Here is a 144,179-nt window from a genome sequence, read left to right on the forward strand (position 1 = left end):
ATAATGGTAAAATGACCTAGTGCAACTTTTTGAACATTCTTGCCTACAAGGAAAGCTACTAATTAAAAAGAAATCAAATTACCAAGAGGGTATGCAATGGCTATTAGCCAAAAGACAGCAAATAATTAGAAATGTAATTGCTTTACCCTGTTCACATCATTTGCACTTCACAAATAAATGAATATTTAAAAAGTGATACTGTTTTTCATGTCCTTATAATAATTACTATTCTTTCAACTGTATAGAAAGTCACTACTATACCACATGTACTGTATGATTCAGGGTTTTTTTCTATTTCACCTGCACCACATTAAAAAACAAACAAACCAAACCCCCAAAAAACCAAACCAAACCCTGAAACATGCAAACCAAATAGAACAATCCCCATGCTCATTAACACATGCATGTTTCTCTTTCAGTTGAAAATCCAGTGATCTATCTAAAACTTCGAAAGTATAAACTCCACTGAATTCTAGAATTGCTTCCTCTATTGGCTTGCTCTCATGACATAGAGAGTAGAAGAGTGGGACAAATCACACTAAATTGTTTACTGCCCACCTGCAGCTAGCACCTAGTGATTAACATCATCAACATCTTTGTTTTATGTGACAGTTTGCACAAAGTTAAAAAATATTGCTCATAAAAAGTACTGTGAACAGTGAAGAAAAAAATAATAAACAGTGCATTAAACAGAACATTATGGTTTCACTAAAGAATGGATGCTACCTCTGAAACCTTTTCAGTACATTTAACCTACATTTTGGATCCAAGTGTGCTTTTTTTTCACCCAAAGCTCCAACTGCTTCCAGTGTGAATTTTCAGTAGTCAGTTTAGGATTAGGCCCTTTGCTTTATGAGGTAGGAAGATAACACTAACATTTTTACAGTAAAAAACAACTGATTTCAAGCAACAGAGTAAAATGGGTGACTGGACAGATTGGTTGGGGGGGTTAATACTGAAGGAGATATTTTTATTTTTGAAACATGAGACAGACACTTAAAACAAGTATTTTTAATCCAGTTGGAGAATTGTGTAGAGTATATAAAGCATTGTGGCAGAATGATCTGGTATAAAATGCTACCTACTTGAATACAACATGCCTAGCCATATTTTGCTGTCTTTCTATGGTGTAAATAGTGAATATTGCTATGGAATGAGAATGTTCCGTTTCCTGGTATTCATCCAGATTTATACCCATCCAACAAAAATAATATTTTTATGCATTAATGAGCTAGTGATGATGCATTATAATTAGTTAAACATCAGATCATGTTGGTTGTTATTCCTGCTATGTAATGTCAGTAGCTCTCATTTGAAAAAAAACCCAGCGCATTTGATTCTACTTCTGCTTGTACAGCTCTTCTATCTCAAATACAATGAGTAAGATCCAAAATGCCCTTAAGTGTCTGATTCCAGAATCAAAGTAGGTTAAAAGCACTTACTAATAAGAACCAGGAAAACAGAGCTTTTCTCTCTCTGTTAAAACATGCCTTTGACGTTTTAGTGTTGACAAATACAGGTAACGAGACATTTCAAGTTTCATGTAGGTGAGCAATTAAGAAAAAACCAAACCCCTTTTGTTTATGTTCCAAAACACAGTGTTGTTTTAATGTCATATCTGTCAATATCTCATGAACAACTTGTGCCAGCAGGTTAGGCAAAGTACAACAAAAGTTAGGTAAGTGTTACATTATATAGACTCCATAGCTACTAGGTACACACACAAAGTATATAATCATGGTTTTCATTTTTATGGCACCTTTCATCTGAAGATCTAAGTACTTTAATAAGCATTAAGTAATTAAGCTTTCCATTGCCATGAACAGAGCACAAGTTGGCTAGTCCAAGACAACAAGGGAAGAGATGGGAACAGAATGCAAGATTTTAAGGTTTGCTTATGCAGGTGGAACACCAGACAAGTTTACATTCCTGTCCTGGGAACCACAATCTATCAAAGCTCACTACCAAGGGTATTTTGTCTCATCTCTTAGAAACCAGTAAAAGCCCACATTTATTTATATGTTCACCAGGATGCACGCACATATGCACATAAACAGAAATACACATGTGTTTCTATACACCTATGTGTATCTATAGGTGTATATGTACTCCTATAGGTACAGACCCCATTACACACAGACATATACACATATGCAGATGTGCACAGAGACGCAGATGTGTCATTGCTCATTGACAAAACTCTGCAGTCCTGGAATGAAGTCCAAACTTTTCACTGCAGAAGACAGAGAGAGTTTCACTCCCTTTTGTGTTGGATGTTTTAAAGTAAAAAATACAGAATATTTTGGGAATAATAATGGAAAATTATCACTCTGAATGAGTAAAGCTTTGATATTGCAAAACATTAAATTTCCTATCAAATATAAAACAAAGACTGCTCTTTCTTTAGGATACAAGATGAAGTGCAATACAATTCTAAGGAAGTAATCTGTATCTAGTAAAGACTAGTGAGGAATTATAAGAAAATGCAAACTGTAACATTACCCTTACCATGTTTAAATGATGCGGTTCAACATTCTAAGACCTCTTTTTAGGTAGCACACAAGTATTTACCAACAGCAAAAGTGTGTATTAAGGGACTGTTTTAAGTCAAAAGGTATTTCACACTTCATTGTGGAATTCTGCTATGAATAAGGTGCTTGTTAATAGAGGATATGTTTTGAAGTGTACTTCCCACTGCAAGCTATGTCACCATTTGTCATCTCCTCAGCAAGCACACACAGTCTGTGGAATTTGTTTGACCCTCATCTATCTCAAGTGGGCCTATAAACTAAAGTTATTGACAGTTTTCCTCTATCAAGCCCCTCTTAAAAAGAAGCCAGTTTTCTCCAAAGGACAACTTCCGTCTTATCAGAGGGTCATTCCAACCAGCTCAGCGATTGGCGTGCCCTGAGCCGCACAAGCACGTGGGAGGGCTTATCTTTCCGAACCTCGGCGTTTCCGTGGCGCACTGTTAGCAGGTGCCATGGCTCCGCCGCCGCCGTCTGGCGAACGAGGCGGGACCGTGCGCCCGACCCGCCCGCCGCACTTTGAGCGCGCGTCGCCGTGCCGTGCGGGGCCGGGGAGCGCTGCGGACTGTGCGCGGGGCGGGCGGTGTGCGGTGTGCTCTGTGCGGTGTGCGGTGTGCTCTGTGCGGTGTGCGGTGTGTACTGTGCGGTGTGCGGTGTGTACTGTGCGGTGCAGTGTGCGGTGTGCCCTGTGCGGTGTGTACTGTGCGGTGTGCGGTGTGTACTGTGCGGTGCAGTGTGCGGTGTGCCCTGTGCGGTGTGCGGTGTGCCCTGTGCGGTGTGCCCTGTCCGGTGTGCGGTGTGCAGTGTGCCCTGTGCGGTGTGGGTGTGCCCTGTGCGGTGTGGGTGTGCCCTGTCCGGTGTGCGGTGTGCCCTGTGCGGTGTGCCCTGTCCGGTGTGCGGTGTGCAGTGTGCCCTGTGCGGTGTGGGTGTGCCCTGTGCGGTGTGGGTGTGCCCTGTCCGGTGTGCGGTGTGCCCTGTGCGGTGTGCCCTGTCCGGTGTGCGGTGTGCCCGGTGCGGTGTGCGGTGTGCCCTGTACGGTGTGCCCTGTCCGGTGTGGGTGTGCCCTGTGCGGTGTGGGTGTGCCCTGTCCGGTGTGCGGTGTGCCCGGTGCGGTGTGCGGTGTGCCCTGTGCGGTGTGCCCTGTGCGGTGTGGGTGTGCCCTGTCCGGTGTGCGGTGTGCCCTGTCCGGTGTGCGGTGTGCCCGGTGCGGTGTGCGGTGTGCCCTGTGCGGTGTGCCCGGTGCGGTGTGCGGTGTGCCCTGTGCGGTGTGCCCGGTGCGGTGTGCGGTGTGCCCTGTGCGGTGTGCCCTGTGCGGTGTGGGTGTGCCCTGTCCGGTGTGCGGTGTGCCCTGTGCGGTGTGGGTGTGCCCTGTACGGTGTGCCCTGTGCGATGTGCCCTGTGCGGTGTGGGTGTGCCCTGTGCGGTGTGCCCTGTCCGGTGTGGGTGTGCCCGGTGCAGTGTGCGGTGTGCCCTGTGCGGTGTGGGTGTGCCCGGTGCAGTGTGCGGTGTGCCCTGTGCGGTGTGCCCTGTGCGGTGTGCCCTGTGCGGTGTGCCCTGTGCGGTGTGGGTGTGCCCGGTGCAGTGTGCGGTGTGCCCTGTGCGGTGTGCCCTGTGCGGTGTGCCCTGTCCGGTGTGCGGGCGCTGCCTGTGCCGGCCGGGGCCGCCCGGCGGCTCCGGCGGAGGCGCCGCGCGCAGGCGCCGCGCGCCCGCCGCCGCAGCCCCGCCCGCCCGCCCGCGCGGACCCCACGTTACTTTGATGGACAGCTCGGCCGCCCGCTCTCCTTCCCGCCGACCTTCCCCGCCCCCCCGCGGCGCCGCGCGCCCCGCGCGCTCCCATTGGCCAGCTCCGAGCGCTCGCGCCGCTCCGCCACACAAACGCTTCCCAGCCAAAGCCGAGAGGCGGCGCGACTCCGCCGCGTGCCATTGGGCCGCGGGGCCGCGGCGCGTCACGGGCCCACGTTGGCGGCGGGGCCGGTGATTGGGCGGCCGCCCCCCCTCGCGGCGGCGTGGGCGGGGCCGCGCGGCTGGTTAGCCGGCGGAGTGTGAAACCGCGTGCTAATGTAAGCGGCGCGGGCGAGCGCGGCGTGTCCAGCTCGGCCGCAGCCGCGCTCAGGTCCCGCCGAGCGCAGCCCGCCAGGCCGCCGCCTCGGCTTCCCCTTGCCCTTGGCCGGCACGGAGGGGACGGGGCAAAGGAAGCCGGTGGTGTTCCCGTACGGTCGGGTTCGGATTTTTCAGCTAGGGGGAACTTTATATCCCGGGTCGACGAGGAGCGGCGGGCCACCGCGGAAGAGAGCGAGGATGAGGATGATGCTGCTGATGTCGCCGCGATGTATCGCTCTTGGAGGGCTCTGGTGAGACGCGCAACTCCCAGATCCGCGCCCGCCTGTAAGAGGCTGTAGTGGTGCTGTTGCACGAAGGAGCTTCCCGTCTGCTTTAAACCTCAAACGGACGCTTTCATCTCTATTTTATTTTTTTTTTCAATCTTCCCCAACGGGGCTGGTTGCCTGGACGCTAAGGCCAGCGAGCATCTTGAGGGGTTTGCTTTCCTTTTGTCCTAGGGACTTCTCTGCAACTAACGGAAGAGTCTGTGCTGCGTGTGTGGTACCCCTTCCTCTGCCCTCCAGCGTTTCGTGCATGTGCTATTGGAGCTGCTCCGATCGGCGACGGCTGTGCAAGAACCCCCCCGCCCGCCTCCTTCCTCCTTCTCCTGCCTTCCTCTCTTGTTCATCGCTCTGTGTCTTGCCGGTGGTTTGTCCCCTGCGCCGACGCCTGCGAGCAACGCGTCCCTGCCTGGAGACTTTCTTTCGCCCCCCTCGGCTTGCGACGGTCCCGCCGCGGACACTGCGATCCGCTCTCTCCAGCTGGATTTTCCCCTTTTGACAAGGGGCAGAAGAGGAGAGGGGAGTCGCCTCTGCCTGGGATTTCCGGCCTTACAATCGCATCGACCACTTGCGAGCCCGTGAAGGGGATTATTCGCCGCCTCTGAGGGGCGGCTGTAGCCTGCCCCTGCGCCCCGTCGAGTCGCGTCCCTCCGCACCCGGGCGTTGCGGGCGCCGCCCGCCGGTCGAAGCGCGCCCGAAAGAGCGCCCGGCGCTGGTGACCGTCCCAAGCGCGGCCCGTACGCCTTTCCCGGCCACCTTCAGCCCTCCTTGGAACAACAGCAGCAAAGGACGCCGCGGCTGGGGAATGTCCCCGCAGCGGGGGCACTAAGTCGCGCCTCGCCCCGCTGCTGCCCGCGGCGGCGGAGGGAAGGCGGTCGGCGGGTGTCGCCGCTCCTGTCCCCTTGGCGCACCGGGTGTGAAGCCGGGACAGGGCGGGGAGTCTCGCCGAGAGAGCCGCGCTGCGAGGGAGACCCGCCGCGGCCGGAGCCATGTTCCCCCAGAGCCGGCACCCCGTAAGTACGGCTTGGACGGCCGCTCCGCGGGTCCGGGGCGCGGGGCGAGGGCCGGGCGGTCCGGAGCGCACCTCCAGCTCGCTTGCTCGGCTGGAGCTGGGGCGTGACGGGGGGAGGGAGAGGAAGGCGCCCTCACAAGTTAATTCTCTCCGGGGTCGGCAGGCTCATCCTGCCTGCCGGAGCGGCCCCCAATACTTTTGTTGCGTGGGCAACTTACTCGCCTTGGGCAGGACGGCGGGGAGTCGCCGCCGGGCCAGGCAGCATCTGCCGAACACAGCGCCCGGAATGGGGCTGGCTATGCCTCCGCGGCGGGGGTCGGCGGGGAGGAGCCGGCACTTCCCGCTTTCGTGTAGACGGCGGCGGCAGGAGCGGGTGGGTCGGAGCCGGAGCGCGGTTAACCTCGGCCCCACCGCAGATGAGGGACGGGAAGGTGGGTAACAAGTGCGCAGCGCCCGGGGCGGGGGCGGGGGCGGGCCGGGCCGGGCGCTCTCTCCATCCCTCTGGCCCGGCCGCGATGGACAGCGCCGCCTCCTCTTGCCCGCGGGGCGGCCGCGCAGTGTCTGAAGTGCATCTTTCTCCCGTGCCGCCACGGCGCCAGACCCCGCACCAGGCTGCGGGCCAGCCTTTCAAATTCACCATCCCGGAGTCGCTGGACCGCATCAAAGAAGAGTTCCAGTTCCTCCAGGCGCAGTACCACAGGTGAGTGCCGGCGGGCCGCCCCGGGACCAGGGACTGCGGGACCCGGAGTAGCCCCGGCCGGGCGCGGGGGGCTGCAGCGAACGGGCGCGTCCAGGCGGTGGCGTGCGGCGTCGCGGCAGAGCCCCGCCGAGGGACCCCGGCGGGCCGGGAGGGAGCGCGGGCAGCCCCGGCCCGCGGGCTTCCGGGTGCACGGGGCGCCAACGGGGAGACAGCCCTGCCCTGGACGGGCCCGTGCTCCCCGGGCAGCTGCGGAAGCTGAACTGTCGAAACTGGAGCGTGCGGCACCTCTGCGCGTTGAAAAAATGCAGTATGTCATGGGAACCCGTATGTGGAGGGGTCACTTCAGTGTATCCCGGGAAGACCTGCGGCAGTTCTGTGGCACAGCGCGTTAAGGCGGTTACTTCTCATGTTTGTTCATTTGTGTGTGGTGTTAATGCAAATATTAATAAAATGCCAGCGTCCTGTGGTTAAGAGCCAGGGAGGACGGTTAAAACACACAAGTACTCAGAGTAGTAACATAGAGTTTACCATAACCCATGGAAGTTGCGGCATGCACTCCTCGTTGCTGCTCTTCCCTTCCGAAATTCTTAGTGGGTGTGTGCTTGCCGCTGAGGTCCTTTCAGAGATTTAGGGTACAGGTTCTTTTTGATCCTGGTCATCTGGTGTCAAGGATCATTTATCTTCGCTGATTTTGTACTTATGTGCACCTGGAACATTTGGAGAGAAGTAAAAGCTTTACAGGTTTTCCAGTCAGAAATTGCTTGGTTTTAGTTATGCTTCCTCTTCCTTTACCTATGATACTGTAGTCTTAACTTGCTTAAGCCATTTATTGCTTAAGAAATACAATGTAAACTCTAAGCATCTGGCTTTGTACTTGTGAGTGAAACGTACTGCTTGCACACTAATTGTTCCACAGGATGCTCGCAAGTATCATTAAAAAAAAAATCAGTTTGATAGAAAAGGAAACGTTGAGGCTCAGTGAAAGTAGTCAGAATCATATCACAGTTTGTGATGAGACATGCAAATGCAGCTTAACTTTTGTTTATGAAAACAAAAATGGAAAAGAAACTTGCTAGTAAAGGATAGTCAGACTTACCAGTTTTCAAGAACTGGGCAAGGTAACATTTGCTAGAATGTATTTAAGGTAAGAATTATACTGAAGTTATAATTGTAAATGTGAGTGGTGTTACTTGACAGTCATTTACTAAATGCTGTATAGAAAAAAATGCCTCTATTTTTATCTTTTTACTCCTGAGAAGTACTTACAGGAAATTCAGACCCTATTCTAACTTGTAAGTTGCAGCACTTAATAGCAGCTCTTTGTCAAAGTATGAAGAATGGATATGTTTAGGTTCTGTAGACAGTTCAGGCCTCATACAGCACCCATGAAATGTTCTTTAAATTTCTTCTTTGGCCTTTTTATTTCAAGTATGATTAAGTCTTTCTATGTTGAAAGTCAGTTTATGAGTTTTTTTTAATTAGCAGCTTCTGTCAAAATACAAATAGGGAGGGTAGATGCCAAAAAAACGACGTGTTACATTAAAGCGTGATCTATTTTGTAGCCTTAAATTGGAATGTGAGAAACTGGCAAGCGAAAAGACGGAAATGCAGAGGCATTATGTGATGGTAAGTATATTTGTTTTTATCTCTGTTTCAGAAAATATCTCCTAATACAATGTAAGTCAGTATAAGAAAATAATGTATGTTCATTTATTTGCAGTACTATGAAATGTCGTATGGATTAAACATTGAAATGCACAAACAGGTAAGACATTTTGTTTTCTAAGCTGCAAAATCTGGAGTCTGTCTGGTGCATTTAAGTGTAGCTGTGCTGTTTGTGCTCAGATGACGGTATCATCTGAATCAATAGCCTGATTAGTAGACCTTTGCCTACCTCCTGTCAGATGAGGTGTAGATTAGGTTGAGCAGCAATACCTTTTTTGGTATTGGTTCTGAAAAACTTTGGCATAAATAGGAAAGGTCTTGTATCTTTGGTTGTAAAAAAGCAGTTCAGTACTTTATAAATTTGAGGGGTTTTTGGGTTGGGTTTTTTTTGTTTGTTTGTTTTGTTACTGGTAGAGGTGCTGACATGTAGAAATGATCCTGTGTCTGTGTAGCATATGTAGTCATAGTTACTCAAATCCCTGCCTTGTAAAGGTATGAAGAGATTAGTGACTTGGAAAGCTCTAGTTATGACTGAGTTTGCAAGTTCCCATAAAATTCACACTTATGGCCACTATAATGGTGAATAAAAAGAGTATTGAACTGGAACAAGACACTAAGGACCTCATAAGAGAAGAAAAGCTAAATGATTGCACAGCCCAGAGGACCCTCAATTGAGTAGTCATTGTCTGCCAAATAAAGCATTAATGGCAGGGTGTAAGTATTCTGTAGATATGCTGACATTCACTTTTTCATCAAGATGCTAGTACAATAAGTCTTTCAGAAATCGATGGCCTCTTAAAAAAATTATCATTAGATGAAGTTGCACAGTTGGACACATTTCAAAGTGCAACAATACAATTCTTTCTTGATGTGTATGTGCTATTTCATCTAAAACTCTTGTTTCATTAAATTAAAGAGCATGGCTGACCGGCTAGGGCGCAGCGAAGAAATTGATTAGTTCAGGCTTCAGATCTTCAGTATATTCAAAGACATTCATTAAGCAAGTGAATTACGGAGTTGAGTTTAGCTTTTGTAACTCTGAACTCTTTGAATTTTTTTTTGTTGTTTGTTTTGTTTTCCCCTGAAAATGCCATATTTGGTAGGGTGGCATTGTAATTCCATGATAGCTTTCTATCTGCAAATCTGGGTAGGTATTCTTTAGGGTTTTGGAGGGTGTTTGCTTGTTTCAATTCAAAATGCCATTAAAGAAGTTGTATTATGACAGCCTTTTTTTTTTTTTTAATAATGAATCAAATAACGAGATGGAACAGCAAGCTTAGTATTTGACTTGGTTCTGTACTGTAGCCTAACAAATTTTCTTGTATCTTGTGTTTTAGAAGAATGTCGGTTTTTCTGTGAGGTGACTTTTCATAGCTTTGTGATTTTGAGATTTTTTTTATTGCATTTTTTCTCTTCAACAATTTCTTGGCATACTGTAACCTATGAGGAAGCCAGTATCTGTATAGGAAGATCATTTGCTGCAAAATGGATGTCATTTTCAGGAGCTCTTTGAAGAGAATGTGTGATTTCAGTTAGTGTACTAGGAATTAACTTTAGGTAAAATCAATTAAACCCACAGGATTAAAGTGGGTGAGAACTAAGGTTCCCACTTTGACCTTAACATATGTATAAAGGTTTAATGTCCTATATGTACGGCAATTAGAATTATGTACCCAGTAGGCGGTGATACTTCGGAAGCTTTTAAGATTTACGACAGAGCATTATATCTATGTTAGTTGTAGCTGGGGAGAGTAATGCACACTTACTCTGTGCATGCTGTTAAGAAAATAATGGGCTTTTGAAGGTATAAATACATTTCTCTGGATGTGAGTCTCAGATACTATTCTTTTACATGTTAAGTAATTCTAATTTCTGGTAAAAGTAGCACCCTCATGTTAAAGGCTATTGATTTAGATTCCTGCAGTGAGGATGCCAAATGGTGTTGCAGTTCAGTATGTAGGTGGCCTTAGATTACAGGAAGAAAAAAAACCAAAAAAAACCCAAAACAAAACAAAAAAAAAGCCCCCCAAAAAAACAACCAAAAAAAACCAAACAAAAAACCAAAAACAAAAAAACCCAAAAAACTAACAATGACATTCTTCTCTGAATTTCCACTGTTAACGATAAGTTCTGAGGAGGCTTTTGACAGATAGTAATCATAATTCTTATTAAATGGTGACGTCTACCCCCAAGGGTGTAGCCAGGCTCAAATTGATGCTTTTTGCTGGCTGATCACCAGCATGGCCTAAGTGCTCATTATGTTGTAGAAAGGGCCTTTGGAGCTCTCATTACGTTTGACAGGAATTCTCTCTAGGGGGAAACTGGGCATTAGCTAGACTCCTGACAGGCTGAAATTATTCCTGCTTTATGGCTTATAACCAAATGCTAGCAAGGCGTCATCAGGGGACACGAAAAATTGTCATTTCTGACAACATCTTTGTTACTGGAAAATGCAGTGATGGGGAAACTTTCCAGTGAACAAGCTTTAACATTTTTAAGGTCTTCCTCCTGTTTGGATGCTGTACTTGCTCTGTGTGAAGCTCTTCAGACTGCTTGGGCTGCTGTTTGAAAAACAAAATTACACTGCAGCCGAGCTTATTTATGGAGTGTGGTGTGTACATCACTGTTAAGGTACAGTCACTAAGATAAAATGAAGGACTTGCAGTTAGCCTGCATGTAAATGAGTTTGAGTTCTTGTACTGATGGATATGTGTCAGCAGTTCTGTTTTTGTTTAATTTAATAATCTGTTATAATTTAACTAAAATAAAGTTAATCAAGACTTGAATGTTGTTATAAACGGACTTAACTGATGTGAACTTTGCATACACAAACAGCAGAGCTTTTCACTTGAATATGTTGTATTTAAATCCAGAAATGGCCACAGAAGGGCTTCCCTCTCAAATCTAGCTTTGGCCCTTTGGTGTGCTTAACTGTGTGATGTGTGCTTAAATCAAGGTGCTGCTGTGTTTCAACCTGGTGGCTGAAAAGTGGTCAGGAAATAATCTTTTTGCTACATTTGTATCTGGTTTAGATTTGGTTTTGTTTGTTTCCTTCTTTTTCTGCATAGGTTTTTAAACTTTAATTTAAGAATTCCAGAGATTTTTTTTTTAAATTAAGAGCATGTTTTATGTACACACCTACACTGTGTTTGTAGAAATTATTTTAAGGTGAATAGTTACTGACCTACTACTGATAAGTTTTGCATATCTGAAACAGAAACAACCACCTGAGGATTTGTTTAGGTAGGATGTGGTTTGATTTAGATGTTGTGTTCATATGTGTCACGATAGAATGAATAAGAACATTGTGTGGTCTTCAGTTTCTTTTCTGTGTTATGCTGTCCAAGTGAGATTTTCCCCAATGTGACATCTGTGGCTGGCAAAGCAGATGAATCAACTGCTAGTGCCAAGATGAATAGTTGGTTGGGTGTTAAAAATCCTGCTGTACTTAAAGTTGCTGCCCTTGGCTTCTAGGGCACTGTGTCTTTATTTTCGCCAGCTCTGCTTGTCATCTTCTGTCATAAGTCAGAAGATAAGGTTTCCTGTGCATTTAATGTCTGGATTGGTTAGGTGCAAGATTATCTTTTGTTCATTGGCAGGCAGCCACAGGAAAAAAAAAAATTCAGCAGTGCTGAACCAAGTGCTAGACTTATAAACTACTGCAGCGTCTGGGTTTCTGATATCCCAACAGTTACAGCGAGGTTTCCTTCTCTTTGGGTGGGTCTTTTTGATTTCTGTGACCTGCCTGGAGGCAGACCTGTCATTCAGTAGCTTGCCTGTTGTAGAAAAGTACACAAACTCCAAAGCTGCATTGTGTTAACCAGTTGTAGAGGAGTTACATGTCTGTTTTATCCTGTACTGTTCTGTGGAATCATTTCTAATGCTTCATGGCAAAGGACAAAGTCTTCTAATGATATCTCATTAGAACATCAGTCTTCAGGAGAGGGTTAAACAGGAGGGAATTAAGGAGCTTAGTTAGCTCTCTGCAGCTCTTGAGTAGGATGGCTTTGCTGTTGAAAGGGATTTAAAGATAAATTAATTTTCCTCTTTTTTTCCTACATTTTAATTATTGGAACGAAAAACTCCTTAAGGTTTTGGTGGTGTGCAATGAATGTTTCAAGAACATTTTACAGTTGGCACAGCCACAAAAGACTTGCAAAAACTGTTTTTATTTAAAAGAAAAAATGGTAGGCTTGATTGTGACAGTATTTTTCTCTGAAAAAATTGTACTTATTCTACAAATATTTGGTTTCTAAATGAGTACAGTTGTGTCAGCAGCCTAGCTATTTCAACCACAAATAGAGTTGCCAGTTTTAAAGAGGAGAAAAGACTCAAGTAATTACCTCAACTTTCGTGACTTTTGAACCATGTTTCAAGCTTGAGGCCAACATTATTGTGAAGGAGTTATCTGACAGATTCAGGGCACTGTGAAGTACATCTGCATGTGGCTTTCGCATAACCATATTGTCAGATACCATCTATTATGTCAGCTCCATATAGAACTTAATTTGAAAGCATGTCAGAGTGTAAACACTGTACATATGTTAAATAGGGCCTGATCATCTCTCATTTTAGACTTAGTCTACCAGACTTCAGGTTCTTCACGGAGCCAGAGTGAGGAGCACTATTCCTACCAGCTATATTGTTACATTTCCCTTGCATTGCTGGAGCTTGCATTGCAACGTCTGTTGCTGTAGTTTGTGTGTCTGTTCAGTTGGAGGGAAGGAAAAAAAGTGCTGGTAACTTTCGGGGTTGGGGGAAGAGTAGGAGGGGAAATGCTTTCTGAACGTGCAATATCCTTTTGTCACAACAGATTATGTGGGGAAAGCTTAATGGTTTTCCTCCTTCTGCTGGTTGTTATACAAAATCAAGCTGAGCATCTGAATTGCCTTTTGTCCCTCTCTACCTGAGTGTTTGCAGCAAAATGCTAAAATTGCAGTATCTCCTATGCAAAATGGAAAATTAGGATCCTTTACACTTGATAGATCACCACTGGCATACAGTAAAAGCCTTTAAAACCAATTTTGGATCAACTGGCATTTACCAGAACACAGTACCTACTTTAAACATGATAACAGCTTTGAATGGAACTAATGAAATTTTCAACTTGGGGTAAGATTTAGGGACATCTAATGGCAATTATGTCAAACACTACTATTGTTACTTTCAGCATCACACTTAGTTGGATTCTTAAGTGTCGGTATTTGAACAATAGTTGCTTACATAGTTCCTCCCAGAAAGGGGGAAAACAAAGGCAGGGAGAATTCATAGTTTTGTCCGCATTTAATTGTCAAAACAACTAGTTTGACAGATTAGTCCTTATGATTACTTGGAAGCTATGACTTTTGAAGTTCTTGCAAGTTGATCCCATAGTCAAGCTGAATTTGCAACCTGTGTTCTTGTAAGTATCAAATTTCTACCTAAACAGTTTTTTGGAGGTAATATTGCATGACATGTCAGGGCAACACTTTCTAGTGTTTGACCTGCCCTTATTGTGAAGAATTTTGTCCTCCACCAACGGGGAGTTTACCTTTCCGCACTGCTAACCATTGTGTGCCTTTTGTTCTTCTATTGTGCACCCATGAGAAGGAGCTGACATAGTCCTCTCCATAATCACTTCTTTTTCAGCAATGAGGTCTTGTCTACCCATTAATCCCCTTCTTCCTGAAGCTGATCAAATATGCTTTCTTCCTAGTATTATGTGTGTTCTGATTGCCTGATCATCTTACTGGTGGCACTTAGAGACTTGCTCCAGTTTACCAGCATCTTCCTTCTTGCCAAACAAGGGGAACAGAAAGGAGAATTGTTTCAATCAGCCAGTTGGTTACAGTCATTCTCCTGTGTCTTCACATGAGGTGTAGCCTCCATCAGCACATGAGTGTGGGGCTGATGCATATTCAACTTGTTCTCCAGTGCCCTTCTCTGCAAAACTGCTTTCTAGTGTGTTTACACTATTGCTGAGCTGTTGTGGGGAGAAAGTTGTTCCAGATTTAGGACAACCCCCCACCTTTGTTTGCTTTGAACCTGGTTTCCACTTTATTAGATGGTCACTGCTTTTCAGGACAGAAGCTGTTGATGCCTAGCTGTGTTTTCAATGGAGCCAAAGTGTTGTATCTCTTGCAGCCCATCTGTGTTGACTCCTTTTAAGGTTGGGCAGTCTCAGCTTAAACAGTTGTGAAGCTTTTTTGATCACTTTCTTTTCACTCAACCTTTTTGAATTTTTAACTTAGACTTTTGAAAAGGGGAACTAGAGCTATATGCAGCTCTCAGGATGCTGGTGAATGAGAGATTTGTATTATCACCTTTTTCTGTTTTCTGGATGGTTTTTGTTTGGGTTTTATTTTAATTTTTATTTCTTTTTCAGTTAAATTTCCAAGTTTTTCCTTTTCACTGCCATGAAATGCTTACTTGCTGGAGACTTGTTTCACATTTGAGTTCTTGCTCGTGAATGATAATTGTAAGCTCAGGGACCATCATTTTACATGGCTAGGGATGCCTACTCCTAGTGTATGTAAAACTTGTTTATGTACAATTGTTTCATTGCCCATTTACTCTTATAAGGTCTCTTTGCAATTCTTTACCCATTGCTTTTACTTTCTTATGGAAAAAATAATGCATTTCTATTTCCTTGAAGCCTTTGTGTTTACTTTTTTTCTAATTCTTTTATGGAGCAATTCTTTTTATGGAGCAAGTTTTCTTACTCGCCACTTGCTGTCTTTTCCACGCTGTGCTGCAGATCATATTAGTAAAACAGATTGCAGCAAAGGCCCCTGTGAAACTCCACTAGAGAACTGTTTCTGGCATAGTGCTGGAGGTGATTGAAAAGTGGATTAGAGCTTGCTGAAATTGAGTTTAATCTTAACCGAACTCTAGTTAAATCAGGTTAGACTTAAAAATCGGTTATTTCCTGAGGTTGTCTCTTTTAAGAAAGAAGCCCTAGTGCTGCACAAACAAACGAAAACCTCCAACAAAACAAAAATTTTAAATGCTACAACCTTGTGAAATAATGCTGTAAGCCTTTTTTGATTCCAATTTCCCTTGAAAGTATTTTGATTGTATTTTCAAGTTAGAGATTTTAATATTGTTTCCATAGGTTTATATGAATCTTGACAGCATCCAGGTGGGCTGTTTGGGTTTCTTTTGTTTTGAGTGTTGAGTCTTATATCAGTTGTTAGCAAGCCTACTTATAAAATACACTTTCTAGTATGGGGAAATCAGTTCAGGAAATTGTGTTTGGTGAGTGTCCCTGAATTTTTTTATAGTGATAATACTCTGTCTAATGAGAAATTGTAGAGTGTATTAGAAGTGTCTAGTCACTAAGTGGAGATTGGTGAAGTTGCTCCCGCCTTTTCTTTATGTTCTTCAGAACATTTGTTCTTTGTGAACAAAGTAGCACTGATGATTAAATTACAGATTTAAGTCTGTGAGGGGTGTTAGGTAAACTTTGTGTCGGGGCTGTCTGTCTGAAAGTATTTGGTACTTCATACATGATCTGAACAGCTAACTAGCCTTTTTGGCTATATGATAATAAAACAGAAGACTGAGGTTAAATCGTGTTTTGATTAAAGACTTCTTAGTTTGTTTAGGTTTTTGGATTTTTTTGTCCCCCTCCCTCAGCAACATGGATGTTCTCTTTTTTCTGTTTGGTCTTTTTTTTTTCCTTTGTCTTGAAGCTTTTTGATGTTTGTGTAAACAGTTGGTCCAAGCAACTTACTTGTAAGGTGACCAGTCACTGTATTGACACAAGAACAGACACAATAGAAAACTGCATTAGGAGGCAAGCCGTTGGGATTTGCAGTAAATATATTACAGAACACAAGTGCATTGCCGATACTGCTTGTTTAGCAGTTTGCAAGGGCAATGGTAGTATAGATTTTTGAATTAGAAGGGAAGGACTGATCTTTCTGTGTGCTGAAACATCTAGTTGATGGCTGAGGATAAAATTGATTTAGAGAACAAAATGCTGCCATCTCTACTTGTGCCATTTTAAAGTCTTCTGTGGATTAGCAAGCAAAAACAAAGGATAGCTTTCATTTTGGAGAATGGGAACAGGAATGGGTATGCTTGCTGACCTGCATCTTGATAAGACATTAAATCTATGAGAACCTGCTTTTGTTAGCTCAAGAAAAAGAAAGGATGTCTGAAACTGGGTGGTTTTTATGATCTGTGGAAATCTGCCTATTTATGAATTTTTTTTTAAGTGTTCTAAACCCCTTGAGATGCCATGCTCTCTGCTTCAAGACATGATTATCTCAACTTCAAGTACAGAAATTTGAATTAAGCTGGGGAGAAAGGATGAAAACCCTACACTTTCTTGGGAAAAATTACTTACAAAAAGATCATTATTTTGCTCCAACAGTTCCTATTTACAAAAAAGTTTTTCATTTTGCTAAAAAAAAGGTAAAACATTCATCTTTCTTTAAGGTGCAAGGATGTAAGGTCATTCTGAATTTCTATTGTTCTAAAATATTGTAAAATTTCTATTGTTGTAAAATGACTGGTTATAAGATTTCCAACCATTACTTTTCAGACAGTAAACTAGTCTAGCTGTCTGTGGCCTCAAATGGTGACTATAAATTGTCAGTTAAACAAAAGCAAAATTTTCAACAATACCCATAGAAAGCTTTTGGGTTGTTTATTCAAACTGAAATATGAACTCTAGAATCACGTCATTAGCAGGGACCTAGTGCCTCCCTGTGTCCTCCTAGCAGGATCAGCTATACCAATGTCATTACTGATAGGATGCTTGTTCCATCTGTTAGCAAAGACTTCAACAGTAGTGGCAACCCTCAAGCTCTTCAAGTAACAGCTTGCTTTTATGTCCTTGCTGTTGAAGTGCTTCTTGAGTTACAGTTTCGTCTTTTCTGTTGTAACTTCAGCTCTTTACCATGCATTTTCCTCACCCTGGATAAGGAGAGCAAATCATTCGCCTGCCTTCCAGAACCGTGCTGCATACCTCTAAAGTCGAGTGTTCATTCTCTGAATGGTGTTGCCCAGCTGAAGTACAGTACTCCAGGGGAGGAAATGCCTTGCTGAGTGGCACAGAAGGCTTACTCAGAATACGCCTTACTGAGGTGGCAGCCTTTTCTGCAACAGCCTGCTATTGACTTATGTTCAACTTCTGATCCTCTGTGACCAAGAGTTTCATTCCTAAGGCCCATTATTTCCTTTTCTTTTATGTTCCTGTCTAGGCATGCTATGGGCCTTTATCCCTGTCCTTTTTACTTTTCAGTCCATTTTTCCATTCACTGTAAAGTGAGTTCTGAAGCTATTCTCTAGCATATTCTGTCTTTCTCAGCTTGAAACTCTTTGCAAATTGAGGATTAGGGTAAATGAAGAGATCTTTATGCTTGTTAGTGGGAAACACTAAAAAATACTGGACTTATCATGAATTGCAGGACTTCTTAGTTTCAAAAAACCCCAAATTATTTTATCCGTACCTGGTTTAGTAATCAAGCAGTTTTGTCCTTGTTCCCATGAAATTTTTGGTATGCTGCTAGTGTTCCTAATAGTGCTATGGCTGTCATATTCTTAGCAAAGATGTTACCATCATCTTCTCTCTTATCTGTAATTACTTTACCTTTTTGGACTTTGCATAATTCTGATGTTTTTTGCTGAAAAATATTTCGGACCTGTGATTTTTTATGGCACTCTTGTCTATTAGAATGTAATTTAGATAGTCTTTTTACTATTGTTTCTATTCTGTAAGTAACAGAATATATATAAAAATAATAAAATGGGTAAGGAATTTAGTGTCATGTGCCCAAAGTTTTGCTGAAAGATTTGTGAACCTTTTTCCCTATGCAGTGAAAATATCCATTATGTTCACCTTTCTTGAAAATCCTATGTGGTGGGTAGTTCCACTAGTTACTATCAAAGGAGTTGTCAATCCTTTTAACTTGTTATTCATTAGTGAGTCACCTGATGGCACCTCAAGCATTGATATGAATAAGTGTTTAAATTGTTTTTCTGACTTGATAGATTTTTGAAACTGAACTGTGACTGTACTAAGTATTTTAAAATGGTGAAACTACATTTAGAGTAGTACATGTGACTTAGTTGATATGCTTACTTTGGTAGTTATTTCTAAAGTCTGATTGTTGCATAATTATTAGATTCCCCCCCACCAATAATTCAGACCCTTGTCTTACTATTTCTCTTTTGTTGGATGGCATACTTATTGTTCTAGTAAATAAATTCTTGTCTTACTGCTGTTACAGTCTTACTTGAATATTGATAAGGACAGAATCCTGACTACAGCTTTGTTATTGACTTGCATACTGTAAATGTATGTGCTTGGTTTGAGGAACTTTATACTCTGATTTTTTAGAAACTGATTCCAGGTACTTCTCCAGCTGTGTAAGAGCTTTGACTTTCTACTGCCATCCCAATCAAGTGGCTCAGTGTAACAAGTACTGAAAAGATATTTGCAGAAATAGGAAGTAGTTTTAAAATAGCATCCTAAACTAAATTAAGAGATGCTGGTGCTCTTACCTGGTAAGAGGGTAGCAGTTAGGGTTATACTTTTTATGTTCTTTTATCTTTCTGTGCTCTTTGTCTCCTCCTTGTTACTGTGTAGTGCAGTGTTGCTCAGTTGTCCAGAGTAAATCAAGTTCTTAGTGACCTTAAAAGTAATACTGCAAAGTGTGCTGGATAATTTTGGAGACCATGCTGCTTATAGAGCACCATAACAACTCTTAGATGAGAAGAGGGGAACTCATTGATAGCTTATGTTTCTCCCAAAAACCTCTTGGTTCTCCTGATACTTTGGGCTATTCTCCTACTGGATGGATGTCTCCTGTGAGTTTATTTAGCTACCTGATAAAGTGGTCTACCAAGCTGGTCCTTTCGCAGTTTGTATTATAGCAATGTTTTCTGCCTGATTAGTTGTTGAGATGTTTGGCAGGTCTCTAGATGTCTGCAGTATGGTTCAAAGAAATTGTGTCCCAGGAGGCAAAGGTGGCCAAGACCTCTTCTGGATTGGAGTCAGCCATTGATTCTCTCAGCATCTCTTGTAATCTAAATAAAAGTGGGAACTCTGTGTCCTGGAAAACAGCTTGAAAGTAAAACAAAGCTGTGTGCTCACTTAAGAGATTTAAATACTTCTGTGTGTATTTAAGGTTAGCTTAGGCTTGGAAGCTAAACAATGGAACTAAAATTTAGATAAACACACCCTTTGTAGTTGCGAGTGCTTAAGCAAGATGGGTTGAAGTTAGATTAAAGGAGAAATGTGGTAACTGCCCTCTTCAGCCAAGTTTAAGAAGAGTCTTGACATAGTGAAGATATGTGAAAGGAGCACTTCGACATCCTGACAACAGACTCTTTGTTGCCCGTTGGCTCTGTTTCAACAGGACTTACAGCTGTAAATGGGATGGGCAGTTGTGTACAGTGGTTCATTGAGTTACACTCAGCCTCTCTCTATTTTTATAAAGCATTGAAATTAGACATCTGAAATATATCCAGTCACTTTACACTTGAATGGGATCCAAATCTGTAGTAGATATTTGGCAAGTGTAGCTGTTGTCTTATGCATCATATGTAGCTTATGTTTAAATTATTGTGACCTTTCTGTAATTTAAATGAACATCTAAGAGGATTCAGATAAAAGTAGTTTAGGTACTGAATTAAAGCTCTCTAATTTCATTTTGGAAACTATGTAGCATTCAGTATCTTTATAATTTTGAATTTTTATTCTGTTAATATTTCTGCTACTTCTTTTCCCTGTTCCTACTTGCAAAGACTACTACAAAAGTGGTCTTTTGGTTTTTTTATTGCTAAAGATTTTTCATCCCAGTCTTCTGGGATTTTAATATCATTTTGTGGGTGACTGATCTCACAATTAAAATGAGTAGTACTAATATGGGGCAGAAGGAAAATGTATTTATTAATTACATGTCATGCTAAACTGAAGTTTATGCCCAAAATACAGAGATTATTTTTGTTGCTGAAATGAATGCTACCCATTGCTTCTTGTCAGATTGAATATCAAGTATCTGTTGAGAGTAAACCTCACTCCCTCCTATTGGTGAGAGTATTAGTGATGACAGTGTTTATAATTTTAAATACAGTTGGAAGGCCGACTTCCGCAATTTGTCACAGGTTGGTTAATACAGCAGTAAAAGGGGAGATGGATGTGGCTACTTGTGCAAGTCTATTACTCAGGAGGCCTGTAAATTTGATTGGCTGCTGCAGTTCTTCCAGAATCATTGGATTTGAGAGCAATAGAAAGATAAGATATCCAATTACCCAAATGATTTGCAGGGTTAGCCAACGTTGTCATGGAAACGCAAGTTGGAACAAATTAAATTTTAAGCAATAAAATAATCTTAAAGCACGTCTGGGAACAAGAAAATTTGGCAGTGGCACTTACCTGAATTGAATCTTAGCTTGACACGCTGTTGTTTGACATTGATATACTGTGGGGCCTAAACTTTTAAATGGCATGTTGCCTTTATTTTTATTTTTTTTCTTTTGCAGCCATCGCCAAAATGGAATGTAGTGTATTAATTTTAAATAAAAGGGCATTCATAATATATGCATATCTCTGTGCTCAACCTGGATTCAATAACATGAACAGCAAAGTTCACAGAATGCTAGCCTTAATCATTTGAAACTTTTGAGTGTTTAGGTTTTGAGATTTAATTATAATTCCAACATCCCCTCATCCCCTGAATTCTTAGCAACTAATTTTTGGAGGTGCTGGAGTCTTGCTATAGCAAGTACTAACAAAGCATGCAGAAAGCTAAGTACAGTGAAATACAGAAAGCTAAGCACAGTGAAATACATTTTTTTTCTGTAATTGCTCTCTGAATGTGTCTGCTTCCTCTTGTCTTTGAAGATTTTGATCACAAAAAGAATAAAGGCTTTGTTATTTAAGTGCACTGCTTGTTTCAATGATTCTGTTGGAAAAATTAAAACACTAAATAGATATTAAACTTCAACACAAGACTAAAATATACAGTTTCTTACTGCATTTCACGGGTCTTTGGGTATTTGAATGAGTTCTGCCTTGCAGCAGGAATTAAAAAAAAATGGTCAAGCATGTCCCAGAAAGAGGAACTTTATTCACATGCCTTATAGACAGATGGAGAAGAAAACTGGGCTGAGGTCAAGCCATTTCCAGCATTCTCATAGGCTTCGATTTTCTTCTCATCCCCACCACAGATAATCTCAAATGATTCAGTAATGACCAAAAGTGCAACGTTGACCTTTCCTCCCCAGTGGATTACTGTGTTACATGCTGTAAATGGCAGGAAGTCCATTTTGTCCTTCCAGGAGGAGTTCAGTGTTGTACTTGGCTTTCTAATTCCTTAAAGTGTAAGCAGAGGCAGAATGCTTAAGAATTACCTTCTAAAGCTTTTGTGAATGTGTTTTAACAGTTTATTCCTTTGTGTGCCTTAAAAGCCGATTCTCTGATTCTTTTGCTTGAAGGGAATGAATTATGACATGCTTCTTTGGTATTATCAGAACATTGATGGTTTTTGCTTTATTTGTAATTGTTGTTCCTAAACTGTATTTTTCTGAATTTATTACAAATTTTACTTGCAAAATTGGATCAAAATAATGTCATAAATAAAAATGTAAAAAATAAGAATACTTCAGAACTGGTGATAGATCAGATCTAAAAGCACTGCTCTAACTTTGTGATACTGGAAGTTCAGTGCAGGAATTAATAACAATCTTCTGACATAAAATGGACATTTTTAGCTAAGCTTTGCTTTATAAAATAGAATCTGGGCAGCTTTGATGAGCCTAAGCCATAATAATGGAGCAGCTGTTGCAGGGCAAGTGATTGATAAAACTGAAGTGTTGTAAGATTTAATTTTTGTCTTAAATCACCACGGATCCTATAGCTGAAGTTAGTACTGGGATATGCATTGGTAGACACTGGTTGGAGCAAACCCACAATTACTCCCCTTGAAACCTCTGAAGCTGAAAGGGGATTAACTAATTCTCCTCAGAGAAAGTCTGTGTTCTTCACTCAGAAGTTAAACTGCTGGTTCCCATAAGCTAGGGCTTCTTACATAGAGCTAAAATACACATGGGTGTTTGTTATGCCATGAAATAGAACTTGAATGCTTGTATTATACTTCCTTTTAATTTCATTGCAAAAATTTGTCCTTTTCAAGAAATTGTGGTGATTTGGGTATGATACCTTATTTGGAGCTTTGGAAAGTACAGGCTATCAAAGTGCAAAATTATCCGGAGCAGACCACTGTAAAGGAAAACAGGTCAATACTTTTTTCTAACCATACAGAAGGAAAACAAAATTCAATTCTACAAACAAGCTTAAGTCCATAGTAAAAAGCCTTATTTAAATGATTGTTGTATTTAGTAACTAGTCTGGCTGCTTTGTTCTTTGTCATTATGTTAAGAATTCACTTAACAAGTGTGCAAGACAAACTTAAGTACAAACACTTGAATTTGGCAATGGTTAGGTCAAAACACGCAAGTCCTTAACTAAATGGAACAGAGGCAAAAAAAATTATACAAGTGAAGAGAAAAAAATCCATCAGCTAAAGTTAATTTTACAAAATGCAGCTGAATTCCTTCATGTTAATTTTTAATGATACTTCAGAAAGGAGGGTAGCACTTCAGTCAGGGGTCTGACAAGCTAGTCATTTGCAAATAAATCAAAAGACAATCATTACAGCAGCAAGAACCAGTGTAGTTTTCTTATTCTTTGATGGGCCTCACACTCAAGTTCTCTATTAAAAATGAATGTATTCAAGAGGCTCTGCATTAAGAACACAAACAATTAAGGGCACTTCAGATGCTTTGCTAAGAGCTGCTGTAGAGCTCAGAGGACTTTCATGAGAGATGCAGACTTCTGTGTCCTGCTTTACCAAGGAGCCACTGAACATGAGCAATTAGTCATGTTTGTCTATGTTTGAGCAGCTTTCTGCAAAGTTTCCTTTGTTTATTCATCCTTAGGACCTCTTTATATGTCTCAAGATGAGCAGTTAGGTAATAGTTATGTTATATTCGAAGGCCTCTAGAAACAGGAGATAAGTACCTTTATTTTAAGACTTTCAAATTCTGAGCACCAGTCTGGGGGCTTATTCTAATGACACCAGTTACTGATGTCTAGTCTTGGTTAAGGAAACTGTCCTTGACTCTTTCAGAAAGGGGTTTTGCTTTCCAGAATGAATGTGTACACATGTACAGGCACGCGTGCATGCATACTCAAGGGTATTTCATCTTAAACAGCAAACGTGCATTGTCTATTGAACTGTTGCATTTACATTTAAAGTTACAAATGTTCATTATTTCTCAATTCTGAAGACAACGTCTTGCAACTCTTGATCAGCAAAATTACATAAATTGTGGATTAAAACTTAACTTTGACAAATTGCTAGACAACAAAAATTTTTTTTAACGTGTTTGTGGATGACTTTTTTTTACTTAATATTAGAGGGCAGCAAACAGGAGCTGCATGAAATTGCATAGTAGATAAATAGTTTTAAGTACTTAAAACGTGTGAAAACTCTCTTAGACAAACTGCCTTTTAAAGGCAAGCAGACTTTTTATGATTAATAGAACAGTCATTTCAATTTTCAGTGTAGGTGTCTCTTAACTGGCACTTGTAACAACAGCAAGAAATCTCAAAATAGTTTATTTTAGGCATGTACATTTAAGTTTATCTAGCACTGTTGTTGAAGTAAGGTTGCTGTTCACATATGGTCATCAATGATGCCCAGGTTTGGTAAAGACAAACTAAGAAGAATACACTTTTTTTTTTCCTGTTCTGACACTAAATAAGGTGTGATAATACTTTAACAGAAGATTGGTGTGGAAAGTGGGAAAGTTGATTATGCCTTCATTTTTAGAAAATAAATTAAATATCTAACTGACCTTCATTGGGAGGCAATTATAACCTGATGCACATGATACTGCATTTTAGTCTTACTGTTTGATGTTATGTATAATATGTTATTACAGTGTAGCTCAGATGTTTGGGATTCGGAGCAGAAAAATCCAATAATATGGACAACTTGCATGTTTTACAGACTCTACTAAAAATAGGATTGCATTTTTTTCCTTATAGCAACAATAAGGACATTTACCTTAGAATAGGGTAAATATATAGGCCATTTGTGTGGCCCTTACAGGCCAAATAACTTTGCAGTAGACACCAAGTGAGTTTCTTACTTTATTCCTTCTCTATCCCCTCTTGTCACCTGCTATGATTCATACTTGTTCCTGCCTGAAAAACAAAATTAATCCCATTGGTCTAGGGCAATTAAGTCCTTGGATCCTAAACATCTTAGCTAAACATCAGCCAAACAGATTGCTATGCAACAGACTACCCTTCCACAGCTGATGTACCCTGCTTTCTGGAGAGATATACTAGGTATGTGGAAAAATGCCCATTAGTACATGTGTTTGGTTTTTTTTTTTCTTTAACATAGAAATGCCAACAGATTTGTTAACAGTTAAGTCTGATAACCAGTAATAGATAAGCTGGTAACTTCCAAGTGTTGACTTTGCTATTATGTATGTAGTCTCAGTACTAAAGGCTGAATATGAAATTATAGATGTTTTATGGTTATGGCCCAGACAGAATGGAGAAGACCACTGTGGTACTCTGTGAAATGATAGCTGTTTCAGTTGAGAATAGAGATATGTTCACCTTCTTGCAGGGGGCAAAGATTTCCTGTAAAGCAACTGTCACTTCATTGCCCTCAGTTAAGGGAAACCTTTTGATCCTAGGAAGAAGCCATCCCAGAACTTCTTTGGAAGCTTCTGCAAAACTATTTAGTTTGGGTGTGTCAAATATCAGGTTTTGGTCAGGTGGAGTGCTTCATGTCAAGAGAGATGAGGTGTTTTACAGGTCTGGATGCCATCATGTATTTTCCCTGTGTCTGTCAGAGGTTTGGAAGGAGGTGATAAAGTTGCTAATTATGCTTAGATCCCAAATCACCTGTCTCCTGAGACATAAAGCTAGAGGGTTGATTTTATATCCCAATTAGGATGGGACTGATTTATAAAGAACAACATATCACAGCATCTTCTTAAAAACCTCAGGTTTATAGAAAGGTTCAGGAAAAGGTTGGCAGAGAGTTAACAGTTTTAGTCTGACTTAACTGAGTTTATCTTTGCTCAGCTTTAATATATGTGATTTCATAGAAGGCTTAATGATTCATAGTAGTGACTGCTTGTTTCTTCTGTCTTGAAACGTTGAAAAAAACCCAACTAACCAAGAAATGTCTTTATGGGTTGATTATATGACAGGGATGGACAGGAGCTTTTCATTGTCTCTTACACATAAGCTGTGTTCTTGTCTAGGTGCTGATTTTGGTTTTGTGCAACTGTGCTACAGTGACTGAAATTGCTGTTTCTAAGGAAGACTGAGGAAATTGTATAAGTAGCTTGAGAGTTAATTATAATAGTGGTTCTGAATTATGGGCAGATGTATGGGTCTGAAAGGCTGTAAACACAGATAACACTGAGTAATGAGAGAAAAAGATCCCTTTACCCCACCAGGAATCCAGGGTTTAGGTTGACATGACAAAATGGAACATACAGAAGTACAAGATATATGAGGTTGTTGAAAGTGGGACTCAAACTCTTTGTCCTGCTGTAATCTCTGTTGATTTCCCTGAAGGATTGTTCTGTTCTACACTGGTTCCTAACCTTGTTCTCCTGCTGTTCATGGTTTCACAAATTCGCTGCTCACAAGATCACATTTTCTGATCTATTTCTTTTTTCTTTGTTTGCATTATTTTAATTCTCTTTCAATATATATTTTAGAAGTCTGTACTTTTTGTCTCCATTCTTATTCACTTCTGTTTTAGTATTTCTTTTGTATTCCCAATGGTGCATTTCTGTCGTTTTACCTTCTAATAGGCAGATAAAATTGATCAGGAAAGAAGCATTTTTCTTCTACTCCTGCTGCCTGCATATTATGCTGCTTGATAATTTGAGTAATAATAAATCTACCTTTTAAAAGGCTTTATCTTGGAGTTAATGGATTTCAAAAATGCTCTGCTTATTAATGAACTATATGCAAGGACTTGATTCGTGCCTAAATGTGTGTACAGATTAGGTGCTTTAGACGTGGCAGATGTCCTAGAGTAGCTAACAAAATCTCTTTCTATGTCTGGGCTTGTATGTTAAGTATTAATATTTGCAGTAGTATGAAAAATGGGTAATATTTTGTTACTTTCTTCACTGTCTGAACTTAATATAATCCTTTATACAAGTTAATATGTCAAACCCCTAAAATGCAATTTTTAATCAAAATACTTTTACTCTGTAGACAGAAATTGCGAAGAGATTGAATACAATTTGTGCACAAGTCATCCCATTTTTGTCTCAGGAAGTAAGTAAAACTGTTCAGCTGTTAAAGTGCGATTATGTTGTTTTTCTGTTTGCAAATTAGCTAGTTTTAAGATGTTAATTTTATCACAATACACAAGTGTAAGGAACATCTGTTATAGCTGAAGTGTGCAAACCCCCTGCTAATTTGATCTAACAAATCTGAGTTCAAACTAGTGACAATGGCTCAGCCTCATTCATTGCCTGAGGAGAGTGGGAGTCTGTAAAATAGTAGCAATACAAGAAAATGCTTTTGTTTCTAATCATGGTGATTGTTTATTAGATATTCAGCTGTCAAGTGTAGATCTAGTGAAATAAGCATGCTTATGTTGTCTACATAATTTATATCAAAGGTGAGTGTTTAGCTACTATGCAAAACACTATTTAAATTTTTATATCTACATTTAGTCTGAATGACTATGATTTTAGCTAAGGCAGCTTTTCCTTGTTTGAAATTTCAGTTGGTTTTCTATGTAGGCACAGAGTCTATAAATGTTAAAATTGAAACTAATGTAAAGTTGACATTGTCCTGTTGGCTCAATTAAAAATGATTATTCATCTGCCAGACAGCAAATAATGAAGGCACTTAGGGGAAGAGATAAGCTGGCTGCCTTCAGGTCTCTTCTTTCCTTTTGAGCAGGTCAAAAATAGGGCATTGTTACCTTTTACCTGCATGAGATGTCTTGCAATGGGTATTGTGGGCTTCTGCAGACAAACTGGTTATTCAAGTATTTGTGATCCTGGTTTGATATGGTATGGTAATACTTTAACACAAATTCCTCCTTATACCTCTTCTTCTTTCAACAGCATCAGCAACAAGTGGCCCAAGCTGTAGAACGTGCCAAACAAGTGACCATGGCTGAATTGAATGCCATCATCGGGGTACGTGGCCTTCCAGGTCTACCTCCTACAGTGTGTATAACTTGCTTTCATATCTTACTGCTTTGCTATTTTTTTAAAACAAACATAATGTTTTGATTTCTGACATTGTTTTGATGCCCAGTGTTGCTGAAGTGTTTTTGCTTTACACAGATTTTAGCAGAGATAAAGGTAGTAATTTACTTTGTCAGAACATAATTTTGGCCAGCGGTGCCGGCCAAAACTTTTCCTGCAAGAAATAAGAGTTTTAGGAGAGTTGCTTGTTTATTTATGGGTATTGTATGTCAGTTGAGCTAGATATTTTTTCCTCATGCTTTTTGTGACACTTCAGTTCTTGGAGCTCATACAACTATTCATTCTTCTTTCTTTCCCTTTCTTGTGAATCTTTCATGAATTTTAAATTAGCAAGCTACTGAATAGAAACTTCACTTCCTTTTGAAGTAGTATTAATTGTCTGACACAGTGTTCTAATAGCCTTTCACCAAGAATGTGCTTTTAAATATGCTAAAAAAGTTAATACTACTTGCTTGTGACTGGTTGTCAATCACAAGTCATTTGCTTTGTATTAATGAACTTTTTGAACCATACATTCCTTCCACTGTATGAGTTCATTTCCCCTGCCACTAAGTCTGGAATATTTCTCATGTTTTCTGCCCTTCCGACTAAGTGAAAGAAGTAGCCGAAACAAGAACCTGTCCTTTCTGATTTTATTCATATGTGAGCGCCTTGAGCGGATTCAAATTACTCATTTATCAATTTATGTTAATTGCTTGTGAGAAGATGCCCTGCTGGTCTTTATAGTTCCCTCAGACACTTTGTAATGATAATTAGACATGCTGCTGTACGGATTAACAGTGCCATAGTCCAATGACGTCTACAGACAATGGAACCAGTTAATCCATCTGTGCTTAAAATTACATCCCAACTGGAGATGGAAAAAAAAAAATAGGAGAGAGGGAGGATTAAAAGAATGAGCCTCAGCTTGAAAATGCTCCTTTCATCAGTTTCTCAATTGCAGATCTGCAGTCAGTTTGCCTGTGGTAAGCTATTGGCAGTCAATTAGGTGAAATAAACTGGGAGGGTGACCTTCATTTCCTTTTAATAGCTTTTCCTCCCTGAAATGGGGAGCTTCAGTGGATTTTCAGCTTAAATTTTATTCAAGCTGCTTTATTACACTTGACAGATTAGCTTTGCATAAACATACCCCCCCTTCAAATCTGTGCTGTTTTTCCTTCGTATCAAATTTTGACTGTTACTTAGTTGATTTGCTAATCACATCTTAGAAACCCACACAATTACATCTGTATTTGTCAGAATCTCCTCTATGCTTTGCTTGTGTAATGAATTAGTTTATGAATACCTGATTTTGTCTTTGAAATACGCCACATGTCCATTTGTGGTATTCGATTAGCAAAGATTAGAGAACTGTACTTTCTTAAATTTTTAAAACAAATCGCTTCTTAAGGATGAAAACAGAATGGAAAACCCTTTGTTATGAACTAGTTTTAAAGAAGAGTTTATGCAGTAAAAGGAAACATATTAAAACATACTTTTAAAGATTCTTTTTTGCCTTAAAATAGTGCTACTTAGACAAACCAAATTTTGCTATCTCAAGCATGTCAACTGCTTTTTTTAAAAAGCAGTTTTTTGCTTTTTTGTGCAGTCTGCACAAAAGTCTTAAAAGCCATAGGATCTACAAGCACCACATGCAATTAAGAACTTTAGGGTTTTTGGGGAGCAGGAAGGGAAGCTCTTTAGGAGCATGAATAGTAGGCTCTCAAAACATTTTGGTTTTATAATCATCTAAGATTCACCTGAAGAAATACTGTTCCTGTGTCTTTTGAAAGACTCCTGAATGATGCCATACAAATCCAAAACTGTGAGTGAGGAAATTAACATGCTGGGCACAAAACTCGTTTGACCACGTAGGTGCATGCATTTACATAATGCCAAAATTAGATGTATGTCCCAGTGATCTTTTACAGTCCTATTAATCAATAGTTATCTTGTGCTGCACAATAAGTTTCATGCTCTGACATATGCTTGGTTTTGTTTGAAAGGGACGGTGTATGTCCTGGAAAATCTGAGTAGCATAAAATCAGGCTGACAATTCAGTGGACCTTTGCTCCCCCTCACTGAGCACTCAGGGTGTCAAGGCCTTTCCCCAGAGGGGAGGACACATCAGAAGCCTGTCTGTTCCTACGAGCGGCAGCTGCACCGAGGGTGAGCGCGGCACAGTTTGATAGCAGCTGTCAGTATTGTTCAGGGGCCCGACTTGGTGTAAAGAACAATGGAAGGGCCATGCTGCTGAAGTGCAGTGTCTTTCAAGATAAGAAAAGATATAGTAATTTAACGGTTTAGACACCTATTATGGGCATGAAAGATCATCAAACTTCTTTTCAGGGTCCAAATAGGCTGGACCAATCTGTAACAGTAGAAGATGCAATCGAGGGGCTTCTGCTGTCACACTACCTAAAATACATGCATATGATAATTCTTGAGGATAGGAGGGAAGTTTATTTTGCTAGCTGGTACTAACTTGCCTGGTTTCTCTTTACTAAATACAATTCTGCATTTCTGCTAGGATTTGCCTTTTTTCCTCTCTTCCTTTATGTCCTTAAGGGCCATTGTTTCCTGACACCAGATGATTCAAGGGTTTCCCAGTTGACTTCCTTCAGATAGAGAAGTTCATGTTACTCCTGTGCAATGTATGAATTCTGGAAGGGAACAAAGGCTTTTAAATTACTGGGAAAAATGTTTTGAAATACAAAATTATTTTGAACTATATTTATTTTATACTTTTTATTTCCAGTTGAAAAGATGGAAGCCTATTAGAGGACAGACTATGAGGATAGAGACTTATAGTCTCACAGGACCAGGATTTTTCAGAGAATTTGACTACAAAATCAAAAGCAAGGCTTTGGAATAGGTGTATATTAAGCACGTACAAAACAGAATGAATAAATTGACACATTTTTTAAAGAAAGTAATATAGTCGGACTCAGTGAGCTTGCAAGCAGTGCTAATCCTCTGTGTTGATTAAAAATTCTTACTTCAGGAAAAAATCCTGGATGATGTTTGGTTATTAACAGTCATACTTCTGGCCTTACACTTATCCTACATGTTCTTGAAGGCTTTTACTGTCAGCCATGGGTTAGCAGTGTGGCTAAACAATGTCCTTTCAATTTTTTTTAAAGATAGAACCATTTAATATTTATTACATTAGAGTAGAATGAAGTAGCAATTTTGCTAGATAAATAATGAACAAAGCAGAAACCCTAACTAAAAGGATAAGTGCCCCCATTAACTCCTTGGCCTTGCTGCAGCTGCCAGCAGTGTCCACTTCTGCAGTTAAGGAAGAGTGTAGATCATGGTATGAAAGAATTAGGTAGACTATTATGGTGTAACTTGAAGGCTTGTTTTGGCTTTTTTGTGGGTACTTTGGGGTTTTTTGTGTTTTGTTTCACTGTCTGCTTGGTTTTTTGTGGGGTTGTTTTTGTGAGATATGTCTAGAAAATAACAGGTTCATGTTAGGGAGTATAAGTGACAGTTAAATTGGTATGTCTCGGTGTGAACAATGGAAGATTAGATTTACTTTCCAATCAATAAACTAGTTTTATGAGTCAAATATGCAAATATCTGAATGAGAAATACAAGCAGCAAACAGGAAACTTTCTTCAGCGCAGTGTTTTTGATGCATGATTTCAGCATACCACTGAGAAGCCAGGTATGTCTTATTTTTCCTGTTGAGGTGTGTTGCTGATGATTTAGTGAAATATGTATCATTTGGACTGACAGTTCTCCTGAGACAGATTGAGTTGTTGGCCTCCGAGAGGCCTCTCCACTGTTGCATGAGGTGATTGGCTAAAGGATTAGCAAGATGTGGGATTATTTTTTCTCTCTTGGCTGTGGTTGCCAGCTATCTCTGGGATTGTAGTGTGTGAAGCTTAAGAGGATGAGGTTAACCTCTTGAGGGTTTATTCTTATGAGTGTGTAGTTAATCCTTAGAAAGCCTATAAATAACTAGGCTGTATGTTTCATTATAAAATAGAAATACAGACTAGAGCAGAAATGAATGCAGAATTTAGTGCAAGGGAAGAGCTAAGCAGCTGTAGCATTACTTTAGATCCTTCTCAGGCATGATCTGCATTATGTGCTGAGGGAGGGGAAATTGCCTAGTTCTTTTAAATTAAATAAAATGAGATCTAGTGAGCACAAGACACTCTCCTCACTTTTAACTTAAACTCCATAACTGCAGGTCTAAATTACTGAACTCTGGCAATAGGAGCTCTATTGTGTAGCAACATCCTGGGTTATTCTTCATACTTGAGAACACATAGAAACCTTAATTTAATCCTAGGATTCATGGTACTTTTAGTAACTACCCAACTTAGTTTACCAGTTTAAAGTAGAAAACACAGGAGGAAGGTACCTGTCAGCATGATAATGAGTGTTCTCAGAATATCAGTCCCCAAACAATGGTCAGATTTTTACTGATGGTGCCACTAAGCTTGGAGGAAAAATATGGAAGTGGTATTGATATGTATTGGTAGCTTTACCTACTCAAAAGAAAAAATCTGGTAGAAGGTGTGTAAAATATGAAAGAATAGTATTAATCAAACTTGGTTTCCTCTTGGCACCTCACCCCCACACACCCACTCTTGGTGGACAGATGGGAAATGAAGAATCTTGGAGCAGCAATATAGAGGAAGGTAGTATCTAAACAGGACAATTTTCTGCAGAAGAAGGTATTCTCAGTCATTCTGGAGAGAGCAAAATTTCATCCAAAAGTCAAATGGAATTGAGTTGCAGGCCAGACCTCCCTTGTGGGAGGATGGAAAAAGTGGGTTCATGGCCAGACCTTCATGTGGGTTGGATGGAAAAAGTTTACCTTGGTTCTTGTCCAAAAACAAAAGAACTTCAGGTGGCTCTCATAAGATCTAGTATCTAAACTGCAAGTCAAAGGTGGGACCAAATATACAGTGCAAATTTGTGAAGCCTAAGGGCTTTCAGAAAAAGAGTGAAAGTGTAACAGTTGAACAAAAGTATTGTTAACTAGTGCTAAGACCTGAAGATATGCAGCTGCAAATGTGAATGCTGAGAGAGGGCAGATTCTTATGGGATAACATAGGGGGCACCAAATGTGTGTTGGTACCACTTGCTAGATTCCTTCTTATTGAGTGGGTGTTGTGTACACTTTGAATGCTGTAGATCTCAAAATTGGTCTGTTTCTCAGCAGAGGTGAAGTAATTTTGGTGGTAAAATGTGTGTGTGATAACAGTGAAAAAAAGAAAGTCTAATTGGAACATGTGGTTTCAGGAAGGGTTAGATAGAAGGATTTGATATTGGAGAGTTGATTGATTCATTTTGTGTACTTGACTCCAAATGATTCTGTTTAGGCTGGTTTAGAAAGAATGGTTTTGGTGAAATATAAGGGACTGAAGTTGTATACAAGTGCTGGAATAGTGCAGTTGAAAGAATTTGCAGAATGTGGTTGGAGCACTATGCGTATGTATTCATAAATGTAATTGGCATAGGGGGTAAGTTATATAATCCTAGAGGAAAGTATTACTTCCTCTAGAAAGTGATTTAACTCACCTCTCTTGATTCAAGTGTATAAGCAGAATAGCTTACGTGCTTTGAAAATAGTGTTAAAGTGGATAATATTCATAAAAATGAAGTTTTTAAGTAAAAGGAGACAAAATTAAGAGATGTACGTAATTTTTCTCTCTTAAAAATGTCTGCTTTGCTTTCATACTTAGTGAGATATGTTGGGGAATTGGAGTAGATAGAGAGTCAGTAGGCTGAGATAAAATATGATGTAACCTTTAGTACTTGTCTGGAAAGTAGTTGGAAATGTGATCTGTTGGGAGGAGGAAGGAGTTGGGTGGGAGAGCTGAACTCTGGTTGGTGCAGACAAAAGAAGAATTCAGCTTGGACTGTGCGTGAGGAGAAATGAAATGTAAAGAAGTTAGTTGAGTAAGGACAAAGGATGGTTCTGTTCACGGAGCTGGCCCATCCCAGCGTGAGTAGGAGTAGAGAAAGTTGTAGGGACTTAGTATGTTGAACAATGTAGAGCTGCAGGTTGACCTGCTTTGCAGTAAAAGTGGTGCAAAGAATGAAACATACAGATTTTTGAGAAGAAAACACTGATAAACTGAGGTGAACTAATTGCCACTGCGTGGATGGGAGTAATGTGGACTGCACAGGCAAAATGCACTTGTGACTAGGTGACAGTGTCAACAGTGGGTCACTTGAGAGCAGGAAGGTGCAGACAAAGATGCAGGTGGAGGAAGAATAGGGGGACACAAGTACTGTAAATGTTAGATATTGGAATTGTACAAGAAAATAGCAACCTGCTTGCTGTGTTTTTCATGGAAGAAGAGCAAGACAGACTTGAGATAGGGGCTGTGGGAGGACTAGACAAGAAGCTTGCTTTCCTTATTCTTGATTACAGAGAGGCTAGCATAGGCAGTTAGGATAACTTTAGGAGATAGTAAAGGCATGACAAAGATATGATTTTTACACAATAACTCTTCAATATGCATAAGAGTTTGTTTCAATTCCAGAATTTCTGCTATCTAGTAACTGCATTATTTTGGAATTTTCAGAGTACTTGCTGAACTACCAAGGTCATTATCTTGTATAACAGTTAATTGCCTGAAATTAATACTCAACTGCCTGAAACAGTACCTCATACTATTTATAAAGGTGCTGGCTAACTGGCTTTTCAGACTGAGTACTTACAAGCAGCAATAGTTAGTAAGTAAAAGCAAGAATTAACAAAAGTGCTTAAATGCCTGTTCAGAAGTAATTGTTTTGTGTGTCAAAGTTGTTGTGGAATGAAGAGAAAACATACAAGTTTCTGGTCTTGGCTTGGAACACTAAATAAAGATTGGTGTGCTGCTTTTCTCATGACTGTCATATTTTTAATTTGTTATTGTCTCTGTTTTTGTAGTTAGTAGTAGCTGGGACAAAAGGATAGTAAGTATAATTTCAAATCCTCTATTTACCTTGTGGATTTTAATTTACAAAAAGCCTTGCTACTTAATAATTTCTGTCATGTTCAGGAAGAGTTAAATTTCTGGAGACTAAAAGTGCCTGAAAGGAAAATAAATACTTTTTAAGATAATCATACGTCAGTAATAAAACCCTCTAGAGCAATATCTGTAAGTAATTTCCAAATTGGTGCATGCTTGAACTAGTTGTTTTTGGCAACTGTGCAGTAGGAGCATGCTTTTGAAGTGTTGTTGGATGGTGGTGGTATGCTAACAGTAGCTAAAAAGGCAAATACTAGATTTGAGGTTAGAAGGTGAGTAATAGCAGGAATTTATGATTGCCGCAGAAATGAAATGTGCTGGCAGTTTCTGCAGAGCAGAAGCAGTGGTGCTGACAGCTTCATTCTAGAGACTTCAGGCTTGCATCTGAGCCTTCAGAGAAGGCAACGTGTACTTGTCTAAAATTAAAGAAGAGCTTTGTTCTTGAACTGACTTACACTGACAGTGATACAGGAACATGAATGTTTTCAGAAAACCAGCCTTTGTCTTGTCTGGACCAGGAGATTTTAAGGTCATTTCTGCCACTTTTAGACTGCGGTTCTGAATTTATTACTTTCTCTTAGAGTCTGGGAAGTCCTTTGGTGGAGACATGTTTTCCCAAGCAAGGATCATTTTTTTCTGTGGTGACTCTGACTCTACCCTTCCTGTCCTGTGGCATCTGTTTTTTACAAAGGCTTGTCTGGCTCTTCCATTGTGGCAGTCCTTCTGTCCTGGTTGCCTTTGGCTTAGCTGTTTATCCCTTATTTCTTCAGAATTCAGCCAAAGAAATGAAAAAAAACCAACAACAAGATTTTAACTAAGTTAAAAACAAGGTAAATAACATAATTAATACAAGGAGCCTTAAAAACATGGTCTTCTGATTCAGTTCTGTTTGGTTTTTTGAGGTTTCTTTTGCTATGAAGTATTTGAGACAGGTATTAATCTTAAATGAGCCCTGCAATACACATTTTTTTATATGTTCAAATGCACTGAAGAGCTACATTTTTACATAGAAGCATAAACACTCAATATATGTATGTAACATACACAGAACAGTACATGTAATATATAATAAAAGATGTATGTAGCAATATGTTAGTGATACATTAAGATGTAAAATATTGTGTATATGTCATATAAAGTATGGTGTGTTTGTACATACATAAAAAAAGGGCTTCTTTAGTTTGTGGGCTGCTTGTTGTATTGCTCTACTCATGCTTCAGTGGGTCTGCACTGCCCGTGGTACAACCTACAGTTTTAGGTGGACTTGCATTGCCTAAAAGCCCAGGGGAAGGAAGAAAACCCTTTTCTATCGGCAAAAGCCTTTGTGTGGGTGCAGCTATGGTAGGGGAGTGTTAATGCACCTTGGGGAGAAGATGTCACTGGACTGGAAGAATTCCATCTGCTGGCAATGCCCTGCGTCCTTGCTGCAGGGCTCTCCCTGTATGCAGTGGGATGATCCACAGAGGCTCCCCAGCCTAGAGAGGCTGCTAGTGCAGACCTACTCAGGTGAAAACGCCAGTCCTGCTGGCAGCGCTATATGATTATTCCCTCTATGATAATGGGAAATCCTGCCATTTAAGAATTATCACTAAAAATCTGTTAAATAGTTCATTGCTGGTCACTTTAGTGGAAGAATAGCCGATGGGCTTATTCAGTGGGTGTGGTGGAGAATCATTTGGGTGAGGCCACCCACACCTGTCATTTACTGTTTACAAAAGTGATCTGAAGTGTATTATCTCTTATCTTTCTAATTCTGGTGCCTGGGCTTGCCCTTGAAGATGCCAGGAGGAAAGGCAGTGAAACCTAGCTGTTTACAGTAAGACAGGAAGGCCCAGAGATGATAAGAGCTGCAGCTCAGATTTGAACAACAAAGGGAAAGATAAGAGTCATTTCTCCCTTGCGATATATAGTGGTAATGTGGAAAAGAATCAATGATAAATAAATTACCCTTGAATATTAATTTCAAAATGCGTTTTGAATTACATTGGGAAGCGCTGAGGACTTGTTTCCTAGTTCTGTAGGTGTAAAACTAACTACATAATTAAAATTTAAGAGTGGGATCCTGTGATTCAGCAAAAGTACTGTGTATAGACTGGTACTGGCCATGTAATTAAGAGCAGCCCAAGCCTTTCTGGTGTTGAAAGAATTTTATTCTCTTTATGTTGAAAAAATTCAAAATTTCTCATAAAAGTAGAAAATATTTCAGAATGCAAGCCAAAGAATACATATATACAGAATCAGAATCCAAGAATGGGTAAGGTTGGAAGGGACCACAGGGGGACATCTGGTCCAACCTCCCTACTCAAGCCAGGTCATCCTAGAGCACATGGCACTGTACTGTGTCCAGATGGTTCTTGAATCTCTCCCTTGAGGGGGACTCCAAAACCTTTCTTGGCAATCTGTGCCAGTGCTCGGTCACCTGCACAGTAAAGAAGTTCTTCCTTGTGTTCAAGTGGAGCTTCATGTGCATCAGTTTGTGCCCATTGCCTTTCGTCCTATTGCTCAGCACCTCTGAGCAGAGCCTGGACCCATCCACTGACACCTTCTCGTGAGATACTGCCAGACACTGACAAGTACCCATCTGTCACCTCTTCTTGAGGCCTCTCTCAGCCTTTCCTCATATGAGAGGTGTTCCATTTCCCTAATCACCTTAATAACTTCGCCAGGTGAAGGCTTCACTAGGGCTGAATAGAGGGGCTGGATTACTTCCCTTGTCCTGCTGGCACTGCTCTTCCCAAAGCACCCCAGGACACCATTGGCCTTCTTGGCTACCAGGACACACTGCTGGCTCATGGACAGCAGACCCCCAGGTCCTTCTCCACAGAGCTGCTTTCCAGCACTGTGCTGGTGCTTGGGGTGATTCCTCCCCAGTGCAGAACCCTGTATTTGCCCTTGTTGAGTTTCAGAAGATTCCTCTCTGCCCGTGTCTCCACCCTTTTGAGGCCCTTCTGAAAGACTCTACTCTGGGGTATGGCCACTGCTCCAGCTCTGTGTCATCAGTGACACATTTGCTGAGGAGGCATCTGTCCCTTTGTCTGAGTCACTGATAAGCAAGTTAAACAATAGTGGAGTCATTTTGAACCTTGGGGTACATGCTTCCAGTCAGGCTTCATGTTGTTTTGAAGTCGGTTCATGGACTACTTTTAACGTTTTGCTGGACCTTCTGCATCTTATTTTTTTATTTTAATAGTTAAAGTGACACAAGAGCTTACTGTACTTGAAGTGGAGCACTGAAATACAGCTTATCTGTCTTATTTCTTCCCTTAGAACTGAAATTATTTGCGAGAAAATGGCTGTTTGGGGAATGTATGTGCAAGCTGCCTTTATCCCTGTATAACATCAGTTTCCGGTTTTATGAGAGGCAATTTATGCAACCCTTTACTGCTTAAAAATGTTGTTGTGGAATTGATACTTATTAGTGTGGTTTGCATTGTCTGAACAAGTGAAAACAGGAAATAGGAAAAATTTTGAAGAGCTTTCTGTTCAGAAATTTAAGACTTGAGTTAACTTACATCTTCTTTCTGACTTGGATATTTGCTTTCTGACATAAATTCTCTTCCCACTAAATTGTGGGTGTCATTTGGCTTTTCTGTGGGAGTGGAAAATCAGTGTGAAGACCCTAAGACACTAACCTGTACATTTCCTTTAATAAAGCATGAAAAATGGACAGGATTTTACCCATGAGATAGTTGGGCCTTTAAATAATCATGCCACTGACACACAAATTCTATATGTGTGAAATATATGGCTTTGACTAGCTTTTGCCAATGTTGTCCTTTTATGGACTTAAATTTCTGTAGCACAATGACATTTCATGTGGTTTATAGATGGAAGAGACTTGCTGAAGACACTATTCTTTGTTTCTGAAGGGACATTCTCTTCCCACATTAGGCACTGTGGCTTGTACACATAAGGATAGTTTTCAAACAACTTCTACTAACTCACATTCTTGGTTCATGAGCTAGACATGCAATGGTGGGCACTTTAGAGTTTGTTTACTGTTGTAGAGTGTGGTTTTCTTCCTGTCAGAATAAAGGATTTAGAAGACAAGGAAGCAAGGAAACCAGATGGACCAAAATAAACAAATATTTCAAAGGAAGTAGTTGGAAAATTAAGAAATTATAGTAGTATCTGACTCACTTTTATAAAACTTGTTTAAACAGGGAGACAACAGTAAGCAGTGAGAATTGGCACATGGTCTAGTGGCAGGCCTGTCACTAGCAGGGGGCTGCAAAGTTGATTAAGGAACTAAACCATCTCACTTATGAAGAAAGGCTTACAAACTTGGGCCTGTTCAGCCTTGGGAAGAGATGATTGAGATGACTGTGATGTCCTTATCATAGTCTATTCGTATCTGAAGGGAGAGTGTCTGTGGATGGATCCAGGCTCTGCTCGGTGGTGCTGAGCAATAGGACAAGAGGCCACTGTCACAAACTGATGCCATGGAAGTTCAATTTGAATATGAGGATGAACTTTTTTACTTTGTGGGTGACCTAGTGCTGGAACAGATTGTCCAGAGAGGTTTTGGAGTCTCTCTCACTGGAGAGCTACATGGACTACATGGACACGATCCTTTGCCACATGTTCTGGGATGACCTGACTTGAGTAGGGAGGCTGGACCAGATGTCCCCCTGTGGTCCCTTAAAGCCTCAGGTGTTCTGTGATTCTGCAGGCTGCAAATCATAAAATTGGTAAGGTTGGAAGAGACCACTGGAAGTCATCTGACCTACTTGCCCCTGCTCAAACAGGACCACCGAGGACCAGTTATGCAGGACCATGTCCATACAGCTTTTGAATATGTTCAAAGATGGAAACTCCAAAGCTCCCTGGGTAGCCTGTGCAAGGGCTCAGTCAAAAATGAGTATGTTCTAATGTTCAAGAAGAACTCCCATGTGTTAGTCTTGCCTCTTGCCTTTCATCAGGTCGTCATTGGTGATGGTCTATAAAGGTAAGGGACTGGGGTATGTCATATGAGGAGGGGCTGAGAGACCTGAGACTACTTAGATTGTTGGATGCTCTCTGTTTTGTTCATATCTCATGTAAGGAGAAACCCAGAACAGGACATGGTAATCCAGCTGTAGTTTCCACAGTGAAAAGTAAAGAAGGATCCCCTCTCTAGACCTGCTGCAATACTTTGTCTGATGCAGCCCAAGATTCACCTGCTTTTCCGCAAGGGAACATTGCTGCTGACTCATGCACAATTTGGTATGGAAGGACCTTTTCTGCAAAGCTGCTTTCTAGCTGTGTGGATCCCAACATAAGTGAATTTATGGTATTGTTCCTCCTGGTGTAGGATATTGCACTTGCCCTTGTTGAATACTGTGAGATTCCTGTGAGTCCATTTTTCCAGCCTGTTGAGTTGTCTGTGAATGTGATCTCAGCTGTCTGGTGTATCAGCCACTGTTCACAGTTGTGTACAGTCAGCAAAAGAAAGCAAACTCAGACCTTAGTTTTGTAAATTGCTGCAGTGGTACTGAAGATTAGGGCTGAAATAGGTCAGAAGGAAGTGTCTTGTGGGGACTATTAACACACTTTCTTTGTGATATTATCAAGGAAAAATAAACATGTAGAAGCATCAAGAAGGAAACATGACAGCTGCTGCCAAAGCAAAATTGGGAAATGGAGCAGTAAGTGATTCATATTTGGTGTTTCATAAATAAATCTGTTTACCTATGATAGAAAGGTTTGGATTGGAAGAAACGTTCAAGGATCAAACCAAACCCCTCTGCCATTGGGACAGGAACACCTTTCACAAGACAGGTTGCTCAAAATCCCATCTAAACTTGACTATGAGCACTTCCAGGGATGGGGCATCCAGTGGCTCACCACCCACAACATAAAAGTTTTGTGATTGTGTCCAATGTAAACTTACCACCTTTCAGTGTAAAACCACAGCCTCTTGTTCTGTAGCTACAGGCTCTGGAAAAAAGTCTCTTTCTGTTTTCTTACAGACACACTTTGTATCTAAAGATCTCAGTAAGGTGTTCCTGGAGCCTTCGGGCTGAACAAGCCCAACTTTGTATTTTTTTCTTAGGAAAGGTGTTCCAGCCCTCTCAGATCATTTTTGTGGGCCTTCTTTGAACCTCCCGTTAATGTCTTTCTTGCACTATAGACCCCAGAGCAGGGCATGGTACTTCAGTAAGCATCTCACGATGTAGAGGGAAGAAGAGGAACAGAACCACTTCCTTTGACCTGCTGGCCAAATTCTTTTTATGCAGCCCAGGATACAGTTTGCTTTCTGGGCTGTGGATGCAGTAATCCAATGATTTATCTTCCAGCCCCCGCCAGTCCTTTTCAGCAGGGCCATTCCCAAGCCCTTCATCCCCCCAGTCTAGGAATTGTCACAGGTCAGTGCCAGACATTGTATTTGGCCTTGTGGAACCTTTTGAGAACCTCATAAGATGGTCCCACTTCTTGGGCCTGTCAAAGTCCTTCCTGATGTCACCCCTTCCCTTAAGTGAATCAATTGCACTGCTTGGCTTGGTGTCATCTGCAAACTTGCAGAAGGCACAGTTTTTTCAGTCCCATTTCCTGTATTATTGATGAAGGTATTGAGTAGTGTTGGTCACATTTTGGGCTCCTGAGGGACTCAGCTCATTACTATTTTCCACAGAGGTGTGAAGCCATTGACTCTTTGGGTTAAGTTTCGTTGACTCTTCAGATGCAGTCATCCATCCAGTTCCTCATCCATGTAATAATCCATCCCTCAATGCACAATTTCTTTGAGTGGCAAGAATTTTGTGAGGGGCCATATCAAAGAAATGCCAGAAGCCTTAAGTAAATGGTATATTTTACTCTTCCCATGTCCACTTCTGTAGAAGAATGTGAATATATTCTTCCAAGTGCTTGTTTGTTGTCCTGAAACATGTTCTTCCCTATAGCTGAAATACTCTTTAGAAAGTCCTTACAGAAATTTAAATGTAAGTATTATTTAACAGCTTAGAGTTGGAAACTCTGTTGAGTTTCCTCCTGCCAAATTTGACTGCTCATACAGTGGATTGTACATACAGAGCTGTTGGCTTTTTTAGGATGAGGGATGGGATGTGAAAGGAGCATAGTCTTGAGTTACTTCCTTATTTGAAATATTGGTTTTAAGAATATTTCTAAACAGTGAGGGAAAAGGTTATTCCTTGATCAACTACCTGTACGTGCTCAGACAGTGTCCCTCTTGTGTTTAGTGGCTGCAGATATTTGATGCAGGCACTCATTTCCCTAAGAAATTCAAGGAAGTAAATGAAAGACTGGAAGATGTTCCTTTGGAAAAGAAGTGAATATGATAATGAAACTGAACCCAGTAATATGTGTTTTTCTCTCATGTCTTTTTGTCTGCTTGAGTTGAACAAAATCACATTTCTTCCATTTTACAAAAGCTGACATGAAATAGCATCCTTTACATTTTAGCTCTCTAAATGTCTTGCGTTTTCCAGATATTTTTTCAGAACACCTCTATGGAAATTGGAGGCAACTGTTGATAGTATTACTGATGCTAGTGCTGATAAGATTTTGGAAAAATTTTTCTGTGTTTATTTTTCAAGTGTTTATTTAGAAAAAGCACAAGAGAAGACAGCTCTTGTAGTCTGGGACAAAGCATAGCCTTTTTTCCACCATTCATTTACAGTAATATCTGAATTTTTAATTCAATGCTTTTCAAGAGATACAGAAGAGTACATTATACATCTGTTTATGAACAGAAGAATGCTCTAAGTGCTTAATGATAAGGATTAAAAACCATATATTTAAGTGGAAAAGGTGTCAAAGTAAAATCAAAATCAAAGTTTGAGACCTCACCAGAGCTGCTTTAAAGTGATGAGTGGGATTGTAAGAGCTTGTTCTCTGTCTTTATGAGCAAGGAGCCTAAGGGAGACCTATCACTGTTTAATTATAGGAGCTCTGTTTCACAGAGACATACTAACTCTGTCTTTGGAAGTCTTTGTCGGAGATTGAAAATCTAATTCTACATTTTAAGTCTTGATTAAAGATCTCTTCATAGCTGGACTTTGCCTAAACTGTGGGAGATAAAAAGCTGTACTACCTTTAAAATTGTTAGGAGGTGCTTGCTCAGAGACAAAAATGCTGTTTTTATATGCCGAGTTTTGGGTCTTTACCATTTAGTTATGGAGACAGTGGGAAATAAAAAACTGAGGTGATAGAACCTACATCTAAACAGTACAGTAATATGAGTTTGTAATTCCTTTTCTCCCTTCGCAAATATGAAGAACTTCTGGGTTTGTAACAAAATGGTGGGTGAACTACAGATATTTTTAAAATCACTGCTGTGGCTAATTATCTTAAGTGCAGTCACTTAAGTATGCATCATTGCACTCTTCTCTACCTTCCCACTTTCCTCTGAAAGTGGACACAGCCTTTGCTCTGCAAGTAATGATAATAATTGGTACTAAGACAGACCTGTTACTCATCCTTTTTTGAGCACATTTCTTATGGCAGATGTCTAGTTTTTAATTAACTGCTAATGAACATGCCTAGTAGACCATGATACTGCTGCCAGCCTACTCCATTTTATATCTTACTGCTGCTAAGCTTTAAAAGGTTACAGAGCAGGCATTAGTGTCTTTGAAGTGATGGGAAAGTGATTATATGCATAACATAATTATTTGTAGGATCTACTATGGCAAATGTTTAGTTACTAAATGCATCTGGTGAACATTGCTGTTATCCCTCTCCCTATTCTTTATTTTCTTCCTTTGTGTGCAGCACATATTCCTATTATCCCTTCTACAAAGATAATACAATATGCTTTTAAAAATTACGGTTTTTAAATAAAAATAATATGAATTTCTGGAAAGGATCATCTTTATGAATGATCCTTCATCTCTTAGGGAGAACTTCAAACCTGTTATGAATAAATAACACATAAGCAATAAATCAGTATATTAAAGGCCTGAACAGCAATGAACATCAGATAATAAACATGAAATCAGATCATAACTTTGGTGGCTTAAAAGACCATGATCAGGATTTCAGTTTTAAGTCAGTTTCATATAGTGCCATATTTACAGATCTTTGTGTACCGTGCCTGTAACTAAACATTTGCAAAGCTACAAAAATGTGCAGGGCAGCTCTGCAATGCACTTGCAGCTCTCACACCACACCTTGCCCATTGCTCCCCCCTATCTGTGTGCAACACCACCAGAGAGCACAGGACCCAACCCTTCCACTCTCAGCTTAAGAACCTTTTATAGAGCATTTATCTGTTCCTCATTTCTCAGACTTTCATAATGTGTGGTATGTAGGCTACAAGCCAGAGCCAGAGAAATGGTAGGTAACATGCCCCTGACATTTCTTAAAATGTTAACTTGTGCTTGTTGAAATCAAGTGTGTTAACTTGTTTGCTAATTAAACCCAAGCAGGATAGAGATGAATAAGGGTTATCCTCCTACACTTCCCAAATCGTAGGGGCAAGAATGGAAACAATTTAACTCCTGTTCCCAGTTTCAACCTTCCCGTAGTCACTCTGCAAAAGAAGCTAGTTTGGGTTTATTGCTGGAGAAGGGAGGAGCCTTTTTGCCATGAAATGAGTTTGGAAGGAATAAATCAATTTTTATTCTTAGGCAGTTGCACATAAAACTAGGTAATGTGGGGTGATAGTGCAGCTGGGGACAAGTTAGACTGATGCCAACAATGCTGCACAGTACTGCTCATTGAAGTTGCCTCAGAGCTAGAGTGCAGATGACTGACCTGGCTGAAGTGGTCAGTGAGGGAGGAGGTGACTAAGTTACCATCTCTGAGAGAGACAGCCAAAATATCAGGTTATCACCTGTTTTGAGGAAATATGCTAGAAACTACTGAAGTCTTGTTAAAGTCAGTGTGGAGAGGGATGTCATATTGCTCTTTAGAGGCTGTATTCAAAAAACAGGCAAAACCTCCAAACCAAACCTCTACAGACCTGTCAGACCTTACAGTGCTCCTTACTGATAGTTCTTCAGTTAAGTGAAGCTTCTCTAGCAAAAACTGTTTGATATTGTAGAAAGTGGTCTACTGTGTTAACTACTTTAAAATCAAAATGATTCCTAATGCTTCCTTCAAAATGTTGTCTTTTGTAAACACATTAAATTAGAAGAAGAAGAAGAATAAGTTCTCTTTTACCTTGTTTCTAAGCAAACTGAGAAGGGTGATGATCAGATGTATGTTTTGAAGTGTATACTAGCATGGCTTTTTATGCAGCATTCAAAAATAAATTCCTGATATGTGTGTGAGAAAGATTTGATAAATATGTGGCTTTACAGAATTGACTAAATGGATTGTGGTAAATTTAAAGATTGTAATTTAGAGATTACAAGACAATTAAAGATTGTCTTGTAATTTAAAATAAGTAAATGCATGACAGTTGGGACAGCAGAAAAGTGAAAAATTAGCAAGTGCAGTGCAGAGTTCTTGAATGTCAGACCCTGTGTCTGCATAATTTTATAAACAGCTCAAGGCATGTCTTAGGATGGGGTTATGAGAAGTAAAAGTGTAGGAGTTCAGTAGTAATATATATAAATAGTGATAAATAAATTCATCCTTGTGCCAGTAGATGTTACACAGGTATTGTTGACTGGTTGTCTTGAAAGGACTTCACACATAAAGAAACAGATTAAATATTTCTGCATTATTTTGAGTTGAGGTTTTTTTGGCATGAAATATTGTAAACTGCAGTCCTGGAATGATTTCAGTAGCTACCAGCAGTACTGTAAAAATTTTACATGCTGTTACAGGACCACAGCATTCACCTGGTCAAACTTGAGTTAATCCTGTTCAGACATATTTTTATTTGTCTCCTTTTTGATCCCATGAATTGGATGGCACTCTAGCTTTTTCCTGGTATCTGCCTTGAGCAGACGGACAGTGGAGAGTGGCCAAGGTGGAGAGGATTGTTCTATCTTCTATTCATATGTCCAGACACAAGGAAGCAGGAGAGAGAGGCAGAATACCTGTTAATCTGGAGCAGATTATGGGAGCTATGACTAAGATAAAGGTGTTTTTGAAGCTTCATTTTCTAAAAAAAACTCTGTGCTAAGCATTTTAGGCAAATTAAATGGATAGCTGAACTTGGTAAACATTAATAAAACCATGGAAGCTTTAACTAGAAAATATCTTAATATTTAAACTATGGGGAAGACGTTCTAATGTAAAAACTCTGTTTCTAAAATTACGTACGGATTATTTTAGCAGATTGGTTACAGGGTTGTGTGTCCACTCATTATGATTTTGATCTTGCAAGCTCCTTTTAAAAGAGGTGGATGTATTCATTAATACCATGTTTCTTGTTGAGAATTCCATGCTATCTAAAGTACCTGGATTTTCAGCTCAGAGCTGGCTCCTAAACAGAGCATTAAGTCATGAATAATTTCCCTTCTTTCCCTTAAAAACCTTGGCTAGAATAAAATACAAATTAAACTTTACTAAATATGGAATTCATCGTATCTTTTACATTCTTTAATATTTAGGATAGAAAGATACTTGCTGTTTCCAAACTGGGGAAAGAGAGGGATGTGAGTTTAAACCAATCTTGCTGCTGGAACATTTTTTTTTTTCAGAGCACTGATAGGGCTTTCTCTAGGAAGGGAAAGGTGTTTGATTCTTCTGCTGCTGTTCTTTGTTGTCAGAGAGGCTGTGGTGGGCAGCAGCTGCCCAAAACAACCTATAATTGCTGAACTTATGTGTCAGGCTGCAAAATAAGTTTTTCTGGGATGTGAGCAGAGTTGTCCTCAGACAGCATGATACAATGCAGTGTATATAGTGCAGTGGGTTAAAGGGGAGGGGCTAGATTAAGACGAAACAGATAAATGTCAAAATTCACTATAGATTCTCAATAATTAACCAAACTTCTGCCTTATCCTTCCCAAACTGTCTGCTGTACATTGTTCTTCTGGGGATGATGATACCACTGGGAACAGCAGCAGCAGTTGCAGGCTCAGCATCTCTCCCATGGCCATGGACCTCCAGTGCCTCTAACACCGCATCCATCAGGACTTCAGCCTCCAGGAATCCCTCCACTTGGAAGCAGTGCTGGCCTTCTTGCCCTCTCCAGTGCTTTGGGTGGGCAGTCTCACTTGGCAATAAAAGATGACAAGAAGCATCATGATGCAGACCACCACAGAGGTGAGAGGCATGGCAGGCCTGATTAGGACATTGTCAAATTTGCACATTGCTGCAAATTATATGCATCTCTAAAGAATTCAAGTTATATAGAACGAAAAAAAAAAACTGTTGGCAAACTTTAAAATGTCTGCATATAAACCACTGAAGAAAAATTCAACTTGGAATTTTTCAGTATTTTAAAGGGGATCGCTAGGTGTCACCTGCTCTATACTTTGCAGGGCCTTTTGACATCCTGGTAAATGCTTAGTTGTAATAGCAGTGGCCTGCACCATATTGTGGAAAATTGTTAAACTGCATAATGGTGATTTTTTTCAAACAAAGTAATGTTGTTAAATGGGTGGGTGGGAAGGTAGGGGGAACAAGAAGTTAAATTTTGAAGTGAATGTGTTCAAACAAAAGATTTAGATAATTGCATCTGTTACTTTAGTTTCATAAGCTTAAATTCTAGTACTCAGTTAAATATTGGGCAAAATTGCACTTGACTAATTTTTGAAAAGAAAATAATTTATTCTGTCATGGAATAAAACTAGGCTTTGTGTATGGTTAAACTGTAAATCATGTTTACAAAATACTGTAATTTTCAGGAAATCACTGTATTAGGAATGTGCAATGACTTATATAAATAAAAGCCATTTTAAAACTGTTTGTGGCTTGTGTTCTAATTTTTTTCCCCCCTTTTTTATTTCTGTTCTTGCCTCTGTGTCTGAACGGGCATGTCTGTCCATTTCTTGGTTACTGCGGGAGCAGACAGAGAGCCAGGCACAGTAAGTACCAACATTCCTGCTAATGTTTCCATTTCCAATAATGTGATAATTGGATCATGTGCTGTTTGTCTGTTTTGTCTTCCTTTTAGTTATTTTCATGATACAAGGTGTATGTGTTTTCTGTTAAGATATATCTTGGTTTTGCGGAACACCAGATCATCTGTTTGATGGACTGTATGAAGGAGTCTTGTTTCTGAGCAGAATGCTTTTAGGTAAACTTGAACTTTAGTTTGCTTGTTGAAGGCAGAAAGGGGGCACAAAGCTGCAAATCAAAAAGGACGTTGCAAATACAGCATTTTTAGTCCAGAATTAAGATTTTTAGTCTCTAGGATTTTCAGGAATTAGAGTTGGAGAACAGGTGAGAAATTAATTGTGAGAATTTTAAATGTGTCATGATGGTGTTTGGCCCTAGGAGGTTTTTTTAACTGCATCTGTTTAAGCCATACTAATGTCACTGCTGTTTAATTTATGCTTCAGGTATAACTCCTACAGTGATACTTTTTTCCCTACAGACAGAAGCTGTAATAGATTTGGCCTTCTCTGAAAATCCCTCTAAAGAACTACTTGCTGCTTTTCATGCTGTTTTGTTTTAAGTGATATTGCTGTATTAATCTGTTAGAGATGGTGCAACTTAATTCAAGTGCAACTTAATTCAAGTGACAGAGCTCATTCTGTTTGTTCACGTCAGAACAAACAGAGGTGAATTTGGGCTCTATTTTGTTCCTTTTCTCAATTACAAAAGACAGACAAGAACAAGGAAAAATTATTTGACAGATAGTTGTACAGTACTAAACTTCTGACTTTTATTGCTGCTTATTTAATATATATAAAAGGCTTGCTTGACAATTATTTACTGAAAACTATCTGCATATCTTTTTGCAGCAGTCTTTTAGTTTTAGATTACTAAGCAAGAAACATTCATTTCAGCTTTCTTAGTGTTATTAATGACAGTGTATCTGCAGAAATAATTTTAAGCTGGGTTTTTATTAAGTCTCTGACTTATTCAGGGCTTTTTGCTCAATGTGGGACATACTTCTTTGAGTGCTGTTAGTTGACTGCAGGAATCCCCAGCTAGTGGTGGCTCTATGTTTTTGATTTTATTGTTATGTTTCATGTCCTTGCCCTGGTCCCAGCTTCCTGCCCTGTCCGTCATGTAGTTTGGTTTAATTAATTTTAATTTTAAGTAATCTTGATCGAGGGTTTGAATTTAAAATCAAGTTCTTAGCATTGTGAAATTTGGACTCTGACTTACTTGTAGCTGAGAATAGTTTTTGCCTAGGGAAGGAAAACTGTCAAAAATTAAACCTCACTTTTGGGTTGTGGGAGAGTTGCAGGATCACTTGCTTAGTTTACTATAGATGTAAATTTTACTTAAACTATGTAAAATTGTTGCTGCAGTTGCTTCTGTATCCATATGTCTAACTGATGATTGATTGCTTGCTTATTACCTGAAGCAGAGTGTTTTTATGCTGGTTTTATCAGTAATTAACTTTTAAATAATCTGAGTCTTTATATCATAAAGGAATTTTGCCATGTGGATACACTGAGTTTTGGATAATACACTATGGTCATTCTGGTTTCTTTTTGTCCTCAGTAAGGATAATACTGCATAGCTAACTTAAACTTTAGTAGCTGGATACAGGTGAACTTGAGCTTAAAATTGCTTAAATACATTGTTACATCAAAATCTTAACAGTAAAGGACACCTTCAAAGAAAGAATAACTCAAGAGATAGTTAAGTTCAACTCTATGACTAAAATGATCAGCTGGGAATTATGGGCTCTTCAAACTTCTCTAATTCTCTTATATTTTTAATGGAATTTTCTTTTAATGTACAATACAGTTTTAAGGATAATAGAATATGGGTCCCACGCACACAAGGCATAGCAACAGGTTTGTTTGGTCGTTATGTGTGGTTGAAATCACTTTATAACATCTGGATCATCAAGATAAAATCAATTTGATTTTCAGAACAGCATTTTAAAAGTAATGGTGCTGCTAAAAATCCTGACAGGCATGCTTTCATCATCCAAGACACCAAACCCCAGGCAGTTTGTAAGTTACCTAAATCCACCATGATGTTTGGTATTACTGTGCAGTTCTACAGTATGATTTCCATCAAATACGTCTAGCATGACCTTCAAGCACTATCAGTAAAAGCTAAAAGCTTGAAATGTCAGTTCAAAAAGTTAAAATTTAGGTCCTGTCTATGGGGTTTTAAATTGAGGTTTTGTGACATAACTTTGGGTTAAAGTGTACTGTGACAGATTGGAGCATATTAATTTTTAAATTAGATGTGGATTTATTATTTTAAAGTCTCCTTAGATAAGCAGTAACCAGCTTTTATGTATTGTATGTGTAAAAATACACCAAAATGAGTGAAATTCTTGTATTTATAAATTAATATACAGACATGGTTTCATTATTTTTTATTTTGACCATTTTAACTACTTTTGTTATATCTAAATTAGCAAGACATTTTTCTTTTATATATTAGCTCAAGTTCCAGAAAGTAAAATGAAGAAAAGTTTTTTGGTAAATTACACTCATTTGTGTAATGAGTAACATGTAAGTTAGTAATAATAGTATACTTCCTACATGAATGCTAAAACTGTGTTGTCAGGTTTAAGTTGTGTGCCTTGGTGGGTAATGGCTGGTGGGTTTTGGCTGATTTATCTCTTAACTGTCCCAAACTGGGTCGTGTTATTGTGCAAATGCAGGCATCCCTTCTAATGTGGCAAATTCTGGCTACAGGTAGTGAAGCCAGACAAAGGAAGCAAGTTTTGCAGCTGAATCTGGAGGCTTTGGGAGATATCAATATAAAAGAACTTTGATATCCACATTTTTTCTTTAGGAAACGTGCTTGCAGCAGTTTTCAAACTCGTTGCACGTTTTCATTTATCACTTGTCTTCCTGCTATTCTAGTATCCTGTTTGGACAGCACAGAAATGCAAATGTTTTGATGCACTCTGTTGTAACAGTAGTAATTTTCAGACAGTGAAATCTTACTTCATTGTGTGCTTAGGATTTACATTAGTTGGTATTTATCTTTTGTCCTCATGAAAAATACTGAGCTTATTTTCTAAGGCCTAGGACATATTCATAAATTTTCCCAGACATTTTTTTGCCTTCATTGTTAAGCCTAAATATTGCTATTGTTTTGTAAAGCAAATGCTCTTTTCCTACAGTTGGAAAATATTCTGTGCCCTGAGCTCTGTATCCTATTCTTCATCTCCCAGTCTTGGAGAAGTTGGGCATGAAGAACTGAGTGCTCCTTTATTGAAGATATTATGTGCAAGCTGGTTTTGTTTAGTGTTTTAATTCTTTTAATGGGGGAAAGAAATCCATGAAAGTTGTTATATGGAAGTCTATCATACTGATCAGCATACCACAAGTATGTTTCTTGGACTTTTTGAAGAAAGAATGGCTCCAGAGATTGCTCATATATAAGAGCTCTGGGTTGCTATGTTGCAGTTTAGTTTGTAGCTGATAGAAGGGAGCATAAGGTAGATGACAAAGGGCAATGGGGTTGAGATGGTCTGGTAAAAGTTTTTATGGATACCTTGATTTTGACAAACAATAGCTTGAAAATACTGAAATCAACTTATTCCTTGTTAATGTCTTCTGATTGTGAACTCAATATAAATTAAAATGGTATTTGAAAAAAAGGAGAGGTCAAATAGCTTTCCATCAGGAGTAATTTGACACAAAACTTACTGACTTCATAAGTCAGCTTTTGGGTTTTTGACATGCGTGTTTGCAGTAAGCATATTGAACAAATTGAAGTTAATAATTCTGGAACAGAATAGCTTTGAGTGCAATCTTCTTTTGCCTGCCTGGGGGATATTAAAGTCCATCTTCCAGCATCTACTCTATTCCTGTCAGTAAGTCCTAACAAGGAGCAATTGGTGTTTTGGGTGTAGTTGTTAGACTTGATCCTGTTTTGCCTGCTCAGCAAGGAATTGTACCTGTTCCTGTCCATTTGTGCATATCTGTAGATAGCACTCGTGTGTGGTGCAGTGGCAGGGCAGAGGTCCCATGCATGGTTAAATAAAATAAACACAGAGGCTCTAGTGAGCACAGCAGGCAAGCCAAGTTGTTAGCTGTGGTAACTGGCTGTGATGGCTGATGGATGTACAGCGAGTCAGGGAATCGCCAAGCACAGAGCAAGCCATCAACATCTTTGGGGAAAAGGGAAGCGAGAGGACTTAGGAGCCCAGCACTAGAGAACATCTTAATTGGGATCAGGTGCAGTTGAACCATGTGCACAGATGTAATGTAAATACTGTTATTTAATTGATGTAATGATCAGCATAAAGTCAGTTGTCAGTTCTGTATGTGCTATTCTGTATGAATTGTCTGTGCTGTATTATAAGTGGGATAATGGGATAAATGAGGTACTCTCTGCCTGTACCTCTGGCACACATGGTTGAGGTTGGGAAGTGGTTCCTGTGGGGAGCAGTGTGGCAGTCAAAGAGGTGCATTTGAATAATGTGCATTATATTCCTTGTAGGGAACCTACATTCTTACTGTGCATCAGGACTAGGTTTTTGTTTCGCATTTGCCTTCTGGTGGTTTCAGTATTTAACTTTTGCTGGCAGCAGAGTTGCTTCCAGATCACAAGTTGCCTGTTGTACAGCATTTATACAGTCTGGTAATTCTGATAGGAAAACACATTAAATTGATTTTAAATTGATTTTGACCACTTCCTCTGATCTGAGCTTCATGATTTGTAAATGTTGCATTGGTAATCCTTAATGAACTGAACTCTTAAGTATGAAAGGAGTATCCTCATTAGTCATGTATCTAATCTGTTGAAATTAAGACAAAATAAAATTTGATGCTATGCAGTTTCTCTTTAGGATATAAACTGCATGTGTATATATATATATATATATATATATATATATATATATATATATATATATATATATATATACACACATTATTGCCCTTTTTGCATAAGCTGAATCATTATTGAAGAGCTATCCCAGCTGAAAATTTCTGTAGAGTTATTTTAAAAAAATTACAACCAAATTAAAAATTCTTGTCCCACTTTTGAAAATAATTCAGTTGTTAGTAGACAACTAAGTTAGTAGACAACTAGTTAGGAGAACTAAACAGATCACTCTTCAAAAGAGAAAATAAGGAAACTCTAATGTTGTGAGGCTGTTGCTGCTGCCTTCTGCTGGCCCTGTTTGACAGTGGATGTACAGCAAGTATAAACTCTACCTAGAGCTAAAATGAGGAAAGGTGGCTTTTAGTATGTTCTCACTGTTCTCTGAACCTTATCATTACAAAGGTAAGAGATATTAATAGCCCAAGGCATATATGATCATCTCTTTACCAGTTCCTGTATTCTCATTTATTTAATTTGTTCTTCAGTGTTCTGGATTTACTATTTACACTATTGTAAAATATTCATATTTTCACATTGTTGAATGAAATCTTATCTATTTGGTAGTTTGAATTATAGTGGTAGTTTACAGTAGCAAGCTGTTTTTTCTTTACCTGGTTTTAGTCACAGTTGTTAGAACTTTCTTGAACTTCTATGGGAAAAAAAGCAGGAACTTTTTAATTTTTGAGTTTACTCATAGATTTTGCCATAAAAAGAGCACAATCTTATTTGCAATTTCTGATGTAGCTGTTGGGAAATGAGCTGCTCTACAACAGCTTCCTATCATGGATGCTCTGATCACAGAGAACTGTGGTTTAAATTAATGTGGTAAGTTATAGAAAAGTGGTGTAACTATGATCCAAGGGGATATGTTTTGCAGAATAAGCTTGTGATATAATTGTATGTTAGTGTGAGAAACCAGTCTTTTGGAGAAAAAACAAATCTAATAATCTTTGTTTGGTGTTTAGGACCCAGTGGGAACTGGGATTTCCTATGTTATATTTCACAATTTTGAATTTCTACAAGACAAACAGTATAAAATATTGTCAGCATTGTCTAGGTAGTCTAAGTTAAAAAAGAAAAAAAAATCAGCTATAGTAGTTATCCCTATGGGTTGTCACATTTTGCAAGCTGTAACTCCAAATGGCAGGTTTGCTAAATTTTTTCCAAGTGTTGCCTCTTTGCCACCTTTCTGCTATTCACACTTTTTTTTAAACTAAAGTGAGGAGCTGACTTTTTTCTCTTTACTGCATTTGCTTTAATTGTTTTAATCTAAATTCTTCAGTAGAAAAATAGGTATTTTTGTTATTTTTATTAAGGAAAGTATCTCTTAACCAAAAGACTTTCTTGCTTGAGAGGAAAATACCTCTGGTCAAATTTTAACTTCTTAAGGTGTTTTTACTTCTTAAGGTGTTTCTGCTGCTTCTTGAGATGTTTCTACTGCCACAAGCATGATGGATTTAACATTAAATGTTGAAAATTAGTTTTAATGGTTTTCAGACTAGTGAATCCCTGAATTTGTGTGCATCTGGGAGGAGATAAGGGGTTAAATTCCGAATGTATTTGTCAAGGCAATTAGTTCAATGATCCAACAAGCCCACCTTTTAGCCACAAAACATTTCGGTAAAGACATTATTTTGAGCTTCTTTATACTAAATTTCAATAGACCCTCCTATATGCTTTATGTAAGCCCTTTGGCATTTGTTTAGCTTGAATAGTCATGAATAAAAGAGCTTAGAGTTGGCTTTAAAGTGCAGCTTCTGAATTAGGAAAAAGAGGATTCAGATTGCCTTATGTACCCTGTTTCCTTGTCCTTCTTCTTGGGGCTAAACATTTGTGTCTGAGCAAAACTATCTTGATGTCTTCAAGTTTTAAAGGGGAAGCTATTCAGTGCACAGTTCACTGGCTATTTGTATAAGTTGATGATATATTAAAGTAAATATCTCTGTCTCTTGGGTAGATCTAAATATGTCCTTTGAGGGCTTACACCGAAGTTCATGTTGGTATTAGACTTCTCTCTTGGGAGAGATACGTGTATGGATGTAAACTCCTGTTTACTTATATATTTATGTGAGCCTATATTTATTTATCTAAGCATGTACTTGGCTTTTAGGATCTAGGCTTACCAGGTCTTTGTGAAAGGAGATTTTTTTCTCAACCCATTCAGTATTGTTCACAGCATTAACACATCAGTGAACAAATTGCCCTCTTGCATATGCTAATCCTGCACTTAAAAGAACTCATTGTAACACATTTTAATGCTTTAGCTGGAACTGAGATGGAGATGGGAATCGGGAATCACAGGCATATCAAATTGTCATGTGACTGAAAAATGTCTAAAATGCTCTTTGGGTCAACAGTTTGTACTTAGCATAACTTAGCATGAATGAAAGCAGTCTATGTAGTTTGAGGAAAAGATTAGTCTTTGCTTTTGTCTTTTGTGTGCCTGTGTTGGCCTCAGTTTTTCAGATCAAGTCTGATTAAGCAACACTTTAGCCTTAATTTCACACTAGTAGTGAATGTTATGCTGGAAGTAAAAATATTTGATCTTTGTTTGCAATCCATTTGTTGAAGGAATCAAATTGGAGTTAACTCCAGCTAACAATTGATTACTGCATAACCGTATTCAGCACATACTTGTTATTTCAAGCATTAAAGGCAAGCTGCTGTTTATCTGTCCATACCTGCAGGTGTAGGTATCAAACTCTCATCTATTTATGATGTTCTAAAAGTGACTGATCAATCAGATTGTGTAGTAAATCTCTTTTATTATATGTAATCTGAACATTAAAAATATAATAAAATTATTGTTACTTGCTCATGAATAAACTGCAAGCCTTCTTCTTCTCCTAAACAATAAATTCAGTTGAATTAATTAGTTAAATAGATGGTGACTGACAAGTGAACTAAACTTTTGATAAGTTGAACAATGACAAGCCAAGTTTCTTAGAATGTGTGGAGCTGTATATGTTTGCCTGTTAATTTAAAACTCTGTTTTGAATTAAATTGAATTAAAAGACTTAAGTAGGTATCATGTTTCTAAAACTTCTATCACATCAATTTGAATTTTTAGGAATATATGGAGGAATCCTAAAAGGAATCTTTGATTGACCTTGTTTTTTGTCTTTACAGAGTAATTCTCTGTTGGTCCCTGACAGTCTACGAAGCACAGATAAACGCAGGAATGGCCCTGAATATGCCAATGACATCAAAAAGAGAAAGGTGGATGATAAGGATTCCAGCCACTATGTAAGCAAATCTGTGTCAAGGAAATGATTAATTTATTTGCACATACTGTCCTTGTATGAGGAGAAAAAGAGCTGTGAAGACCAAGGCAACTTTCCTATAGATGAAATAGTACATGAATATATGTGCCAGAGAGGCACAGATTCAAATCTTGGGAAGAGTAGTGACTCAGTAGTTTAGGATATTGTGAAGTAATAGTCCTCAATAGGAGTAGCTGTTTGGGATTCACTGTGCTCTGGGGCATTTTTCAGAGCTTGAGTGACATTCTTTCTGGACTCCACTAGAAACTTCAGGTTTATAAGAAATGGAGAATTTTGTTTTTGAGAGGAGTTGGTAAATTTTAATGATAAGTAGTTATTATCATGCTGAGTTATAATTACCATTACAAATTGCATGTGCTGTCAAGTTGTACCAACTTACTGAATTTTACTTCTGGCTGATAAGGCAATTTCAGCAGAAAGCAAATGGAAATGTTGAAAGTTCAGAGTTTTGTGTTCTGCATTTTTAACTAGCTTGCTTGTTGCTTGGTTTTAAAGAGACACTTCAGTGCAACAATGTGAGTGAACATCAGAAGGTTCACATAGGCTTTTGACTTGAAGTCTAAATTCTCAGCCAAAACACAGAATGGTACTTAAACAGGCCTAAGAAACTAGGACTGGTGTGAGAGAGTACTGAAATGCAAAATTCAAATCTATTAGAACATACTGCACTTTGATACAGCAATAATGTGGCAAATTGTCTGGTTTATGTGATTCAGATCACTAATTAGTTCTTGGTTACTGAAACCCAAGAGAAAATTAGGTGCCATTTTATTTTCTCAGTATTTGGTAGGGCAATTTTAATTTCTCTCCACTTGGATAATGTCTTTGAGCAGCTATTAGATATTTTAGTGCTGCTAATGGCTTTACAAGTTGTATTTCCTTTCTAATAACAATGTTTTGATTACAGAAGGGTTTGGCAAACTTCCCCATCTTACTCCCTCAACTTTAGGGGTTTGATACTCTATTGGCATTTTTCATTTTTAATATTTGGAGACTAAGCATTCTTAAGCTATGCTTGATATAAAAAGGAAGGAAAAGCTTAACTTACTTGTTTTTCTTGTGTTTCTACCATAAAGATATGTGAAGGGTGCTATTGCACAGTAGAAGCAGTTTTTAATCCACATTTTAAATGTTTCTGCCCTCTGTTCGTTTGAAATGGATTTTTACAGCTAAAGGCAGCATCAAGTTAAAAAATATCCAAGGATATTGGAAAGTTCCAGATTTATTCTAATATTGAAGATACGTGTTTTTTGAAGGTCCACCAATTAAGCAAATACAGATCTGCTGATTTTGAGCTCATTTTAGATTAATCCCTTGTAGCGACAAGGAAATACTGCTTTTGTCAAAAGGGACATAAATGAGTTGTAGGACCTGTAGCTTTTGGATCCCTAATATCCCTCATATGTAATTTCTTGGAGCAAGATTCAGCTGTTAACAGAAGGGAAGGGTTGAAACTACTTGTTGATTAGGGAGCATTTTTCAGTTCAGTTTTTGTGGGTGTTTCTTTTGGTTGGTTGGTTGGTTTTGGGTGGCTTGGTTTTGTTTTTTTAAAGCATTGTGGCCTGAAGTGAGAGAAAGTATTTAGTTTTATGTGTGAAAGCTCAGACACTTTGAAAGCAAGAGATGGAGGACAGTTGAGCAATCTTGTATGTCTGATTTGTTTGTGTAGAAGCTTTTTAACTAAAAGTACTTTTATTGGAAATGCCAAACTTCTTCCCACAAAAATTTGAAGTTTTGACATTCACTTCATTTCTTTGTTTGATTTTGAGTCAAGACTTGCCTTCTGATTGAAACACTCTGGGGTGCTGTGGAAATCACTAGACCTCGGTATCTGAATGTGTCTGCTGGGGCATCCTGGCCTCTGTTGGAGAGAGGGACCAGGAAGCACTACAGTAACAGCAATCATTAGTAGACCAGCTCAGGTGAACATCAGTCTAAGTGAAACAGTCAAAATGCAGTTTAACAAGCTGCAGTAGAACATATCTGTTTAGGAACATCCAAGTATTTTGCTTTTCTTGGGCAGAAATGTTGAAATTCCTTAGAATTTCTGAAGTTTTTTCTTCCCAGAACTTTTGATTTCAAAACTTGCCTTTCTGAAAAAAGGGGGAAAATGGTACTATCACTTTAAGGAAGATGATTCATCAAACATGGCAAAAAGCTCTATTTTCCTGAGATCTGTTTTTTTTTGGTGTTTTTCCAGGCATGCACAAACAGTACTTTCTCTAAATTAACACAAGTTTAGTGTATGAACAGAGTACCTTTCTCTTTTAGAAGTAATAACACTCTTTATGGTGGTATTAAAGGAGGGGTTTTGGACCATCTTGCTGACTGATGATGAGATCCCCATTCTTCAACTAGTTCTACCTTACTTGGGTTTTACTATTATAGCAGAAATAAGGTGTTGTGTTTCTTTTTTAATTATTGTCCCTACTGCTAATAACTTAATGAAAGGCTGTTTGTTTTTTGTTTAGGAAAAACAAAAAATGTCTGAGTGGATACATAATGTTTCTGTCTGGACTCTTATTGTACTAATTGAAATGAGCACTATATTTATTTATTTTTAATAGGACAGTGATGGAGACAAGAGTGACGATAACTTGGTTGTAGATGTATCCAATGAGGTAACTTTTTTCATTTTTGTAGTTTTGATGTTTGCCCAAAGCTGAAAGGAAAAGTACATTTAATTGTTAAAAGAAAAATAATCCTCTGTGGATATGTTGAAATATTCACAACTTCTCCTTTTTATTAGTACTATGTCTTCCTCTGAGATTTATCTGGTTGCCTTCTCAGTTTTTTCTTCTGCTGCTTTGTCCAGGTCTATTCTCTCTGCAGTTAACAATCTGACACTTCACAGCTGCCCTGTAGTGTAGAGGGTTGTGGTGAGCTGCATGTGGAAGGCTGAGGTTTTCAAACTCCTGTCTTTGAATGAAAAAGGAAGACATTATCTAATGTTGTATTTCATAATAGGGTTGTTATTTAAAAGATTACCTTAAAAATTGCTTGTATTTTAATCTCCTATGTTAAAGACATTTTCCAGAAATGCAGTTTTTCTAGAATGAAGTTATTTTACAAGATTGTAGACGTTTTTACAAGATTATAGACACTTTTTTTTTTAATCCAGGGCTGAGATTTGGTAATGGCATCAAGGTAAAAGTCTGGGTGCTCCCTTTTCTTCATCTTTTATTTCATATAACACACAGATTTAGGAAGCCTGAATATGGTAGTGAGGTTCTTCAGGTCTATGAAATGGAGAGAAGCTGGTAGGGAGAGAAGTGCCCTCAGTAGCCCAAGGTGCCCAAACAATGTCAGCCAAGTAGAAAAATGGGTGTCCAACTAGTGATTTTAGTAATCCTTTCAGAAGGTTGGCTTACAATGAAACTGCTTAATAATCAGTCAGTAGACTTATTGCCCTTTTGTGAGGTGTGATTTCTCTCTGGTGCTATTCTTATGAGCCAGAGGAGCGTGGAGAACCTGCAGAGCTCTGATAGCATTGTAACTCATGGGGCTGGCTATTTCAAGTTTAAGTAAATGCAGAGAGTGCCTCTGGAACAGAGAAAAATAATCACCTGAGAGGTGATTTCAGTTTTTTCTGTTGATGTAAGTGGCAAGGCAATTACAGATGGTGTTTAGCAAAAATGTGGCAGCTATTATGGCATATAAAGATCCTTGTATGAGCCATTCTTCCACTTAAGAGCTGGACTCAATGATCCTTGTGGGTCTCTTCCAACTCAAAATACTCTGTGAAATCTGTGAAGGCATGAGTCTACCTCTTCTTCTGAAGGTAGAGATAAGCAAGGTCTTTATGACCTCTAAGAGATTTTTGAAATGTTTATTGCAACTAGCAGAGCATGGAGAACGTACATGATAAAACCTGTGCCAAGTTCCTGCAGTTTATGTTGGTCTTCCTTACTCTTACCACATTTGCTGCACTTGCTTTAGTTTGTTCATAGGTACGCTTTGCAAGCTCTGTGCTTGAAAACAATTTATGATTATATGTAGCGTACACAATAAAAACAGATTGCTTATTATATGACTTCATGTACTTCTCTAGGTTGATGAAAGGATTTCAGTTTTTTTTTCTACAAAGATAACAAAACGTCTTGTCATTTGCACTTACTGTTTAAATTCTTCTAGTTTGGTGGGGTTTTTTTGGTTTTTTTCTCCCATAGACTCCTTAGTGGTGTTGGTGTACCAGTTTATGACACAGTTCTATGCTGTTCTTCCCTTCCCATTGTTTCTAGGATCCTTCTTCCCCAAGGGCAAGTCCCACTCATTCACCACGTGAAAACGGCATCGATAAAGCCCGCCTACTGAAGAAGGATGCCTCCAGCAGCCCAGCATCTACAGCTTCTTCAGGAAGTTCCACTTCCCTCAAATCCAAGGAAATGGGTCTGGTAGGTAGCAGTCAGTGGTCCAGCTAGTCTTTCTTGTAAAATCTGACTCTCCACTTTTCTGCAACTACTTGTGGCACAAATTACCCCTCATTAAACATTTGAGGCTGCAATTGCCTTCTGTTTTTCCAGATCTTTAAAGTATTATTGAGCTTTCTTCCTCAGCAGTGTTTTCTGCCTTGTTTTGATTTCTTCTATTTCCTACATTTCTGTCAAATGAGTTGCAAATTTATTACAAGAAGCAAGAGTTGCTTAAGTGGTGGTTTTTTTGAAAGCAATAACTTATGGTTTTACATGGCACGTAAAACCACCATGGCATGTAAAAATCACTAAGAATTCTTCAGACTTTTTTGTTAAACTCTTCTAAATAGGCTGTGATTCCTTGGAGACTTTTTCTTGTAGTATCCCTAATAATTTGATCTGATTCTCTGTGTCATGTTTTTTTTTTTTATACTCAACTATGGTGGTATTTTGGTTTTTGCAGTTAGATTTTCTGTGTCAAATAATAATTGAGATATTAATGATTTCAAACTAAAGTGGTTTGGTAATGCATACTGTATTTTCCTGAAGAAAAAGATTAGCTCAGGCATTCCTTTTTATATGTCAGTAGAAGAGGGAAAATAACTTTCTACGTTTCTTATTTTAATTTTGGCAGCAATGAAAAAGGTCAACATTTCTCTCTCACGAGTTAATGTTGTCAGCATTGTGTGGATTTATGAAAATTGGCTGAGGGACTAGGTAGTAGGTGCCCAGCATCCCAGCTGCTGTTGTGATAAATTGTATAATATGGCCTGGATTAAAAATAATACTCATTTAATTTGTTTAATGATACCAGCATGAAAAAGCCAGCACGCCTGTTCTGAAATCCAGCACACCAACTCCTCGAGGTGATGTGCCAACCCCAGGCACTAGTGCAACTCCAGGACTCCGTCCAGGCCTTGGCAAACCTCCAACAATGGACCCTCTGGTTAACCAAGCTGGTAAATGCATTACCTCATGGTTTTTTATGGTTCCAGAATTAATCTTTTTTTTACACATGTGACTGCTAACTAAATATATTGCTTTGTTCTTGATATCAAGAGAGGGCTTGATGAGAAGCAGATGTTTGGATTATCAGGAGTTTGAATATCTTTCTGTCTCTTAGTCTTCTTTGTTTACTTTTGTCTTTATCTTTTTTTGCAAATAATCCAGAGACTGAGTGTAATATAAAAAGACTTCTCAGAAGTTTCTGGTACTTATTCTGCATGCAATCTCTTCTATAGTCTTTGTCTGAATCTACTAATATTTGCTGCAGTGCACAGCTTGACAAATGCCGGGGGAAGTTTACTTTTGTTATTCAGGCTGGTACACACAGTTGCTTCAGACATGAGCTGTGTAAACCATGTCTGTCAGCTTTACTGCTTAATTTGGCAAAGAAGAGATTAATGTAAACAGGGGAATATTACAGAAATGGAAATAGGTAATGCTAGAAGAGATTGCTAGAAGTAATCAGCAAGTTCAGACTTCAGTAGATCTTATTTACACTGAAAAGAGCTGGTGGTACTGACAAATTATGGCAATGTTTCTTGACAGCGTGTGAGGGAGGAAGGTAAAGTATTTTAGGGGAGAAAAAAAAGGGGCTTCTTTCCTGTATGCAGGAATACATAAATAAACCCACTTAATTTCATGATTCTGTAGCTGCAGGTTTGCGGACACCATTGGCAGTACCAGGACCATACCCTGCTCCATTTGGAATGGTACCTCACGCTGGCATGAATGGAGAGTTAACCAGTCCAGGGGCAGCCTATGCCAGTCTGCACAATATGTCACCCCAGATGAGTGCTGCTGCTGCTGCAGCTGCCGTGGTTGCCTATGGAAGATCTCCTATGGTAGGCCATACGTTGCATGCAATCTCAGTCCTGTGAGTTGTGGTTCACTAAGAAAAGCTGCATGCTTCATTTAGCACTGCAGAATTCCCAACTCATAACAGTGCCAGAGGCTTGACAGCTTCACTGCATGCTTCACTTTGCTGTGTGGCTGAAGAAACAAATTTGCACCTTGAAAACAAAGAATTTCAGTGTATTAATGTATGTTTTCTTTGTCCTTCACCTTCATCAGGGCTTTAACTGATGAATAAAGGCCAAAAAATTATTTTGTGCTGCTGTAAATGGAAAAGGAGTTTTGGTACACACAAAGTATTTCACTGTAGCTGGGAACATCTGCTTTTTGGTTGCTGAACCACATTTGTATTCCATATAGACATAACAAATTAATCTTGAAGCATGTAAAAGTTTTTTTTTATCTGGGTCTCTGTACCTGTTTTTTGGGGTTTTTTGTGGAAATCAACCTGAGAAATTGGTCAGTGCCTATTTTGGAGCTCTGAGATCAGGTGTGTTTAGAATAGTTGCAGTTGTGGGTGTAGTAAGTAAATGGAACCTGGTAGCTAGTTATAGTGGCTGTCACACAGAATAACCTAGGGTCCTGACTCTGTAAACATGAGCTTTGTCTATGCAGAAAGTTGCCATAAACTTACCTACTTGTAAATTTGAAAAGTTGGATTTATGCTTGTCAACTTCTCATTACTGTTTCTATGACCACTTTTTTCAAACTGGTAAACAGGGCTTTTGTGTGAAAATGTACAAATTCTAAATAGCTTACACCCTCCTTTTAAAACAATAACAATGTTTATTCGAGTATAATGTTCAGAAGAAAAACTAAGTCTTTTTGGTCAACTTTTTCTGCTTGGATTATTTGATAAACATAGTCAAGATATAAAAATTCAGTGATATTGCAGTATATAAAGAGAATGTTGTTTTTTTTAAGCTGTGGATGAGCTTGTTTGCACCCCACAATGTGTCTGAGAGATCTCTCAGCTGCTGTGCCCACACAGAATGCTGTGGAGGCATTGAGATTGTAGCTGGGGCCCAGAGCTACTTTCCAGCACCACACTGTGCCAGCCTGAGTATGTGCTGGCTCTCTCAGGAGTGAAAAGCACTGGCATAGCTTGTTGCTGACATGGACTCTGATTCCAGGGCTAACACAGGACTCTCCCTGCTAACCCGGACTGCTGGGTAACGCTCAGTGTGTGAATGCATGATAAATTATTTTCTGCTTTCGTATGAGTGCTTCTATCAAAAGAATGCTCAGGGAAAAGGTCAGGGTTTTGCCCCCCAGTTGAGGGTCATGCAGTTATCTGATACTGTGGGTAAAAGCCACCTTTTGGTTAAATGCATAGTATCTTGGGAGTGGAGAAAAGAGACTTGCTGAGAAATGGATGAGAAATTCCAAGTGTAAGATTAATTCACTTTTTGTTGTCAGGTTGGGTTTGATCCTCCTCCTCACATGAGAGTACCTGGAATCCCTCCAAATCTAGCAGGGATTCCTGGGGGAAAACCGTAAGTAACTTTTAACATTTTGGTAACTTCTGCAATATTTAGAGGGAATGTTATATTTGTCAGTGAACAGGGTTTTCAAAGGGGATGGTGTCTGGTTGTTTTTAAGAGGATGTTTTAGACTTCTCTAGGTAAAACCTGCAGCATAAAAGTTCTCAAATGGTAGTTGTCATACCCCAAAACAGGTATGTATATACTTATTTCCAAGTTGTTGAAGGTATATGTTAAGGTTTTTTTTATTTCATTCTTTCCGGGGGAAGTTAAGGGGATGACAAACTAAACGGTAAATAGTGGTAAAATGTGTTAGATAAAAATATGTTGAAACTAAAATTTGCACTACATCAAGATAAATGTGTATTGCAAACTTGCAGACTCCTTGTCTGGCACTTGTTTTATCAGGCATGGGAGTCTGCAACTGATGACAGGAGGTATCTGGAGCAGTTACTTTAGCAACAGATAACACACACTTTGCATAATGGAGCAAGCTATTTAGAACTTTTGTGTGAGTGCAGCTGGAGAGCAAAAGGATGATGAAGCAGTTGTGGAGCAGGTGGTGCATAGATGTAGAAGAGGTTCCACAATAAGTATTTTTATTTAAAAGTTTTGGTTATTGGTGAAGCAGTTATTAAATTAAATGGTTCTGTGATGCTGTGACTTATTAGTGTCTCAATAAAATAAGTTCAGCAGCATACATGAAATGTTTCAGTAATTTGGCTTTGGTAGACCATTGGCCCTGAACTTAACCAGTGCAGTAGACTCATGAGCATGTATGACCTCTGAAAATACACAATTAATGTTTACATATTTCTGAACAAGTAGTCTATGTAGGTACTAAAAGAGCAAATTTGACTCAGCTGTTTTTCTGGAGAGAATGAGGCAGAGAGAACTCCTAACAGTTTTTTCAGCACTCTTTTAGAACCTGTTCTTTGTTCACACTTGGCAGTCAGTCCTGACTTCTCATTCAACAGGAGCTTGCAATTAGAGTAGTTTTTCTCTACCTAGCTACTTACATAATTTTGAAACTTATTTAACACATTGGACTTTCTGTGCAGGATGTTCATGTTTCATAATGTCTATTTACCAATCTATATTTAATTTTTCCTTTTGCAGTTTCAGGAAACATTTAGAAACTATTACTTTTAGGATGCTAAGTTGTCAGACAGGCTGTGGTGAAAATTATATACTCACGCATTTCTGTTTGCTTTGATTTTGGACTAGTGATACCTTCTAATGTCAGTCTTGCAAACATCCTTGACAGAATACCAGATAACAGGCCAAAACAAAAGTATGTTTTCTTCTGATTTTTTCCTGTAACAATAGGGAAGCAGCAGACTTAGTTTGGAAAGCCATCCTGAATGTGTTTTTGTGGTTATCCACCATGCTTCTGGGAACAGGCTTAGCTATCTTTTGACAGTGTGAGAAACCTGTTAAATCTTGGTTGTACTTAGAGTTGGTGGTGTGTTGACAAGATTAGTGAAGTGAGGGCTCAATGAGTTGGTGTTGTGTATCAAATGTGGTATATTTAAATTTAATGCAGTAAGGATCAGGCTTTGTATTTAAAACTCAGACATAGTCTTGCTGACTGTCATACAATTTGGCATACTTAAATGCTTTTGAAAATCACATAATTGAGTGGCTCTATGTTTTTACTTCTAAACAAATGTGTTCATAAGCTTTCAATAACATATTTCATTGCTTTGCAATATTTTATATTGTAATCTAGTGAAACCTATTTTTGTTCAGAAATTTTGTTCACAGAAGTTTTCTGTGGCTGAGTTCTACTTGTTACACTGTTCAAGGACAGCATGTTAAAAACATTAATGTTTTTACCACTTTATTCACACTGCTTCATATATTGCCTACTTTGATACATACTCCCTAGTCACCACTTCATTTAATATGTTCTGCAATGTTTCTAGTTAAGCCTTTATCATTACTGTAATTCTTCATAGAAAAAGACAAAAAGGTTCCCATGGGACAAAATGCATTTGATATACTGTGTGCTTTGTGTACATGTAAGGGAGTGAACATTGCACTTCCATTTCAAAACACTATGTATACTGCTCTACTTTGTATCCTGGTAATTTGGCTGAATTAATCAGGAGTGGGGGGAAACTGTGGGGGTTGCTTGGGTTTTTTTAATGTTTTTACCACTTTATTCACACTGCTTCATATATTGCCTACTTCGATACATACTCCCTAGTCACCACTTCATTTAATGTGTTCTGCAATGTTTGGGGGTTTTTGTGGTCATGTTACTTGTACATTTCTTCTAAAATTACTTCTTTGCTTATCTTAGTGAAGCAAGTCTAAAATGTCTATAAACTTGTGGAATTGTCTTTCCATTGACAGCTATAAAACAATCTCATGTTCTAGTCTTGATTGTCTAGATGCTGTCTGCTACCTGCAGCATTTGCAAGTATCTCACCTGCTTCAGGTTTTTCTCCTTTAGTTTCTGTAGAGAGCAGATATAATCATGCAAACTGGTGGAGTATGCTTTATTTTCAAAGTCAGCCTTTTTCTTGATTGCCAATATGCTGACACATTGGATTTGTTTTATTAGATATGAAGTTATAGTGAGTCTTGTTGCAAGTGCTACAGAGAATTTTTGAATTGAACTATTGAATCCCCACTCATGTGTATGCTTTAGGCTGCACATTTTTTATCAATGGTTATGATTATACTGTTTTTTCACCCAAGAGAAAATTGTGCTCCCTTCTTTCTAAAGGACAGACACTTCTGATAGCACCCAGGTTTTTTAAGCCTTGTATATTCTGAGGTCTGTTAATGACCTTGTTAGAAAAATGTGTAGCCTGTTAAAAACCCACTTGGACATGAACGTGTGGTGTCTGAGTCCTGAATGCTTTTGTTTTGATGCTTTTAAATTTGCCCTGGACTGTAAGTTTTTGGTGTGTTGTTCTAATTTTTTTTTTTTTTTTCCTTTGCATAGTCTTTCTAACAAATACTAGGCTTCTAGTATTCTATAGCTGCTGAAATAACATTCTTATGGATTTCTGGTCTATGTGAAGCATGCCTTCTAATAGCTGGATTTTGGACTAAATACAGAGTTTCAAGATTCGTGGTCAGATTTATGTCCACAGTACTGCTTCCTTGGTGTATAAAATTCTGAATTAATGTTAGTATTGAGAACAAATGTATTTCTCAGCATGTTTTCCCGGGCAGTGAAAGCAGCTGAAAATATATGTTTCTAATTTTAGTAGGAAAGGAAAACTTTACATGGTAAATGTTAAATCTTCCTCCTTCTACTTATAAGTTGACTTTTCACTGTGTTTGTGGAGAGGCATACTATACTCTTTTGGAATTGCATGATTTCAGTTCTCTTCTGTTCTTCAGATCTTCATACTTTTACAGTGAATGTACCATGACAGATATTGTAAAGGACGGCTAATTTTACTGTATTATAGGAGATTAAGGGCTGTGTGCATCCCTGCCATTTATCTCTAAATAGAATCATTTGGTGACATGTTTGAAGATGAAAATTCAGTCATTTCTGTACAAACATGTCTATACTTGTTTCTTGGCATTTTGTTCTATATGATGAAACAACACACTCAGATATTCATGTTTTTTTGTAATAACTACAATTAAAAATGAGCTGGAGTACAAAGAAAAGCTGAAAGCAAAATGCAGTTGTGAATGGAAGGAACTTTTTGCTTTTGTGTTTTGCTGTGGGGGGTACTGTTCTGCTAGTAAAAGAAGTCTGCTTGAATTGAACGGATGAGGTGGAAGTTTTTGAGGGGTTTTTTTTTTTAAGACCTTACTTTAGTAGGCAGGAATTGTGTGCATTTGTACATCAATCTGAATACTTAGAGTAGCCGGCAGGTGGTTTAGTTAATTTCCTATATTCTTGGGTAGTGAATTAATTATCCTGAACTCTCCTCAGTATGTCAGATGATACTTACTTGCTGTATACTTATTTGGAAATTTGAAAGTTAAGCTGAGAAACTGGTTTGTATTAGTATCACTTAACCATGTTGCTGTGCATAGGAATTCTGAGGGTTCTCAGTACTGCTTTGCCACACGTGAGAGAAGTCCCTGGATGCAGTAATTCAGAAGACTATTTCCATTATTCAGAAATAATATAAGTATACTATTTCTCAGAACTCTTCAAAGTAAAAGGCACGGATGTTTGTCCTATAATTGTTCTTGTCGTAATATTCTGTTAATATGTATTAGTTGATATGTACTTAGTTTATTTTTATATTGCATATTTTAATTGCATTTTTAGAAGATAATTTTCTTTGTTGTTAGCCCAACACAAGGAAGGACTCTCCTTTGACCAAAGAGGGATAATCATGGAATAAATGATAGGATAGCCATCTTTCATACAGACAGAATGCTCTGAGACAGAAAACTGTGCTAGTCTTGAGACTAAACAGCAGTTTCTGGCTTACATGGTCAGTTCTAAAAGAAAAATGGGTGGTTGAGTCATGCCTGTTAAGTCCTGAGATTTAGGGAACTCAAGAATTTGCCAGATTTTGCTAGTTGCTGACTCCTATGAGGTTAGATAATGAAAATTCTTGTAATTTTTGGGAATTGAGGCCTGTGAATATGTCTCGCGCACTAAAAATTGAATCTTCGGTAGGTGTGGACCTGTAAGTACAGTCCTCCCCAGAAGAAGCAGGATCTCTTTCATGATGAAGAGGAAGCCAAAGACTGCAGTGTTTGAGCTGCAAATAATCATTTGCACTCCTGCTGTCTCCAGTCCTGTGTTCTTCTGGAGACAGACACTTTTCCTTGTCCAGGAGTGTCTGGAGTGTCAGTCTGGCAAACCATGCAAGCCTTTTCAAGGTTAAAAGGTATTGTGTAACAAAAGTTATACTATAATACCTAGCAGAGACAAGTCACTGGACTACCATACCATAAGTATGCTGGCAGTGGTGATGTCAGCATTACATGCGACATATTTCAAAGCAAACAGGAACATTTACTGTTTTTTGTGCTTGTCTTGGCAGAGGGATTTGGCAAAGTGTAGCCATTTCTTTCTACAGTGGCTTGCAGATAAGTTGCACAGTAGAAAAAGCTGTCTTAGCTTGTAAGAAATGTTCTGGTTGTTAGGCCATCAAACTAAGCAAATGCTAAAAAAGAGGGACTGCTTCTATGATTAGTATAGCCCCTCTTTAAATATAGACATAGTGGTAAAATTCTACATGATTAAAAAATACAGTAGGTAGGCCTCTGATGTTTCAAAGCATAAGAATCACTACAGTTCTACAGTAAACAGGAAGTACTTGAAAAATGTTTCTATTGTCTTCCTCACACACCATCTCAGCAAGAACTGAGGAGCTCTGTGTGCACCTAAGCATTTCAAAACACTAATTATTTAGGTATTTTGAATTGAACAGAACATTTAAGCTGTGACCTTCAAATTAAAAAAAAAGTCATGGACAAGTAGATTATTAATCTAGGACATGCTGGAAAAAATTGCCTAATACGTGCTTTATTGTTTTGCTTCAGTCCATGATAAAAGCAAGGGTGGGCTGAAACTTCAAAGTTATATGGTTCTCTGTACTCTTACTGCTAACAAATACTCTGCAACTGACTTTGATCTGGAGCCCAGGATGGGGTAAAACTTTTCAGTGTTTTAATGCTATGACTCTTTTGTTGGATTCTGTAGATGAACCTGCACAGTTCAGCCTCAAGCAACCTTGTTGCCACTCCTGTTCTGCTTTCTCTCCTGTCCCGTGTCTGATCTGTTTAGTGAATACCTACTTTGGGATTCAAAGGAGGGATTTGTAGGACCTATTGTAGGACCTACCTGCAATCTTGTCTCTCTTCTTCTTTGCAGAAAGGAATGGGTCTCCAGTTAAGCCTTTATAATTACTGTAATTCTTCATAGAAAAAGACAAAAAGGTTCCTATGGGACAAAATGCATTCGATATACTGTACGCTTTGTGTACATGTAAGGGAGTGAACATTGCACTTCCTGTCTTACCTTACATTTCCCATTCCTGTCATTTCTGTGCCAAAAAAGATGTCATCTTTTGCACTTGCCCGTTCTCTATTTCTGTGTACTCTCTGAGTAAGCTTTCTGCTTATATGCCCAACCATGAAACATGAATGAGTACAGGAATTGCATACATATGTACTATTCATTTCTCCTCTGTTAAAGAGCAGTTACTGTTAACCATTTTTTGCCCTTCACTTAAGAAAAGACTGGGATATTGCATAGGGATATTGCATAGATCGACTGTTTCCAGTCTTAGTTTCTGTATGAAAGAGCTATGGAGTTCTTTCATCTCTCCTCATGGTTTTTCAAAGGAATATCTTATGCCCAGGAGCAGAGCAGATTCAGTTGCTTTGTGATGTCAGTTCCAGAACCAGGCCTCTTCCTTGATCCTTCATTTCAAACTATGTGATACTTGGGAACATGTAATAAAATACCTTGAAAATACTAGCTTATTATTCAAGAGAGAATATTTAATAGAAATATCTATTGTTGGGTTCTTGGAAGATGGATGGAGTATTAATAGTTGAATTATAGTGATTGAAGATTTCCGAGGAAGAAAGAAGATTTGGAAAATAAAAGGAAGTTCTAAACAAAAGAATATATTAGAAAAATAAATGTTTCAGTAGGGAGATGGCATCTTATTAGTGGAAAAACCAAAAAAAGAGTACTCATCTCTCAGTGTTTTTTATCCACTTTGGCCTCTTGAAGGATGTTGTTGATGTAACAACAGCATCAAAAGCATGCACTATGGATGCACTTACAACAAAAGTAACAGAAAAGGAACTCACTAGTATAGCAAAAGCCAGACTTTTACAGTAGCATTTTCATTAGTAGTTAAAATAAGCAAACAAAGAAAACCTCCCCGCACCTGAAACCTTTATTACTTGGGATTTGTGTCCTTGCCCTTGAGCAGAGATGACTTACGTTTCAGTGACCATGAAAAAATAATTTCATGTACTTTCCCTGAGGAGTGTTTTTATTCAGTGCTAGAATGTCACGTCCTCAACCCTCAGTTTCCACAAACTGGAAATCATGCAATGACTACAAATAAAAGGTATTTCTGAAGTGCCAAAAGTATCTGGAAAACTGAGCCTTTCAGGTTTTTCAATGTACGTATTCAAGAAAACATAATTATGAGAAGATGATACCAGCTTTCTGATGAAATCTGTGTGCAACCACTCTGTGTTTCTATTTTCGGTGTTTCTATTTTCTAAAGCACTACTTACCAGCTGGAAAGAGGGGTATATGAGCACAGGCAGTGGTGATGTTACAAATGAGGTGCAGGAATCAAGCAAAACTTTGTCTTGTGGTACCACAAGGCAACAGGTGCAAGCCTCATGGAAGGATGAGTACTGCCTGGTACTACTGCCTGCTGCTGTAGTATTTGTGGTGATGAGACTTGCAACTGCTAGCTAGAAACCAGGGGCTGAGGAATAGCAACCATGACCTTGGTCTGTAGAGTTAAGGGTGGAATTTACCCTGCTTTCCCGTTACACAAATATTTCAGCTGAGTCAAGCTGAAAATTTCTATTGTGAATCTTTGTCTCCATCTGAGGTTTCACCTGCCTGCATTACTTGGCACTGTAGCTCTGATTTTTGCGAGATGATTGGCAAAGAACTAAAATTAAAAATACTGTGTTTTTCTTGCATTGTAGTTCTGTAATGGCTGATTTTTAAAATTGTTTTGTCTTCTCTCTTTCCCTTCCCCAAAAGAGCCTACTCCTTTCACGTTACTGCAGATGGTCAGATGCAGCCAGTTCCTTTCCCTCCTGATGCCCTCATCGGTCCAGGAATCCCTCGCCATGCCCGTCAGATCAACACCCTGAACCACGGGGAAGTTGTGTGTGCAGTTACCATCAGCAACCCCACGAGACACGTGTACACGGGTGGGAAGGGGTGTGTCAAGGTTTGGGACATCAGTCAGCCTGGCAACAAGAGCCCTGTCTCTCAGCTGGACTGCCTGGTAGGTGAACAGGAATTTATGCACAAGGGTAGCTTCTCCTCAGAGACTCAAAAAAAAGTCCTTGTTTGGATTTTGTTCATATTAGAAGGAAATAGCAGATCTGTTTCCTGGTGTCCTTTTTTTTTTCAATACATAACAGTGTTATGGAGAATAGTGCTGGTTTATTTAGTGATAATTATCACTAAGGGTCAAATAACAGATTAGATCAGATTTCTGAATAGAATGTGTATGTCATGTTTTGAATAAAACACAGTATTTTTTCCCTTTCTAGTTATACTGATGACTTTTGTGCATGAGTTTAAAAGGAATATAGCTTGTCTTATGCAGGGCTGCAGAGAACCTTCCTAGGTCTTTCACGCACGCAAGGAGCGAAAACCTCATTTCTGTAAGATGACAGCAGCCACATACTGGAATAATGTGACACAGTACCAAAGGTCACTTAAAGTTTTGCTATGATTTTTGTTCATGATCCACTAGTTATATATATAGAGTGGTTATTTTCACATGTGCAGGGTACAAAAGGGACTGGGTGCAATAGTATAGGCAGCTGAAAAGGTAACTTAAAAAAAGTAATGGCTCAATAAGAGATGCTTCTCACTAGAAGCAGCATAGAGGTCTGTGCAGTGTTAACTGAGAAGACAATGTTGTCAAGCACAGCAATATGTATTGTGAATGAAAATTCTAGCTTCAGTGTAGATCTAATTAAATGTGGTGGGGCTTTTTACCTTTTATCCTTTCTTTACTGCTATCATTTTGTAATTGCTGAGTAGTAATAGTGAAGTTGAATAGGTATTCTGTTCTGTGGCATGTATATCTGTCTGGATGAAGAGCCTTCATTTAAGTCGGGAAGCAGTAATGACTGATTAAGTCAACATTTTTACTTCCCTACTTCCTGCTCCTTTGCTGCAAATTAAAACAATATATCGTAGTAGGAATTCTGTTAACTAATTCTTGCAGTGTTTTTTTCTGTCGAGTTACAGATCTTTATCATAAATTTTGTTAAAAAACTGTTGCCAGTCAAGCAAGGCTGTAATAAGGAAAGGTAGAAAGATCTTCTGTCACTAACTCCCCCACAGTACCTCTCAAATCAACAATAACATCATGAAGGAGAGATCAATATGTACAATAAGAATAATGTTGAACAACAAAGGACCAACATAAATACAGGACCAATACAGGAATCCTTAATCTTTCAACTTTAATACTGTGAATGAAAAATAGTATTTGAAAGAAAAATTCAAAAACCTGAAACGCATGAGACTAGAACGACATTTTCATATAGGGCTGTTAAATGCCAAATGAAAGGTCATTTGCTTTAATATTTCTATTGTTGGTACCTTCACTGATGGAGTACATTTGCAGAAAAGCAAGCTTACTTTGGCTCTATTTTTGCGTAATGAGATAGAAAACTTGCCATTTGTCACGTTTGAAAGAGAGTAGACTGTGGCAACAGGAGTCTGCAGTTTTAATTTCTGCAGCTGCAGTTTCTAATTAGTGATGAGAAGTAGGTGTTTCCAACCTTTTAAGATCTGCTGGCTCCTCTTCAGTGCTTTGGTAATGGAAAAAGTACCACACTGCTTGAAACTTTGATGCAGTCAGAATTATATTAGTGGTCATTACTGGCAGGCACATAACTGAGGTGATTTGTGTTGTACAGAACAGAGATAACTACATCCGCTCCTGTAAATTGCTGCCCGATGGATGCACCCTCATCGTTGGCGGGGAAGCCAGCACATTATCCATATGGGACCTGGCAGCTCCAACTCCTCGTATAAAAGCAGAGCTGACATCCTCAGCACCTGCCTGCTATGCTCTGGCTATCAGCCCTGACTCCAAGGTGTGCTTTTCCTGCTGCAGTGATGGGAACATTGCAGTGTGGGATCTGCATAACCAGACATTGGTCAGGTAAGTTGTTGTTTACAGAAAATTTTAATAGAAGTTACTCTTTGGACAGCTACATAAATATTTATCTCCCTGAATAGAGTTTATAACAGCAAAGTAAATAGTGTCTCTTATTCAGGGGAGTGGTTTACACCCAAGTCAGGCAGAAACTAGTTTTGGTAGTTTCAGCCTAGTCTCGGAAGATATCTTTTAGGGTTTGTCCATAACCTGCTGTAGTCAATGTAAAAGCTCCTGCAGGTCTCTATTATTTGGGATTGGTCTGCAGGTTTCTACAAGCAGCGTTCTTGCTGGTTTGTTACTGGTATGGACTGAACATGCCTTCTAGGGAAGGTTTGAGGTTTGCTCTTTTCCTTTGTCTTAAGCCATGTTAAGTAGAAAAAGAGTATTTTCAATTCCTATTTAGCAAGGATAAGTAGTAAAATTAATCTTACGAAAGTGGTTGAAAGGGTGGATCCTCTCAGTTCTTTAGGAAAGCAGAGGGGCTTATTATAAAATAAATTTAGTTTAGGCTTATCAAAGTAGTGATGGCTTACAATATTTTGAGAAGAGTGAGTCTAATTTGGAAAGGCCATGATACCTTGAAAGCTCTGAACACAAAAACTAAAGAATATGCTTAGACCGCTGTGTTTCAGTTAAACTTCCTGTATATCCATAATTAGCTGAAAATTACATACAGAGAGTCATGTTAATGTGCATGTAAATTTTACTTTCTGTTAAACTTTAGGTCAATGAATACAATTTTAGTTACATAAAGTTTTCACTTTATCGTGTGCATGCTTAGTGCCTGTAAGGTTGCACTGTGCAACATCTATACACATCTGTGAATGTCTTGCTTTTTAAATGTTTGCTGTATGTGTTCCCACCACTTGCTCGCTGATCTTGCTGGTTGATAGCACATGGAATTTTGAGACCAGAGCTACTAAACAAAACATGCCGTGTGACCTTTCTGTGGCAGCTCTCGGTGATTCATACCCTTCCTTCACGAAGCTAGCTGTCTTTTCCCCACCCGCCCTCCACCTTTCACACTGAGGCACAGGACTTTGCTAAAGCTAATTGCTGATGAAAAATGCAGGAGCTTCAGAATGCTTTTGCCAAAGGATTAAGAAAAAGTTGAGATGACCTTCTGGTTGCTGAAAGCTGAGATTTGCTAATGAGAAGGTTATAAAACTGCTCCATTTAGATTTTTTTAATCTCCTGCCACAGAGAATGCAACTTTGTGACTCAGCAATGCTTGTGTTTAACTATCTGAATCTCTATCTGGATCCCTTTCTATTAGTATATCTGTTTGTTATTTATCTTCTTGACTTGCAGCCAAAGAAAAATACAGAAGCTGTTTTCTGAAATTGGAGGTTTAATTGTCTGACTGCTTCAATTTTATCTGAGTTATCCTAAATGGTTTTTAACTGTAGTTACTGGGCTTTAATATTCTTACAAGTGGGTATGGGCTTTTTGGGGGTTTTGTTGTTGTGTTTTCTTTTTTCAAAACCTGATAGGAAATATTTTACTTTATTCAGCTAGCTATGATGCAGATCATTTCTCTAGCACATGGAAAATGTTTTTTTAAATACTGGTATTTAATGCTCAGTGCGAGGCTGTTTCTTGCTCATCATCAGACACAGAACAGATAACACATGTACAGAGTCCAAAACTAACACCACAACAGTGTTTACCTTGAGCTCTGGCAGGAAATCATTATTCAATCTGGTTTGTTTTATCAGGCAATTCCAGGGCCACACAGATGGAGCCAGCTGTATTGACATTTCTAATGATGGTACCAAGCTCTGGACAGGGGGTTTGGATAACACTGTCAGATCCTGGGACTTGCGAGAAGGGAGACAGCTACAACAGCACGACTTCACATCACAGGTAACTGGATTTTCCTACAGCTTGTGGCAATATGTGGGGTGGGAAGGAAACCCATAGGATCAAAGGTAAGACTGAGCCCAGCAGAACTAGCAGATTGCTCCCTCGCTTCCTTTTGGCTGCACTCAACACAATATTTTGAAGCTTTTTTATGTGCTTAGATTACAGAAGAAAATGATAGACTGACGCTACTCTTTCCCTATTTTTCTAAGTTAATATGTAAAAATCAGTTATTTAGTTACTTGAATTTTGAACTGCAGTTTTAATATTGAACTATGTAAATTTAACCTTATCTCTCTCACTCTCTCTTCCCCACCCCCCTTTCCCACATAATTTTAACTGCAGAAAAAATTATCCCTAGGAAAATAATTAAAAGGTGTAAATATGATATAATTTTCAGATATTTTCCCTTGGTTATTGTCCTACTGGTGAATGGCTAGCTGTGGGAATGGAGAGCAGCAATGTCGAAGTGCTACATGTAAATAAACCAGACAAGTATCAACTGCACCTTCATGAGAGCTGTGTATTGTCACTCAAGTTTGCTTACTGTGGTAAGTTGCCCTGAACATAGAACTGGAGGTCAGGGCACTTAATTCATGTTTTGCTGATTAGTTATTTCATAATCATTAGTTATTACATCTCAGTTTCTTAAGTAATGCATAAATAGCTCTGCTCTATGAATTCAAATGCACTTATCTACAAACAGCCATCTGTTTGTCTAGAGGCTGCTGTGAGGATTGATTCATGTGTAAAAAGCTATTTCTGTTGTAAAGTTTAGGGATTTCCTAGTATGTAACACACTGCAAACGTGCTGAGCATCCACACTGATTGTAACCGAAAGTACTGTGTCGATTTGTAGTAAGAGCTTTTATAAGGGCAGTTAGTTAACAGATTTCATTGATGTGAATTGAAAACCCAAAATTTGTCACATGTCTCTTTCATGTTTCTGTAATCCTTCTGGTTTATATTCTAGGTAAATGGTTTGTGAGTACTGGGAAAGATAACCTTCTTAATGCATGGAGAACTCCATATGGAGCCAGTATCTTCCAGGTGAGGATGATGTTGCTTTTAATAAAAAAAAAAAAAAAAAAAAAAAAAAAAAAAAAAACCACAAAAAAAAACAACCATGCAGAGTTCCAGGAATGGATTCAGTTATCTTCACATATGTGATCTACCTAAAATGAGATGATGGAATAAGGGTACACAGACTTTTTTTTAATGATGTAATATATTTCTATTTTTCTTCTAGTCCAAAGAATCTTCATCAGTGCTTAGCTGTGACATCTCTGTGGATGATAAGTACATAGTCACTGGCTCTGGAGACAAAAAAGCTACAGTCTATGAAGTTATCTACTGAAAAATATGATGGGGATATTCTTTTAGAGGTTGAACTGGGCCAAAATTGTTTGTAGAAGTAGAAAGGTTTTGAATTTTTGAAAGGAACAAAAGTGTTGAGGTTCCAGACCTTGCCATGAAACTACTCCGATTTTTCAAAATAGAAGGCAACGTCCAGCAACTAAGTATTGACTACGTGGACCAGATGGAACACAGAGGCAAGATGGACAAATGTAGCCTAGGTTTTTGACATAATTTTTAAAAGCCAAGTCTACTGAAGAACGTTGGAGCCTTTTATTTTTTTCTTTGTGTGACCTCATGCAATTTTTTCTCATTGCCTGAATATGGGGGATAAATATCTTTCTGTTCCTTGCAGTTCAAGTTGCATTCTGTCCTGGGTAGAGCAGCAGTGTCTCAGATGAACTTGTTTCCTGGTTTTGCATCTTGTGATATGTTTTTGTATTTTTGTTGAAGGTCAAACATTTGTATAAATTGTAAATATATTTAGTTTACTACAGTAAAGGCTTTAGTACCAACAACCAGTCTTCCCCCTTGCCCCCTCCCTGCTTGCCCTGCTTATTTAAAATTAAAAACCTTTTGGGGATATAAGTACCTTTTTAGAAGCAAGAGCAAACACTATGTATAGTTTGAAAATGGTGTCTTATTCTTTATAACTGTTCTTAGATTCCTTTATCATACTTCAAAGTAGTTGATTTGACATACTAGGATATCAAGTCCAGTAGATATTGTCTTGTTCTACAGAAAACTTAAAGGCAGTTTTGTACTAATTATAGTGTAAATATAAAAATTGAACATTTCATAAAGCTGTGCAGTTTAAGTTTATTCTGATGTCCCATATATATGTTCTTTGGCAGATACAGTAATATGTGCCTGATCATAATACATTTGGTCATTTCTCTAGAAGAGGAGTGACTTCCCTGTCCTTTTTTCCCCCCAGCTGAACAGAATTCATGTGAGACTACATTTCAACTAAGTACATCAGAGCCTCTATTTGTTATATGAGGATGTCTGTGATTAGAGAAGTTGCATCCTTCATGTGTTACAGAGAAGTGGTAGTTAATGACCATTTCCTTTTTAAAGTCTTGTCTATACTTAGATACTCAGGTAAATTTAACTAAATTACCAAAAGTGTGAGTTTACAGGGGATTGCTTAAAGATGTTAAATACTTGCAGGGTTGCAAGTGAAGTGAATTAACCTAAACTAAGTTAAAATCGCTTCTTAATTTCTTGTGCGAATATTGACAAAGGAATATTTTGATTTTTAACTAATCCACTCTACAAATTAATTAGAATTAATTTTCCTGAGTGTCCCATGTTATGCAGGCCTGTAGGCTCTATGTATTCATGCTGAGCAATCAGTGAGTCCTTTCCATTGTTGCATCACTGTGTGACATCTGTGAAGAGCCATGATAAGCAGCCAGTTACCAAAGCTATGCATCTTCAAGTTTTCTTGGTGTACTCAAGAGCAGTGGATGAGGACAGAATGTGTTCACTTTATTTAACTATTATTTTTTCAGTCTAATGTGTTCTACCACTGTGTGCTAGACAACAAACTTTGCTGTTGCACTGGTGGGAGCCATATATTTCCTACATTCTGTAATTTGTTTATAATTTCTGTTGCTAATGGAGAGTACAGATGAACAGAAGGATATCTTTAAACAGTTAATTTAGATTACACAAACCGGCAGACAGAAGAAGAGCTGCTTTCTCATTTTGCTAGCATTTGACAATGGCCTATGTCCCTGCTCTTTCAAAGACATGTAGCTAGGAAGAAACAAGCTTGACTGACAGATGCGTTGATTGGATAAAGAATTTTTCATCTGGGGGCAAATTTTATCTAAGTTTCTAGTCTGAAGAGACACAGGTTTTCCTTTTGATCTACATGACCATTCTATTGAAACCAAATTATAGCATCTAAAACTGTAATAGCCTTAATGTATTAACATTCCATCCAGAATGTAAAATACTACCCATTCAGGATAATCCTGTCTCCTAGAAATTTAAAATTAGCATTGTATTGATATGTATCCATATATTTCTTTGTTGATTGCTTAGTTGTTAATTTGTATCTGTATGAAAATGACAGACAAGTTTAGATGCTGGTCATGTTGCTTTCAGATCTGGTGGGGCAAAAAGCAGAATCATCAGGCTTTTCAGAGAATTAACTGTATTTGCTACGCTGAAATACTGGGAAGTGCTATGCCATTTTAAAAGGAAAAGTTTTAAAACAAGAGTATTTACAAGATTACTTGATTTTTACACTTTTCATATTGAAATTTCTCTGAACATCTGGTTCTGGCAGTGATCGTTGACTTTAGCAGCTCTGGCAAATTGCTTTAATTAGGATCTTTTGGATTTGTGCCAAACTGCTGTCACCTTAGCTTTTACTTTATAGGTATCCTTTTGCTGTTCTCTGAGGTCAACATCAGAGGAGCCAAGAATGCAAGTATTCTTATGCATCTCTATCAATTAAAAAAGACCCCACAAGTGTAATTGGTCTGCTATATGTTGTGGCATAGGGCTTGCTGGCAACATCACACTTGTCAATCAGGAGGTTCAAAATCATAGTGTCAGGATAATCATAAAATACCTTGTTTTCTTGGCTTCTAGAATGTACAGTGTGTCAGAGCAGTTATGGAATGAGAAATTTATGTACATGAATTTAATCATATTTGTAACATGTATTTCTTGATTGTAATTAAGAAATTAATTCCTTTTTTTCCCCCATCATAAGCCTTGGGTCTGAAAATTAGTGGATACATCTGAAAGCTTCTGGATGCATCATCCATACTTGTGGATGAATAGCTCTCTCCATTTGTTGTTTCAGATTTCACTTAATGTTTATAAAATTGTGAGCCTTTTCATTTGTCAGAGAGTAAAGCATATTCTACTTGCAGATGTAATTTTTAATGAAAAGATAGATTTGCTGAACTTCTAGCATGTCTGTCTACGCAATCACCTAAAAGATGTAAAACTTGTGAAGCTTAAAACTTCTGTAAGTTCTTGTAGCCCTGTGTAAAGTAGTGGGTGGAAATAATTGCTCATTGAATGAAGAAACAGTCTAACCAAGATCAGCAGTAACAGAAAAGGCACTGGGGAAACCATGTGGGGAAGAGAAGTGCACCAGTAACTATTGTATAGGTAATTCCTTTTTTTTGTGGGGGTCAACCTAAATACAGTCCTAAAAGATTCCTTTGGTTAGCGCCTTTTGGGACAGTCTTTGTGTGCTGGGTGGCCTTCAGTATTCAGAGATGTCTCAATGGCACTCTGGCAAATGCCAGTTCTGGATAGAAGCAGGGAGTCCTTACAAAAGACATTTTGGATGTCAGTGCAAACAATAACTGATGAAGAGGGGATTTGTGGTAATACCAATTCAACTGAACAAAATCCTTTGTCAGCTTTAATATGTATATTTTGTATATGTGCACTTGGTATAACCCTTCATAAATCAATTGCGCAGAAAGTCATGATATCATTCCACACAATGTATTTGTCAGTGTGTCAGATTTTCTTTTTGATTATAAATCCAAGCAATGGTAGTTCCCCATGTTAGCCTACATGCTACTGGTGTCTTGAGAGAGAACTTTCATCTACATTAATTCCTTCTAACTCATTTGGCATTTCAAAGGCCTTTGTTCTTTTAAAGGAAAGAGAGACCACTAAATGAACATCATTTTCACAGACTGTTAAAACAAGTGTAATTTTTTAATGTAAACATCAATGTAGAATCTATGTATGAATGATTGACCATAATTTTTGGGTCACATTTTTGCATTGGTGATACAAGTAGAATTTCAGAAGCTTCTAAGTTACTCAAGTAGCTTTAACTCAGATTGACAAATTGATTTTTTTGTTTAGTGTTTAATTCCTGATAAAGTTTTTTGTTTGTTTGTAATTTTGTGGAATGGCTGGCCCACTTAGGATCCCATGGGATTATGTAGTCTAGTTAAAATAGTCTTTCATATTTTCTATTATATTGGTGCAATTTTGAGTTGATGGGGAAATTCCACCATTCTATTAATTAAGAAAGGTGGATTTTGAAGTTTTTTGGCTAAGGAGGAGTACAGACTTCTGATTTCACACTACTGATAAATCACTTCACTGGATAATCTGGACTGACTCCAACTCTGCTGTCTCTTTGAAGGATTTTGGTTTTCTCTTACCACAAGCACTCAGAAAGAATTTGAGAATGTAGGTTCATGTAAGACTCCAGCCAATTCATTCTATCTGGCCAGACAGACATACTTCATTACATAATGGGGAAGGTGAAGTAACTCAGAGTTAAACCTGACAAACACCAGAATGCAGGTGAGTTATGGCACAGAAATTCATGGACAGAACCACTTCAGTTAAAAAAGCCCTCCAAGATGATCTAGTCCAACCTCTGACTGAACATAATGTGTAAACTAAACCATAGCATTGTGTGCTGCATCCAGTCATTTCTTGAATACCTGTGGGATGGATGACTCTACCACCTCCCTAGGCAGCCTGCTCCAATGCTTGACAACTTCATCCATGAGAAAATTCTTCCTGAAGTCCAACCTGAACCTCCCCTGGCTCAGCTTGAAGCTGTGTCCTCTTGTCCTGTGGCTGAGAGGAGAGACCAAGTGACACCCAACTTGCTACAACTTCATTTCAGAGAGCTGTAGAGTGATGAAGTCTCTCCTGAGCCTTTTCTCCAGTCTAAACAATCCCAGCTCCCTAAGCCACTCCTTAAAAAACTTGTGTTCCAGAGCCTTCACCAGTTTCTTTGCCCTTCTCTGAACACACCTCCATGTCATTGTCGTGAGTGGCCTAAAACAGAACACGGGATTTGAGGTGAAGCCCTTCCAGGGACAGGGAAAATCCCAGCCCTAGTCCTGCTAGCCACACTTGCTGACACAAACGAGGACACCATTAGTCACCTTGGACACCTAGTCACACTGCAGGACAAGGGGAAATGAGAACATAGAAGCACATAATTTTAGGTGTAATCTAACATGCAATCTACGCAATTCACCTAGAATGAGATTTCAGTCAGAGAGTTCACTGACATCTGTTTCTCTGTAAAGTTCAAATATTTCTGCAGTTATTCAAGGACCCTTCAGTTGTGTGTTTGAACTGGAAGTGGACATTTCTTTGATGTCCATAAACAGCTACTCATCTCATCCTAAGAGGGAAAGGGAATTAACTCACAGCCAGTTCTCAAAATTTACCATTACCTTTTATTTCTGTAGCTCAAGATCTGCTTCCAAGCACTTGATAATCCCATTTTCAGCAACATGCTCCCAAATGTCCCACTGCAACTTAAGTGCTTAGTGCTGTGTGGTAGATTTTGCTAGGGAAATCAGACATGTGAGAACTGGGTGCTTGAAAAATCTGTCCTATGGGTCTATCTTACTGACATTTCTGAAAAATTTACCCAGGATTTCTGCTTAGCTATAGGAGAGCTCAAACACTCACTGAAACATTTTCTAAATCAGTAAAAAGTGTGTTTTGAACATATATAAGCACATGGGTGGGCTTGGGGGTTTTTTTTGTTTGGTTTGTGGTTTTCACTATTTTCTGTTGATTGATTTTTTTTTTTTCTTCTGACATTACTTTAAAAAGTATGAATTGAATATAACAAGAAAACATGAAGGGAAATCAGAAGAATGAATAATAGTCTTCAGAGGGCAGAATGTTGTTGAATATGCAAGAACTTACTGCTTCTATGGTACATTAATTCTTGGGAGAGCTGGATTTCTATTTCCTTGAGGCTAAAAATGCTGCTCAGAAAACTGAATACCAAAAAATGTCTGTTGTGGGGACAAATGTTAGTTATCATTTTCAAATCTGAGCAGGGTTTTCTGTGGGGTTTGGGGTTTGCCCCCCCCCCCCCCCCCCCATATTTCTTAGATCTGGGTCTCACAGTTCCCTCTGAGAAGCTGAACAACAGTCCATGTTCTTTCTGGCTCTATGCTCTACTATGCATTAGTAAGAATTTAGTTGCCTGTTAATGATATACAGTATACAGGAAAATCTGATTGAATATTTTAGTGGATAGCTGCATAATTATATTGGGCAGTGTCTGCTGTAATGATTTCCCTTACTAAAGCAAGCACTCAGATATAGGATAGCTGCATTATTCTATACTCATACTTTCATTGTTTATGAATTCCTGGTTTGGTATAGTTGACTCTTCATAGAAAAAATTCTGTGATGGCTTCTGAGGTAAAACATAGAATTATGAGATTTTTCCTGTCCTATAATTTCACATGTGATTTTGCCCATATTTTTAAGGTTATGTTGATTTATAGAAGAGATGCTGCAAGGAACTCAACATTTCTATTGTGTACAGCTTGGCAAGGATTGCCTTTGCTATATTCACAGCAAAGGTATCTCTCAAACCCTGTTTCAAAACCCTGTTTTCTGCCAAAAATGAGTTTGAGGTGAAATAACACATAGTCTGGAGACTAAGCAATCAAACATACTGTTATCATTATCCCTTTTGTATACTCTGTCATTAACATAGAAAATGGAGATGATAGCCTGTAACTGCAAACAATAAATGCTGTTTTTCCTTTTTCCTTTCCTGATTTTAATGGCAGTTTAAAAAAGTTAACAAGCAGAATGAAGGGGTCATAAATGAAAGTTAACCCACAGCAGTTGGAAACTGAGAAATCCTTGTTACTTTCCTGGTAGTGAGCCTAATTTGTTTAAAATAAAATCCATCTGCTCATTTCACAGTCTTTGTCACACTTCCTTCAGCGATCCACAGTAGATTACCCCCTTACTTTAAAACCTGTCTGCAATTATGATAAGCTAATAACTCTTATTTTGTGGTTTGCTGTAGCAAAAAGTTTTGCAAACCAGTGAAGATGCCCTTTATTCTTAAAACATAATCAGCTATTGGGGTTTTTCTGCAGTTGGAAATGATTTTTTTAAAATTGGATTTCAAATAAATATACAATCTAATGGTTTTGCAAATTCAAAGTATTTTCTATTTGTTGATGAATCAGCCAAACACTGCTGTTAAGTATGTAAATGTTCTTAATGTCAGCCTGGTTTTTGCTTAGCATGCCATGCATGCAACAAAACTTTGGAGCAATTCAACTTTTGCGGCCACATTAAATTTACTTACTGGAATAAGTTTCCTTTTTCATACAGAAATCAGTTTACTACCATGCTCCTTTGTGTTTCCTCCTGGATATACATTAGATCTCTAGAGATGTTTTAATGAGTTATACATACATAATGCTTCTAATTTTTGTCTTTCTGATTGTTAGCTATGTGAGATGTGTATTTCTGACAGCAGTTGAGTGAATATTCACAAATATATGATATAATTGAATTTTTGAATGTGTACTTCAAGAAATTTATAGACTTGTATAGATAAATCATTGATTTTCATTTGTCAAATTCAAGATTTTCAAGTCCTGATACTCTTGTATTTTTATCAGTGAATCTGTTAAAGGAAATACTTCTGGATTTTGAATGGTTTTCATTGCTTTTTTAATTTGTTTATGTAGATACTCTTCTTTGTTGAGTACAAGTTATTGACCTGGTATTCTATTTATAATTCTTCCTGGTTCTTCAGTATCTTATCTAGCTGTAACTTATTAAAAACCACAAATATGAAATGGGGATATTAATGACAAGTGGTTTAAATGTGAGAGTTTCAAAATGCATGTTAGAATATTTCAACACTTTGTTCACTGTAATTTTACATTTTTTCATTACTTAAGTAATTAAAAAAAATCCTTAGGGTTGAATTATAGTAAAATTTTATACATCTCAGTACTAATTTTGTCTCCCAGTGGACAGCAATAATTTAGATCGGATTGTTTTTACTCTACCTAATTTATTCTTGGGCAGGGGGGAAGGGGAAAAATATTAACCTTGCAAATTTTGCTAATTATAATAATTCCATTGCTATTGTTAATTGTTTTTAATAACCTCCATGCCTTCAGAAATTTATTCTTCTATATTTTGAAGAAAACATACAGATATACAGGGTTCTGTAATAGAATGTGTTTACAGTATTTATCCCCTGGGTTAGCTATAACAAAAAGGGGAAGTACAGTAACAGATACCACTTGCAATAGTTGCTAGTGCAATGTGCCTTTGAATCAGTTTCTTTAATTATTAAATTTTCTTGTAATCTTAGGTGAGGTGAGCACCTAAGATTACAATCTTTTAAATTTGTTTCATTTCTATCAAAGTGGATATGACAATACATTCTTAGAGCTTTACTAGTCTTACTTAAATTTAAATCTGGATGGTAAATGTATGGATGGTTTTGAACTGATTTGACTGTTCAGGTTAACTTCTTAGGTTTCAAAACCTGCTAGAGTAGAGGGAGAAATTGCCAGTTATATTTGGGGGTTTTTTATTGCTTTCATTTTGTACTATATATATCAGTGGGACTTTCTTACCACTGTAGGTGTGCTCAGTTTTAATGTTGCCATAGTTTGCTCCATCTGTTTCCTTTGAATTTAGCTTAAAAATTAATCCCTTCCCATAGGTGTCTGCTTTGAACCTTAACAAATATAAAAATAATCAAAATATCACTATTTGATAGAGATCCTGTTTATTTCTCTGTTTCTGATGTGGATATTGTTTAGCAGGGCCTGTCTAGTTAAAAGGCAGTTAAAATAGTAATCACACATGATCTGTGTCTGTCATTTGTGGAAAAAGTGCTACAAAGTGATATGTGGTGGTAACAACTCGGAAGGAAAAGAATATGAAATTCAGATAGCAGCTTGAACAATTTACTGTTAGCATGGGGCCCAATAACACTACAAAGCTATAAACTCTGTCTTTCTAGATTGCCCAGTTAGGTGGCAGAGATGCAATTTGTCTTTTGTGAAGCCGCCTGCTGCTAGCTAGCTCCATCTCCTGTCACAGCCTATTAGCTCCCCAAGAAAATTGGTGGGAAATTGCCTGCAGATTGTAGGAAATTGCATCTCCAGACCTGGGAAAAAATGTAGGATAGCACAACACTGATCCTCCCAGAGCAGCTATTAATACAGCAAAAGCTGACCTTTGGCATGGCGTGAAACGACTTTGCTGAATAAAGACTGTATTATGTGTGGTTGAAGGAGGGAAGGAATTATTATCCGAGCTATGCTTGTAGTCAGCCTGTTCCAGGAAGCTTAAGTATGAGCAGCAGGTTCTGCTGCCTCTCATTCCCATTGGAAGGTGGAAGAGGACATTTTGCAGCCTTATACACAAATTTCATTGTACAGATGGGAAAAAAACCCATTATGTATTTAAATTATGTTAGTACATATCAAATTCAAAGGTTTAGTGACAAAGCTGAAAGGTAATTTATGAAGCTAATTGCAAAAATATTAATAGGTATCTCTGCTCAGGTCTTGGTCAGACTAGGAACAATTTTTTGGCTATTTAATTCTATTTGTATATACATAATATACATTTGATTTTGGAGCAGTTACAATGAAAAGGAACTGATTTGTTCTGTAACTGTGAACTGTAAAAAGCCATGGAATACACATTACTTATCACAGATTTTAGCATTAAATTCCTTGCTGCTAGGAAGCTCACTTCTGTTATGTTTAAACCAATTCCCATGTGTTCTTTATGGTGTAATATACAATGAGTTTCATCCTCTGTCATTTCTACTACAGCTACCTTTCTAATTTTGTACTTTACCTCAGTTTTATAGGACCTTTCAATAAAAGACTCAACTTTTCTGTGAATTCTGAGAGGGGGTATGTACAGTTAGGTTTTTTTGCAACATAAAAATAAATGTCAGTATTTTCTTTGAGCTTGCAATTGTACTTAGTTGATTCAAAGCCTCCTGAGGAAGATGTGGTTGTGAATCAGAATGGTGTATTGATCAGAAGCGAATATGAGGAGGGTGGCAGCAGCAGGGAAAAAATCATTTTGCAATCAAGAGCATTGCTGTTTTCAAACTCAGACGAGATCTCTTGGTAACTGGCAGCTGCCCAGGGATCTAAGTGAAACCAGTGGGTTCATTTCCTGTTGTATTAGTGTCCACTGTTGTAAATGAGCTAGCAGGGCTTACAAACACTCACACTGCTGATTAGAGAAAATTAGTGGCCTGCCTTATGGAGCTGAGGCAGAGGCAGCAGGGTAAAAAAGGTATTGCACATAGTTCAAAGCACAGCTGAAGGGGATCAAGAGAACTTCATATCATGGGGCTCTCTGGACTGCTGTTTTGAATTCTTATGATCATGAATGCAGACATATGTCAGTCTGAAATGCTAATTCGTTGAGGCATTGATTTTCTAAATTAGTTATAGCACCTTTTATGGAAGTTATGCAGTTTAGTGCTGTGTGTCTTTTCTTGTAAAACACAAATACAGAAACAGAAGAGCTGTGGTGCTTGAGCCTTTATTCTGTATTTACAATAGCTGTTCATCTTCCAAGGTATTACATATTAATTGCATTCTCAAAATAAACCTTGCCATTTAGTAACAAACTGGGTTTTTTGTATAGTTCAATACATATATTGGATGAGCAAAGAACATTTCAAGGACACAGAAAATCTTCCCTGGCTAATCACTGAATTTGCCTTTTCTTGTAACAAGCAGACAAAATAAATTGGGTGATACAGTATTCAGGATTTCATTTCTTCTGGCTGATGGCACTATGCACACTGTTACCTGCATGCATACTCTGAGGCCAAGCATGCTATTCTACACAGAGCAAAGAGAACTAATCATTCTGTATGAAAGGCAGAAGCTTTCTTTCCATAAATTCAAAGCTACAAGCTCTTACTTTCCTATGGAAAGAACCAAAATTAGACTGGGCTGTGAGGAATTTGGAGTGCACCAAAAGCTGCTCTGGACACTTGGTTGGTATAAAAGAGGACTGGCAGAGGGGAAAAAACAGCTCCTGACAAACCAGTTCTTGGCCAACACTTAATGACTGGAAAAGATGTGCAAACCATAAATAGCACCCTTTATCCTGTAACAGTTGATGAGCTCCAGCAAAAGACAGCACACTAAACTTAGTTCAAAGAGAGTTTGTTGCCAGTCTAAGTTCTGATCAGTCCAACTTTTGTCAGACCGTGTTTTTCAGAATAATGCATTTTCAGAATGCATTATTACAACCAATAACACATCAGAAAAACAAAATCCAAGTTCTTTAATTAGTCTGATTTTACTTTTTAAATTATGCCTTCCTACGTAATGCTTCTCACTTGCCACAGTATGGAAATGTAGCTTTTTCTTAACCATCTCTGTTCAAATTTCCAATATTCCAAGTGCAGAACCATGAAATGGTCCTAATTTACTGCTGTATGCTGGTGAACATTTTTTTTTTTTTTGCTAATGTCATTTTTTCTAGCCTCAGCAGAAATTTTTACCTGTTTGTTTTTCAACTTTTCATTGTACCAAGACATCACATTCATGGTTATTCATTGAAACAATTCAGATTTTTTTTCAAGTTCTTTATCAATGGCATTTATTGGGTATTTAATTTTTATGAAAAAATTGAATATTCCTGAACTCTGTGATAGTATCCTTTCTCCTGCACCATACCTTTCTGATACTCTAGCTGAGAGTAAACCAAGTCCCTACCATTTTCTCTGAAGAATCTGACACTGTGAAAAAAAATCCAAAATTGCTTGGTCCATTTAGCAAAAAAGCTTTTATTTCTTTGAACTCTCCCAACATTTTTATTTTATATTCTGTCAAAGATTAAATTTTCTGCTATAAAAAGGCACTAAGAAAGCATATAGCATAACTACAGCCCTTCTAAAGGCTTTTCATGCTGGGATGGTGTGGGGATAGTTGAAATAGGGTGGAGGCAATGAAGATGAAGAGCAAAACCCCCCTTTTGAATCAACTGGACCATAAGCTGGGAGATACCAGTGGCCTCCAAGATAGAGCTAGCAAAGGTTTGGAGGAGCAGAGGTGCCATGTTCTGGTGGACCCCTCATAAAATTGGTCACAGAGAAATGTAAACAACAGTGTGCATGCAGAGTGGTATCTGTATTTTGGCCTCAGTTTTGCTCAGGCAGCCCCAGTGCTGTTAGAGATAGGGCTGGGGCTGAAATGCTGGGCAAGAAGCTGAGGAATCGGGAGGCGCAGGAGAGGAACCAATGGTTGAGGACTGCTGGGAGAAGGGCTGCTGGGAGAAAAAAGGGAGGAGACTGTCAGCAGTGGGAAATTGGGATAAAAAGACTGTGCATAAATCTCTTGGATGAGGATAAGCCCCAAAATGTCTAAATAAATAATTTACAGTCCCATCATCAAGTATTTTGCGGGGTCTGGGCTTGTCCAAGATGATCCAGGGACAAGTGAAGAAAAAACCCAGGAGTGAAGGGGTTTGTGCGGTGACACCGTCTTTGGTTGGTCATGGCAACTTCCACCTGGGGCATGTCCACTAATTTAATTGTGAACTTCTCATCTCCCTCACCTCCCTGCTGCAAGCTGCTGTGCAGTAGATTTGAAGCACCTCAGGGGAAGGAATTGCACACCCTGGCTCTGCGGCATTTCTCCAGCCAGGGCAAAGGCCTTTATCTGGGCCTTGTTTACTGGAAAAGAAGGTAACTGTGGACTGGATTGGAAAAGAACATTGTTCTTCTGCCAGGAGGGAAGACTTCCATTAACAGAAGAAATGGAGATACATTAGAAATAGCACACTTGAGCAGCAATGAAGATGCAACATCAAAAAGGTAAGCCAAGACTTTTTACTTGATTAAAGATATTCAGGTGGATTATTATGTTTGCATTTAACCAAGTACGGGAAAGCTGGAACACACTATTGGTTTTCTTAGTACCCTCAGGAAAGAAGGCAGTGGAAGAGCAAATAACCAAGCAAATGTTTATCTGTGTGTTTGATAAGTTCCTGAGGAATGGTCTTATCCGACCAGGTACTGGCTACCAACCGGGTTAAAGTATAGTGTGCTTTTGGCAGAGATTTCAGCATTCTTGGTTGAGACAGCTTGCTTGCAATTGTTCTAATTAAAACAAGCTGTAGGTAAGTACCATCAGAGGTCCTCTCTGTTACCAGGAAAGCATCTTACTTGTAAGGAATTTCACCTTCCTGTTCAGGAGCACAGTATCCAAAAAAGACTGAAAACACCCAGCACAAGTATGTTGATTATTAACTCTTGATCAGTCAAGCTGGAGACTGTAAAACCTGGATATATACAGTGAGAAACAGATCAGGTATTTGCCGAGATGAAGGCTCTGCCTTTTTTAGCATGACATAACTATAGTATGACATTACAAGCTCCTGTTTTGATGTAATACAGGCCCATGTCACTAGGTGCTGAACATTGTATGCCATTTACCTCCAAGAATAAAAAAAAAATCCTTTGGTAATCTTACTGAAAATTCTTTACTCTTTAATTTTTTGAAGTCTGGCAAATAATACAGAAAACCACAGGTATTGTTCAAAATTATTGTAGCTTTTCTAGATCTGCTACCATAGAAATCCTTGAAAGTGGGTTTTATATTTATGTGAGTTGTTATGCTCATGTGTACTGACAGAATACTGTTCTGCCATGTTGCTTTGAAACGTTTCACAATATGTACTATAGCAGTGTCTTCCCCACTACACTGCTTTTAGAGGTCAAAGACTTATAATAGCAATTTCCCATGCTTTCATCCAAAGTCTGAAAATATGCCTAGAGCAAGACATTAAATCAAAAGGAAAACATTGCCAGCTATTTGACTGTCTGTCCAGCTCCTTGGGAGGTAGTTTGCTGCTACACCATTGTGAAGAAATTCATATTACAAAAGCAAAATGAAAGAAAACAGAAATTAAACAATAAGAGCAGCTTCAGCTCTGAGCAATTCTCTGAGTATTCCACAGCAATCAACTTTTCCCTTCTAGAAGAACAGCTTTAATTTGATCTTACTTTCACTGATTTATTTTCTGCTTCAGTTTTGAGCTTTTAAAAGGAAGTGTTTCCTTTTTCCAGTGTCTCTAATTGGAGATTTGAAGGATCTCTCTAACATCTGTAACTCTTCTACTCTTTTTTTCTCCTCGGTGTTTGTTTGCCTTGGAGTTGCACATAAGCAAAATATCCAGTTCTGAGGAATACATGTGGTGAGTGTGTTGGGTTGGGCTGCTGGACTATTCTGCATGAATGGGTAAATTAGGACTAACCTCTTTAGATGAAACTAGTTAAAAATGGTTTTAAATCTCAGTCTGCTGGATGTTGGCAACTTGGGAGGCAACAGTGGGTAGTATCTGCTTGTACAGGCAGAAAGAGCTTTCTTGTCATTTCTGCTCGCTTTGCAATGAATGTCATTTTGCGCAATCACTATGTGGTTTATTTCCTGCTGTGGGTGGAGGGAGGTTGTCTCATAACTAACAATTCAGGCATCCAGCAGGAAATTTGTTGGGAAAAAACCACAACAAAACCACCACAGCCAAACCAAACAACTGACTCGAAAAAAAGCCTTTCTCCCTAGACCTACTTGCTCCACCAAGGGAAGGATGACACATTTCACAGCCACTTTAGGTCTCTTATATTATACATCAATGCCAGTCTTCACTAAAATGTAGTTAATTTTCAGCCAATTCTCTAGTTTTTGTCCCATAAAACAACTTCATTTACTTAGTGTAGGCCCCTATCTCCATATATTGTTTTTGCTCCCTAGTATCTATTCATTACTTGAATAAAACCAAGGAGGAAAGATAATTCTTATGCTGATATCTATCTTAAAGACTTCTCACCTTCTGCCAGCTGCTTTTCAAAGCTGAGATGCTTAAGACTTGTCCAGTTGGATTTTGCTTAATTCTGAGAATAGAGATACTAAATGTTTTCTGGACAACGTGTTTCAGTGTCTACATATTCACATTATGGCTTCTCTGCTTTTTGGGGAGGATTTTTTGCTTGGGTTTTTTTGGGGATTTTTTCAAAATGCTATTGGGAGTAAGGACCGCTGCCTCTTTTCCATTTGCTGTGCAGATCAAAGAGATGTGCCTTATCCTGTCCGGCAGAAATAGCTTGATGGGAAAAATGATTTGTGGACCATTCTTTCTCTTGAGTAGGGGAAAAAAATGGTAATTTTTAACTCCTCCATGGTTATGATTCAATCTTGAGTGGGCTGTAAAATTATGTCGTGTTTTTTTCCCCTTTCGTTATATGAAGAAGGAATTTTTATCTTAAAGATGCCATTGTGGTTTCCATCCTTGAGAACTGTTAAAACTCTTCTGTTTCTAAATCAGTCCCTCCCATGAAGCAGCTGAGATGACTCTACCTTAACTTCAAATGCAGCACTTTCATGCAGCATTGACTTTATGGAGAAAGACTTATTCTTTTGCAGGTGAGCTGCAAAAGCACTAGAAAGCTCTTATTGTGCTCAATTTGTCACAAAAGATCTTTGTATAACTTGAGCAGTCACAGGAACATTAAAATTAACTTGGAACACTGGAATGAGCTTGGCTAGTGATACTAATGCAAACTGTGGATTCAAAAGGACAGCAGTCTTTTCATGGTGATCTTCCTCTGGGCATGCTTAATGGAGATGGGCTGGGAGTACTCAGCATTCCTGTTGGTGCTCAGATATGCACATGTATCCAGGACACAGTATGATGGACCAGAGGAGATACTAAGAGATCTTTTCTGTTCCTTATTCAGCTATTTGTAGCTTCAGCTTTTCTAAAATCCATTGTGTTCTTGTCCACTTAGACACTATGTACTCTACAATGGCATTGAGCTGTACAGATTGTGTTTGCTAGTTGCCAAATGTAAGTTAAAGTTCCTGTGATGCAGAAATACTGTTTTTCCAGTGTAATAAGCACAGAACAAAAACTGTGTGAGGATATTGGTGCTAATGCAAAATGTGCCCTACAAGATGAAACACAGTGAATAATGTAGCTTGCAGACACAGGTGAAAAAATTGGTCCAGGAGATTCAAGGTACACTGCAGTGCAAAGAGAAATCAGGGGCGACCTGTTCTGTGTTCTCAAGACATAGTAAATACATCCTTCTTGCCACTGCTTACCTTTTGCTGGGTCAGGTATTTTAATACGCTATGGGAGTTTTCTCTTTGAGAAAAACTCCAAGGCTCAACTTCCTGTCTCTTAAACAGGATTTCATTTTGTTATCCTTGCAAATTTTAATTTAAGTGTGTTTGAAACTTCAATCTTTTTTAAGAAAATGGTTGTAAAATTCTTGGTTTTAGCAGCCAGCAAATTCATCTCCAGGGAAGAAAGTTTAAAAGTTTTTAGAGATGAGCATGACCTGGGTATCAGTTGTATATAATTTTGTTGTGCTTTGTGAAGGGCAAGTATATTGTGCTAAATGGAGAACTGGGCTGCTTCAGTAGCTGTTGAACACTTTCTCCTAGTTCAGGATTTCATATGTGCTGTCTGTGTACTTTAATTGTTGGTTTCTGCATTGTTGTTTGCTAACCCTAATATAACATGTAAAGCTTGTGTGTTCCTCCTTTCAGGTGAGTAGGAAGAAAAAGTGGAACATCCATCTATCTTGAGGAGAATGGAGAAAGAGTGATAAATTCAAAGAAGTTATTCTGAACTAGACACATTTTGCACTCTCCTAGGAGCTCATAAATAACATATATCTTATGGGCTGGTGCTAATCTTGTGTGTGTGTGTTCATGTGTGTGCAAAATACTCATTTTAGACACTAATGGCCTCATACATTGACTTGGGTGTCTGTAGATAGTACTTGCTGAAAAGGAAGAGCAATAATAGTGGCTGTCTGAAGGAAAAGAAGCTATCAAATGAGGTTTTCCTTATTTGTCATTTGTCATGATGATTCCTATTCAATTACATAATTTTGGAGCAGGTACCAGCAGGCTTTCAAAAGAGCCATGGAGCCTATCAAAGATTACTGCTGTGCCAGATATGATGTTGCTAGTCATATACGTGGGACTGGAGGAAGAAAAATACTCAGCAATCTGCCATAACTTAATCCAGATGGTCAAGTTTATGTTTTCTTTAAAATGCAAACTGTCTCCAGTGAATTCATTAGAACCATATTGTAGCTTTCTTTTCTAGTATAATTTTAGCAGCTAGGTTAAAAAGCCTTGGTCTGCCAAACTAATCTCAAGTGCCCAATTATTTTATTTTTGAAGGATTTAAACTATTCAACTAATCTTTTTCTTTCCCCCTCTTCCCCCCCCCCCCCCCCCGCCCCCACTTTTTCTCATCTAGTTTTTCTTTCCCTTTTCTATTTTTTTTTTTTTTTTTTTTTTTTTTTAAGTACACCAGGGTACAACACTGAATTATTGACTTAGGGTATCTAGAGATAGCTAATACATTGTGTTTTGTCTGGGATTAATGTAGATGTTTGAATACTGTGGAGCGGTAATTGTAATGTATTCAGCCAATGCTTCTGCCTTGTTCCTACCTATGTCTGGATCAGTTTATGGAATAAGAATCATTGGTCCTAAATAAGATAGATGTCTTTACCCATGCTTCCAGACTCTTCTTCCTATATTTTTTTGTTATTTTGGATTTCCTTCTTTACTTATTTCAAAGATTTCCCAAAAATACCCAAAATTTGGGACAGAGGCTCTTATTTAATAATTCAATTTAAATTTAATCCTATTTAATCTTGGTTAATTAAAGAAGGCTAAAGCTGAAGTAATTCTGAGAAACTAAATAAAATGTTTTTATGTGAATTGATTCTGGTAGAATTAAATCTTTAAAGACACTCTCATACCTGTTACTAGTGGAGGGAAAAAATTCCATCTGAATAAAAGACCCCAAGAAAATACCAAACTACTAGCACCAATGAATGAGTATGCCTGGGGTTTTCATCATATGTATTAGGTAATTTTCAAGTGAAGCCTCTTCTGTTTTCTAAGATGCTTCCATCCCTGCAGTGAACTTGAACTTTAATATTCAGAGACCAGTGCTTGCACATGAGCCAGTGAGATGCAATCAACCATAGTAATGTTTGGACAGTGTTTGCTGTACCTGGAACAAGGGGCTTACTTATTTTGCTGAAATGCTGCTTTCAGTATTGAAGTATTGCCCCGTTGAAATCAGCATTTCATTAGGTTCCACTCATTGAAACAAGCAAACCAAAAAGGCATCTTGTGCTAAAGATTATAGGGTCTGCTTTAGAGTAAATTAAACAAACTGGCAGAAAAGTGGAGTGGTAGACCAGGTTAAGCACTGTAAGGTTTTGACGTTTTTTACTGGAAAACAAAATAAATAAATGGAAGGGGTAGCTTTTTTATAACACAAGAGAAACAAGCACTGATGCTTGCAAGGTGTTTTTATTTGTGAAGTAGCAAAACATTCAAGGGAACATGCCAGTGTTGGTCCAAGACAGTAGTGCACAACAAGGCGTTGTGCAATGATATTCATATCCAGCCTGGCAAATTTTGTCTTGTGCGAGAATGCAGAAAGAGTTAGAGGTGGAATCAAGATGCTTAGAAAATTGTCACCCATTCCAAAATCTTTACAAATGCATCTCAGGTATCATGGGATAGAAGATTCTGAGATGCTACAAGGAGACTTAGGACCACAAGACAGACACCTAGTACAAGTTACTGGAATCATTACAGTAAGACATATTCTGAGAAGCATGTGGGATTCAAACTTTGGGCTCACAATGGAAAGATGGAGGGGTTTTTGGGTAAGCTTTTGAAAATATACAGTCATTTAAGCTTGTAGAAATGCTGTCATTGCAGTGAATCTGGAATTTTATCACATTTTTCTGTGCCATGTTTCTAAAAGCCTGGTCTGCCTGACAAAACAGCTATATCTATTTTATTTTCAATATTTCTTCAGGGGTCTGTTGAAGACCTAGTGGAAATATTCGTAATTGCATTTCAGAGTGGTATAAAAACACATGAGAAACTTCCTTCTTTTGTTGGATTTTTTTTGTTTGTTTGTTTGTTTTTCAAAAAGATAATGCTTTGTCATGATGAATTACCTGAGGTGGTTTATGCCTGTTGGAGCTCTTGTCAGCTCACCCACCTAAACTTTCAGTAGCCCTTTTTGCTGGGGATGCCAGTATTTCCTGGGATACCTGAATCATAAAACAAGCTTATTTCCCTCTAGGCACTACTTCTAATCTCAACAAATCATGATTTAAATGCAGTTTTTGGACACAATTTCCAAAAATCAGTATGTCTTTTGGTGATGGATTTTTCTGACAAAACCCAATGAATCCTCCTCTAGGAAAGCTGCTTCTTTTAGAGGAACTGTCACCAAAAAGAAGCTGAGTAAGTACTAGGTTTAGTGCATGGTAGGGGATGGCCCTAGGCAGCATGAGTGCTTTTCCTCAGTTACTGATCTTCAGTTTTCTGCAATTCTATTGTGAAACAACAGTATAACAAAGACCATGACAGCACAGCTAGCGCTTTTAACTTACAGCTGTACACCATACAACTTCATCCTTCTGCTTTTTTTCTCTTCTTCCAAGGAAAAAAACCTGAATAGCCAGAATTAGTGCTCCTTTAGTACCACTTCATTGCTTGCCTAGCAATTTTAATCAAAAAAACCAGACGATTTGGTATGTGAAAGAGGGCTGGTAGGGACCTCTGTGTGAGGTTCTTGGAAGGGTAATCTCATTCCAAAAATCTAGGTGGCTGGAATTCCCTCCCCCTCCCCTTTAATACAAATCCTTAAGTGTCAAGTCAGGCAGAAAATTAGTCCAGTCCACATTTATTTTACTGAATGGCAGTCAACTCCCGCCTAATCTTTCAACATATATTTGTTCAATGGATCAACAGATTGTGTAAGCAGTATGATGGATGGGTTTAGAAATGTGTCTGCTTATGTTTGATTTGTACTGAACCACTGACCATTTTGTGTGTGAATTCATCATAAATTACATCTCCAGGTTACCCAGTACAAGTGAGGAGGGGAAATCCTTGTGCTGAAAGACATCTTACACAGCTGTCAGCTTCCAGAATGGAAGCTGAATCACATCAGTACAACTTTAGCACTGTTTTTCCAAAGCTGAATGGCTATGGCTCTGCTTTCACAAGATTTTGCTAATTGCAACTCTACTGCTCTTTGAAGATAACATAAGGCAAAAGGCAAGAACTGTTATTGTGAATTAAATGTGTGATAATTAGGGAACAAGGATGTGATAGGGATTGTGTATGTTATTTTAGGTGCATTTGACAAAACCAAGGCTAAGCAACACCAGAAATACATAAGCTTTTTAGATAATGAGAATGCATGTTAAAATTTCATTGGTACAACAAATGAAGAAATTACCTGGTGGGTTGTGTTTAGTAATATGTGAAAGCCAGTTACGAGGGTGCCACATCAACAGGAGTGTGGACTGTGTAAATACTTTGATTAACTCTTCCTAATCTGAAAATTGTTTTTAATATACTCAATATGTAACTACTGCTACAGTGGGAGATGAAGGAACAGGAGGGAGTTCCCAGATCTAAAAAGTGCTCTTCTGCAAACAGGAAAATGGGACATTTCCATGTCCCCTACTCCTTGCCTGAAAATGACCAAGGAGTAGGTGACGCGGAAATTACCAGAGTCCTGCCAAGCACCCTTTCCCAGAGGCCAGGAAACCAAAATACAATGTCTTCTACCTTTGGTGATTGTGTTGGTTTTGAGCCACTGCCTACACAGAGAGCATAGGCATGTCGCAAATGCCACAGTGCTTCCTTACCCATATGCATCCTTTCCCAAGGTTGGGTAAGGGCTTAAAAAGGGAGAAAATATGAATAAAGGGTCACCCTATTGTTGCCAGCCATCCTCACTTCCATCTAAAAGTTACAGTATTGAAAATAATTTTGAAGATGAAAGAGGGTTGCCTTATTCTATCTACGTTTCTGGAGGCAGTGAACCCCTGATGTGACTCCCTGCAGCCTGCCCCAAGCTTTGGTTAAACAGGTTGAACTAGAACTGAATGGCATTGGACAAGAAAGACTATGGGAAGAGAGCCAGAGCAGAAGAAAGACACTAGGCAGAGGACTAGGTTTCTTTATGCAGGCAGTGGGGAGAAACTGAAGGAGAGTGATGTTGGCCACTTTGCTCTTGTAGATGGTTATGTTGTCATGAAGGCAAGTTTTTGATTCATGTGGGTTTTTTGGTGGGATTTGTGTTATCCTCTTTTTTTAGTCTTTTGTGCATTGAAACTTTTTAGTCTCCTCTGCATTAAGAATTTTTAGGGCTGGTAGAAAATTTTTGAATTTTTTGAAAGGTTAGACTTCAATGGAAAGCATGCACTAATTTTTTTTTTAAAGAAAGCAGAGGAAAAAAGCTAATTGTGTCAACCAAAATGCATATAATTATGTTTTAATTTAATTTTTTAAATTTTGTGTTGAAGAGTAAATTTGTCATTTCTCTATGGAACAATGTTTCCAACTTTCAGTTCAGCAGAAAAATAATTTCTTTCTGATGATCTCTAATAAGATCTGAAGAACCTGATAGGTAAAAAAAATTGAGAAGGGAGGAAGCAGCTCAGACATTACAAAGAAGAAAGTAGGAATGAGAAATTGAGCATATCTATAGAACAAGATTTAGGGCACAGAAACAAAAATGGAGCTTGTAACAGAGAGTAGCATGAATGCTACCTTGTGAGCTTGAATCCACTTTTTCTTAACCATCATCCTCTAAGAGAAAAAAATCTAACATCTATTCAGTATAGTAATCCCTGGGATATCATTTTAGTAATTTTACTTACTGTGTTTCTTTTATATAGGTCATAATACTGACTGAAATTTCCTTACCCTCTTCTGTGTTGCTGAGATGCAGGGGGCTTTAGAAACTGCTTCTAGAATACAGTGTTTTCCAAATATGGCTCAGGGAATAAGATGGCTGTGAATGCCCATGTTTGCTGACATAAATAATCCTACACTGTCCTTGTGAATACTTTTGTCGTTTTTTCCATTCCCTTAAAAAAAAAAAATAAAGTTTAGTGGGATGGTTTGAGTACCCCCTTAACTACCATAAAAGGTTTCAAATACCACATTCTTGCTTTTATCTGTAGTTTATTTTCAGCTCTTCCTCTAAACAATACAGAGTTCCTTTCTTAACCAAAAACTATAGTATTATTGCCAGTTTCTTCATTTTGAAAAAAATAAATTACATTATTAAATCAAAACAAAAAGCCCTTCATCCAGGAACAAATGAATAAACTTACCAATGCACAGATAGAAATATGAATAGGTATCTTTACTATTTTTACAACTACTGGTTAATATAATACACTGTCTACAAATATAAGTGTGATTTAGTGAATGACTCCGTTTCATCCATGCCCTTGTGTGTATATACACTAAATATCAAGGTTGTGACAGAATTGCTTGGACATTAAAATTCATCATTTTCTCTCAGTGTGAAGTATTTGTGAGGCCAGCAAATTCAAAATTGTAGTACAAGAAAAATATTAATCAGCTCATTTGAGAAGTAATTCCTTTAGAAGTGTGTATTATTTCTATATCACTATCTAATGAGATTATTTATTTGTTGTTGTAATGACTAACTACAGAAATTCAGTTAAAATATCTGCAGCCCTTCTACCAATCAAAAGGGGGTTGCTGTTTGTAATGAAGGCTAATTGAAAATCTGATTTCTTTTCAAGAATCATGTTATCTTTTCCATAGAAAATCTATTTTTGTTGTTGAAAATATAATTCCTTCTGTTGTCAGATACTGCAGTCTTCTTTGTCCTCAGGTTCCTCTTTCTCCTAGTGCTTAAAATTCCTGACCAGGTTTCATTGTGGGAATTCTGGAGGAAATACAACCACTCTGAATACAACTAATGCATCCCAAGAAAACATGGGTTAACTGGGCAGATTTATGTACAAGAAAAATATGGACATGATATCTTCAAATTAGAAGCCCCATGTAATATGATTATAAAATATATTTTTAAAACTTTGCTTTTGTCCCTTGAAAGTTTATCTCCATCTTGCCCCTTTCTTCATAATACTTTGGATAATATCAAATGGGAAAAATAAGTCCTCTTTTGAAGCTTGAAGTTGCCATGCAAATCCAACAATTCAAAAGTAGGTCTCAAAGTGCTTTTCATTCCGTTTTGAGTGCTGCACTCAAGGTACACAAATTACAATTTATTCTCATTCTGGTTGCTTTTAAACCATATAATACAGCTGAAGTAGCATGAATCCGCTCTTCAAAGTGTTGAAAAAGATCCACAAAGAGAGGATAAACAGCAGAAAACTTATGGTGTGTCACACCGATCCCTTTGCCAACACTGGCAAATGTTTAGTTGTCACTGAGACAGAATATGTGGTGCTGAGGCACACACAGGTGTAAACAGTTTTAGTGCTGCAGTCCTCTCTGAGATGTCTTCTGAGTAGTCTTAAAACATGTCAGACATAAAGAGGTTCAGAGACGCTTAAGTATGGTCCTCTATGCATCTTACACATCTGCTCCCTTCTGCAAGTAACCAAGAAATTCAGCATTGGATATCGAACTCTGCTTCACAGATTTCTCTTTCTTGAACCATGTAGTTGGAATTTTGTTTATTCAAGCCAAAGACTTCTCTCATGGATGTTTTAAAATAAATATTTTAAAAACTTTTGGCTTTTAAAAACTAGGAGTTTGCTATTTTTGCCACCTGGTTTCTAAACTGGCATAAACTACCTTTGTTTTATTCTATCAAAAGGGTGCTTCAATGTGTTTTTTCTTTTTTCTGTCTGCTGCTTAACTTGCTTTTTATTAATGTTAGAGATTAGTAAAAAAAGCTTTAATGTTCTTTAGTGAAGGAAGATACAGTACAGCACAGTAGAGTAGAGTAGCTGGCTAAGAGCCAGCTTGTTTTTAATCATCTGCTAAAGAAATACATTGCAGTTTTAGATGGTTACTGACATTTTCATATGGAAGCATGTTTTGATTAGTGTCTTTCTTTGCTTTTCACGTATAAATTGGGAAGGTTTCAAATGGTTTCAGCAGTAGAATCTGGTTTGAATAGAGTCTGAAAATATGGCACTGGAGCGTGCTAGAACAGAAAAAGCACTCCTGGTGAAAAAGCAACAGAGAATACATTTTAGGAGAAGGCCAGCCTGTGGAAGTAAAGTCTTGCAAGTCTTGCCTTGTGCCTTGTCCTTACTCTTTTGCAGCAACAAGGGTTCAAGATCCATAGCATGGCATGGAAACCTTACGCTTTGAACCCCTATCTCCAAGTTGTTTCTGAAGTATTTCTGGCAGGCAGGGAGAGATCATTCTGGCTCAGGATGTTACTGACCCCGTGTAAATTGTCAGGAATGGCTTTCCTGAGCAGCCTCTTGGAGGCTTTTTAACCACACTGTCTCCCACTCTTATTTGTCTGCTTAATGACAGAAACATTGCTTACCATCTTCTGTATTGTGCTTGAGATTCACATCTAAAATGCCATGTAAAAGCTAGGCAGTGCTAATCTATAGTGGCAGCTTGTTAAAATGTCATGGTGATGCATTTGTAACAACTCTAACATAAGATAAATGTGACAAGTGCTAATTCCAGACACCCACAATCCTGAAACTGAGAACAGCTTAGTAAAGCACTTTGAATTTCCTAAGGACATCTGAGGTCTATGGTTACAACATCTCAGTCTGCTTTTACCTGAGCATCTCAGGCTGCTTTTACCTGAAAAATTAAAATGTTACATTAATGATTCAAGATTAAATGATGAATGTTTGTTTTAAAAGAGGTTAGGGCAAAAATGTTATGCATATGTTTGAAATCTGCAAACACTTCTTATTCTCCAGACAAAGAGAAGGAAACTGTGAGGTAAGAATAGATGGATTGCCCCATGGGAAAAGAAAAAAGGTAATACCCAAGCACCAAGACCTATGCATTAGCACTACTTCATTTGTGAGTGTCCCTCTTAATGAGATTTTTCTGACAAGTCTGTGTCATGGCCACAAAAGATCCTGATGTGAAGAGGAAGCCAGTCTGGGGGAGGAAGATATAACTGTTCTTCAGATGACATGTTATTAGAATTATGTCCTTTTTTGGTTTGAGTGGGAAGTTCTGTACACAATAGTGCTGAAAGGTGGCCCCATCAGTATACAGGCAAAGCAATAACAATTGCAGGGATTTGGAAATTTAAAAATGAGAGAGACAGAAAAAGTGAAACTACATTATCTTCAAATGACTTTTATCTATGGGATTTCCATGTGGAAGGTGTTAAAATAATGAAAAGCCTGATGTCTAATTGGAAGAAAGTGCAAGATATCAACCACGTCCTGAGGAACCACTGAACAAACAAGCACCTTGCTAGTGCTAGTGACTCCAAGAAGGTGAAAGGCCCTTGTACGACAGTAAAAGGTTCTTGGGCTTGTGGTAATATCGTGCAGCTGCAGAATAAGGACAGGATGGTGGACAAAAAAAAGACAAGAGGTGTGTGAGCAGTCTGCAAACCACAAGGCAGGATCTCAGCTAAATTATGTTGGGTTTGGAGGTTAAAACATGGTTTGTGCATAACTGCTAGAAAGAGTACAGAGAAAGCTCCTTCATACGGCAAAAGAATGAAGCTTATAATGGGGATGTGTATATTTTACTATGTGGGGCTCATTTGGAACAGTGGAAGAGGGATTCCATTCCCATCATATATCTCATACACTGATACTTTTCATCTCCCAGCAAGAGCAATATAAGAAGCTTCACTAAAAGGACAATAATTATGGTATCTTTTCCGCTGTTCTTATTAGGTTATTCTGTTGTGAAATATATTTCCAGAAACTGCTGTTCTCTATAGATATTTAGACACAGAAAAAAGGTTTCTGGGTTCTAGATCACAAACAATTAAAAGCTGTCTGTGTAGAGAATAACTACAAAGAAGCAGGGAGAGATATAATTAATCTTTATCCTATTAGCTAAAAATTTCACTTAGCCTTGAAATAGATGATATATCTCTATCCCTTTTCTTTCTATCTATCTTTTTCTCTTTTTTTCCCCTCCAGCTCTTAATCCCTGAAAATATCCTAAAAATGGTGGGTTTTTTAATAGAGAAAAGTATTTTTTCTTTGATTTTTCTCCTCTGAAGCATAGAATGCAGTTATTCTGCATACTTACAGCATTTTCCCTGACACTCCACTACATCTTCCTTTGGTTTTTCTTCCTTTGTGTGAGATATGGTTTCTTTATTGAAGTTATAATGAGCTTATCTTCATGAATCACTAGAGATCAGCCAGGCTAAACTCTCTGCATTAAAGTTCACCCAACACTATTCACTGTAACCCAATGTTTAAATAAAATATCTCCTTATTATACAAACCAAGTGCAATAGTAAGTATGTAAAAATGACAGATCTACCAGTATAATTCACTTATTTTTATCATAGAATACCTTAGTTTGGAAGAGACCTTAAAGATTGTCTAGTTCCAACCCCTCCTGTTATGGGTACAGACACCTTCCACCAGACCACGTTGTTCAAAGCTCCATCCAGCCTGGCTTCAAATATTTCCAGGGGTGAGACATCCATAGCTTCTTTGGGCAATCTGTTCCACTGCCTTACCACCCTTACAGTAAAATTTTTTTTCCTAATATCTGATCTAAACCTATTTACTTTCAGTGTGGAGCCATTCCTCCTTATCCTTATCTGCTCACTACATACTCTTGCAAAAAGCCCCTGTCCAGCTTCCTTGGCACTGGAAGGCCACAATTAATTCACAGTAAAGTCTTCTTTTCTCCAGGATGAACAATCTCAATTGTCTCAACCTTTCCTCATAGGAGAGATGCTCCATCCCTCCAATCATCTTGGTGGCCTCCTCTGGACTCATTCCAATGTCATTCCTTTACTGGGGACCCCAGAGCTGATGTAGCACTTCAGGTGGGATCTCACCAGAGTAGAGTAGAGGGGCGGGAAGAATTTATAAATGGTCAAAAGACTATTTTTCTATCAGGTAGCTATGTAACAATTAAAAATGGTGCAAACTTTTAATAATATTCCAAAGCACTTGTTACATTGAAGCAAGGCAGAAGTTTAGCCCCTTAAAAATAAAAGGAAAATTATTTGGATTTAAAAAATCTGTATGCAGTACAAGGCAGGAAAAGAGCATTGAAACTCTTTTTCTTACCTTACACTTACTTTGAAATTGTGTAACTCATGTGTAGCTCCTTCTCATTTCACATAGTTTCTAATTGTAAACTGAACAGGAGGAACTGTTTTTCCTTTGATGTGGTATAACAGCAGAAGTCTTCAAGTTAGGTGCTGTATATCTGGAAAAGAAATTTTCTGGCTTAATTTTTACCCCTTTGTCTTTAGGAAATACCTTCTTCAGGGCTAAGATTCTGTTTGGAAGCTAGACATCTTAGTACTTAAATTAGCTCTTTTAAGAGGGAAATTAGACAGTGAGTTGGCATCTTGTTCTTCTGATCTGGGAAATGTCTTATAGAACTACATGTACTGTCAAGGGCAGGAGTGAAGGGTGGGGGAATTTGAAGCAATGGTAATACAGCTGCTTTTAAAGGCTAAAGGAGCATGAAGACTCCCCCTAGGAGGCTCTGTCCAGTGTGACCAAAATCTCTCATTAAGATTTCCAGTAGAAACTTCTAAATAAATGTATTTGTAGTTCTTTCACCATAGTTGTAGTTTTGAAGTATTTTTTCTTTGTACTAGGCTGTTTCCCATTCTGCTTTAATGTATATGATGTGTTACTTGTTTGCATAATCTCCTGAGGTTTTATTGTGCAATTAATCTGCATGTTGTTTTTAAGCTTAAAGATAAACCTGTTCTATAATGTCTTCCTTCTCTTATTCCATTATTTGCAAATCTGGGAAATGGTCACCGAGTTCAGAAAGCAGTGGGACATGACTGTCCATGGAAACTCTCTCATGTACCATTAGAGTAATCAAGGAGACAGATGACGAGTGACTCTGTACTTTTCAAGTTGTGGGATTTTAAGTTTTATGACTTTGGCTGTGGAATCTGCTGCTGACTGTGAGCAAACAGCTTAATCACTCTGTGTCTCTATAAAATGGTTATAATAATTCCTTATTGCATCAATGTTATGATGAAAATGAAGCAATGTTTCTAAGTGGTGGGTAGTGTGGCTGTAAGGTCAGGCAGTGAAAGCTAATCCAGTTGCATCCCTATTTGCTGACAAAAAGTTATTAAACAGTAGTCCTTGAATTTCTATGCACAATATGCCTGTCTGTGTGCAGGGAAAGTGATATAGCTGTAAATCCATTGCCAACATGGTTTATAAATGAGGGAGAGGGAGGGAAGTTCTGGGGTAGCTCCTCAGGCTGCATGGAGTGAGGAGTACTGATGAGTCATGCTTAGGCAAGGATGAAATGTGTGCATCTCCCTCCTCAAACATGGATTTATTTTTATTGTTTGGGGCTTTGCAATAATCTTGATCTCTCCTTTTGGCATATCTTGGACCTCTGAGTAATGCCCATCACAGACATATGATCATAAACACCAAAATTATCTTATGACTGAATCTAGTTAGCCCTGAATCTTCTCATCTCCCCACTCATGTCCACCACTGGATGTAAATCAGCTTAGTGCCAGCTGCCAGTCTTGTCCCCTCTTGGATGCACAATGGACAAGCAACAGTGGAGCAGCATAATGCTTTTCTTTTGCAGAAAATAAACTGGGACCAGAGTGTGTAACTGGGTGTCTCTGCCATGGTGACCCCATGCATGAGGACCCCATGCTGCCAAAAACACCCCTTCTCAAGGCTAGTGTACTGATTTAATTGGATTTTTGTAAGCAGCTGTGGAAAGCCTTGAGGAAGGGTGCTCTCTTTTTGCCAAGGGGGAATCAATAGTACAGCCAGATGAGCTAGATATTTCCTTCTTCTGAGATCTGAGCTGTGCAAATCTTCTTCAAGTCTCCCCTGGTCATGATGGTGCTGCTGGCAGACTCAGTGCTGGCTGCCTGAGCTGCAGCTGGTGCTGCTGCTGGCCTTGCTTGAGCCAACTTGCCTGGGCAAAACCTGCCTCTGCATTTGCACTCAGGGTGACAGGTCAACAGGTCCTAGTTGTCCTTTGCATCAGGTGCCTACTCACATCTTAGCTGCCTTCACCATTCAGGCACCTTTAGACGGGTGTGGTCTAACACTATCTTAAAATTCTAATGGTAAGGACACCAAATGGGCCCACGGGAGACTACAGGAAGGTGAAGTGCACAGAAAATACTCTTCTGTGGTGTTCATTTTCTTATGATAATGATTTGTCTACTTTCAGACATAAGGTGGTAAAGCTGGTCCAAAAGTCAAAATTCTAAATTTCTGAAACAAGAAGTAGAAATTCTAAACTTTCCTACAGAAAGGAAAAGTAAATATCTTTGTGCTGAGGGTTAAGCTTTTTCTTTTTTTTTCTTTCTCTCAGGGAATTTTTCCTATTTGTTGCCCTGGAGATGATGAACAGAGAGTATTAAGAGACAAAAACATGGCTGGGCATCTTCAAATTCCACTGAGATGGTCCTGGGGGAGGAGGGGGGAAGGGGTATGGTTGCAGCAGTCTCTTAGCTGGGGAGTAGCTCTCTGCCTGGGGGGTTTCTCTTGGGAAGTGATATCATGAGATGCCAGGATCTAACCAAGACTTGTCTGGGGGTCAGGGGCTGGGCTCAGTCCTTTCTCTTCTCCGCATTCAGATGGGAGAGCGGCCATTTGTGGTGTGGGGAGCAGGTAGGTGCCTGTCCTTCCCTTGCTACACTTGGCTAGACTTCCCCCCACATCTGGCCCCCACGGTTTCCTCCTGCTGCACTGAGGTTTTTGCTACGCTTTCGTTCCACCCCTGCCTCCCAGGGTCTACGCCGCTGCTGTTCCTGACACTGAGCCGGGGTTGTTGCTACGCTTTGATTTGCTGCCCTTGGATCTGTTCACCTCTGCTGTTCCAGCCCATTGCTCCTAGGTTTCTGCTACTGCTACAGTCCGGGTCGTGACCCAGAATGGCACTGAGACTGGCGGCTCCCCATGAGTTTCACAAGAGAAGCCCCTTGCCTGAGCCGCCATGACGGCGTGAGGGAGCCTTGGCCGGGCCGCGCACAGCGCCCCCTGCAGGCGCGGGGGAATCACCGCACCCGCCCGGCCCGCCGGGAGCCAGCAGCGCCCCCTGCCGGCCGCCACCGGAACCGCACCAAAGCGCTCAGAGAGCGGGAAGAGACTTCCCTGGGATTTCTGCTCTCGCTGGTTGTGCCAGCAGTGCCGCTGTTTGCTTGCCTGGTTATACAGACACACACTAGTACACACACACTAACAAAGAACTGATATTCCTTTTCCTATCTCTTTGCCTGAAAACCCTGTAATTTAAAAGTTTTAGTAATTTGGAGGGAAGAGAGTCATATTTTTCCATTCCAGGAAGGAAGTTTTTTGTCAGGACATTCAATGAGAATTAAGGGGAGTCTTAAGGTTGGGAGCTCCATTCACTAATCCTTTGGCTGGATATTGAGAAGCGTTCAGAAATGGCCATCAGTTTTAATAAGTGGCAAGAAAACTTTTAGGTCTTGTGGTGGTTTATCGAGCAAAATTTATCAGGAAACTTCTGAACTAGACTTACCATACAGTCTTCATTCAGAAGTTATCCCAAACAGTGCAGATATTCCTGAAGAATAATGCACATTAATGTGATGAATACCAATGTAAAGATATATGGCATGTTACATTGTTTTAGAGAAGATTTAGGCCTGTCCCTAATATGCAAATTCTGAGCACAATTAGAATTAGAATTAATTACACTTAATTATTTTAAGTGGTAATAATGCACCATTGGAGACAGTAATGTCAGAGAATTAAACATCACTTCTTATCTAAACTTTGTTTACTATCCTTATTTATGTTTCTTCACTTCAATTGAAGTACTAGAAATTAAGTCATGTGGTGAGGTGTAGCCTTCATGTTTGGTTGTAGCACAGGGTGATCAGCTTTTACAGGATGCCATGTAGGAAGACCATGCCAATACCATGCCAGCAGCTAAAGATGGAAAAAAGGCTAAGGCTTGCAATGCTTTCTTTGCCCAGTTAGAGTACCCCCAAGCTGGAGAACAGGGATGGGGAGTAAAATGAAGGCCCCACATCCAGGAGGAAATGCTCAGCAACCTGCTTACCCACACTCCTAAATTTATGGGGCCAGAATAGATCTACCTGAGGTTACTAAGGGAGCTAGTGAAAGGACTCACTGAGCCATGTTCATATGGTTGTGTCTACATGGACTGCATTTAAGTCATTGATACAGTTTCCCACAGCACTGTCCTGGAGAAACAGGCTGCTCATGGCTTAGACCAGTGCACTCTTCACTGAGTGAAAAACTCCCTGGCCCAGAGAGGGTTGGTGAATGGTGCTGCATCCTCTGGGTGGCCAGTTACCAATGGAGTTTCTGAGAGCTCAGTGTTGGGGCCAGTTCTGTTTAACATCTTTATCAACAACCTGGATGAGTGCTCCTTCAGTCAGCTTGCAGATGACATTGAAGTTGGGTGGGAGTGTTGATCTGCTGCAGTATAGGAAGGCCCTTCAGAGGGATATGGACTGACACTGAGAGCAACAGTATGAGATTCAGCAAGGCAAGTGTCTGGGTCCTGCACTTGAATCACAATAGCCCCAGGCAGCCCTACTGATTTTGGGCAGAGTGACCGAAAAACTGCCTAGGGGGAAAGGACCTGGGGATGCTTGTTGACAGATTTGTACATGATTCAGTGTCTGCCCAGGTGGCCAAAAAGGTCAGCAGCATCCTGGTCTGCATTAAAAATTATGTAGCTAGCAGGACTAGGGAAGTGATTGTCACTCTGTACCCAGCACTTGAATCCAGTTTGGAGCCTCTCATGACAAGGAAGACATTGAGGTGATTAAGTGTGTTCTGAGCAGAACAACTGAGCTGGTGAAGGGTCTGGAGCACAAATCCTGTGAGGAGTGGCTGAGGGAGCTGGGATTGTTGAGTCTGGAGAAAAGGAGACTGACATGAGATCTTATCACTCTCTAAAACTACCTGAAAGGAGAGTGTAGTGAGGTGGGGGCAGTCTCTGCTCTCAAGTAGGAAGCAACTAGATGAGAGATAATGGACCCAAGTTGCCCCGGGGAAGTTTTAAATTGGATACCAGGAAAAATTCCTTCACAGAAAGGATTGTCAAGCAATGGAACAGGCTGCCCAGGTAGGTGGCTGAGTCACCACCCCTGGAGGTATTTAAAAGACTAATAGACATGGTGCTTAGGAACCTGGTTTAGTGGTGAGCTTGGTAGTGCTGGCATAATAGTTGAACATGACAATCTTAAAGGTTTTTCTAACCTGAATAATTCTATGTTGTATACATGTACTGGTGGATATTTCTGAGCAACACAAGAAGGGTTGGGGCTTAGAGTATTGCTCAATCATCTGAAGCACCAAGAATTAATTGTAACATTGAAATGGTGTATACATGTTGCTGAAGGCATTGTGAGAAAAGACAATATTTATAAATAGCTGATCATACAACCATGAAAGCTAGAGACAGAAAAAGTAATAAGAATATACATAGTCCACATTCCTAGTGCTATAGAATTTTCTTTTTCCTTTGGCAGATATAGCTGTCTAGCCCCTCTTTTCCCAAAACCTAATAAACATTGCATTCAGCTAGCATGTGAAGACTAAATCAGGTAATAAAAATATGCATTTGAGATGAGTTTTTAGAACTAAATTAAGTGTCCCTATCTTACCCACCATAAACAAGTACAATTACAATTTATATTGTAATGCATTGTCTCTGAATTACATGAATTCTGTAGTTCTGTGATAGAATGATTTTTATTGAAAACGGTAATTGAATTTATAATCCGGTGGATTCTTAAGCAATGGGCTATAGGTATCTGAGATGACAGGTTTCTTTAGTTAGGGCTACCAGTACTTGTTGTTTTACTGAGTTTCATACCAGTTTAATCAGGAGAATGAAGTAGACAGAAGGACAATATTAATTATGGATTAAAAAACCTGCATAAAACCAAGAGTGAATCTGAGTGATGCTGATATCATTGTTTACCTGGATGGAAAAGAAACCTTAAGAATGATGGAGGCAAAAAGGACAGTCAGACATCTAATGCATTCATTCACACTTGCTGATATTTGTTGTTGAATCCTATAAAGGACATCAGGTGTGCTGGAGGCACCAGACCTGCATGAGCATATTTAAACTCTGAGAATCAGATTTTAGATTTTTTTTTTAGTGACTAAAATGTGAATGATTTTGTACCTGAGGTTGTAATTTTGAATGAATAGGAGGAAAAAGAATTTTGTACATGTTGCTGATGTTGCAAGAATAGTTTTTTTAAAAAATTCACAACTCTATATATCCTCTATTTACACACACAATTATTTAATCTGCTAAAAAATAATGGCAACCATGAAACCATAGTCAAGTATATAGCAATATAGAAAAAAAGCAAAATAGTAACCTTTATCCTCCTACAAACAATGCAACTGTAATACCCATTGTGAGTAGACATTTAATACTGTAGGTATTTCTGGCCTGGCAGATGTTTTTGAGTGTTCACCTTTGTAGTCACCACCACTGAAGCAACATCATGGACAGTCAGAAGATGAAAGATCTCTCACTAAAGGTTAACAATCTGAAATCCAGTTTTGACATGGCATTGTGATGCCTTGCTCTATCCAGTCCCTCTTTCCCATCTCTCATCCCAGGAGACCTCTCAGCTGTTTAAGCCATTGTAGTGTACTGGAGCCAGAGAAGTTTCTTCAGGTTAAAATAGATTATGTGTTAGTCCTGTCTTGTGCTATTCTGTCTTGCATTCCTTCAGTTTTTTTGTGCCCTAGGAGGTCTGTTAGTCCTTCAGTTTGCATTCAGGTGAGAAGAACTGTTGTTCTGCTTTTTGCAGTTTAAAATTCAGTAATGGAGTACACATGCATGAGAACTTAAGACCTATTTAAATTGTAGTGAAAGAAAAAGAATATTATGTATGAATTAAATATTTAAAAATTTCTATTATTAATTTTCTTTTTTTTTTTGAGGATAAGCAGAAACAGTCCTTCGTGTAGGGCAAAAGCAAATTTAATTTTGTAAGTGGAGTCTTAAAATTTTTTTGAAATAACAGGGTTCTTGTACTTATCTTCCTGGTGAAGTTCATTATCTTTCCTACAAAAGACTGAAAGAGAGCCATTCACATTAGATAAGGAGGCATGATAGCTTAAGCCAAAAACCTTTTTTGCACTGAGAACTATGAATAATGCAGCAGCTTTATCTACAGGTGATTCTGTAATTTCTTATAATCTTCTCCTTCCCACTAACAGATATAGGAACCAATGCTGGTTTTAGTGCCTTCTGAATCTAGATTTGTCTTCTGATGTGTGATATAATGTCTTAGAGGTGGAAAAAAAGTCATTGCTTTGGGATTTGATGGCTAGTGGACCTAGGAAAATATCTGAGTATCTGCTAGAGCAGACTCTCAAATTCTTCAGCAGGGAGCTTTTAACAGGTCTTTACTGCTCATTCAACATTGAATAATCTTGTTTTTCCACCCATTTGGATTTTTATCACTCCATGTAGTAGTAGATTTTGCAGAAACATTATGTATGCTGGACAATGCCTTGTGATCCCACAATAGCTGTTAGAGGAGGAGAAAGTGAGGCCTTTAAACTTGAAGTTGAGATATTGCATGCTTTTTCTCTTCTCTATAAACCTGGCTATTTAACAGATGCATGGTCTATCTAGCAAACATGAATCAGACATGCTTGGCCTGAGGAATGGTGAGGATGGTCACAAAAAGAATGTGCTTGTATCTACGTATCTCATTCTTTGCAGAGGACTTTCTTAAGCATAAGAAAGCATCAGACCTTGAGAATGTTGTCCAACTGAGCAGTGAACTGATTGTGGGAACATGCTCAATACCCCTGTGATTTAAGGCAGATGGAAGACTCATCACTTTTGCAATTTTCAGGATGGGTTGTATATTTCCTCTGGCAATCACTCAAGTGGACGTGTCTGAAAAACGGGCATTTATGTCACTTAAGAGATTTTAAGGAAGTCTACCAACATGGTGATAATCAACAGGAGCATGCTGTCATTCAGATCTGGGCCACACAAACTGCCTTCCCCTGGGAAAATCTGTTCTAAAGAGGCACGTCAGAAACTTGTTGATAAAAAGAGCACTGAACTTTCTTATGGTACAAATGGTTGATGGTTATTTAATCTCAGTTACACTGTGCCAGATCAACTAGGAGTGAATTTGGACTGAGAGAAAGACTGTGTTTTATGCAAGGGTACTTTTTGCTATGACACATTGCAGGAGCTGCTATAGAAGGGTGAAGAGGACTCTTTCTCACTTTTGCTGTGATGAACATCCTACATTTTATAGGACCAGATTTGCGTGGTACAGAGGTGAAATATGTTATCGCACTTTTTTTTGGGTAATCATTGCCAAGAGAGTGAGATGACTCACAAACTGGAACTATTTTTTGCTAGAAGAGTCAGCTGAATATGTGAAGATGCTTCTTCTAATCCCTTTTCAGAAATTTGATAGATGGACAGTAATGCACTGGCAGGAATCCTTGGTAATTGATATGAAGGAATAAAACCCTCTACTTTATTTGGTAATGTTAGGATTTGCAATGTTTTATAATAATGCTTTATAATATTAAGAGTGGCTGCCTACATACAGTATGTACTGTATAAGTTATTTCCAATATCAAAACTAGAATTCTTGGCAAAATCTGAAATGTAAAAGTTCATATATTTTTAAAGCAAGAAGGAACTGTTAGATCATCTATTTTAATAGGCACCAAATGGGACACTGGTGTTCTCAACTTCTTCTATACAGTTTATTTTTTACTTAAATATTCTAGAAGTTTAGAAGGGCAAGAAGACAAATGATCATGAGTTGATGTTTTTCATAAAAGCAGCACAGCAATCTTTTGCTTGAAGGGATACGGCTAACATTTAAGCCTGTCTGTAGCTGTAAATGGATGTGAATTTATGTTGACTGTAAATAAATGTTAGCAGAATAATGACCTACTGAGACAGCTTTATATTATTCAGTAAATTATTGTACATGTAAGTTGTCTCATATAGCAGCTAAAACAGGTGCAACAACAAACCACATCCTTAAAAGAACTCTAAATATATTAATATTTAAATTACAAAAATCTACTGTTGTTTTTATTGCTTTACTATGGGAATATATTTATGTTGGTTACACTTGCCTAATTGTCATGCAAATCTAGGAAGATAAGTTTCAAATGGAGGCATGTGGCAGAATAGAAGTCAGATATATTGCACAATGGTGTACAGAGATGACAGTGGAAATTTTTTCTTCTCTATAAAAAAACACATTATCTATCCCATGTGATGTGATGATGCTTGCTGCAGAAAGTATCTTATCTGCTGCAAGATCTAATCAAAATTTCTGTTTTCCCTAACTCAAAATTAATCTAGTTTCAGTGTCATTATTATGTGCTAAGTAACAAGTTAATACCAGCTCTCAATCCCCTATGCTCCTTCCTGTTTTAAAATCAAAGCTACTGAAGTGAGTTCAGACTGTGCTTTCTGCAAACATATGTTGCTTTTGTTGGTCCTGCTATATTTAGTAGAAAACTAAAATCCTCACTTTAATTCTGACAGTTGGTTGATGCTGATCTTACATTAGAGTGTCTGATAATTTCACTAGTGTTAGCATGCTTACCATGTAGTGGGTGGATGAGAATCCATCCATGTCTGTTGTTATTTTGCTCTTGAGAAGACAAGGTGCCTAATAAATGCCTACAACAAACCTTCATTATCAGAAGTGTTATAGTGCTCTAAATGGACAACCTATGCAGTGAAGGGTATGCTCTGGAATTTAAGAACAGCAATGTAAGTTAGGATATAAAAGACTCTGGTCCTTTTCCAGCTACATTGATGGTTAGGTAAAATATAGATCTTTTTCCTCCACACCATAAACTGCAAACACAGCTGCATAATATACACAGTCAAATGCCAAGGACCTAATAAGATTTTGCTTTCCAGAAATATAAATAATTTAATCAGATTAATGACATTGTTCTACCTGAGGGATTCTATAATTAGTAGATTATTGAAGCAGCACACAAGTTATCTACTATTAGCACCTGGAGGAATTCCTGTTGTCTTAAAAAGTGGAATCAAATTATATGAATATTCCTGTCATGCAATCTGTAAAGATAATAAGCCTCTGGCATTTTGTAAGCTATATAAATCCATGGATTTCACATTAAATATTTAAAGCACAGGAGGTGTTATTTGTTAGAATACTGATAAAAATAGTTCAGCCATTACAGCTGCCTTTTCCATTTGGTAAATCCCTCTTTGTTTGATTTGCTTTCAAGCCTTTTTAATTTGTTGGGCGGTTTTTTGTTGTTTAGGTTTTATTGGTTTTGTTTGTTTGGTGGTTTTTTGTTGTTGGTTTTTTGGGTGGTTTATTTTTTTCATTTTGGGGTTTTTCTGGTTGGTGGTTGTTGTTGTTGCGGGTTTTTTTATTGTTACATTTTTCCAGTTCCTCTGGAGGTCTGTTTTGGACTTTTTATGATAAACACTCAAAATATTTTTACAGACGTTTTGCCCTTTTGATATAGACAGCATATTCAAACCAGGGGTATAAACAGATATGAAGCAGGAAGATTTTTTTTGAACACCAAAGAAATGTTGCTTGAAATACATTAAAAAGGGTGCCTTTCTTCTGAATATATTTACAAAGCAGGAGCTTATTCTTTGATGTGTGCTCCAGTCTAAGAGTTTGTTTGGGATAATACTGATGATGGAACTCATCAGGGTCAAATCTACATTTACATATCATAATGAGGGTGTTGAATAATTCTTGAATAATAGAGGCCATGGGGAAGATGGTTGGTGTCTTAATAGACTGCAGAATTTACCAGGGGTTTTTAAAGATGATAAAAATATGATGACTATTTGTCTGAAAGTGACCTCTTAACAGTTTCAGTCATCTGGCAATTTAAAGTGAAAAACTTTGTTGGTAAAAGTCTCTGTTTTTAATGGATTGCTGTGTCAGTCTGGAGCTGCAGTCAGGATAACTGATGACCTTTGAAGTCCTTAGAATAAATTATGATTTGTGTGCAAGAGATGATAATGCAGTTAAAAAGATTTATGTAATAGTTCTTCAAAGAGCTCAAGGAATTAACACAGGGTCATAAATTAGTAGGATTTACAAGTAAGAAATTACTTTACTGGGAGAGCTCTTTTCATCCCATATTGTTTTGCCTCCAGGCACTTGCTGATGTTTAAATGAAGAGATACCCGATGAATCCTCCAGGCAGCTGTGAAATTACAGGGGCACCTGTGTTGTTAACAATCCATCCAGCTTTAATAACAGCCAGGTACTTCCCCTGTAGAGAAGTGAGCTTCTGCTTGTAGGACATGTGTCATAACCTTGTCACGAAGTATTTTTAGACCTCAGGCTAAATGACAAGATAAAAGCTACTTTTACCCTTTTTTGCTTTATGGGTGGCCTAAGTAAATCCTTTCTAGCTGTTCTAAAGTGTATTAGCACTCCACAGGACTCGTTCCTATCAACACGTAGATATTTCTTTAGTCTGCAAAAAAGTTTTAACAGAGCTGTTCAGGAGATGCTTGACACCCGTGCAACAAATGCTTGATCATTTTTAGTATTCCCACTACTGAGAGTAGATATTATTCAGTATTTAAGTAGAAAGATATAGACCTCCAAGGACAAGAAAGAAAGGGGCTTCAGTAATGGTATCTGAGCAGTATTGCTTCTTTGGTGAGAAGAATTACAATCATCTCATCAGCATAGTCTCACAAAAAAAGAAAAAAAAATTAAAGAAGGGATATGTCTTTCCCTTCTGCCCCTCAGCCCCCACATTTTAGCTGGAAACCTCTCTGCAATAATTTTACAGCTTCTTTCACTGAGGAAACTTGTCTTAGAGTATGCACTGATTTTCTAGTGAGCGCAGCCACATGAAAGCCTAAAGATTTAAATGTTCTGAAGTCTGAGAAGTATGTTTTGGGTTTTTTTAGCAGACAAGAGAAACAGCCATTATTTCATTTATATGCCTGATCAATTTTATTTTCTAATATATTTCAAAACATGAATAATTCTACTTTTTTTTCCCTTATCCTACCTATTTAAGAATAATATTTTGCACAACCCTATCTCTTACCCTCCTGCCTAAGGAGCTACTGTAGAAACTACTATAATCTATAAAACAAACTTATTTCACCTTTTCATGTATTTAAAAACTATTTGTAAAGAAAATGGAGTGAAAAACATCACCATCTGCTTTCATAAGCAGTCACTTACCTCACCTGGGGCAGCAGGATGTTTAATGCAAACATGGAAGTGTGTGAAGACCATAGCTCCTGATGATTTTGTATGCTGATAGTATATAACTTGTTTCTTGCTACAAAGCCTAAAATTTTGCATCTAGAAAAATAAAAATTGAAGGCTAATTTAAAGGAATATATGTATCTCATTAAAACTAATTTCAAACCTGATACAGAGAGGATGAAGTCTGGGGAAATGTCAGGTATTTAATCAGGGCAAATTAGACAACACTATTTTATCAATGCTTCTCATTGTAATAGAATAAGCTTTGGAAATATCAGTTCAATGGGCTCTGATTATCTGTCTTAGTTCATTCCTTCACCACTTGGGCTTATTTTCTGACTGGTAAGATAAGCCACTCTTGTTACATCTACAGCTTGCATGCAATTACTGTTTTTCTTTTCCTCCAGTTAGCCAAAGATTGTGATAAGGTAGTTCACGCTGTTCCCCTACTTTGATTTCTAAAACTTCTAATTCTCATTTAAGACTTTTCAGACTTTATAGGAGAAAGTGAATTAATTACTATGCTGTGGCTATTTGTCTATGTCTGCACGCAAGGATGTATTTGCACATTGTCTTTTTTCCTAAATTTTGTCTGAGCGAGAATGACAGTCTGATTATTGAAAAAGGGACCAGATTGCCATCTGGCTTTTTCGGAATATCTGTTTTTATAGCAGCAAGTTTTTTGATAAAACTATCCTCAAAAGTAGTTGTGTACCTGTAACTTTTCTGTGCTCCAGTCTCCAGTCATCTAGGGATCCCATTTCCTGTCAGTAGTGGATGCTCTCACTTACCCTGCCAAAGACACAAGGATACAGCACTACATGCATGTGATATGTGCAATGGACTATGTTATCAAGCTGATTCAGGACTGTGGGGGCAAGTAAACTGTGATGCCACTTTCAGAAAATAGTTTGCACCCATCACTTAACTGTGATGTAATCATTTGCAATTTATTTAAGTCTGGACTAATGGCTTTGGCCTGAGCTCAGTGCTAGCTGGAGTCTGGTAGAAATTGTTGGGTGAGACTGATGCTTTTCAGCAGCACAGTCACGTGTGTGGCCATCCCATGTAGTTAGTTGCTGGGCATTAAAGTGGTGTCTGTATTTTCTCTTCAGCTGTTGAATGGTTGAAGCCTGTTGTTGATCCAAGTCCCTGGCATCTGTTCCTGACCTTTGACCTGTATCTTGGCTCTGGCTCACAACCCTTGGATCATATCCTGGCTCTAGGTCCTGCCTCTTGGCAGCTTGTTTGGTTCCTGTCTTTGGCTTCAGCCTTGGCTTGTATTCTGGCCCTGGCTCCAGACCTTGGGCTGTTAGGTGAGTTCCAGAATTTCAGTGTTTATCCCTGTTCCAGGCTTCAGTCTGAATTGGCTGTGCCCTTGACTCCTGCAGTGAATGGTCTGCAAACATTTAATAACACTGGGATTGTGTACAAGGGAAGAAAATGTAATTGTTGAGGAAACTTGTCTCTGGATGTTCACGCTGCATTGTCTGTCGCTGATGTTCACCAGAATGAGGTCTTGCAAGGAAAGAGATGCTCTTCTTAGTTAAGTTGAAAATGGGCAAATATTTTTCCCTTGATTTTTGAAGCTTGTCAACACACCCAGTCTAAATGCTAGTTTCCATATATAGGAAAGCTTTATGTATATAAGGATGGTGAAAATGAGTACTTTTGGTGTCCTGGAGTATAAACTTGGACTGTAAGCTTTTTCTACAAAACAGAGATATTGTAAAAAGGAACAAACAACCAAAAAAAAACCCCAAAATAATTTTAAAACCACCAAAACACAGAAAGGAAATATGAATGCTTACTTGTAAAATTTGTTCTCAAATTGCCTAAGTTTCTTAGCTTTTTGGTCCAGACAACAGTAAGAGAAACAGTGAAGAGAAAAAGGTTTTTGACAGAGAGGATAACTTCTGTATCTCGATAATTTTTTTCTAATTATTTTTTTGTTTGTGTGATGTGATATTTGACCTTAGAAGGCTGGATCATGTGGACCTGGCTCTTAATCTGACCTGAGTCCAAAGGAAAGATAAGCTATAGTACAATGCTGGTATTCAGGGAATGGACTTGTACTCTAATGTGTTGCTAGGCAGGAGGCAAGGACATGGAATATCAAAAAACAAATACTTAAGGAAAACTGTCAATACTGACAAAAATCCACCTACTTTAGTTTTTTCAATGCCTGTCTGCAGAGTAAGGTCTGATTTTGATTTCTGTTTGTAAATCAGCATGACTTCACACTCTGAGATCACCTAAAACAGGAACAGCCTCATCAGTCAAACTGTCGGGTTCCAGACCACTCTAGATCTCATTTTCATGCATACAAAATGCAGCATAACTGATAATTACATCAGAGTTTTTTCTCAAAAGACCAAAACAAACAGTCAAAACTAAAACACCACAACCCCAACCAAAATGCATAGGCTTTTGACAAGGCTGTGGATGGAACAGTAGAAAGAAGGAGCAGAAAGTAAGAATTTGGTGTGTGGGAGATGTGAGAGAGGCTATAACTTCCTGACAGTGCACTAAGCTTGGCAAATCTTTCAGCAAGGCAGCAGACATAGGGCATGGGAGATGGAATATAGCACAGGAATGATCTGGAGGGTTAGAACAACAGGAGACACTAAGCTTGCATGTAAACATTAGAAAGAAGATGGTTTTCTCACAGGAAGAAATTAGTGCATGGATTTAATTATAGTTCAGGAAGGCACTGAGAGTTTGAGTTGTGTTAGATAGAAAATTTAGTGGAAAAGGTGGCTGATTTTTAGGATAGATATTACTTCTTCCCATGCCAAAAATTAATTCCATTAAGCTCAAACCCCTCTAGATATGGAAAATTTATTTTCTTTTCCTTGTCTCCAACTGAGGCCAAGCTGGAGCCTGTTTTTTGTATAGAAGTTACTATTAAACACTTAAATCTAGACTGATTGTGTTTGTTTTCTCTGTCATTCCTATCATACTTATTGACTACATCAACAGGCAAGCTGCTTTCAAGTCAGATTCTTGTAACAACATTCCCTCCTCATATAAGCATTTTCCAATCTAATTTTTACTGTACAGATTCTTTTTGCTCATTTCCAGGATCTTGTCTCTGTAGATTTCTCTGTAATTCTCCAACCTCTTAATAAGAGGATTTGTTGTCTTATGATGAATGTCTTGTTGTTTTAAGTCTTCTTTACTGGATTTTTTAAAGATGGTAGCCTTGTATCGGTCTACTAAGAAGAACTCTGATAGATGCCTGAATATATGTTATGGCAAAAGTAGGCAAGAGCAAGTGCAGTGTTGTGTGTCTTTTTGGATAGAGGTACACAAGTATCTGTCTCAGAGTGGAGATCTCAGACTTGCAATTCCGGGAGCTGGAACTCAGATGATGAGCTGTATGCAGTTCTTACTTGTTTAATAAAGTACATTCCTGCTTAATTCAAAGTCGCATTCCAGATTGCACAACAGTTGTGCCCATATGTAACCTCTTAGAAATGTCCAACACAGCAAATCATCTTGCACTCATTGTGTGGCAGAAATGTATTGTCTTCATAGCTGCAGACTCAGCCTGTCTAAGCTGCAGCCACTCTCTCAGTCGTTGTAGCCAACTCTCTTTTAGAGGAAGACACAGGGGAAAAAATAGCAGTCATGGTGGGCCTTATTTCAGTCTTGTCACTCTTGTTGGGAATTATGTAATTGCCTAGACATAAGGCCTGAACTAGAAATCGAGCTGCACCAACCAATTGGGACTACATACAGCAGTCTTCTCTCTGGTTTTATGCTGAGTTGCTTTGCTTTTTATTTGAGAATGTTGCTTATGTTGATGGTTTAGGATATAGCAGTGGAAGAATTAGAATACTTAATCCCTTTGGATCACTGGTTGCATTTGGAGAAACCAATTCAGTGGCTTTTCAACTGGATATAACTTTTAGCTTCTTTCAGGCCATGAGATTCAAACCCCTTTGCCAGCTCTATTAGGCTCAAATATGTTTCTTGAGGTGCTCATGAATCTTACTCAAATCACGTCTACACCCTTGTTTCTGCTTTCCTCTCACCATCCTGTCCCATGGATGCAATGTATTTCCTAAGTCTCTATTTCCTATCTCTATCTCTATCGGTCTCTGCTCCTTAGTCATTGTTGCCTACTGTTTTACCTCTTGCTTTTACACACCTGGTCATTTTCTTACCAAAATCAAGACACTTCCCTGTAAATTAGAGAGCCACAGGACATTTTGCTCTTTTTCATTGTGTTCTTTTTTCAACTGGGATTAATCCTGCAGATCAACCTGTTGTCTGTGCCTGACAGGTACCAGGTTTGCCCACTTATGAGCCACTAACTTTACTACTTATTTTCAACAGGTTCAAGTTTCTCAGATTAAACCTTACAGTACTGGGCTTGTATTTAGCTTAGTAGCATTATTATACCAAATTCTGCTGACTGCTGTCAATCCTACTTATCCTCAAAAATCACCTTGGCCAAATTGTTATGCTTAACAGTATTTGTTAGCTTAGCAGAATTTTTTATGTTCCTGTTATGTCTCATAACATGATGTTTTCTGCTTTTCCTGGTTTTGTTTACTTGTTTTAGCAAGAAACCTCAAAAAGCTAATTGTTTTACAAGAAAAGCTATGCATTTAAAAATAGCTATTGCTTCAATATTGCTGTAAATTATGTTATCATGCCAAAATTTGCAGTCCCCACAGCAGCAAAGTGCATGCTTCAGAAGAGTCAGGGTCAACCATTAGACTTTTATTATTATTATCACACCATTATTATTTTTTCATAAAATTGTTTCTCCTGAGAGCATAAAAACCTGTGAGTTTTTGGTTTTAAACAATTTGCTGGAATAAATGCAACCAACATATCATCTACTTAAGTATATATTAGCACCAGCTGCCTTTGTAATTTGAACTGCCTGGATTAATCAAGCAGCTACCTGATTAAAAATTGGACTACAAATGAGTGAGTAAATACTTAGCTGTTTTGAACAAGTCAGAGTTTGGGGGGTTTGTGTCAGCACTCTTGCTGATTTTTTGGCAGCTATATTAACGAGCAGCTTTTCTTTCGTTGTTCAAATAAAAGCAAAACAGCCTTTGAATTTTGTACTCAGAAATTCCACTCATCTGCCTAATGTTCTTTTTTTAATTAGAAGGATACACATATGACTTAATTAATCAAGCCTGTCTTAGGGAATTATGCATTTATTAATGGTTTCTGCACTCAAACACATTATTAAGGGATTTGTGCTAAGTACCTGACATAAAACAGCCTAATTTTGCTTGCTTTGCCTAATGTATTGAGAAACAGCTTGTTGATCAGATTTCAAAACATTCATGCTAAGAACTAATGTCCTATTTAGAATGTTTAAAAATGCAGCAATTTGGCGACTGAGTACTCTACTGGGTTGTATTTAAAATGAAGTAAGTGCCAAGTGAAGAAATAAAAAGGATGGAACTTCTTCAACCATAGTGAAGAGAGAAGAAATTAAAATAAGAATGATTGCTTTGCTTTAGGCTTTTTTCCTTCCTTTTTTTTCTTTTATTTTCTTAGTAGAAATAAAGTGGAATAACCATATTTTATCTATTCATCAAGAAATGGAATCTGTAGTTGGTTTTTGTTTTTCAGCATACATCTTTGAGTTCAACAGACATTTCTTTATTCCTGCTTCATGACATTCGATATTACCCGGGGTACAAGAGCACTTCTCTTGCAAGTGCTTAATTTCAGTAAAATTCCTATGTCTCATTCTATGTAGGGACTGACTATCCTCTTTTTTGCGTACATGTACAGTGTACATGCACAGTTCCTGATTTACAGAGAAATAACAAGATGCTTGTCTTTAACCAAAGGCGAGCTGTTTGGAAGCCATTAAGATTTGTTTATGAGAGTGATGCAGATGAATACACACTTTCACACTAACCTACATGAAGGTAAGCAGAAAACCTTTCAGAAAGAACTTATGCTGATGTGGTTAGAAGTAAGATATCACTGTATAAGGAAAATTTTGATCTTTACAGACCCCTCTGCAAGGTGAGCTGGCTTCTATCCATTTGGGTCTGGGTCTGAGTGTGTTCAGTTCTTTGGGGCAGTATATTTTACTCTCTTTAATGTCCTGCCTGAGACAAAGACATTACATTATCTCATTTTGATTTTGCTAATCCAGGACAGCCACATTTGCTTCAACTGGTCCTTCTCCCAGTTGCAGTGTTCTAGACACTGTGAGCTGCAGTTCACCTGCCTGGGGAAATGTGAGATATCTCAGTAGAAAAAACAATTTTACACTATGTAGCCCCAAGGAACCATAACAAAAAACCCTACTTTCTGAAGCTTTAGTCTTCACAATGTTGAAAAAAATAATTAAGTCCTATTTATTTAAGGTTTGGGATTCTCTCACACTGCTCCCTTCTCTACTCCCCCACCTTGCTTTCTTACATTGTAACAACAATTCTTTACTCCTCTGTCTAAAATAATTGGTGAGTGTCCTTCATTGTAACTTAAGGCCTGCTTGTCTCTTTTTTGGGTAATTTGTTACTGAAAAGTTTACCTGGAACTCCCAGGCAGTGACTCCTAACATTTGTCCACTGGTATTTTGGGTGAATAGAAGCTAATCCTGACTCAATCTTCTTTGTTAGTTCAGTTAAGTCTACAGGAATGAGGCACAGAGAGTTTGAAAGGAGTTTAAGTCCCACATGTGTACTTTTGGTCTCATAAAGTGTGCATGGACAGTTTCTCCAAATTTAAATGAAAGCTTGAAAAAGATGTAGTTAATTTTGAAGAAACAGAAAAGTGGTGTATGGAAAGGGGAACAGGAAAGGGAAAGAAAGAAAGAAAAAATTGAATTATTTTCTAAAGGTTAAACCAGGCATTTTGAATTAATTTTGAAGTCTCATTTCCTCCTCTCTGATGGTTTGCCTGTCACTGAAGAGGATTAAAGCTATATGGGATCTGAACTCATGTAAATGTTAATGTGTTGACCTTATCCTGCTTACTTCATTCTTCTGCTTCTCATAGTAGTAAGACTAACACTCACAGACTAACTCTTTCAAAATGGACTCCTCTTCCATGTTATCCAGGTTCTTCAAAGAAAAAATCAGCATAAATTGTAGCAAGGTGTAGAAATGTTTGATGAGATGTACTTGATTTACTTCCAGTCTTTGAAAATGCTGTTTATTTGTCATCATTCTTTTTTCTTGCTTTTAACTACTAGTCTATAACATTTTCATTTTTAAATTAGTGAAATTTCTTATACAAAGTTAGTTAGGAACTTGGTAGAGAATTATGTTGAGAAACCCCTACTCAAGGCATGTTAGTCTAGAACAAAGTGCTGCTTTGACAGGTTGTCAAAGGAATGCAGTTTTCTGACAATACTGGTCTGATGCATCTGTAATTTGCATTCTGAGCAATGATTTGTGACTACTTTAACAGTAAAGGCATAGAAATATTGGACTTCACTTTTTATGTTGAAAATTGTAGTTTTAATCTGGAGGCAATTTCAAGACCTGACTGTCAGAGTCTGCAAAATGTTTCACAAACACTAGATATGTAATTTAAACTTTCATATCTATAAAAATTATCTTAACTAAAATATGGGACCATAATTCCTTTAGTTTCAATCATCAGAAATTATTTTGAAAATTTCTGCTTAGAAAGCTAGAAAAATTGTGAGCTATGATACACAGTGGTTGTTTATAAATTAAAGTTGTTTTTTCTATTATGAAAATGCATTATAAGGATTAGCTGATTCAATATGCTTCTACACTATAATTTTAGTCATGGCAAACAAGATATATTAGCATGTTGCCTGGACATTAAATGTCTAATTAAAATGAAAGTGACATATAAGAGACTCGGGAATTTTTGGAAGCAAGTGTAGGGGAAGGGAGTTACAATCAATGTGAGAACTCACAGAAGACAAATATTGACAAAATTATCAAAATTTAATGAGTTTGTAAAATAATCACAGATTGGGGTTGTTTACTTTGGAGAAGAAAACAGTATTTAATAGCCCATTCAAAAGAGATATATGGTAAACATGTGAGAATGGTAGAGCTGTAGTACTTAATGCAGTAGGCAGGAAAAATGGATTTGTTGTATTGGAAGTAAATTATCAAGGAAAATTGCAAGGAAATTATGATAGTTCTGGTCTCAAATGGGTGTTCAGTAAGTTTGCAATGTATCGTGCATAGGTCAAAACTATTTTTTCTTACCCTAGATATACTTATGTTGTGACTTATATGCTCCAAATCTTGATGCTTAGCATTATTTGTCCTTTTTTCCCTCATAAGCTGTTGGTTGTGCTTGCAGAAATCATACATTGGTTGGCTATCTCCAGCCAAGCTGATGTATTCTTTGCTGTTCAACCAAGCCAGACACCTCCTCAAGTTGTACCATAGCTGTTTCTCAGTCCTTTCTCCTGGTTTTTTAGTTTGTTTTTTTTTTTTTTTTTTGCTTGTTGTGTTTTTGGTTTTGTTTGTTTGTTTGTTTTGGTTTGGTTTTTTTGTTTTGTTTTTGTTTTTCTCACAGGCGGTTTGGTAATATGTGTGCTGTGCACTTAGCACTCTTCCTAGGACCACACTGCCTTAGGTACTAGAAAGTGCACACAAGTGCTGCATGCAGTCTTAATTCAACTGAGATTTTGGCAACAGCTTATGCTACTTTATTTTTAGATTGTTTAGGTAACAGTGCTTTGCATACAAGATTTTATTAGGTAACAGCAAAAGGGTCTGTGTACTGTGTGGCAGATCAGAGGTCAGTCTTTAAGTAGCTGAGTCTTTAGACTGTTCATGTTAAGCAGTCAGCTACTTCTGCCTTTTCATCAAATGTTTTAACTCCAAGTACTGTATTTGGATATAACTTTAAAGTAGCTGGGTTTGCCCGTACTACAAGCACACATATGAGAGCATATATATTACTATACTGCTGTGGGTTTTGTTTTCCTCAAAGATCTGCTAAACTGTCCTATAGTTGCATGTTCACAGCATGCTATAAGACACAGTGCATGTTCCTAAATAATCTTGTGGATTGTCTCTTGGCTGGAATTGAAACTTCACCAGGGCATTTGTCCAACTGGGAGCACTGATGTCTGATGCAACTTTTAACCCAGGGCATCTCATTTTTCCCCAAGAAAAGACCAGATTTGTGTAGTGTGTGCTGGGCCTCCCTAGCTCTGGTCACAGAGAACCTCCAGACACAGTCTTGTGGCATCTATTGCAGTTTTCTAAGGGGGGAAAAGTGTTTAACAATTTTAACTGTTTTACTAGAGGCTGCAGCCTCTGAGGGCAGCTTTCTTTCTTTCTTTCTTTCTTTCTTTCTTTCTTTCTTTCTTTCTTTCTTTCTTTCTTTCTTTCTTTCTTCCTTTCTTCCTTTCTTCCTTTCTTCCTTTCTTCCTTTCTTCCTTTCTTCCTTTCTTCCTTTCTTCCTTTCTTCCTTTCTTCCTTTCTTCCTTTCTTCCTTTCTTCCTTCCTTTCTTCCTTTCTTCCTTTCTTCCTTCCTTCCTTCCGCCACTTCCTTCCGCCACTTCCTTCCGCCACTTCCTTCCTTCCTTCCGCCACTTCCTTCCGCCACTTCCTTCCGCCACTTCCTTCCGCCACTTCCGCCACTTCCTTCCTTCCTTCCTTCCTTCCTTCCTTCCGCCACTTCCTTCCTTCCGCCACTTCCTTCCTTCCGCCACTTCCTTCCGCCACTTCCTTCCGCCACTTCCTTCCTTCCTTCTCTTGCTTCCTTTTTCATAATAGCCGTGTCCTCCACTGGAGCCAATGTCTGGCTTTTCCTTCCCACTTCCAGCTGTTCCTGCAGCCATCCAAACCCATCTCTGCAATAAAGTCTGGACATCTGTGGTAGCAGTTGGGAGCAGGGAATGAAAGCCAGGGCTTTGAGGCCCGCCAGCTCTCTATCTAGTGGTCTTGCTAGAAGCCTTGCTGTGCAGTACACTCCCAGGCTCAGAGGATGGCTGCTCTGGCTTCACAGTGCTCCTCGGGCCAGCACTGGTCCTGGTGTGGTAGGGAGCACAGCCTGCTCACATGCTCACAGTCAGGGCACTCATCAGTCTTGAAATGAAGAGGCAATGATTTCATCAATACATAATTCTGTTTGGACTTAGGGAAAGGTATTTTCACTGTTGGATGCAAAAGTACAAATGGAAGAGTAAATAAGACATGTGGCTCACTAGGCAGTTTCACAGGGCTGGGTGCAGGCAGAGCCTGCACACCACGACCCCACCAAGACTCAGAGCTAACCACCCCTCCACTCATCTTCTAAGCACACAGGACAGACGGGGTCAACATAAGAACTGCTTCCTTTTTGTGAGGGTACAGGCTGGTTATGGTGTGTGAAATTTGTGCATGCTGAATTTGCTTTATGGGCAGAGATTCAAGCACTGCTGCTCTTTCCCAGAGTCTAGCTGCTGAATGAACTGTCAAGCCGTCAGCTCCAAATCCTTCCTAAGTACACCTACAGGTACATCTTTCAACAAATATAAATTGGCCAATAAAAAAAAAATAGTGGAGTATTTTTATTTTTTTTTCTTTTTTCTAGAGAGCAATTAGTTTTTTGCATGTATGTGTACACATACATGCAAAAAACCAAGCACGCTGGTGGCTACCTTTGGGAAACATTCCTTCCTTTTCTACTGGAAAATGTCTGGTTGGCCCAAGTTAAACTAAAAGATTTTCAGAAATTGCTAGGCCTGTAAATCCATATGCTTGATTTTCTCTGCCTCCATCAGCAGAGAAGACTGTGAGATATTTTTTAGGCTTCTACAGGTCTTGTACATTTCAAGGCACTTGGACAGAAGTGCTTGCTATTGATATCCCATGCACATCACCTGTATTAAAAGGGTTACGGAAGGGTAACCTTCCGGTAACTACCCTATGGAAGGGTACATTTTTTATTAAAAGGACTTTCAAATAGTGTTACCGTTTCAGTAGGTTTTTAGCCTAGGTTTGCCCATATAGAGGATAGATAAAGGAAAACCTTGAGACAAGTGAGTTTCTGAGGTATGAAAGATGGGTCCCCTATCTCTGTACCTTTAGATGAGGTTCTCTGGCTGTAAAAGGGTGTCAGACTTGCATAAGTGTACATTACTGAGTTGCTAATCAGACCTGAATTATGAAAATGTCACTGAACTCATATAATCAGTGCTAGTGCTGAAGCCCTGGATTATTATGGTCTTTTCTCCCAGTGGCTTCTATTTGCTGAACTGTGACTTACATTGCTTTTTCTGCTTCCTTGCCAGTGAAACTTTTAAATGGAAGAATAGTAAAAAACTTTGTAGAATGTAGTGCTTTCTTGGTGCACAAGTGTCATTGCTCATATTGAGAAAATGGTTACACTGACTGCAGATGTTTGTGGAAATAAAAGAGGGGCAAAGGCATCTGACAAAAAAATAAATGTGCCTAAATTGAGTTGTTCTTCATTCCAAAGTAGATAGTTGCAAAAACTACTGAATGATATTCAGCTGAAGTTACTGTAAAGACTACAGCAGAAGATGCTGTTATGAATTGTTTTCCTTTTCTATAAAAGAAAAAAATCTGTTTTGTTTTAAATGCACTTATATTAGATTTAGATTTCACAGAATGAAATCACACATTAAACCAGTTTTCATCTGAGAGGGCAAAGTTCAAAGCTTTTTAGTGGTATTTTTAATGACTTTTAGTTAGTGATCAAAAAGTTTTGCTTGGGAATCCATTACAAATCTTAGAGCAGCTGCTAAAATGGTCTTTGAGTGAAATGTGTGATTAAATTTACATGTCCCCTCATGCCCTTCAGAGGGAAAAATACCAACTTAGTGCGCATGCATGGTCTTCTGGAAACCTTTCGCAAATGCTAATTTGGCACTATACTGTAATGAAACAAAGATATTGTTGTTACTTGTTGTTGCTGCTGTTGTTGAAAGAAACATTTGGTTAAATTGTCAGGACTTGACAGGGGGAGGGGGGGAAAAAAACAGCTGCTTTTTAGCTGTGCACTGTGAAATTTGTTTCTTAACTTCCTGATATACTTGGCAAGGCTTTTAAATCAATGTTAAATAGGAAAACATCCTGATCAGCTGAAAAGCCTTATGTTTCTGAAAGACATTTATAAAATAACTCCTGACTATTTCACAAATAACTATATACTGCATTTACTGGAAATGTGTACCATGTATTTCCCTGGGGTTTAAGCTTTTAACTCTAGGTACTGAAAAGCAAATAGAATTGCTTTGAATAAAAGAAAAGGCAAGGAAAAACAGAGAACCTGGGTACCACAACAGCTTTCATAAAAAGAAGCATGTTGTCTGGAAATACAGGATTTTTTACATGGTGAGCATGGGACATGGGGTAGGAATCACTGCAGGATGATAGTAGTGGACTGGGATTCAGACTGCAACAAACTGCGGGGATCTAAATTGCCCCATTCTGAAGATTCTTTCTAACAACATACCTGCCAAGAACATTTTCATTCTACAGACAAATCAATTGGCAAGAATAGGTTAGTTTTCTTCTCATGTTAGAGGCCAGGCAAACTTCCTGACTTGTGAAGCATGCCACAGCTGCAGACCCATGCTTCAGGTTCCTTTGTTCCGACTCTGCTGCCATCACCCACTGACGCATCAGACCGGGACTTTCTTGCTCATCCCTCCCACTGATAAATCTCTTCTGTTTCTCCTCTCAGCTTACCTTTTGCTCTGTCCTTAATAACTTGTAGGAATAACACAAAAAGTGCAAGTAAGTGATGATTTCAGACTTGGCTGTTATGCTGAATCAAAGTTGTCAGGCTCTAAATCTTAAAATTTCTCCCACGCTGTTGCATACTGTATGTGCACTTGAAAAAGAGATTATGAAAGACTGTGAACAATCCTGGGGTAATATTCTGGCCCTCACCATTTCACGTTTTCATTAAACAGATCATCCAGGCTTTCTGGCAATTGATAATTTGAAATGAAAATCTAAATTGCCTAACTGAGAGATGAGAGGAGCAGTCAACTGGTTCTTCATCAGTTTCTCTTAGAGGTAAATAGTGACATGGTGGGACACATGGTATACAAACTTGAATGATTTGGCCACTGAGAGATGTAGTTTTAAATAATAAAAGCAAGGATTTATTTTTTCTTTTTTCTCTTTTTTTCTCTTTTTTTTTGATGCAATGTAATTATTATGCAAAATATAGTTTTTTCATAGATGTATTCTACAATTGAGTTTTTATAATTAAATTAACTGTGCCACCCATTGCCAAATTGTCATAAAATTAGGACATTTTGTCATCCATCTTTTGGGCAGTGGCACAATATTCATGATTTGTAGAGTTAGGGCACAAACCAGCGACTGCATGTCAAAGTAAATATAGGTATCCTGCATCTCACTATATTGATTTTATGTAATTTTGTGATATTCATGTGAATAAAGAGAGAAGAGGGGAGAAGCAATCTCTCTTGAGGAGATATTCTTGCTGCCATTGATTTTGATGTAGTCTTTGCAAAAACCCAACCCTTCAGGTAAGTGAGAGCACAGACTATTACTCATCTGTACATTCTAGAAAACTGAATGTCTGGTGACCTTATTGTGGATACTACACTTTTAATATAGAAGAGCGTGAAATTCTGCATATAGTTATGATAAAAAGCTTCAGATAGACCAAATCTGTTGATGTGTAGGATGAATTATTTAAAAGTGCATAGGCATCTGTTTATGTGGACATTTTCTGTAAAAATGTCCTTAGAATAACTGAATTCTGGATATCCCTCATCCTTTACATCATAGAGTTTGGTTTGAAAATTAATAATTTATCTGCCAATAAAAACTTTACATGGTTTTAAAAAAATAAAAAGACATTGCTACTTTCTCTGTTGGACTAAAGTTATCTCAAGCATTGAGTGTTTCATTACCTCAACCTGACATCTGAGCACTTCAAGAAGCAAATTATTCTGTCAGAGTCACAAGCACAGTTGGTTCTCAGTAACATGTTGTATTTGTGATAAGTGATTCTCAAGTATGCCAGTGTACAATCTCAATCACTCTATAAGTGAGTAAAGAAGACAACGGGAGGTTCGTAGCACTTGTTTGACAGCACAATTTTTGTGTAGTCAAAAGATGGGTACATTCTCCAATCACCAGCAAAAAATCTAATTAATTCATTCTTTGTTTTATTGACAGTACAGGTCTTCCAGAGGTGACAGAAGAGGATGTGATACTTGTGCTTTTTTTTTGCTCAATTACAGCCATCTATTTCTTTGAAAACTCCTTTAGGAAAAATAACTTTTCACATGTGCTACACTGACCCTTGACTGCTCAAGGGTAAATAATACTATCTTAGAGAGTAAAAATTCCCATGGGGTATTTTCCAGCATATCTCTGTGGAAATTATTGAATAGTTAGAGAAGTGTGTTAATAAACATATAATCTTGCTGTTCAAAAAGTAAATTATATATTCATAAGGAGCTTATATCTCTTACGTGGAAACTTACTACAAAACTTAATACAGCTATTTTCATTTTCCAAAGATACTTTAAAAAAGCCCTAAAACATTTTTAATGATTCCTTTGACCTTCAACTATTTTATAAATAATGGTAATTCTTATGTTTGTAATGAGATTTCTAACTTCCTTCTGAAAATGGAGAAACTAAGGTTGAAGCATTTTATGTTCTTTCAAAAAGAAATTACTGAAAAGAAATGGGATTTGAATCTGAGCTTTTCACACTGGCTTGAATAAGCTCCTTCCTTAAATGTGCGCATAAAACTCAGAATTCCAGAAGGTGCCCCATTTCTGTGCTACTACTTAATCTAGGACTAAAATAGGGTCATGGCTAAAATAGGATCTTTGGCCCTCCTAAATTCAGGAAAGTTGAGCCAGTGGTTGACAATTGTTTGGCACACCTGGATTCAAGGCCTCTGTTGATTGGCTTTCTCAGAAAGATCTTCAGGACCTGTGAAGGCGTATAAGTAGAACTAGGCATCAAAACCAAAAGTTTGATTCAGAATTCCACACATACCTTTTGTTTCTTGGCAGTGAAGTTTTTAGTTCCTAGAGATGTGCCAAAAAGGTTTTCTCTTGTTAGTGCAGAGGTGATCAATGCCTGAGTATTTATCCAGTATTCAAAGTAAAATTCCTCCAGTGTCCACCACCTTTCTCCCTAGGCACCATCTCCTGTAGAACCTGTTCAAGTATGCATGTTTTTCACCCATCTGAAGCAAACCTACGCAATTGAACTTCGTACACAGTACATTAACGACCGTCTCTCCCTCTCCCTCTCTCCCTGCTCCTTGCCTTTTTGTATTGGACCAAGTATAGTGTATAGTATACAGAGTGAAAGACTTCAGTTTTAGTTTCTGCTCTCACAGACAGAGCTATTTGCATATTTTGAATTAGAATTATTATAGAAATATTAATATTTATAGCTCAACTATGACATATAGAACTACTACCTCATGAATATCATCTTGCTGTTTTAGAAAACTTAATTGCATGAGACTGTTCATAAATTTGTGAAATTTACTGTTACAATCAGAATAATGGTGAATGCCTCACTGCTTTTTAGTCATTCACATTTCTCTATGATAACTCTTCTTGGAAGGAATTTATTCATTAAGCTGGGCAACTTACTGATTTTAAACTGTTTTTTGTTTTGTGTTCTGGACATTTAATTGCTGGTGGCTTCACTTCAGTGAACTCTCATCTGTATTTTAGTTTTGGTGCCTGCTTTGTGTGGGATTGCTCCTATTGTGAGCACAAATTTACTTTCAAACAATACTTTTTGTTGGCAGTTATCTACAAATAGCAGAGAGACCATGTCAAACTCATTTCACTGAATGAAGCAAAATTGTTGCGGTTCATCCTTTCTTGTTTGTTAGTTAGTTCACAGAATTATTAAGGGAAACTTACTTTTGGCTTGGTTTGAGGTATTTTTTTAAATCAAAAATAAATAACACCAAGCACCTATTAAATTGAACATTTTCCCAGCATCTGGGAAGTGTCTTCTCTGCACTATCATTATAAACGGTTTTATATATTTCTGTTTCACTAGATCACACAAAGGTTGATTGTAACTATTTTCAACTATTGATGATTGAAAAAAATAGCTCTGAGAATGACAGCAAATTGTGAGAATCAAAAAATAGCTCTGAGAATGATAGCATTGTACTTCACGTGCAATGTTCATGCAACTCAGAGTAGGATTTCAATAGAGCTCAAAGGTTGCTTATTTCCATTTTTCTTGAAGTCCTATTCAACTCTTTTTCTCATCAGAAGAAACTGGCCCAATTTTTAGTATCTGAAATAATATAGAAGAGATCCTACTAATTCAGGAATCATAAACTATCTTCTTGGGAGTAAAGTGAGAAAAATGATGGGCAAGGAATTGCAAGATGTTTTTGAACACCTTCAGCTCATTTCACTGCTTATGAAACTGAATTCTTCCCAGTGATGTAATGGTGGTTCAAAATGTTAAGAAGCTGAGGTTGTAGAGTCCCTGAGCAGGACAAGGACAGAGTCGCTCAAGAAACCATAGGTTACTGAAGAAATAATGCTGGATGAACAAGAATTGATCTGTGAGGTTTGCTAAGATCATGAGGCAGTTTGAGGTACCCTGTTAGCATAGGACAATGTGCTCTGTGTGTGTACTGGGGGACATAATGGGGGACTCACTCTAGCATGGGGTCAATAGTTTTCCTCTATTCTCCCTATACTGATGTACATACATTTGTCAATCTGAATTGTGCAGTTTTCAGATTTTACTTTATGAATTTTGTCAGTCTCTTACAAGATTTGTACAGTTTCCGTGCTAGCAGATGTCAACTTAGGAGAAATATTTCCCTTTTTCATACTTTGCAGAGATTCTTGGTTATTGTCCCTAATAGAAATAACTTGTAAGTATAAATAAACTTGAATCATAATCTGTGTTTCAGAGGTGCTAAGCCTTTGTGCAGTTGAGGTCTAGAATGCTAGAAGCTAGAAGCTAGACATTCTTCTTTGTGGATTGTGGATTCTCCAGAAAACTGATTTTTCCACTCCTGGCAAGGAGGTTTAATATTTTAATATTTAATATTTAGTTTAATATTCACGGATTAGACATGGATTATCCTTAGAATCAATCATGTTCACTGCCCATCATCATCTTTCTGATCATTGCAGTTCAAGAGCAGTCTGCTTATCTTGTTTCAATAAAAGTCCACACACTTTTCCAGAGCTCAGGGAGATGATATATTTCTTTATTTTTTCAGAATAATTCCGTGTCCACAGTAACGTATTATTACAGATGGCAGTCCTGGTCCTGAAGGACAAAGCACTATATCTTAAGGGAAGAAAAAAAATCAATCCTATATATGCAAGCTTCAAATGTGATACTTGTAAAATTTCTGTTCAAACTATGGCTGTGTGTCACTGCTTGCAGCAAATTAAATTTAGGTAAGTTTTCCTGAAAATAACTGGGCTGTGAATGTTACCCATTATGCAAAGAACTGTAAATGCAGAAAAATGAAACCAAGTAATGTAAAATCCAAATATCATTTATGGGGTAACTTTTATGCAGTTGGTGACTACTTTCAGATTGGAATGTTTTAGGGAGGAACCTCAGGGAAAAATTTTCACACTTTGCTCATGGGGTGAGCTGGCAGAGTATGAACATTAGTACTTTCTAGATAACCCTCACACTCTACTCCACATGCCAAGATAAAAGTTCTCCATGATATTTCAACTTTTTATCAAGAACTGAAGAAAAATTCTTGTCAGTGTCTGAAAAGGCTGTAAAAAATTAGTTCTCCTTGTTCTACTTTTAACATAAATCTCTGAGTTTGTATCAAAATACAACTTTGTATAGTAAGGAAAAGAAGTAAAGAACCCAAGCTGACATAGTCCTTGAGCACCTTCTTAGCCTTCTTACCATTAATTTACAATGCCATCTTCCTGCAAATTTAATTTTAATTTTTTTTTATTTACAGTTTTAGGGATTGAAAAATGTCAGCCCCAGGCATCCTGATTTCCTGCACTTTGCAAGCATTGTATTTAGCTCTTGGCAATATAAAATGCTTATAAGCAATGTCAGGATATCATGATGCTGTAAATAAATTGCAGAATGACAGATTTGGGGCCTCTCTTTAAATTAAAGATGGACTAAACAGGATTTTGGGTTACAAATGTATTAATGAGATTGTATGCTTCTCCTTCTTCTCAATTCCCCCTGAGAAAATTTTTTTGATAATTAAAAATGTTTATGCAGTAGGAAACTGTAGTTTTACTTGCTTCAGTGAAGGAATTTCAAAACCTTAGAGGGTCTTGCCCTTTTGAAATAAAAACTATTGAGAATTATTATTCAAATCATATTGTCATGTAGAATAAAGATGATACAAGTATAATTTTTTTCCCATCTTTAATGTTGAAACACCAGTAACTGGGGATTTGTTGGTCCAGTGTTCAAAGATATACTTAACATTTATGTGCAAATTTTTTTTTTTTTTTTAATCTCACTGGGTACAGGATTCACTGTCTGAGTAACCACATCTCTGGTATGCCAACTGCAATCACATTCTTGCTGGTCTATGCATGTCTCCTTTTGTAGCCTCCTGCCTGTATCTGTTTCAGCAGTTTTCAGTGAATAAAGATATAATCTATTTCTGCAGGTCAAATAATCCTTAGCAGTCAGAAAATTCTAAGGGAACAGTGCCCTGTTTATTTGGCTGATTGCATCCAAATAGAAATCAAAACTGTAAGTTACATTCTAAAATGAAGTGCACAGAGGCTAGATTTTGTAGGCAGTGTGATCAGTTATTTGCATGTTTCCTTCCTTTTGCCTTGTAGGAAGGTGTTTTGTCTTGGAGATGAAATAAGCAAGGGCTAAACTAATTAACTAACCAGCAGTGATCTACAGTCTCAGCACCTCACATTCCTGAAGATTTACCCCATTTTGAATACACTGCCATTTCACTCCAGGGAAATAAAGATTGCTGCCTATTAAAGATGGGGACAGAAAAAGGCACCTTCACTGGAGACAGCCTGTACAAGAAAATAATACTGTAATCATTCCCTCCAATCAGCTGAAAAGGATTAAATCTTCTGCTTCTAAAGTAATGTTCCAATTGAGCCTTGGGGAAGAATAATTCATGATTAGGGAGAAGGCTGGTCTAGCAAATGTGAACATTATGTCCGTTACTTAAACACACTTCCTGGGCTGACTGCTAATGTACCCAGGGGACCTTGCAGCAGCAGCAACTGATAGGAGCTATGAAATAGGCCGACAAGGACAAGAAGTATTATCATCTGCATTCAACAGCACTACATAGACTTTACCACTGTTAAATCACTGCCTTTGGTAAATAGCCCAGATAACTCATTTTAATAGAAGAATTCTTCTCTTCTTTATGTGTATTAAACAACAGACTCTTATGAGCTGTGGCAGTGTATTGATTCCTGGGAAAGGCAGCGTGAATACCAATTCTGTAATTTATGCTGTTTTGTGGCTCTGGCTGTATTTGTTATGCATAGTGTATTAAACATTCAATAGCTCAATTTAATCTTTGCAGCCAAATTGCGCAGCATATCATGCCAGATAGTGGTTGTTTCATATACACAGCCCATCTGCTTCCTGTTCTATAATTCATTCAGCAGGCAAAGTTTCTGGCAGCCTCAGGCTACCATACATATATATGTGAGTATATAGATGTGTATGTGTCTCTGCACATACACACACATACAGACAGAGACATACATGCAAACTTACCTAAATGTTTCAGAAGTGTTTGATGCTCCTTCATTTTTTCAGTCATGTTACTTTATGACTGAAAAAACCCACTTGAATTGTCACAAAAAGTTGTGTCTTAGAAAGGTGTATTCTTAATTTTAAAGGAATTGTGGAGGTAGTATTCCAAACTTCAGCTCTGTGGGTGCTTTTAGAGGTTAGTGGTAATTCAAAGTTAAACTAAACTAAAACAAAGCACTCTGTCTCGTCCAGGAAAAATAGCTTTTTTCCAAATGGCTCGGAGGTCACACTAATCCTAAGGATGCAGCTGTACTGAAGCCTCAACCTATACTCTGGCTGTTATGTTTCAGTCGTCTGATTAGCTTTATGTATGTCCATTGTGTACACGTATGCAATGTGTACTTAAAAAATTGTTTTGAAGCTATCCTAACCATTGCAGCTTTAGGGGCATTAGACTTCGGCCTGAGTTGGGAGCTACAGCCGGTAGCTATGCAGGACACATCTCTTGACAACTCTGTGGGGGAATTGGTGCCAGAGGTTTGTCAGCTTTTCTCAGCTTTCAGATGCTGTGTGTTGGAAGCCTTGGTGAGCTGCAGGCTGGTAATATCTGCTGGTATTGGTGGGTGGGAGGTATTCTGAAGTGGTTTCACTCAACTAAAGGTCTTGTCTTCCTTATCCGTGAGGTATTCTGACATAAAAGACACCTTCCAAATTGATTTACATTTCTTTCCTTCTTCCAGTTATATCTTCAAATTACTTCCCCCTAGAAGTTTATTTGTGATTTTGGCATTTATTTGGAACTAAGTGTGGTATCTTGTTATGGAGAAGTAACATGGTCTCTACTTTGGGTGTACCTAACTATATCTAAAACTACATTAATTGCGACCCCATTAATTGCCTTGGAGTTTCGGCCTGCAGTATTAAGGGATGAACACATCTTTAATAACATAGTCCTTTCTGAATGGAGCTGGAAGTGAAGGTAGGTACTGTACCAGAATTGGGAATTATAATGGTGTCTCCTGAGTTCTGCTGGGGGAAGTTTATATTGATTTTTGTCTCCCTGCCCTCCTTCCACACACAGTGGGAAAAGGCATATCAGCATAAGTTGAAACAAATGTCACAGTTTCAATTTGACATTTCTGAGTAAGAACTACTTGTGGGGGTTACGGTTCAGAACTGGCATATTTCATCTATGTAGTATCTAGCTTAAATTATCAGATGTAAACTTAAATTTGTGATCAGCTACAAGAAGAGTCAGGCAGATTTCAAAAACTAATTTGTGCTTGTGCCACTTGGAGCACAAGTCACATGTGTTTCACTTTCTTACTTTTCATCAGGCTAAGAATGTACTTTATGGTAAAAAATGCTAAAATAATTTTCTTTTTTTTTTTTTTTTTAGAAAGAATTCAACTCAAGCAGAAGGATGTAAGACAAGACACTCATGATATTAAAATAAATACAACCTGGGACAGCATTTTCCCAGTCACTAAAGTTTAGAACTTCAGAAATTACAAAGAGTGTGATGTAAAAATGGTCTGGTTTGCTGAAAAATTTTCTTAAAGTAAAACCAAACACATTAAAGATGTCCTCCACATAGTATAGAAAACTTTTACAATATGTGTATGAAATGGTAAATAGCAGTTGAAAATGACCCTACAAAAATTAGACAGTGAGAAAGAACAGTAAAATAGTTTAAGAAGTAAAAACACAAACCAAATCCTTCGTCCCCTGCACTTACTGTTACTACTTCCTTCTTACATTGCATTTCCATACTGACATTGACCATTTTCTTATGAAATCTACAGAAGCTTTATCTCCTTCAGGGATGAATACAGGTAACTTCTTTGTGGTTGAGCTTGAATGTCACAGACTCAGTTGCACTAAATTAGCTCCTACAACTTTGAAAATTGTACTTGAAAGACAAATTAATGTATTAAGATTTTCCTTTTAAGCACATTCCCAGCTAAACACAGACGTGGGAAGTGATCTGGCAAATTTAAATAAGTATATATAAAAATCAAATTTAAACCCTGATGTATAACTATTTATATGTTTATTGTGCAATACGTGATAAAAAGATAGTTAATGATTCTTTTAACTGTATCACATGAGATCAAAGAGGCTTTGTGCAAGGAGATTTTCATGGTGGGCTTTGTTCAATTATGATAGCAATAAATACTCTAAAACTAGCTCATCTGCAGACTTCTATTTCAAACTGAGAGTCATGGTCTAAAAGGTGACATAGGACATGATACAAACAGCAGACCCAGGAACTTTGGAAACATAGTTTTCAGAGAATATAAAATGAAGATAAGATATTCCTTATGCTGGCTGTGTCAGACTGAGATGCTGCTTGAATTATGTCAAAGGATACACTCAAGATGAGTAGAGCTTTTCATTTAGAGGAAAGTTTAGTAACTACATTGCCTAACAGATGTCACCTAGCTAATACTACTCTGAACTTACATACTGCTGTCGCAGAGGGTTTTTCATAGTAGGGAGCTTTCCATTTTTGCCTGCTCTGGAAGAAGAGGGTCCCAAATGGCCTCAAAAAAATTACAGTTGCAATAACTGACTGTCCACATATTCCATGACACACGCTGTACCAACTTGTTAGAGATGAGTCAAGCAGGGGTTGAGCCAGTGAACTAAAAGGCAAAAGAAGGCATTTTTACTATCTGATTTTGTTTAGATGAGGCAGATGGTGCACACTGGCAGCATCAAATGTCTGTGTGTGTGACAGCACTACAGCTTTGTGCTTTGTAGCATTCACTGTGCTTGTGGCTGTCCCCAAGGTGTGAAAACTCCAGCTGACTTACTGGAGTATGTACTTGAGTTTGGAGAGCAGCACTTGGTCCCGCACCTGTGGATGTCAATGTTTTTATTAACTTTCCAGACTGGTGATGACTGACCCTGTTGCTAAAAAGTTCTCTTTAATTGCTTCTTTGCAGATTTGAGACATTTAGAAATGCAGAGCCAATGCTTTTCTTCTCTTGTAGCCAACTCAGTTGTTTAATTGAGCTCAAATCTTTGGCCATTAGCAAACATGAATGCAGATCTTAAATTTTTCTTTTGGCACTGTGAATAGATTCTGTGCTTTGGCATGCTTCTGCAAAATGCATCCAACAATGTGACCTGAGCACACAGCTGAGAGTCCTCTTCATAATGAATCAGCCTTGATTTCAGTAGCTGTATTTTATATATTATGATATCCTGCTGACTTGGTCGGTTGTGAAAATATGGAGTGCAGCTGTTCAAGAATCATTACAAGGCAAATAATTTTTCCTGTATATACTGTGAGATAGAAATCCTTTCACTCACTTTAGCCATATTATTTGTAATTTTTTATGCCATTCCTGCTTCTGTCAGGAGCTACTGACCAAAATTGACAATCCTACTGATGCATACCACTGTTTAGCATACTTTTGAAATTTTTATATAGTTTTTTTATTCAAACATCCAACATAAACAGTTGGATGGTGCCATGCACTATTGTTTTCTTCAATTTAAAAATCACTACAAATTTATGTGATAGTGGTTCCTTTCCTCTTTCCTTTCTGTGGCTTTGAATACAACCACAAAACTTTCAATCTTGAATTATCTCCAGGGTCAAATGCATAATGTAACAACTTACCTCCTGTTTGATTTCCAAACCCTGGCACTCTGGGGATATATCTTTATTGTTGCAGTGTTGACTTGTAGCACTACAGGCTAACAAATCAATTCTTCCTTCAAACCATCCTATCACCTGTCAATATGAAATTCTAGCAATTACTAAAGTGGAATGGCTGCAAAGCATCTGAAAAACATTCCCTATTGATTAGTTCATTGCTCCAGAGTATGATGAACTTGTTTAAGAAAAATTGATCTGGCAAATTGATTTTTTTTTTATCAAGGAATCATATGAATGTAATTTAAGTAACAATATTTTTGCCCTCGAGAATGTGTAATATATATTTGGTGTATGTACACATAAATAACAAAAAAAAAAAAAAAAAAAAAAAAGCGTCTTGAGGTGATTTTATGATGATACTCTATTTCCTAATAATCTCCTTTACGGCCAGAAATGGCTGCCGTAGCTTTAAGACAGCCCCGAGGAAAGGGCGGGGAGCCCGGGGCTCCTGTGCGGGTTTTATTCAAAGTCTCTGTCCCCAGCGTGCTTTCGGCCGTGCCGCGGGTTGTTGCACACCGCCTTCGCTAGTTTAGGGTTTTTGCTAGCTCAAGAAACAACTTTCTTTTTTTATTCCTTTCCCCACTTTTTCCCTGGACTCCAGCAGCGATCCTTTAGCTTTTTGTTTTTTTTTCCTTGAACTGTTTTTCAGCTGTTTTTTTCAGTTGGAGATCTGAATGTCCGGGACGGTCTCTCGGGAGCCTGCGGGGGCTGCTCCGGCCGGCCCGAGCCCCTGCAAAACCGAGCCAGCAAAAGAAAGGACACCAAAACCCACCAGCTTCGCCTGCTGTGAGGAGGAGACCAACACCAGAAGTCCAGCGGGTTACCATCTGTTTTGCCCGAGCTGCTGCGTTAACTCCTTTTCTTTTCCCTTCCGGGAGACAAAGGGGCCAGCTACCATTTTTGTCCTTTTGTCCTCCCGGCCACACGGCCAGGTGGTGGGTGGGGGTAAGGTTTTGAAAGTTAAATAGCGAACATTTATTCAATCTTTTTGTCTTCTGTGCCTTGTGGGCACTTTTGTTTTTCTTTTTTTCTTTTTTTTTTTTTTTTTTTTTTGTTAATAAGTGGGTTTTTTTTTTTCACTTTCCCACTGGTTTTCATTTCTCTCATTGGCAAACGGAGTTACTGGAGCCCTTCTCTTCCCAGTAAGCCCTCATTTCAGAGAGGTTTTCTCCTAAAATTTGTCTCTAAACCAAGTCAGAAAGGGAGGATTTTTTATGGAACAACTTCAAATTTGGATTTTTTTCTCTCAGGCTTATGGGTTGTAAGCTTGTAAGCCTATGTTTTGTAAGCTCTTCCAAGCATCGTTTTCTGTTGTCTGATTTTTTCCTTTCTTTAATCAAAAGTGTTTTAAAAAGTGAAGTTCCAATATTTAATGAATAAATTAATTCCCTTGAGATGCCCCAAGTTGTTTGGGATATATGTTCTCTTATGTCCAAGATAAGATGCAATTTTTTACTACCAGTTTCTTATAATGCAGATGATGAAGTGAATAATTAGTACTTGGAAAGTATAATATAATTTCAGCTTTGCTACTCTGCCCATACTCTTGCTGCTCTGTTTTCATTCTATAGGAGCTAAAAGAACGTGGCCCATAGCAACCATAATCTTCTGCATTACAGCGCTTTGAAAGGTATTGCTCCCACTCAGGGCATGCAAATGATCAACGACTTAATAGTATAGTTAGAAATAAACTTCTCACCTTGCCTTTTCCTCTCCACGCCATTTCAGGCTTTAAAACTCTATAAAAATCAGTGTTGAACAAACCCAGAAAGTTTGTTCCTATTCAGAAAAAATAGTAACAAGTTGCCACAGAACTACTGTATTCTAAAAACTCATCCTACAAATCTTGGTCCCAAAGTAACTTTATCATAATGTGTGGAACCCAGCCCTAGGACAATGCAGCATTGAATCTGCTGTGTGTTCAGGTCATGGTCATTTTTCACTTCTGATATCTATGTAGGTTCTTCTAAGATAGGCTGAGAAGTCACTGGGTGTTTGCTGGGTCTTCAGTGTTACTGTATATGTCTACATGCCAAGTATTAACATTTTTTCTTCAAAAATATTACATTCAATATATTGACTATCCATGAATGTACTGAATTTGAATAACAAAGACAGCAGTAGGAGAACTCATTAAAAACTTCAAGTTGTCAGACTTCTTGTTAAAACAAGGCCTTGGTTTTTGAATTTTTCCACATAGAATGCAGTTCAAGACTGTTTTCAGCAAAATTGTGCCTTATATATCATGATAAGCTATAATGAGGGAAACATATACATAATTTGAAAGTGAAATAACAAAACATATTTAGGATTATAGAATCGTTTATGTTAGAAAAGATCTCTAAGATCGTCAAGTCTGACAATTAACTCCACACCGCAATATCCTGCATTGAACTATGTCACCATGTGCCATATCCTCATGGCTTTTAAATACCTCAAAGGATTTTGACTCAAACACCTCCCTGGACTTTTTCAGTTAAGAGATTTTTCTTAATGTCCATCCTAAAGCTCCTCTGGGGCAACGTGATTCCATTTCCTCTCCTCTCATCACTTGTTACCTGGGAGAAGAGACCAACCTCTGTTCCACCGAGCCTCCTTGTCTCCAGGCTAAACAACCCTTTCTCCCTAAGCTGCTTCTTGTAAGGCTTGTGCTCTAGAGTGTTCACCAGCTCATTGCTCTTCTTTGAGGGCAATAAAGCAATGGTGAGAGATGATTAGCAGCAGCATAACGAGCAAACTGATACTTGAGTCCAAGAGAAAGTATACCCATTTGAAATCATTAAACTGCTTATTTGTGTATTGCGACCTGATGCAAAGGTAAACATGTACTAATATGAGTTTTGTCGATAATGTGCTCAGCTCAGTAGTTCAGTGGATGTACATCATGTTTGAACCACCTTTGTATTAAAAGAAAAACCTGTCAAAAGGAGAAAAGAGACAAGTGCTTCAATTTCACATAGGAAAGCAACTGAGATATAAATTGTTCTATATCATGGTAGACAGCTTTTAAAAGGCACAGTAATCAGTGAATGAACAAAACAGGTTGCCCTGGGAAATTATGCCTTTCAGCCTCTTTCACTTTAAAGTTTATTTCCTCAGATGTTACATGGCATGCTTTGTTTGCCGTGTCAGAGTGTTAACCACAGTGCGAAACACTGTGATTTTCTGCAAGGATAAATGAGCCCAGAAACGTTCTGAGTTCCGATCAAGTTGAATGCCATGATGTTGATCCAGTCTAATTTTACATTTAAATCAGTGCTTAACTGGGTGTTTAATCTGGCTCTCATGGGACAGCAATTTCATTTGAAATTCAAAACTTTGTTCAAACTATGATAGTTGTTTTATGAAGTCATAGGATTGGTAGATATTAAGAATATATTTATGAAGTCACAAATCAGAGCTACGTAAGTGGTTTGGTGAAGTGTAAAATGACGTACATTGCAGTACTTTGAGGTTTCTTCTCCTTAGGAAAAGGCAAGCACACTCACTTGCAGAATTTTTGAATGCAGTGTGGTTGTAAGAAGCTTTTGTGCTCAAATGTCTGTGAAGATTTAAAATAGAAACATAGAAATTTAGTAGAAAATAACCTTTACGTGAACTTAGTTGTTCCCTAATACGTGGTTTACTTTTTGTAATGACAATGCACTGCTTCCCTGCCTCTTTTTCAGCCTCTATAGATGTGCATGTTCTGGGGACTTCTCTTCCCCCAAACCTTTGAAATTAAGTCAAAGTACTACTTGTGCATTCTTTTTTTTTTTTTTTAAATTGATTTCATGACATCAATTTTGAAAGGAAGCTGTTATTATTTAGTGTTCATTCTATAAGTATTTGTTGAGGGTGAGGTTTCTTTCCTTTTGTTCCTTTTTACTTACATAATTTTTCCCCGTAAGTTGCTAGGAAACACTAACAGCTGGGCATTTAAGAAAACAAAAGAAGTGGCCAAGCTCAGGGGAGGACAGCATCTGGTTGCACTTCTGTTATCTGTGAGTTTCTCTCCGAGGGTCAGAGATACCGCAGGAATTGGGCAGGTAAGGGACGAGGCTGGGGCAGCTGCTCTGTCTCTGTCTCTCCCTCTCTCCCTCTCCCTCTCTGTCTCTCCCTCTCTCCCTCTCCCTCTCTCCCTCTCTCCCTCTCCCTCTCCCTCTCCCTCTCTCTCGGCTTTGAAGGATTGAAGGAGGACGGCCGGAGCTGTTCCTTGGGGAAAGGGAATTCGCTGCTGCCACCAGTGCCCAGCCCAGAGATGCTGCTTCTGCCGTGGGGTGAGCCTCTGCTCGTGAGAGCAGCCACTGAACTGAGGCCTTATTATCACCTCCCTCACTTCAAGAGGGACCTATCCCCGACTGTTGGGGTGCCCGGGATCCTGAGCTCGCCTCTCCCGGCCCTGCTGGGAGCCGGTCCGCCCCTGCCCTGCCCCTGCTGCTTCTTCAGCACTGCTCCGAGTTGTCACTGCTCTGCAGCCCCGCTCCCCCTGCCTGCCGAGACTCCTGCCGTCCCGGTAGCTTGGTGCTCCTCAGAGTCCTGTTGGGCACCGGGATCGGCTGCCCCAGGATTGTGAGGCGCAGCCTCTCCTCCCTCCCTTCCCGCCCGGCCCGAGCCGCCATCACCGCGCGCTCCCCGGCCCGCGCCACAGCGCCCCCTGCAGGCGCGGGGAATCCCCGCCCCGCCCCCGGCAGTAGCAGCGCCCCTGCTGGCCGTGCCCGGAACTGCAGCAGGCGGAAAGGGCCCGCGGCCGAGCGGGCCGGGACTGGGCCCCGGGTCCTGTTTGGGGTCGGTGCCGCAGCTGTGGGTGCTTGTTTGCTTTATCATACACACCAGTAAAGAAATGTTATTCTTATCCTCATATCTTTGCCTGAGACCCCCTTAATTTCAAAATTATAATAATTCAGAGGAAGGGGGTTTATATTTTCTATTCCAAGGGAGGCTCCTGCCTTCTTTAGCAGACACCTGGCTTTAAAACCAAGACAGTATTCTACGAAGTGTAGAAATGACAGTCACCTGAATGTCCTAAACTAAAAAGCTACATCTTTGCTGTCTTACAGAGGCCAGCTTTGTAAGCATGTTGTGTCTTGTTTTGTCTGCACCCATGATCCTGGAGTATTAGTAGCTTGGCAACATTCCTCCTTATTTTGTAAAAACAGGGTGAGCTTAAGCTGTTCATAAATTCTTTCTGAGAAACACGTCTTCAGGGTTCACTTGGAAAGGCTCCTGTGAGTTATCTGTCCCCAGTTGTTGTTCCAAAAGGAAAAAATGTACTGTATTGTAGTTAACTGCAATAACTAGACAGAAAAGCAAAGTAAGTTGACATTAACTGCTTAGTGTAACTTGTATGTGAAATTGTTTTGATCAGTCTTGATCAGGATTAAATTTTTGACTGAATGATGACAGAACAGCTAAGAAG

The 144,179-nt window shown here is 38.6% G+C and overlaps 1 protein-coding gene across 3 annotated transcripts; it reads left to right on the forward strand.

Annotated features, from left to right (window-relative positions):
- The first annotated feature begins 5,781 nt into the window (after positions 1-5,781).
- Positions 5,782-86,822, forward strand: LOC139588979 (transducin-like enhancer protein 1). 3 transcript variants are annotated; one of them, XM_071424866.1, is made up of 20 exons: positions 5,782-5,922; positions 6,521-6,621; positions 8,184-8,247; positions 8,342-8,386; positions 26,549-26,611; positions 27,415-27,519; positions 46,424-46,628; positions 47,376-47,392; positions 55,422-55,538; positions 58,144-58,197; positions 59,818-59,970; positions 60,803-60,947; positions 61,645-61,835; positions 63,265-63,341; positions 71,023-71,272; positions 72,930-73,177; positions 74,893-75,040; positions 75,438-75,588; positions 76,011-76,087; positions 76,287-86,822. In XM_071424866.1, the coding sequence occupies exons 1-20, from the start codon at positions 5,899-5,901 to the stop codon at positions 76,392-76,394; spliced, it is 2,343 nt and encodes a 780-aa protein (XP_071280967.1). In that variant the 5' UTR covers positions 5,782-5,898; the 3' UTR covers positions 76,395-86,822. The 3 variants fall into 3 exon arrangements, with proteins under 3 accessions (XP_071280967.1, XP_071280970.1, XP_071280968.1); XM_071424869.1 differs by having other exon boundaries at positions 27,415-27,489; XM_071424867.1 differs by lacking the exon at positions 5,782-5,922 and adding an exon at positions 6,050-6,352.
- The last annotated feature ends 57,357 nt before the right edge of the window (positions 86,823-144,179 follow it).

This window comes from Agelaius tricolor, unplaced genomic scaffold (genome assembly GCF_023055355.1).
Source record: "Agelaius tricolor isolate 1412-34295 unplaced genomic scaffold, bAgeTri1.0.p SCAF_4, whole genome shotgun sequence".
Lineage (NCBI taxonomy): Eukaryota > Metazoa > Chordata > Aves > Passeriformes > Icteridae > Agelaius > Agelaius tricolor.

What these genes read in the sequence shown, in the direction of transcription:
- LOC139588979 (XM_071424866.1), top strand. Translation starts at nt 5,899, where the DNA reads ATGTTCCCCCAGAGCCGGCACCCC. An exon ending in TCCCATTTTTGTCTCAGGAA is followed by an intron (nt 26,612 to 27,414) that starts GTAAGTAAAACT and finishes TTCTTTCAACAG; the next exon opens with CATCAGCAACAAGTGGCCCA. An exon ending in AATCCAAGGAAATGGGTCTG is followed by an intron (nt 59,971 to 60,802) that starts GTAGGTAGCAGT and finishes TAATGATACCAG; the next exon opens with CATGAAAAAGCCAGCACGCC.